This window comes from Gymnogyps californianus, chromosome 1 (genome assembly GCF_018139145.2).
Source record: "Gymnogyps californianus isolate 813 chromosome 1, ASM1813914v2, whole genome shotgun sequence".
NCBI classification, from domain to species: Eukaryota; Metazoa; Chordata; class Aves; order Accipitriformes; family Cathartidae; genus Gymnogyps; species Gymnogyps californianus.
Window position 1 is genome coordinate 32,376,893 of NC_059471.1, and position 144,179 is coordinate 32,521,071.

A 144,179-nucleotide genomic window follows, 5' to 3' on the forward strand; every position below is an offset into this window, starting at 1 on the left:
TTTAGCCTGTGATGGAGCATGTTTGCATTTCATAATCTGCCTCTGAATTCTAACAATAATCCACCATAACCACTGTAATAGACTCTTCAAATTAAAATGCTGTTTAACAGGAAAATGAAGTTCTAGAAATGTATTGCAAAATTAGAATTACCCACAAAATAAAATAATTTTGACATGACATATCTGGCTGTAAATTTGCCTTGCAACAGAAATATTCATAATTACAGTAATTTGCAGCTCAGCCTCTTACTGTAGTTATATGATCCCGTAATTGCTGAGTTGTCTGCAAAGCGCTGGTTGTGCTAGCTAAACCAGTTTGCTGCTTTAAAGCAACAGGCTGTGAGCCAGCTCCAGCGTGTCCCGAAGCCATGGAAAACTTCCCAGCAACTGCAGCGAGCAGCAGGCTGGACCCTGAGCTGGAAGGGAGAATATTCAGTGTTTCTGTAACATTTGTTGAGAAGCGAGGAATACTGGGATGGAGACAGATATTGGTTAAAACTGTGTAAATCAGCCTCTACTATAAATCACTGCGTCTTAACTGAGTAGTTCTCGGTTTATACCAATACAAATGGAAAATACTCTGGTCAACATCATGGATAAAACTCTGGCCTGTAGTTAGGATACAAAGCTGTTGATTTCCTCAAATTCAGAATTGAATGTTCACTTCCTAGGAGCCAGAATTAGGAGAGGTATAATTCAATAAATACTACTTCTAGCTTAAATGAACATACCCCCCAAAAAACATTGAATATTTGGGCTCTACTGTAATTAATGACCCTGAGAAGATAGTCTGTTTCTGCTGATCACATACGAAATGGCATAATCCATGGAGGTATGTTCTTAATAACAGCAGTAAGCAAAGAACTTACATAGGAAAGGAGAGCCTGAGGTTCAGGTCCTTGATCCCAGGGCAGCATCTGCATTTAATGTTGGGTAAAACACAAAACAAGTCCTAAGATCCTCTGTTCCTAAACCCTGAGCCTTCAAAGCCATCCTCAGCCTGTCCTACCATCTTGCTTCTATGAACCTGTGTTGTGCAGAGTGGTTTATATTCAGCAAGAACAGAGACTGCACCACCTATGGAGCTATGGTTGTCTCCTGGGATGTGGACACTGTGGGTTTGAACTCCTCTAGATTGAGGGGCAAAGAGATTTTCCACCTCCTAAGAAAGTCCTCTTACAACCAAGCTGTCAGAGACAAGCTGTGCTGCATGGTCAGACAGTACATAATGCTGGTGAGACCATAAATAACAGATAGTTCGGGGTTTTTTTATAAAGAATGAAAACCAGGGTTTTTTTGAATAACGAATACTACTATTTAAGCTATTTTTCTTCTAGTATGTAAAATAAATGTTACACTCCATCTCATATTTTATGACACTAGATAGAAAAAGAGAAACTTGCAACAGATACAGGTTTTTATATTTACGCCAATGTTATAGCCATGCTTATTCAGTTATCTTTATTGAGCACAGTGTTTGAACGATAACTCCTCTATTATCTAATGTATGTCGGTAATGATCACCCACTTATGAAGCACTTACCGCAGCCAACAGCATGAGATTTCTTCAATAAAATTCTGTGACCAAGGTTGGCCAAGTACCAACCTAATTCAGCTAAGAGACATACGCATTAAGAACTTTCCGCTGTGCCTGTGGAAGAAGCAATAACAAGCTACTTAGTCTAAGAGCTTAGGAGAGCAAAAAGGCCCAGTGTCATAACGCCTGTTAGCAGCCTGAATCCTGCTGCTGATGGGATCTGTGCTTGGAAATGCCCCATCCGTCCAGGCTCATATGTTATAGCATTTCATTATGTTCACCGTAACTTAATACCTCCTACAGCGACCAGGCTCCTAGCACATAAAAACATAACCAGCTTGCGTGGACTCATTACTATGATGAATCCTGAGTAGCGTGCCACAGTATTTTATAGTACAGGGTTTATGGCAGTTGGTTACAAATACTAGTATTATTAGAGAAATAAAATACAGCTATTCAGCTTGTGTAAATCCTTTCAAAAGACTATTTCCGTACGTGACCTCTGGAAGGAGAGCTCAGATGCATGTACTGCACATTTTCCCTTGCAGCGGGCCAAGCAGGGAAGCTGCCATTCAGGCTTTGCCCAATACGTTTTAGAAGTTTGTTCCTCCTTCTGACCTCGTCCCACCAGGCTTTTCTCATCACTTGTGTTTAACTAGGTTTTCTGTCACCGTAGTTTGAACAGCTGTACATTGCTGACCTTCCTGTCCAGGAAGGAGTCGAGCTTCAGAAGCCAACACAGCTGGACCTGGGATTTGGGGTTGTTCATCCCCACTCTGCAATGCACCCTCTTCCTCCCTGATCCGCACCCAGAGCTGCTTGCCCTTCTCCCCGCTTCATCCCTAGCAAGCCTTCGCCTCCTCCTCACCAGCCCCAGGGGTCAGGTCTAGGATGCTGCGGGTGGGGAGGAGAAAGATGAGGTGAGATTGTGGTTGCTGCCAGGCAAGCAGAAATGGGAGCTGCAGGAACAACTGCTGCTGCTGGGAGGGCCAGCTCCATCCCGGCCAGTCTGTCCTCTGCAACCCCATGGCAGCTGCATCAGTCCAGCACATGCTGTTAGTCTATGGCAGGCGCTGTGCCACTTTCTTTTTAAGAAACAGGCCAGGGGGAAGGGACCTGCAAGCTCTCTTCAACCTGCAAGCCACCTTCAACCTGCAAGCCCATGGGCAAATGCCTGTGAATAAGCCCAATGTTTCTTCTGGAAGTAATGGATTGCAGTACAGGAATATGGGGACCCACAGCGTTCCTACAAGCTGCAGCAAGCAAAATCACCCCTCCCTCCTCCCTGCACGCACACCATCCCGAACTAAATGTTGACGCCATCAGTGATCAGAGCAGCGTGCAAGCTAATGGACCAGCAGCAAGAGATGCACCACTACCACCTCAACAGAGAGACCTTTTGGAGTAGGACTTGATTCAGCTCTGTCTCTGTTCTCAAATTTTTTTGTTTCAGGTAGGTCTTTGGGGTGGCAGGAATCCAAGTGTTTCTTTCAGGATGGTTCCTCCATCCTCTGCCCCATCTCTTTTTTATGTTGTAACACCCACCATGCCTGCAGTTTTTAATGGCAAGTACCTTTCTCCCACCTGAAGAGCTGTCAGTGCCGATTCCTGGTGTCTAACATAGTGGTTCCTATACAGGGAGACATGGGTGCCTGCAGAGATGGAGCCGGAGCCCACAGACAGGCTCTGCAACGGGTCCCACGGTGACCTGCAGCATGTGATACCAAGGATCCGTCTTCTCAGCAGTTTTCGCGGCTGTATTCCAAATCCTGGGTCAAGTTTATGCTTCTCCATGGACAACCAGCAATCATTGCATTAAGTTATCATCTTGTATCATCTATTTTTTTTCCCTCTCTCTAAAAAAAAAAGAAGAAAGAAAAGAAAATCTACATGACAAGAGGTTTGTTACATCAATAAGAAAAGCAATAAAAACATTGACTTTATGGAGTGTCCTGCCCTGGGCTGTGTGTTTTGTAAAGCACTTTTTCAGTCAGTGCCAGGCTGGGATTACTAAGTGTGATAACCAGATGCAGATAATCTGCATGTACAACAAGCTGAATAGCTGGACAGTGCAAATGGCATTGATTTTTGTCATACTTAATGAAAGTTATTATTCTGACCTTAACGCCTCCTTAACTTTCAAAGCAGCGCGTGGTGTTTTAGCTCGATGGCTTCCCGGCCCCATATCGCTCCTGCTCAAGACAATAGGAATTTTATCATTGATTTCAAAGGGAACAAGCTCAGACCAATGGTGTCAATAGCAGTGGCACCATAAGACTATTCTCTTGGAAAAATGAGCTACCTTATCACGTTACTTCTGACCATGAAGTACCATGGGACGTGTGATGGCACCAAATATTTGCCGTGTGACATCATACGGCTCTGCACGTTTCCTCAGAGTTTTCACAGCTAGCGTGGCAGTGAGTAGATGTGCAGCTGGGCTCATTTTCAGGTGTCTGTTTCCTCTAGATTGATGCCAAAGTCCAGATCTGCTGGCAGTGACTCTGTAAAATGTCGGCAGAGCTTATGCTTCTGTGGCCAAAGGTAAATTGAGTCATTTTTTTTAATGAAATGTTCCTTAATTGCATTTATTCCTTTGAATAGCACAGTAAATAGAATATACATTTCATAAAGAGATTATAGAAAAGGAGAGTTGCCTTATATAATCTTGCAAACCCTAAACCTGAAATTGCCTTTTTTTTGCTGTTTTACAGTGCATCTTTTCTTTGTGCCCTCTATAGCTGACAGAATAGTGTTTGTTTAAAAAAATATGTGACAGAAAATACCATGGGAAAAAATGTATTGTTAAATCTCAGCCAACCCGCGGGAAGGCTCAAGCTGGGACTGTCAACACATACAATCACGATTCAATGTCTGCTCTTTGCAGCAAAAGAAAGCAGTGCAGAATTAAGCAGAAATTAATTAGAGGACTGAAAGGAAAGAACAGAGCAAATTTTATTTCTTTCTAATCCCAACCCAAACCCAGTTGGCAAATACCTGTCTACTGTACAGGGATACAGTTTCACTTTGTAGTCCCTACCTAGTGAAAGCTATAAACTAGTTTACGGTGAAATTACCATATTTTTTGAAATCCCAAACAAAACTCCTACTGATTTCAGTGGAGCTAGGCTTTCAGTCGACAAGCTTATCTTGTGCTCTTTCAGCACTTCAAGAAACCAGTATTAGTATTTTTTTTCCAAATCATGCATTTCTTGGTCTGTGTATTTCAGGTAACTCATCATAAACACTGTGAACATACAAGTGTGATGATATATATTTCTCAGAGCTGTGGGATGTCATTTTACTGCTTGCCCCTCACCAGAGACACACTAGATAAACCAGGCAAAAGACTTCTGTGCACCTCTCCCGGCGTAAAGCAAGACCAGCTCTTAAACTGACCTTTCTGACAGGAGATGTGCCTTGGGATTGCCAACTGCTCAGGGCTTGAAGGTACCCACAGGCTCTGCCTGCAAATGCCTCTTTGTTTGGCTCGGTTCCACCAGAGAAAAAAAAAATTGTGCCACACCCCATCAGATTCACTCAAATCCGTTTTGGACGCTTTGGACACTCTCCAAATGCAAGCAGCCAGTTTTGCTATTGCTAAGCAAAGGTTTGCACCTTTGATTATGAGTTGGAAACAATGCTATGGAAGCAAAGCATTAAAAAAACCCACCACCCAGGAACTTAAACCGTGTTTGATCGCTGCCTATGCCCAAGCTGCCACTTAAACTTTCTTTGAAGCATGATGTTAACCACAGGAGTCTAAGCCAGAACTGGTGAGCAGCTGGTTTCTGAGGTGCTGTTCTGCTTGGTACCCTAATCTTCCCAGATTGCCATTGCACCCAACAGCATCAGCGTTTCACTGTGTGCCAATGAACCTTAGAGATCACAGGATCCTTTCTTCTACTAAGCTACTAAGGAACCCTGCGCTATTTTTGCAAGCCTTTTAAGTATGCTTTAAAAGTGGTCTGGACATGGGATGTACAGCCAGTGCCAGGCTTACCTTCCTGCTCCAGGACGAGACTGCCCTTCCCAGATGGCATGACTTGCATGGAGAACTTCTGATAGTGTCACAGCAATGTACACATCGCTTATCACACAAGAGAATTACATACAGAGCGTTTTGACGGCCTCTGGATTTGTGGGAGGCTAGCGCTGGCTTTCCATAGAGACGTTATGACGTTATGGTAGGTGTGGGGCTTGGCGTGTCACCTCCCCACCTACCTTACGTCAGTATTATAAAGTCATCATCACATATGCTATTGTATTAGTAATGGCTACACAACCACCCTCCGCAGCTGCTGCAGCGCAGGGTTGCAAGCCAGTCTGCAGCAGGACTAGGAGAGCCTGGCTCCCTGCAGCTGTGTGTCTGTGAAATTCGGGAGAGCTATGACTATAGGGTTTTTATGCAATATCCTTCGCTTCTCTCTCTTTCTCTTACACTCTTCTCTCCATCCTCATGTCATATCAGGAGTGAAAGTTGCACTATAACCTTTCTCCTCTACTTGCACTAAGCTTGTACTAACTAAAGGTGTTTGCGACCTCTATCTTTTTGTCAAATATGCTAAAAATCGCATATTGTTCAGAAATATATATAATTGCTGGGGTTTGGAGAAAAAAATGGGAAAAATACGCACTCACAGAAGTTTCAAATCTTTTGGAAACTAGGTTAAAAAAGTAATACATTAGATGTAGGGCTTTCACTTTCTACCATGCTGCTGAACAAAAGGAGTAAAATGGTCACAGCACTTTATTTATAGACACAGTGCTAGGACAGTGCTGCTGGGCACCTCGCTGGCAGGGGCACTTCTGCTCTGTAGAAAAAGCTTTTCATCAGTAGGAAGCCGATCTTCATCGCTTCCCTACAGTAACATTTCTAGCTACTGGGCACGCTGGAAACAAGAGGCACAGGATTAAATGCTGTATGTGGTATGTTGCCACCAAAATTTTGGTATAGTTATAGCCATCTTATTAACTCCCTGAAAGTATTCAAGTGCCTCTCTGAAAGATGGGGTTTTGCACAACACAGAACGGAGTACTGCTGAGATGTGATTTCTTCAGATCAGCTGAGGCAGAGGCTCTAAGATGTCTGCTATTCCCACAAAGCTGAATATCCTGGGATTTGTTGCCCACACCCTTTGTTTATGCTGTCTTTTCTACTAACTTCTCAGGTGAGCAGGTAGTCTGCATAGAGTCTGCTGCCTTTGAACAAGCAGAATCCCTCTCACAGCACAGAACAGGGACTGTTTTGGGGTGGGTTTTTTTGCTAAATATGCAGTTTTTTTGGTCCACCAGCAATTTAACTGATTATGTGGCTTTCTAACAAATCACTGGCTTAAAGAATATAGAAAGAAATAACAACAGTGCAGAGAGACTGTAAGTCCTGTAAGACTCTTGTGGAGATCTCTGCCAAAGTAGGTCAATGCGTTTGCACATCAGTTTTAGCAGAACTGCTGGAAGATTCCCGAGACATATAAAAATCTGAAATTGCTTTATTTGTTGCTGGCTTTGCAATCTGCTTGGACTTATTTAAAGAAGTGGTTAAAAATATACTGAAACAATTATGGCAACTGAGACAATAGCAGTCATGTTGAGAAGAGAAGCAACATGTTCGTATCATTATGCAAAGCTCTAAATGATTCCTTCAGTAGGCTGCAAACATTTCTGATTTAATCCCAGACGTTTCTCATACTTATTATAATTTTTAGCCTTAAGAATTAACAAATTATGAGAACTTTCAGAAGCCCACAGCAACATTCATCATCATAGAAAAAATTAGTTTACCTGGGATTTCCTCAAACAGCAGAACAAATAGAAAATTTCTGGGAAGTTTAGTGAAAGATGTGCCAATCCAAATCCTGGTCTCTATCTAGGAGCCATAGCACTTTCTGCATCCTAAATATGCATATGACTGGATGTACAGGTTTTGATAAAAAATTATTACACTTATACTAACATACTGTGCAAATCCTTCGGTGCCCTAATATCTTTCTCTCAAACCAGTATGTTTTCTACAAAGATTCCCAAATTTACTTCTCCTTTCCCAGTCTCCTGTAGCTAAATTTAATTCCTGGTTTTTCAGCTTTGCTAAACAGCTACAACTGATAGCCAATTATAATTTTTGAGCTGTGTTTTCAGCCAAAGAGCTGGATTTAGGGCTCTGGAATGTAAAAACTCAACCAGGGCATTTTTATCACATGCAATTGCAAGCCTTTCCTATAAATAGCTGGGGCAGGAGAGCACCTGTGCTTTTTCCTCCCAGCATTTTGATGGATAGCTTTGTTGGCATCCCTGCAACAGACACTACACTAAATTCAAAAAAGAGGCTGAGTCAGTCCTAAGTAATGGAAAGCGTCCAAATTCTCCTTGGCTTTGATTCTAACAGAGAAAGACATCATTTTCTTGTCTCCTTCCAGATTAAACTCCATTCCATTTTCTGCTGCCCTCAATGCGCACTCCTGAAAATCCCACAGATGCATTAACATTCAGTCAATGAGATATTTCTAGCAGCTAGACTACTATAATGTTTAGGTTCTTCTGTAGTTGCAAGGCCTTGATTTTAGCCTGCCCTTACAATGCATAAATTGTCTTTAATTTTGACAGCCCTGAACAATACCATTTTGACAGCCTGTAATGTCTTGTACCCTTGCTAGCTGCACCATCCTGTCTTTAAGGCTGCCACTTTGATCTTCTGTTGTTTCCTGATAGAGAGAAGAAATTCATAATCATCATCCAAATCATGAAGAACCTGGATTTTCATGAGTCCTCACGGAAATTCGTGAGGAATCTTTTCAGCACAGATTGTTTGGAAATTGCTCAGAATGCAGGTGAAAAACCAACGTTCACACGTTCTTTCTTCCCCTTGTGCAGGATAAATAAACCACCCCCAGCTGGTAGCGTATTAACAATTCCACATTCAGGCACTGGGGGAACAGGATGAAGGGAGCGATAGTATATCAAGGGAAGCATGAGAAGCAGGTTCAGGCTGTGAACATAAACTATATCTACTGAAGAGACCAGATGTGAACCAGCTAATGTTGTCGACCTCTTAAACCCTCCTCTCGAAGACTTCATGCTACAGAAAGTACAAGCTATTTTCTTGCCGCTTGCAACCTTTGGTTCAGTTCCCTGCAGACTCAGGAAGATTTGCTGCCCAAGTTTACAGTGGATCATATTTTCAAGGTTTTCTTTGCAACTTCAAAGGGCAGGAGGGTACTTCAGGCTGGAAATGGGCAGCAACAGTAGCACAAGCTTTAGATTGTGCAGAGTGCTAGCACTGTTTGGGTGCAGGCCATTCTGACATATTGCGATATCCTTGACCTAACCTTGTATGAGCCACCTTGCATATGCTAACATATGCATTAGCTCAGGACAAGATCACTAACCAAGAATTCACCCCATCACTCAAGTGGCTTCTACTATCTGTGTCGAGCTTCAGATTACTACACTGCTGAGAGTCCCCAAGCTGGTTTAATGGTAGCTCATGTACATCTGTGCACACCCACAGTCATAGATTGCCTGCTACACAATGCCGTCAAATGTGTTCAAAAAGCATGTGTTAGTTCTCAGTGGCCTTTTTTCTGCTTAAAATTCAGTTCAATTGAAGTAATTCAAGGGGCCTGAGCAAAGGTAGAGGTCCAAAGGGCCAGTTTCCCTGAGAAATTACAGCTCACCTTACTTAAACCCCATCAAAACAGCCAAGATTGGTTACAGAGCACGCTCCACCAGATTTGACCAGTTTGTGTTTGTCCACCACATTTCTAGCCTGATTTCCTTAGGAAAGGTTTGTGATTGCAGCCTTTATGCAAGCACACGTACATGCGCAAATGCATGTGTACATTTGCACGTCTATGAATTCCCCTTCCCATCTCTGTCCATCACCTACTAACAACTTTGAAGCTCTCAGCCACTTCCAGCCAAATCTGACAGCAGAGCAGAGATTTCTAACAAACATGCTTATTTCCTATGGGTCTGTATAAATATGCAATTAGTTAATGGATAAAACCTCTATTAGTGTATCAGTAGTCCTGAGGAAAAGGCGTAACTCCTACTAGATACCAGAGACTATGTCTACACTCCTACATTAAATTTTCCAGGACCATTTTCTGCCATTAAGGGCAGCAGGCAGTGAACGGCCCATGCCATGTACTACTAAATGCTCTTGCCCTCCAAAACAGGGTGGCCAAATGCAAACTACCTGCTGGAAACGGCCTTGGCCAAAGCTCACTCCCAAACTGTGTTCAGGACCCATTTGAGAGACTGCTATGGGCACAGGCCAGCACCGTGCCACGCACCATTCGGACAATTAGACAGTACAGAGGATCGAATTCAAGTGGCCAGAAATGTTCCTTGGGACTGTTTGATTTAGTACAGCCACTGGTAGAGAAACTCCAGAGGAAAGGGGTTAGGAGTGCCCCATCCACAAGAAAAGCTTGGATCAAGGTCGCTACCATATTAGACAATGAGGAATCCAAGTATGAAGTGCAAACCCCCAGGAAATAGGCCTCATTACATCTGTCGCTGACAGAATGACTTGTTTAGCTCATGGCACCTTATTTAGAATTCACTCCCACCAGCAACCCATTTCAGATATGATACAGCAACTCAGCCCTGGATGCCAGATGCATGAGTTGTTTTTTTTAGCATTCATTTAGCTGTTCATATTTTGTTCGCTAGTTTGTTTGTATTAGCTGCCACCATGATTGGTTTTTTGAGACACTGTAATTATGTGCACCTTTATTGCTTAACGTGAATCAGCTGATTTACCTTATTTGCTACTAGTGGTCATGACTGAGAATTCAGACGATGATCTCCAGAGCTAAAGCACAAAGACGTTAAAATAAGAGTATGAAGTCTGTTAACCAGCAGCTGCACAGTCTCATCTTCCACAGCACAAAGAGAGATAGAGGACAAATATTGAGTATCTGGATACTGGATATCTGGAGACCAGCATCCTGCAAGAATAAACTGCTGAAAATTGTAGCAACGCTGAGAAGAAGATTAAGACTCTGAGGAGCTGGAAACTTGAATGCCCAGGAGGACTCTGAAAATTGCAAGATGTAGGCTCCATCTCTTGGGTACCACAGAACCAAGTCTAACATTCCTGCTGCAATATTATTAACATCTCCTGTTTGTATTTCAGTGGCACCTAGTGACCCAAATCCAAGACCGAGCCACCCAACTGAAAAATGAATACACACACACTATGAGTCTACGATGTGCATACACTCTTTCCAAGAAGAGAAAGACTTCTGTGAAGGAAACTCTTTTTGCACGCTTTCTTCTTTGTCATAAATACACCTGTTCCACGAACAACAGCAATAATGAAACTCGGTTGCCTACAGACCTTTGTCCCCCATACAGAGCAGGCCTCCTTCCTTCCCACTCCATCAACGCTTTTCTCCTCACCAGAACATCCTCCCTATTCAAGCTCTTTGCCCCTGGGGCGGGACGCGAGGTGGCTGGCCAGAGCCTGCAGGTTGGACTGCGATGCCGTGGCCACTGCCGCTCCGAATGGCCGTGGGGATGCCTGTTGTCCCATGAGAGTGGTGCGTCAGGACTTTGTCCTCTCCCAAGCTGTAGAAATGCATGAACTTTAGGGCCAGCATACCTTTGTGATCTCTATCCCAGCCTGAAATCAACCAACAGGTTCAAAGTTATTAAAGAGAGGCTGACAGACAAGCAGACGGACAGCCAGGCAGAACAGTTGTGTAAGCTTTGTTTCCTTAGGAAAGCAGGCTAAAAAAAGAAACAAAATGCAGTATTCACTCATCATTGTCTACAAAAACACTGAAATCAGCTATTTAACACTTTGTAATGAGCGTAATGGCTCAGCAGAGTTATTTATTCTGCTTGAAAAACCTGTTTCTAGGCCTCAGAGGATTAGCTGAGAAGCAGCATAACCTCTCTGTGACCCTACCCGAGAAGAAGCTGGTCTAACTGGAAGTCTGAAAGCAGTATTTTGAAAGTAGTAGCAGCTACGCATAGATGTGCTAGAGCTGATCTAAGCTAAGGGGAAGTTTTACAAAGAAAGAAAATAATCTAAGCATCAGAAAGGAGAAAGAGTTAAAGAAAAAGAGAAGTGAAAAGTAGGATAGAAGACAAATGAAGAAAAAAAACCCAGAATCAGCACAGCAACAAATGCATTTCCGTGTGCTGAGGAACATAGTATATAATTTAAATGACAGGTTAAAGGTATGTTAGGACAGTCAATAGAAGCTGAACAATGAAGAAATCTGTAGAATACAGATTTGGCTTTTGGAAACATTTTTTAAATCAACATGAAGCATCACCACCTCCAAATGCAGCGGATGCCAGAGCAAAGAAGAGCAGGCAATGTCTGCAACATGAAGCCAGGGCTGAACCCACAAATCTGTTTTCGTCCACCTGCCAGCATTTGGTTTGGGAGGTGATGTTTATGTGGACCGTAGCGAGCTGTCCAGTTTTGTGAGAATGAAGACAAGAAACACGGGAAGGAGCTCTCAGCTGCCCAGGCCAGGCCGAACCTGGCTCAGAGCACCCTCAGCTAATGGTATCTGACAGCAGGGGGATGCAGAAGTGTCAATTAGCAGACACTGAAAGCACCACCAAGCTTCAGTTAGGAAAAAAAAAATTAAAATTATATATATAAGTAATACAATATATATATTCACATATAAAACCACATATATAAATATTTATATATATGTCTATATACATATATATATTTATCTATATAAAGAATGTGATTTTATTCACCAGCATAATGTTGAGGAATAAAATCACACTCTTTCCTGCACTGGATAATCACCTGTCACTTTAATCTTGGTATCAGGTAAGAGCCTTAAATTATAGATTATTGTCCTTTGCCAGATAAGAGTATTGTACATATTAATGGTAGGAATAATCTTACAGATTATATGAGCCTTCTCTTGATCAGCACAGGATTACTCCCTACAGGCAATTCTTTAGTATTTTATCCTGGCTAAATTTGAGTGTCCCTGTAATTGATTTTCTATCACTTTCTCACAGGCTGTATTTCACCGTTATTGTCCAATATATCTTCAAAACTGTTTTGACGTTCAGTCTAAATATTCTTTTTCTTATGCCATTGGCTCACATACCTCCCACCTTACTCTAGGTCCCTACTGAGAGACACGTGCTTGTATTGGGTCCAGCTGAGATGGAGTTAATTTTCCCCATAGCAGCCCTCATAGTGCTGTGCTCTGTATTGGTCACTAGAACGGTGTTGATAACACACCAGTGTTTTGGCTACTGCTGAGCAGTGCTCCCACAGCATCAAGGCTGTCTCTCCAACATTGCCCCCCACCAGTAGGCTGGGGGTGGGCAAGATCTTGGGAGGGGACAGATCCAGGGCAGCTGACCCAAACTGACCAAAGGGGATATTCCATACCATATGACGTCTGCTCAGTATAAAAGCTAGAGGGAGGAGGAGGAAAGGGGGGGTACTCGTTTATTTACGTTTGTCTTCCGGAGCAACCATGACGCGTACTGAAACCCTGCTTCCCGGGAAGTGGCCGAACATTGCCTGCTGATGGGAAGTAGAGAATAAAATCTTTTGTTTTCCTTTGCTTTTGCGCGCAACCTTTGCTTCTGCTTTATTAAACTGCCCTTATCTTGACCTACAAGCCTTTTCATTTTATTTTCTCCCCCTGTCCAGTTGAGGAGGGGGAGTGATAGAGCGGCTTTGGTGGGCACCTGGCATCCAGCCAGGGTCAACCCACCACAACGCTAGACATCTAATTACGTTGGGCTCTCCTAGCAGTCAATGGAGAGAAATGAGCAGCTCAAGAGGATGCAGAGGTTGTAGGTGAAGGTTCCTGTTCTCTACGAGAAATTTTACAGCAACACTTCTAATTCAGGTACCTCACTGGGGGTGAGCTGAATCTGGGTCTGAAATATCAACCCCCTCCTTTAAACAGTCAGAGATTATTATCTTGTGATTTAATGCCTCGACCTGCAGACACTTGCAAAACAAACACACATTATGACTGAAACTCCAGCTTTTTCCAACATCACTTTTGTTGCATTTCTCTGGACTATTTCCAGTTCTCCAATATACTCCTAGTACCACACTGTCCTTAAATTATTACAGTTCCTAGGGTATACCAGCAACAGCATCTTTACAAATGTCATCAAACATTAAAAATGTTACTTTGCATCCATTTTATATTCCAAAATCATACCTAATTTCGTGTTTACTAAGTGTGTGAACTAAGCAAATGTACTTTTTCTGGAAATATTAAGTCCGCATATTATTTCCTGGACCTGTCTGGTTTCCACACCACCTCTCATCTTCATGTCTTGTGAATTTCATTTGTATCCTATTAACTTCTTCCTCTATGCACGAAGCAAAAACCTACCGTCTCCTGCAGCCCACGCCAACAGGGAGTTGTTAGAAGTCCTCTCACCAAGGATTCCTCTTTGACCATCTTCGCTAGCTGCTGAGACGACACCTGTCAATTCGAGAGCAAGTGCTCTGGATGTTTCTCAGCTAGATTTAGCATGCGTGTTGACCATGATTTGTCTCTTGCTTCCTACAGATGGTTTAAAAGAGACGACTGAGTCACTGGGGAGACACTGGGCAGGGGGTGTTAGCTGCGGGAAGCAACTCCCTCGCTTACGGCGTCGCTGTATTTCGTCTCACAGGACAGGCACACTGACATACTGCCCCTTATTCAAGTAGGATGGGCTACTTGATCAGCACAGTCTGAGGCGTGTTTTGACACTATTTCTGCCTTTCCTCATTTATTATCTAAGAATTCACTTGGCAGTGAGATGTGGCAAGTAACCCCAATGGGTTTTAAACTCTCATCAGTGCTTCCATGCCGAACTACAAATAAAGGTATTAAGACTGAGCAGAAATAAAGCACTTTCTAATCAATAGAAACATGCTTTATTGTTTGATGCCCTATTTAAAATAGGCAATTTTCTAGTCTTTTAATAACAACAGTTAAAATGCCTTAATGAGTGGTAAAACTGGAAATGAGGTAATGTGGCTTGATCCTAAAGCAGTGAAACACTGCAGGGCTGGCTTTTAAGCTAAGACACAAAGCTCCTATCAGACAAAAAGTTAGCATCTTTCAAAAAATACTGGAGAATACCTGGTCTGGCAGCATATGGAGTAACTTTCTTCTTGATAAGGACTCAACACTGTTACCAACTGAAGGTCAACATAATCCTAAAGCTCCATTAGACCACACCTTAGCACATACCTCAACTTTTTGTCTTCTGAGCCTACAAATATTTACACATTTAATGTTAAGTTTTTAGGGGTTTAGTGACCAACAGTTAATAGTGAAAGGGACTATTCACATGACTGAACTTAAGCCTCTGCCTATGTGTTTGAACTGTCAGGACTTTGCACATCTTTTGTTCTACTGAAATTGATAAAGGCAATTTTTTCTGGTGCTTGAGCTGGAAATCCTAAACCTGTTTCCCACTGAATTTTGTCATGAGGACATTTAATTTGGCTTTTCAGGGCTTGTCAGTGTATGTGTGCATAAGCAAAAGTGTCACATACAGTAATTTAAAATGCTGAGATAATCAAAGAGAAGATGCCTGAAAAATTATAAAGTAGGGAAACAAACCAAAGACCTCACAGAAGTGGAGGAATTAAATTTACTATTACTGTGAATAAGTTTGTATGTCCTTTAGCAGAGAAATAATACAGTATAGGTGATTTTTATTATTGGAGTTACAGAAAAACATACCAAGTGACTACTCATAAAAATTGTGTTTACTTCTGCTGTGCTCATGACCAGTCTGTGCTTGCTTTCAGTAAGCAGTTCAGTTACACTACAACTAACGCATATAAAAACCAAAGTTTAAGTTTGCTCAAGTACTGTCCAATAGAAAATTCTGGATTTGTGCAAACAAATATTTGCTTCCACAGAATATGTTTTAGATGGGAAGAAATGCTGTTGACACAGGCGAAAGGGAGATGAAAATTAGATACACAAGATTCAGACAATTAAATGAGTTCAAGAAGGATTTCTCTGTACCCTTCACAACCAGGACAGCCTATCTGCCTCCAGTTACTATGGGATAATATAATTACAAAAATTGTGTGGCTGTGCTAAATACTAACTAGCTACACATTCTGCTTTTCCAAAGAATTCTGCATCGAACAAGCCTGGTGCTTCAGGGGGAAAAAAAATATCCAAAAATCTCTTTATTTATTCCCAGCCTGAGATTTTAAAGATTTGTCTTTAAATCACAACAGACATATTCACCCCTGATCAGTCAAGAAAATCACACATAAATTGCAGAACTTTTAGACATCACAGAATCCCCAGTGTAGTCAGGGGACACAAAGCGCGTTCTTAAACAAAGCATTTTCCTAAGTGCTTTCCTCTATCAGGGTTAGGATCAGTCAAAAGAAAATAATTCCACACAATCTTTGCAACTGAGAACTACAAACTAAGAGCTCACATTTCCAGCACTATTAAACAGTCCTGTGCAAATGTTTATGATTAATTCATAAAAACTAAAACTAATCTAAAAAAATGGTTGACTTGCTACTTTGCTCATAGATTTTCCAGAGGTAAAAACGGGAGGGTCTGTTCAACAACTGGCCCATTTTTCAATGATCTGATCATCTATTTTATTTGATCTCCAGCTTAATTATATATACCACTTGGCTGACTAATCAAAGATCAGTTAACAATCTAAGACCTGTACTCTACAAACACTTAATTAAATAAATGATCTCAGACTACAATGGAACTGCATCCATTACAGTTGTAGGTTGAGGTATCTGAGAAATACTTTCCAGAACTTGGCGCTTCTGTAAGATGCAATTTCATCAGTTGACTACAAACACAAGTGAAAACGGAGAAGGAGAGTGGTAAAATCATGGTGGTCTTTTGGCCGGTAATGTATCAGTCACAGGCTGGTGGAGGATTTACTTTTAACCCTCGCTCCTGCAATACAGTGTACATCATAGTCTATACACCTATAGTCTACACAGTTTAAAGTGATGATAAAGCTTCTAGAAGTCTTCCTAAAATCTGAATTTGAATGCAATCCCCATTAAAAAAAAAAAGACTACCTATTTGGCCATATTGCCCAAGTGCAGGTATAATGAATATTTTAAAACAACTTTTCCAGATGATCTAGAAAGATATGATTTTGAGTATATTGGCATTGGAGTAGACCTGACTAGCCTAAAGAAAGCTGATTTTTTTAAAGATTGCTAGAATTGTCAATTTCTTCAAGCATTTATTTAACAAAAACTTGTGAGAAAGCTTCCCTTTCCAAAAAGTTCAACATCATTTCATAAGAATTAAAATAAGGACTGAAAAATGTCTCAGTAGGCGTTTTGGAATCAGTCAGTAAACCCAATCAACCAACTAACCAGCCAACTAAAAACAAAACAAGAAAGGAAGATCAAGACTTGACTTGAACTTTCTAAGAAAATGCAGAAGCAGAATTACAACTTTTTCAGAGCTGAAAGGTGAGAATTTTCTTATGAGTACTTCTCTAAGAAGGAAGAAAAAAATTGCATATATCTTTATAAATCAACTTAGAGACTACAGTCAGCAATATTAACGAACACAGCAAAGCCTTCTGTCTAAACTAACAATAGCAGCTTCATATAATAAAAAAAATATTTTCATTGAAGTTTTTAAAAAATTATTTATGAAGCAGTCACACAGGATTTAAAACACACATCAGACTGATTTGCCATGATTCTGACTGTTTTGAGTAAAAACCCATAGTATTCCTGTTTGTTGGCTTTATAATTACTCTGTACAAAGACATAAACTACTGCATATGCTAGGATGAACGCATACAACTGTGTCACATAGTAAAGGAGCCAAAGAAAGAAAATATTAAAATACTGCTGCTTCTGGAGAAGATCCTTGGAGAATCTGTGGTGGTAACAAGGCTTGTTGTTTCCTGTCTGAAGAAATATTACATATATGGGAGACAGATCTCTAAATATTTACACTGTGAAGATCTCGTTCTCTTGCACTAACCTGAATGGTAAGATTTTAACATTGAAATAAGAGTTATTCCAGACATTCACTCTCCCTACCTGGCAGCAAGGGCTGCATCAAGCCCAACTGTGCATGCTCATTCCGGAAGCATGTATGTAGGAGATGCAATCCAAGGGGACTCCTCTATACTGGCAACCCTCCAGAAGTCTTCAGTCTCCAGCTGAGGTAATGACAGGATTGCAGGACCGTCTGCCCTGTAGTCACGAGCAGTGACCACGGTGAACAAGGTGCTGGATCCATCCAGTGATGACACAAGCACCTCTGGTTCCAGCTAGTCAATTGATACAGTTCATTAAAAAACAGCAGGTGGACTTGTTTGGAATAACTATTGGGTAATTTCACTTGGTGTCCATACGTGAAGGGGGTCAATTGTGTTGTGGCCGAATTTTGAAATACTTGGTGTTTTGTAAATGAGGTATATGATGAAATTTCTTTTCCCACTTTGAACTACAACTAAATAACACAATTCATAACAATTAAATTATCAATTTCAAAGGTTTAATTTTAATTTCATAAACCTTAATGGATATGAAAAGGAATTAAAATGTTTGAGAATTCAATTTTCATGCTTAGACTAAGGCTTACAAAAAAATGAAAGAAAGTGTAAGCATATACTTGATGAAAATGGATAAGCAAAGAAAAAAAGGTGTATGAAAATGTTCATATTTATGAACAGCATTAAAAAATTAATTTCAAACATGCCACTTCAGATGTGCTTTGTCTAGTCTAGACCATCATTTGGATTGTTAACTGACCAGTGACCACATTATGCAGATAAGTTAAAACTGTTATCTAAATTTCATTTTTTCTGCAGTTTCTCCTGTATAAGAAGAGAAGTATATGGACCCAATTCAACGAACTGTTTCACATGCTGTACTAAGAAGTTTACAGTCCAAAAGACTACCAACTATTCAAAAGGAATATAAGTTAGTGTGGGCAAAAGCAAACATTTAACCAATGACAATACTACTGTTTTAATTCTTTTTCAGGCTTGTTGGTGTGTATTAGGTGCATACAAACTTCATAGCTCAATCCTTTTTGAGTTACTTTTGCACAAAGTTTTAAGGTTAGAAACAGATTCATCTGTATTCATAGTCTATGTGCTTTAAAAGTAGTTGGACTTTGTTCAAACATTCAAAAAATTATCTCTGAGCTGCGACTAATCATAGACTTTATTCCTCAAGGAAATTGTTCTGGGAAAGTTATAAGCAGAGAGAACAGGAATTTATAAGGGAAGTTGGCTTGCAACCTCAAACTCTCATCTCAAAAATGTTTACACATGTGAGTATCTCATTAAAGACACATACAAGGCTTCAGTGTTGCATCAGGCATCAAGATGCAGACAGATTGTGGGCACCTTTGTGATGCTTTCCTGAAATCTGTGAGGGTTACATGAAGGCTCCTTCCCGTAGGGAGCTCATGTTTAGGTAGTATGGTCTTCAAGCTGTTCTGATTATCAGTTTCAGAAAATATTATCTTGCTCTCAGAAAAGGCAGAATCTTATTTAATTACGTGTCAATCATTTCACAGTGTCTGTATAAAGGCAGTGTCCTAGAGCCATGGAAGGAGCAAGGGTTGCCAGTCTACCTTTCAGGTGCCTGGAGACCTGAGCTGAATGTCTGCATTCCAGACATAAAAGGAATTAGGCTGCAAAAGGCAGGATTTTCTTAAAGCCACCCCTGTCCCCACACCAAGGGAGAGCTAGATAAGCTAGGTTAACAGGGAGAGGCAAGATGGAAGGGTGAAATTCAGGAACAGGCAACAAAAGCTCCCACTGTGTGTGTGACCTTGAATCCTCACCTTTTCACAAAATGGAGCTAGAAAAACAGCTTTTTTAGTACCTCAGTGATTAAACACCACACACCGAACATGGGAGACTCAAATCTCCTCTCTGCCTGAAGGAACTAACATTTACATCTCCCACAAGAACTCTCTAATGACTCAGCTATATGATACCTCAGACTCTCACAACTTTTCTCCCGTTAAAGCTCTACTACTGTTCATGATGTGCTTAAATATTCACTGCAGCAAACACCAAGCCCTGTTTTTTCCCCCTGTGCCCTGCTGACTGTCCTAACCAGCGGGCTTCATAGTCAGGTTACAGAATTAGCCTGAGCCAGTCAAGTCCTGCAAACATTTTATTATTCCATGCAAACCGGACCAATTTCAAAGCAGCAATTTGAGACACCGCCACCAGCTCATGGATGCCTGTTTGGAGGCAAGGATGTGCTGCCAGGAGGTGGGAACACGAGCAGCTCTCTGGGCACTGGCGCACACCCTACCACCAGGCTGCTGGAGAAATGGGGGAGAGGGTGCGAACCTGTCCCCCCTCCCCACGGGAAAGCGGGACACCCAATTTGTCATGCTCTGAAAGCGCTCCTGAAGTGAATCCTGCTGATGGGAGAGGTGGAGCAATGCTGGTGGTGCAAATCTGTTGGGACTGTGCGGCCATGAGATACCTGCCTACCTGCTGGGCAGCTCTGTGCATGCCAACAGCCGCAAAGATGGGAAAGAAAATCTCCTGGCGGACACGCATGCACGGAGCATCTTCAGAGACCAGATGGTCATTGCTCCACGATGAGGAGCAGCTCAGTTTGGGATGGGGGAGAGCTGGAGCAGCCCCGCCGTGACGGGCGTGTCGAGCTTTGCTGCCTGGCTCTGAGGAGGGCCATGCGGTCTTTCTTCCCCCGCGGGATGCCGGCACTGAAACAGCGAGGGAGGGTTGGCAGATTTCACCTCAATTCCATTTAGTAACTTAAAAATACCTTTGAACGGCATCGTTTTTGGAGCAGCGCTTCGGTGCGTTTCCTCTCGAGCTCTCATCAGAAGCTCCTACACACACAGACAGACGTCGCTTGTGAATGCGGATGAACGGTTTCACCTGACCCGGCCGCCTCCGGGCGTCGTTCCCCCTCAGCACCGGCGGTGTCCCCTGCCCCGCCACAGCCCCGCGTCCCCGACACCGTCTCGCCGCCTCAGTGCGCGCCGCGGCACCGCGCTCGCACCTCCCGCCCTCCCAACGGCGGGTGCCGCGGTGGCAGCACCCGGGGCCTCCAGTCACCGCCTAGTGACACCGTGCTGCCGCCCCGGGGGGCCTTCCCGCCCGGCCGGCCGAGCGGGGAGAGCGGCCATTTCGGGGCGTGAGGGGAGTCACCCGCGACGACCCCCGGCGGGGGAAGGGGGGGCTAGACGCCGGGGGGCACAAAGGGGAAGGCGGCCCCCGAGCGCGGCGCCTCCGCTTTCCCCATCCGCGGGGGGGGAAGGAACGGGCAGGAATATTCTGGACCGAGGGAGGGGAGGAAGGAGAAGGTGATGAATAACTTGAATAAATCTGCAGCGGAGCTGAGGAGAGGGGGAGGGAGGCGGCGGCGGGTCATGTGAGGCACAGTCATGCTGCGGGCCCGAAGAAGAGGCACAGAGGGGCACCCGGGGGGCGAGGCGGCCGCGGGAGGGGGACGGCTGCCCGCCTGCCCGCCGTGGCCACAGCCTTGCCCCCGCCCGGCGCCCCCTCCCCAGCCAGGAGCGCCGCCATACGGGGACACCCCCTCCCCCCCGCGCTGCCGCTGCCCTTGCCCTTCCCCCTCCCCGAGCTCGGCGCCGCTCGGCAATTTCCGCCACGCGAGCCGAGCCTATTTCCGTCGGCCTCGGCCAGACGGGCTTTATGTCTGCCAGCGGGGCGCGCGTGCGCGGCGGCCGCCATCTTACGTTGTCTCTCGCCTGCCCTCCCCTTTGGCGAGCTTTTCCCCTCCCCCCTGCAGCTCCGCGCAGCGCCCTCCTCCAGCGCTCCGTGAGGAGACGGGGCCGGGAGGGGGAGAGACCCGCGGCGGCGGGGACGCCGGGAGAGAGACCCGGAGGGAAGAAAGGACGGGGCAGACGCGCACGCGGGAGGAGGAGGACTGATCCCAGGCGCGGTTCTGCGGAGGAAGAGCGGGTGCCGCCTGTTATAAAGGGGGAGGAGGCGGAGGGGGAAGGAAGAGCGTGCGGAGCGGAGCCTCCTCCAGAGAGAGCCAGACACAGAGGGAGGAGAGAGAGAGGCTGCCTGGCTGGCTCCCCCTTCCTCCCTCCCTCCTTTTCATGGACTCTCTTGTCGGGCTGCTGCTGCTTTTCTTCCCTCCTTATTCCGTCTCTTTAATACCCAAAATGATTCAGCTCCATGGCTGCCACTGACGGGGATGTCCCTGCCCGGCTCAGCCTGCCGCTGCCGCCCTGCTGTGCGCCAGTCCTGTACGTATCTGCGCTCTCCTACTACTACTACTACAGCGGTGATGGCGAGGGGCGCCGTCCGCCTCGCCGGGCTGCCCTGAGGGCCCGCCGGCTGCCCTCGCCCCGCCGAGGAGGCGGCGGCCCGGCGGCGGCGGCGGCGCCCGCCGTGGGGAGGGCGGTTCTGCCGGCTGCCGGTGAGCCGCGGCGCCCGGGTGAGCCGCGGGGAGGAAGGGGTTCGCCCCCGGGGCCGGCCGGCTACCGCGGGCATTTCCTCCGCCCGCTGCCCACCCCCCGGGAGAGGCGCAGTCGGGGGGCGGGGGGGCGGCCGAGGAGGGGGGTGGTGGTGGAAATCAAAAGGCGGGGGGGGGGGGGGAGAGGGAGAAAGAAAGTGAATGGCGGAGGATTGAAAGTGTCACATTCAGAGACGCTAATCTAGAGGCGGCAGAGGACCGGTCCTCGCCCCCTCCCTGTCTCGGAGGGGAGGAGGAGGGGAGGGGAGGGGGGTGGTGGTGAGCGGCGGTGCCGAGGCGCCTCAGCCCGTGCTTTGCGGGAGCCGGGGGGGTTGTGCGTGGTGTCTCTCTGCCCTGCCGTGAGCGCAAAGCTAACTGTGTGTGTGTGTGTCTGTCTCTCTCCATACCGGGGGATTGCACTCTTAAAATACACCCGATACAATGCACCAGCCTGACTCAGCCGCAGACATTAGTGCTAGGAAGATGGCGCACCCGGCAATGTTTCCTAGAAGGGGCAGCAGCAGTAGCAGTGGCAGCAGCTGCGTTACTGCTCCCACTGCACCAGGTACCGGCGTTGGGAGCGTTGCCCTCTCCGCCGAGGATTATCAGCCGCCTTTGCTGGTCCAGCCGCCGCCTCCATCTCCTGCAGCATCTTCATCAGCGGGTCCACAGCCGACACCCCCTCCTCCACAAAGCCTGAACCTCCTCTCGCAGTCTCAGCTCCAGCCACAGCCTCTTGCACAGACTGGAGCTCAAATGAAAAAGAAAAGTGGCTTCCAGATTACCAGTGTGACCCCTGCCCAAATATCAGCTAGTATGAGCTCTAATAACAGCATAGCTGAGGATACAGAAAGCTACGATGACCTGGATGAGTCCCACACTGAAGACCTGTCATCTTCAGAAATCTTGGATGTTTCTTTATCCAGGGCCACTGACTTGGGAGAACCTGAGAGGAGCTCCTCTGAAGAGACTTTAAATAACTTCCAAGAGGCAGAGACTCCTGGGGCTGTTTCTCCAAACCAGCCTCATCTTCCTCAGCAGCATGCTCCTTTGCCTCATCACCCACAGCAGAGTGTTGTGATCAATGGAAGTGTTCACCCCCATCATGTTCATCACCACCACCATCTTCACCACCACCATCATGGACACCATCATCCATCGCATCCTGGGGTGGGCAGTGCCCCAATTTCTGGAGGACCACCGCCCAGTCCATCATTTAGAAAACTATCAACAACTGGAAGCTCTGACAATGTTATATCAACTGCACCAGTTTCTGCTGCATCATCCACTGGTTCCCCGGCGTCTGTCGTGTCTAATATCCGCACTACAAGTACTCCTGGCAATTTAGGTGTAAGTCCTGCTACTGGAACTAGTACCTTAAATAATATGGGTGGTGGTAGTTCTAGTGTGGCAAGCAGCGTGCTTGGTACTATAAATTTAAGCAACATCACGAGTACCGGTAATGTAAATGCTTTGTCTGGAACTAGCAGCAATGTTAATGTGAATATCTTGAGTGGTGTTGGCAATGGTACGAGTGCTTCCTCTAGTGTCATTAACAATGTTACTAATCCAACTGCAGGAATGGCAGTGGGATCAAGCCAGCAGCAGCCTGCATCTGGCACGTCAAGGTTTAGGGTTGTAAAATTAGATTCTAGTTCTGAACCTTTCAAAAAAGGTAGATGGACATGCACTGAATTCTATGATAAAGAAAACACTGTTGCGGTTTCAGAAGGAGTAGCAGTAAACAAAGCAGTAGAGACGATAAAACAAAACCCGCTTGAAGTGACTTCTGAAAGGGAGAGCACCAGTGGGAGTTCTGTTAGCAGCAATGTAAGCACACTGAGTCACTATACAGAAAGTGTGGGAAGTGGAGAAATGGGAGCACCTACTGTGGTACAGCAGCAAGCGTTTCAAGGTGTGGGTCCGCAGCAGATGGATTTTAGCAGCACTGCTCCTCCGGCAATTCCAGCATCTAGTATACCACAGAGTGTTTCTCAATCACAGCTTGCACAAGTCCAGCTGCATTCTCAAGAAGTAAACTATCCACAGCAGAAGCCAGGGGTCCAACCTCCTGCACAGGCCAGTCTAACCACTGTTACTGGGGTTCAGCCAGCCCCAGTTAACATACTAGGTGTATCTCCATCTTTGGGCCACCAGCAACCTGCCATTCAAAGTATGGCTCAACAGCAGCTACCGTATTCTCAGCCGGCGCAGCCTGTGCAGACTTTACCAGTTGTGCAGCAGCAGCAGTTGCAGTATGGACAACAGCAACAACAGCAGCAACAGACAGTTCCTACGCAGATGGCAGCAGGTCATGTTAAGCCGGTGAACCAAAACTCTGTTACGGGGGCTATGCCAGACTACATTCAACATCAGCAGATCCTTCAGACTCCAGCCTCTGCCATGCAGCCTAGTTCTACAGGAGTAGGAGCAGGGCAACCGGTTCCCGTTGCCCAGGCACAGAGCATGCAGCCTTCAGTACAAGCACATCCAGCCGCTGCCCCAGCTCAGCCTGTTGCACATGCTCCAGCAGCGATACCAGGTGTAGGTACCAGTGGTCAAATGCTGAATGTTGGGCAGCAAGGAAGTGTAGCCGCTGTGGTGCAACCACCGTCTGCTGCAAACCAAATTCCACCTCCAGTTATGCCGTCAACGGCTGCTCCTCCATCTTCACAAGTAGTGCAGCCTGTGCAGACAGGAATAATGCAGCAGGGATTACAGGCTAGCACTTCAGGCCTTCCTCAGCAAATGCTCATTGCTCAGCAAAACACCTTGTTACCTGTACAGCAGCAGGCACAAGGAGTGGAATCTGTAGTCCAAGGGATGACTGGCCAGCAGCTGCCTGCGGTTAGCCCTATACCTTCTGCTAGCACTGTTCCTGCACCAGGTCAAGCTGGTTCAGCTGTGCCTTCTGGCATACCTTCTGCTTCTATAGGTTTGGGACAGCCACAGAATATAGCACAAGCTTCAGCTGTGCAGAACGGGAATTTGGCTCAAAGTGTTAGTCAGCCTCCCTTGATATCAACAAGTATAGGTATGCCAGTGGCGCAGAGTGTGCCACAGCAGATACCGCTAAGCTCTACCCAGTTCCCCACACAATCAGTAGCTCAGTCGATTGTAAGCCAAATTGAAGATGGCAGACGCCCTACAGAACCTTCCTTAGTGGGTTTACCTCAAGCTGCCAGTGGCGAGAGTGGTGTTGGAGCATCAGCTGTTTCAGATGGCAGTAGCAGCACCATGCCATCCTCTGCTTCCCTCTTTCCGCTGAAGGTGCTGCCATTGACAACGCATCTCGTAGATGGTGAGGATGAGAGGTAAGACTGCCTGTAACTTTATTAAAAGATAGACTGTCTGATAGTTTGATTTGCACTAACTTGCAGGTCTCGTTACAGCCATTCTGTGAAATGGTGTGATGTTTTTGTCTAATTAGAAATATGGTTTTTCAGGTCCCAGTGCATGTAGGTGTTATATTAAAATACTTGTTTTTCTCTTGAGGGGGTGGGTTGTATTGATTATGCTGTGAAACTACTGCGTGGGTAAATTGTGTTTAACAATCTGTGACAGTGTGTATATTCCCATTGTATAGAGGAGGACAAAAGAATACTGTGGAATGTGGGTATGCTAGTGGTGATTGTAGTTTAGATTATTTATTATACTGAAATAATTAATATTTATTCTTGGGTAGGTTTTTTTCACAAGCCTAGACTTCATCCTGCCTCGGCTTCTCTTTTTCAAGTATTGACTTTACTCAGGTTGAACCAGTTGCGAGTCTGTGGTGTATGTAGAAGCGTTTTCTTTGACAGCCAAGAGACGCTTTAGGCAAATGAGTACGGTGGGAAAAGGGAGGTTCAGCAACGCTGTTGTGGCTGTTTAAATTGAACTTGGGGCACTTTTGGTCTTGGTGGTTTTGCTTCAAAGCATTAATCCATTGTGAGAGCCGCTCAGGCCTGCGGAGGGGTGGTGAGCCTTCAATCTGGTGCACCAATTCTGTGCAGTCAGAGTAAGAAACTGCACGTGTTCTCCCACCTTCACCTTGTCAAATAAATGACCACTGGCTGGTCTTAATAGTATGTGCATGTGAATAGTCTCATTTCTTTGACAGTGCGTGCGGAGAAGCTGTGTCAGTTGTGAAAGGCCCTTGCGTATGCAGGCTGAGGCGATCTGAACAGCAGTTTTAAAGTGCAATTGTTTGATATTAATTACGTGTGGAAATTCCTCACTGTATTGAGGACCTCTTGTGATAGGCATTTAAAAATGGACAGGAAGACTGTGGCGGTTCTCCCAAAGAACCTCTTGTCTAAGAAGAAGCTACATTAATGGGAGAAGTAACTTTAAGATAAATAACCTGTCCTGAGAATGTGGGAGAGGGCAGAAAAGAACTCTAGAAAAGAAAAACTGAGACTCAGGTGAGGAGACAAAATAAAGCACTAAACACTTAGAAGGTGGGAAAAATGCCACAGCAATAGGAGGTGAAGTACTTAAATATCTTCTTGGTGCCATAACTTAAATCAGGAGTAATATCAGTGGCCAAAACGTACTAAAAAAAAAAAAAAACCAACCCAAAAACCGGGTTGCTGGGAGAGGCTAGATTCTTTTCTTAATATTGAAAATACTAACTCTATCAGCAGTCTCTGGTTATGTTGATCATGAGGTGTTGACTGCCTTAGTGGCTTTCATCACGTCTTTCTAAGATGCCAGAGAGCTATAATGAGTAGCAGCTTGTCTTCCAGGAGTGCTGGAAGACAAGTTCCAACACTGTTTCATTCTGGTTATGTTTTTTAGTCAATAAGTACGTGAGCGTGGTAGAAGACAGATTGAGGTGTTAAAGCCCACAGTGTCACCATTATGCTACTAGCAGTCAATTTTCTCAGAAACGTTTTTTGATTTTTCTTGCTTCGATCTTTCTAAAGCAGGACACTAATCCTTCTCTTCATGGGTCCCATTTGTGTTTGGTGGTGTGGGTTTTTTTTTTAACCAACCAAAAAAGCCCCCTATCTTTCAGGGGATCCCAGCTGAGTAAGAGAATCATAAACTCATTGATACTCAGTGTTTTGGAAAATGATATCTAGCATGTGACTGTACCCTGATTTTAAGAGCATATGTTAGCTGTTTGTCATGATAGGTATTTTTTCCAGAATGTTTAAATCCCTCAGGGTAACAATAGCCAGAAATACCTTCTTCCTCTGTTATTTGGCTAGACAAAGATCATATCCTTTCTTCTCCCATGCACGTTGCGTCTTTGTTCAATCTGTCATCTCCAGGTAGACTACACTTTTGTTTAGCTGCAGTTGGAAAATCATTTAGATTCTTTACACAGAGCAGGATATGACTCTATTAAATGGAGACCAAAAATAATTGTGTTTTTTTTGCATGGCAGTAGCGGTCAGGTGACTTTTTGTGCACAATTAGATAATTTACAGCAGCACTTCTCCCTGTATATCTGTCTGTAACGTTAAAAACTTAGTGAGATTGTTTCTGCTTGCAAGGGATCTCAGGGCAAGGTATTATTTGTATTGTCATCTTGACTGGAATTTCTTTTGGTCTGGAGCTTAGACTTCATCACTCACTAAAGGTAGTGCAAGATATGCTGTTTTTCTGCTTGGCTCCTCACTTCTCCGGCCGTAGGATGTCTCTAACTAGAGTTCTCCTGACGGTTTTTTGCCCGTTTGTTAGATTATTCCCTCTTTTACAGGAGGTAAAGGGTAGTGTATTGTAAAAGTACATAAACATTTAAGAAGCAGGTATACTGTAAATATGTGCGTATAAAATCCCTATTTCTCTCTCTGTCTTATGTGCACACACACATATATCGCTGAAGATTTACATCAATACATCCCAAGTGATTCTAAACCTGGCAAGGGAAAAGGTAGGAGAAAGAAGTAAGTGATGACATAATTGGGCCAGTGAAGAAGCTGTAAAATTCCATTTAGTGTGCCTTTGAAAAAACATCTGACCCATGTAATACCTTGTTTAGATTAACTCCCAGCTTTCGTTAAACCTGTGTATAATTGTGTTTAAAGACGTGCCAGTATCTTTAAGTCTCTAGCCCTGTTCAGTTTTTAGAACACCATTTGCAGCTCTTTCTATGCCTGTTATCAGGGCATGGCCTTTTAAATATAGACAGTGTGGAGTGTATCTGCTTTGAAAACTGTAACCTTTATTTCCCTGGTATGAATGATTTTTTTTTTAATCTTTGCTATGACTTGAAAGAAGAGATACTAAAAATGAACTGCTTGGCAGAATGCCATTTGGAAAATTAATTTGCAAACTTTATTTATTAAAAGAGAGGATACAAATAATGCCATTATAGTTTCTGTATTTAAAAAAACCAAACAACCACCCCCAAAAACCCCCTACCCCTAGTTCTTCTGACTAGTTGTTCTTCAGCCTGTTGGGTATGCCATAGATGTTTGTATGTTGGTAGATTTATCATCTCCTAATATTTCAATCTACAAAAATGCAGGCCATTTTTTTTGGATGTCAAATATCTTTTTTTTTTCTTAGCTTGAATCATAGTATGGACTTGTTTTAGTGCATGATTCTCATATAGTTTCTTGGATTTGCAGCAGTTACCTTGATTTATTCAGTTCAGTTATTAAATGCTGCCAATTTTAGACATGGTCTTTTGAGCTTAGTATTTCATCTCTAGAACTGTAGAAGAGGATTTCTGTTATTTTTATGCTTTTGAAACTAAAGTATGGAAAAATACATACTTATATTGCAGTGAATTCTTTTGTGTATTTATACTTAGTGTTGCAAAATCAGTTTTATGTCTTCCTAGACAATGCTTTATTATGCTATAGATGCTTGCAATAAGATTTTGTACAGACTTGTATAGTTCTTAAATTACCTGTAAAGTGAAAACTTCAAAAAAAATCAGTGTATTTTACAGCATTTATAAAGGCTGCTGTAAGTGAATTTAAAAATAACTTAATCTGAAAGGTTGTTTACCATTACTCAAAAGCAGATTTTGTGAATGAAGGATAAGAGAACTAATAACTGTCTCCTTGTCCTTGACAGCATTTCCTGTAGAGTTGCTTTCATTCTTTAGTCTGATGCAAGTTGTTTTCACCTGTTTGTGCATTTCATCCAACAGTGAAGCAAAAGAGAAAGGAAGAAAAGGTGATGATAAACACATAAAACTGACATAGAGATTTGAAGTATTCTTTATTATCTGACAATCTCTCATAATTTTCTTTTTGAAGGGAAATTTTTATTAAAAGATCCCTTTACAGCTGGACAGAGGAAAAAAAAAAGGTAGAGGAAATGTTTTCTGTATAGGACGTATGTTTTGGCTTGTTAAGTCTGCGGAGAGGCTGGAAGATTAAAGCTGAACGTGAGAATTGAAAGACTTGTGAACAGCCTTTGAGAATCTCTAGTAGTAGTAACTAGTACTAGCTTGTAAAGCAAGAGTACAGTCAGGAAATTGGATGAATTTTCATCATGTATGCAAGTATGTAGTAGGAAGGTTGATCAGGTACAAATGAGATTTTTACAGATGTAATTGAATACTTGTTGAAGATGTTAGTAAGCAGTAGTGAATGAACATATTAAAGTAGAACTGGAAGTTTCAGTTAAACATTTTTGATGTGGTAATTATTTTGCATACTTATTTTTATTTTGTAAGCTGTTTTAGAGTTTATATGGGCTGTAAGTTTTGCTTTTGTGTATTTGAAGAAGGGAGAAGATACTTTTAGAAGATACTTCACAACAAAGGATTTATGGTGGCTTAGCACAGATTTATGGTGGTATTTTTTTTTTAGTTGCATCCTAGGGGCAGTGTTGTTTTCCATTTTTTCAGCTTTTAAACTTGCTTCAGAGTCTTGCCACCAATTTGAAAATTGCATAACTTGAGTTGTAGGAGATTGACTTTTAAAAAAGTCTTTTCATATTTTCAATTTGGCTATTTATGGAACTTGAAAAAACAGCCTCAGTAATGGCAAGTCACATGAGCAAAAAGAGAACACTTCGGCGAAGAAAATTTGGCTACTGTTGTGTCATGCTGACAAGTCCAGCTTCTCATTTCATCTGATGAAATAAAATACCTACTGTTGGCAGAATTGACTTTGTTAGCTCTCTGCTCTAAGTAAAGAACAATGAGGAATTTAGGGTCTGCATCTTGTATGTCTGCTGGCCAGCTGTAGGTGGCAATACCTGTTTGGATGAACATTTTTCTGGTGTCTTTTATAGATGAGTTTCCTGCATGCCATGATATGCTTTGAACTAAGGATTGGTACGGTGCTTGGTATTGCATTGTCTTTAAAGACAGGAAGAACCAACAGATTTCAGGGGGTTGTAAAAGCAGTTGTTTAGCACTTAACGCAGATTGTTGGGAGATGCTGAGAAATGTATCTCCAACTGAAAACGTGATTTCCAGAAAATGTACATTAGCACTACAGTTTTGGCTGCTCTTTGGAAAATGTCAGTGTATGAGCGGACTAAATCATCTAGGTATGTAAAAACAAACAAAAGATTTTAAAATATTTAATGTTGAAAAGCAATCTTTGTTAATGTCTCGTGATTTGCATTCTTTACGTTACAGGCTAGTCTGGAAATTAGAATTATCCATTTGTCAGTCTGTGTATTCGTAGTGAAGTGTTTCAGCCTTTTCAAGTTACTGTGATCTAGATAATGCCACAACAGAGCAATAACTGTAAGTCAGCGGTAAGCTAGCAAAGTTATGAGGATGGGAGGGGAAAATAATTAAAAACAAAACTCCAAAAAACCCTGAAAAAAAACGCCCAAACCAAAACACTGATGTATCTTGCTTAAGCCTGAGTAAAAAGATATATGGATAGCACACCTATGCTACAAAAAAACTCCTATAATAATGCTGTTCACTTTACAGAGGGTAGTAAAGTAAATAAGCCTTTTCAGACCTGTCTCTAACAGCTTAGGAAGGAGATCAAGTTGTAAACAGTAGTACTGCTAGTATAGTCCTTGAGAAGAAGAAACTATGCACACCTGAACATCAGTATATAATAGAAAGTGTATTCTTCGTATGACTTTTTGGGAATAAATTGTGATCTGGGTTTGCGGTTTGGTGTAGGTGAAACGTAAAAAAGAATAGAAAAAGAGTAGTGTGTCTTTGTTCTCATTGATTTAATGCACTGGTTCTTTTCTATTCTTGATTAATTTATGAGACTAAAATGTGCTGTGTGTAATATGTATTTAACAAATGACTGAAAACTTTTTTAAAAGTGGACCTATACCTTTCATTTACTGCACTTAGGCCATCAAAGGCAATGCTGTTAAGCAAAAGCATGCTTTAACAGCATACTAAGCAGGGACTAAGGGTAAGATTATTCAGTAAATTATTTCATGGTAATGATCACCATAAATAAGGAACTACTTTATTCTCAATGTGATTGTACAAGAAACCATAGCCTAAAGCTAAGATGGAAGGAGCTCTTGAGTGACTGGAGATACCACTTTATTTTAGCCTGTTCTAAAGCATTCACAGAGTTATGAATTGCATGATGGAAGTGCAGCATAATTACGGTATCAAATTGGAGCACCTGATCATCCTTATGGCTTTAATGTCTTGCAACACTTTAACTCTTGGTCTGCCTTTGGAGTTTGCTAACAAAGATAGTAATTGTGCTACAGTCAGTTGTGGTGTAGAAACCCTTATCAGCTTGTTTTGTGCAAGCCTCCAAACACCTATTATGCATTATCAGTGTTTGAAGCAGGATTTGGTTTGTGGTTGCAGTTATATGCAAAAGTCTCCATCTTCCACTGAAGCTGGATAGACTTTCCTGAGAGAGAGATTTAGAGGTTATAAATATTTGGCAGGCAGGGATTGTAATGATCCCATACATACAAATGCTAGAGTATTGCCTGTGATAGTTTAGGTATTTTATCATTGTTGGTTACTTTATGGACTAAATGACTTGCTAGTGCCTACTAAATGAGAACTTCTGACTTTGGTGCCGTGTAGACGTTAAGAATGGTACTCATCATAGTTCAAATACAACATTACACTTTAACTGAACTTGTTCAATTTTATGGTATTTTTTTACAGTTGCAAAGTAAAATCTTGAACACCCGTTTTGGTAGAGTAGAAAAGTCTCAGTAAACTTGTTCACCATTTTTCTTCAAGCAAGCAATTGATTTGTTATTACACTTTCTTTAAACTCTTTTGGCATTATTTTTTTGCACATCAGAAATGACTCCTGAATTTTTCTACTCCACAGTGTTAACTTACACTTACGGATCTTGACTTCATCTAAGTTGTTTTAACCTTTTTTTAATTCAGTTAGTAATTTTCCAGAATTTCTCTAGTCTTTTTATCATAATATTTAAAATTAGAGAAAGTGTACATTGAGCCTAAACATTACTACTGTAAGTTTAAAATAATTCTATATGAATTATTAAAAAACATTTTAACTGGGCTATATAAACATAGGAATATGTTTCAGTCTAAGCGCCATATGTGCTTCATATATGAAGTCAAGCTTTCACCACTATGCTAAGTGTGAAAAATTCACATGTAGGTATGTCTGTATTTGGGCACCTACGCCAATGTCTGTTGTCATGTGTTTTTTTTAAATGTTTTTTCTTCATGTTTAAGTGTTTTGTTATACTGTTTTCAAGGTGCTTAGTGTTGGTGAAGCTTCATATATTGAGTACCTTTGACAATCAGGACGTATATTTAAGTATTGTAGGCATTCAGGCTTGAAGGTCTTGTCCCAGTTTATATTTCTTCCTGCAGTGCAGGGTTAGCGATGGTCCAGAACAGTCAAAGTAACTTTTCTTTGTTCAACATAGAATGGCTACCTAAACAAACTACCCTTTATAATTAGTCTTCCTTGCTGGGGGTTGTAGGTATTGTACAAACTGAAATGGGCACAGAATTTTGAAAGTGCATTAGAAGAACAGAGTAGGAGGTAAAGCAGTTTGAGGTTTTGTTTATCATTAAGGATTAGAAATGTAACACATTTTTGAAGCTGACTGTAATCCTTGACAAGCAACAAATGCAGGTACCACTGATGCTTGTTTTTTCTCAAGGAAGCTTTCAGAAAACTGTGCTTGGTATTTATTGTAATAAAACTTAAGGGGTATCTTGATCATCTGTTTATATACTTTTGAATAACCCATTCTTTTGAGTATAGTGGAGGAGTGCGGTTTTAGAAATTGCTAAAACAGGCAGCAAAATATCTTCCGTAAGTTTAGACTTAACAGAAAGATATGGATGGGCCCACAGTCTGTTAAAAAAATGTAGACAGTATTTCTACTAAGGTATAGATTTGATATCAACTGGAAGTTGGTTGTAGAGTGCTTTATAACCAGCTGCTTAAGTGTGCTAAACCACTTGGCCAGGCAAATTGTTAGAGCTTGTGTGTGACTTAAGTACTTAGACGTACAAACAGAAGGTTGGACATCTTTTTTTTTGTTGTTTTAATTAGCATGGTTATCCAGCAGGAACTTTTCAGGGCTCTGATTTCTTCATGTGTAATCAAGGTTTGAACTTCTCCAGCAGTTGCTTAAGCAACAGTATCAAAGTACTGTGCTAAGTATTAGGGACAGTACTGAAAACTGCTGAAAATGTGGATACACAGTCAACAATAGTCTTAGTGTCTTAATGCATTTAATAATTTTTTTACTACTCTACTGCAGTGTAGTTCTTAAAGATGAGTTACGCAGATAAGGTAATTTCAGGACGCAGTGCTATTAGTGTATGCTTATTTCGGTATCCTCAGTGTTACACTTGGTTCATTCCTGTAAGATCAGAAGGTGCAAATCAAATGCAAGTTACACCATTTTTTTGCAGATGTTGTTGATCTTTCATTTGTAATCCATTGTCTCATGGGTCAATACCAGTCCTAGTTATTGGTAACTGAGTGTTAATCATTTTTGGTGCTTACATATCTAGTCAGCAGTCCTTCTAATTGAATAAAGTGTTAAGTTTCTGAATTTAGTATCTGTTGTGAGTTGCTTGTGCTTGGTTTAGAAATGGTATTTTCCTTTAAATAGTAAACAAACGTTTGGTATAGAAATAACTGTTAATGTTTTTCCAGTAACTTTGAACTCCCTGTGCAATGCAGAGGGATGAAATACCTGTCAAGATGAGAGAAAACTTAAATGCCTAAGCTTCCTCTGACCCTCACTTCACCCAGCTCTCACAGTTGTGTACAGATGGAGAGAGACGATGACTGGCAGTCATAACTTACATATAAGAAGCTGTAGAAATCAAAGAATTCAAAACATAACCATACTAAATTTGTGTTTCTATGTATTTAGTGCTGTTATAGCTAATAAGGAAGATTGTGATTAAAAATTAACCCAGTAACTCATGTATGATTGCTTTGACTTCTGCTGTGACTGCCATTTTGAAATATTTCTCTTTTTAAAGAGCGAGAAAAAACTTCTCAGATGGAATCTGAATAGTGACTGACTTGTTTGGCATATATTGCCGCTGAGTTGGGATAAGTATAGTCAAAAAAATAACTTCTGTAGATTTCCTGGAAGATTATTTTCAGCTTGGTAATTTTACTGGATGTATGTGTCAAAGTATCACAATGTGTTTTTGTACCATGTGAAAGGATTCCGTATTTCTCTGAGAAAGTCTGTCTGTGGACTGTAAACAGCATTTTAATTCTTACTTCCAGGTTGAGCCTGACAGAAGTGGAATGCTTTCGTTTCCTCTAGGATTTCATGAGGGTTCATGCAGCAATGCCTGCCCTACAGAAAGGCATGTAAGGGGAAGCAGAACAACTCGGGATGTTTCATGATTGTTGTGTGTGTGGAAACTTGTGCACGGTATTAATTGTCATTGTCCCTTGATGTCACTTGCAGTACAGGATTCTCAAACTCTAAGCATCTCTGAAATCTGGCAAGGAAGGATTTTGTAGTAATAATTAGTTCATGTTTAACATTATGGTTTGTTTATGTTGTAAGCTGTTTAGTGAAAATCTTGACGTGGCCTTAACTTGACATGTCTACTAAACATCTTGATTTTTTTTTTTTGAAATTCTTTGGTCTAAAATTCTGAACGCTGCGTATCTGTGTACATGTATATGAGAACGTATAAAGCTTAATTCTTTCTTTAAAAAAAAAAAACCAAACCCAACTCTAAACAAACCTGCTGCTGAGAGAAGGAGCAATTGTTGCTCTTATGGTTTCATTTCTTGCATTGTTACAAAATAAGACCAAGCGAAAATAAAATAAAAGGAACCATGAGTTAATGACTATGTATTTTAAGTACTTGTTAAATAATTTACTGTAGCACTCAAATGAATTCAAGGTATAAATGTACCTCTTTAATCTATTGAATGAGGTTATTATGTTAAGAATGGATCAGCATATTGCACTGCCAAGTGTTTCTTTAGTAGGCCTAATATCCTAAATTGGGTGAAATGGCAAGTTACTCATAAATGCTCAGGGATTGGTGCAGGATGTGCATGTGCCTCCATGTTCTTTTCTTTCTTTCCAAGTTTGTGAGACTCCTTCCAATTCCATAATTGCTTGTGAAAGAGAGGACTTCCTGAGCATGTATTTGATTGGAGAGAGAGGAGGGAGGAGAGAAGGTGTGAAAGGTTTATGACGGTGGTTTTGGTTTTTTCTTTCTTTTTCTGGTGCGGAAAGGGATTTTAATTTTTGAAATGGTATCAGGCATGCGTGTGTTAAAGCCAAGTATATGCAGTTGTTGGCAATACAGCCTCTTATTTATAGAATAGTAGTTAAAAGGCCTAGTTGTGAATTGGAGCTCTACTTTGCTGGCTGCTTTATAACAGAGCAGAAAAGATGATCCTAAAGGACTTGCTGTCTGATGTCCATATAACTTCTAAATTGATTTTAAGACAGTGAGGCTTTAAAGCAGGCAAAATCTTAAATGTTTTTAGTGGTTTATGAAAAAACAGAGCAGCACAGCAGGATAATAATCTCTACATTCCTGTAGAGATGTACCCTGTTAATAATGGAGTACACCATCTCTGGAATACTACTGCATTGAAAATTATGTGAGTCACCATTTTGTCATGAAAGCATGGGTTAGCCTCTTTTGTAAGGTTTCACTGACTCTGCTCTTGGGATGTGTAGATTCTTAGTGCTGCTTGCTTATGCTGGAGCATGGCGAAGTAATTGAGCAGTCTTTTTATTTCATTGGAAATTAACATGTAAATGGAAGATGATGATTTGCATGAAGATATTTTCAGCTTCTAGAGAGTACTGTGATCTGTGGAAGGGGAAAAATAAATATTAACATGTTCTAGCAGACAGTTGTTATCTTCACTTTTTGCATTTGCCTGACCATCAGAATCCAATCTCTGGGAATCTTTAACATGTATATTTACTGTCCAAATACTTAAAATATTTAGAACATGCTTTTTTAGTGCCTGTGAAGTTATTGGATAAAAGTGTTTTCTCTGAAAGTATCATAAACAGTCCTCCAAAGAATTCTGTAAAGGACATTGAAATTGTGTGAAGTGTTCATAGGTATTTTCAAAGAGAGGATTGTCTTGGTATTTACTGACCTAAAAAGTGTTTAAGAAAGCCATGCAACCCTCCCTCTTAATACTTTCTAATGGGAGAGATGTTTAAGGAAGCTTGCTTTTTAAAAAGTATTATTTTTAAAGAGAGTTCCTTCCTACTCCAACCTCTGAATTTGATAGACTAAACCATTCTTAATGTTTCAGGAACATGTACATTTTATAAATATCTAAAATGTTTTATTCATTTTTATGTTGCAAGAACAAAAAAAACCCAAACCCAAGACATTGGGATATCTTTTTGTTAAATGATGGAATTTGCATATTATGTTAGCAGGAAGATCAAGTCAGATCAATGTAAGATCCATGCAGTTATCCAAAATCGCAAACACTTTTTTCTACTTTGGCTTTTAAAAAAATCTTATAATTCAGTGAATGTACAGGTACTCCTTAGAATTACTTTCTCAAAGTTGCTGTCACATAGCTCTGGGACAGAAGTACTTTATGATAGGCACTAGACCTGCTGTCTGTGACTTAAGAGGAAAGTTGGTATCTTCTGGATTAAGTCTATAGCTTTTGTGTATGCAGACAAATCTTCCCATGCTTTTGTTACTGATCAGTAGAACAGTTGCACAGATTGCATTCATCAAATAATATTGCCATGTAGCTTTGCACAGTTTGGCATAGGCAAGTTGGCACTCTGAGGTCTGTGTTCAGAAATGTTCAAGTGTAAGTTTTAGTTTTCTGTAGTAAATTGTAATATGTATATGTAGAGCTTCTGTAAATTATATGCTAGAACTTCTTAAACAATGCCTTTTCTACTAAAAACTTGGACACCACTTAAAAATGTAACTATAATATGAAAAATCATATAATATGAAATGATTATCTTCTGTAGCATTTTATATACTAAATATATACTCTATCCTAAGGTATACATTTATAATGAAGTTATTAAAATGATTTGTCTTTGCAAAATACTTTGAGCATGACCAGTGAACACCAGATGTTTTAATTTTTGCTCATCAGTTGCATGTATTCAGCCACTGATTTATGTTGTCTGCTTCTGATGAAGAGGCAAGATTTAGAAACAAAGCCCTTTCAGAAATCATGAGGTTGCTGGAAAGATCTACATTTTGCTTCAGAAATAAGAATTAAAAGTAGTAACTACCATTGGTAGTCTAATCTGCCTAAAGTGACCACAAAAGAAATGTACCACACACAACTGCCAGGAAAAGTAGGCTTTTTTCTTTATGAAAGAAGATCCACTATGTCTGAAAACTATTTAATTATAGTGTCTGTCAGCGAATGTGACTAGTTTCTGTGAGATTGTCCTTAAGTGGTAAACAAAGGTTGTTTGTGAACTCAAACTGGTAAGAAATGGTTTGAAATGCAGTATCTGAAAAGAGATTTGCAATTTTTTCTGGTGAAGTACACAGTTTTTCTCTCTAAGTATATTGATGTTAGTGGGTTGAATTAAGATTGCACAGACATGAAACATGAAAATTAAGACTATCTCTTCAGTTCTGGCTTTTCTGAAAACTAAAACCAAATAAAAATTGTGTTTGAAACATGGCAATGAACACCTAAAATGCTAGGTTGGCTGCTGTTGACTTGGCAACGTGATCTTCTTGAGGGACATACTTGTGTTAATTCATCTAATCAAGTAATTGATAACAATAACAGAAGAAGGAGCTGCTGAAGAAGGAAGCTGAGTAGAGCCATGTGGAGAACTTGAAAATCCTGAATTGAGGTTTGCATTTTGGAGCAGTTTGCAATGGAGATTCTGAATCTTTAGCCTTCTACAAGAAAGATAACTAGAAACGTAGGTGCTTCTCTTACCTTCAATATAATTTATTGGGAAGGGATGGAAGAGTTTCTCTGTACTCACTGTTGATGGCTTATGGCCAGAGGCCCACTGCCATAGGAAGAAGTGACTACTGGAGAAGCTTTTGGCCAGCTACAGTGGGTTTTGTAGTGTCTGGCTGGCATGACCGAGTGTTGTGGGCATGCTGTATATCCTTGGAAGTGACTGTTTTAATTGATGCTTAACTGTTGAGGCCAGCACCTTCCAGAATTATAAGTAATAGAAGCAATTGGTTGATGTTAATTGTAGATTTACTAGGTTAGTGTATTTTATGTGCACACAAATTGCATTTTAAGTTTTCTTAGTGTTTTTGCTTTTATTGATGTGAACTGTTGTATTGTAGCTTCACTGTATTGCTCTGCTTAGATACCTAAGTACAGGCTTCAGAACTTTGTTCTGCTCCTTTCCTGGTAATGTTGGCAAAACGCAACACTTGCAGAGCTAGAAGTATGCTGCTTGAACTAATGCATCCTGTTTCTAAGCCTGGAATGGAGTCTTACAGTTCTTCTGCTTCAGCACTGTGTCCTGTGCTTTTTCCATTTGTCCAGTTTGGTTCAGCATCTGCTGTTCTTTGCTTGAGAACTCCTGATGAATGGTAAATACTTTGGTTCAGGAGAACGAGGCTGTCTGTTGGTGAGTCTTTACAGCAGAAGCAATGAAAGGGGATAAGAAAAAAGATGGTACGAGCGATTAACTACATAAGTTCGTGTGCTGCTAATTCCTTTTGTCAGACTGTGGGAAGACCTCAGTTTGTATTATTTTCTCTTCTTTTTTTCCTAGAGAGTCACTCTTACTTAACCAGAAGCCCTTTTTATTGTCCTTGTAGGCTAGGTTTGCTTGCTCCTAACGTTTGGTGCCAGCAGGAAGTGGAGCTGGTATTAGGGACAGTGGCTTTCCTTTTCTCTTCATACATACATTCTCCAAGTACAGTGGAGTGTCTTATCTGGTCACTTTTGCCTTCCTAAGGATTTTCCACTCTTACCCACTATTACTGTCATGAATTAATATGTTTAAGAGTTACAAATCTGTTGCCAAATGGGCCAAAATGGTCATTTGGTTTTGGTGTGGACAGATAAAAAGCCCAGAATGTCCATCTTGTAAATTGAGTGCTTTAACTTGAGCCTTTGAAAACAAAAAGCTAATGAGTTAAGGCCTGCTGTGTCACTGGAGCCTGTCCTACAACATCTCAGAATTCAATTGTGGTGTTGTGTTTTTTAAAAATGACTAAAGATGATCTACAGGGATTAGAAGGAATTCAAAATGAAATGACAAAGTAATACCTAAACCAAGAAGCAAATCTCTAAAGCTGAATGGTAAACCTACATCAGACTTCTGATTGAGACATGACTCATAAGGAGCCTAAAGCTATGATAACATATCCACTTTTTTGTACTTCAAATTATAAATGAGAACTAGTTTAGAACAAGATCAGGACCTTCTGTGTCCTCAAATAATTTGGGAACAAGAGGACACTAGTAAAGATGCCTTGGCTAATTTTAAGATAGATTTTGTCTATGGAGCTCATTGCCACAAGATCCTGTGGAGACCTAGAAATTAGCAGCACTTAAAGGAAAAATTATGTGTTACATGTGAATGTATGTTTATGGAGGAAACAATACAGTATTATAATAGTACATAGAAAATTAAATGGCTTTTGGCTTCAGCTTCTAGGACTACTAGGTAATTCAGGGGAAGCAAGTATATCTTTGAGATAGATCTGCTGTAGCTACTACTTTCACCTTTTTCAGTGACTTCTGGAGTACTTGGTGCTGGTAACTATTGAAGACAGGATACTGCTCCATACCTTCTTATTCCAAACTAGAAATAAAGTAAAACTTAACATTCTTTTTATTTAAACTTTATTGAAAATAGTATTGAAGTATGAGGGCAGGAGAGGAAACTAATCGAGTCAAATGGAAAAACAGAGGAACAGAAGAAGGCCATACATACCCTTGACTGTTGTTTATAGAAGTGTGAATGATTGCAGTTGATCCCATGTCTGCGAAAAGCTAGCCGGGATACAATGATGTGTTATTGACTTTATGGAGTAGCAAAAGTTTAGAGGTTGTTGCACCTTTAAAGTATGGAAAGGTGTAATAACTGCCCGACTCTATCAAAGGATAGGTCAGAAATTAAGATGTCATGTAAGCAGAAGCAAGATATTTATGGTTTCATTAACCACAAAAACACTCGCAATCGTTATTTTTCAGGAACCTGTTCTCGTGCTTGAAAAATGTAATGGCCATAACAGCAATGGCTTAAAATAGCATTTTGGATGCTATAACACTTGCATTAGAGCCCCATTGGCAAACATCCAGGAGGCCTGTAAAAGAAGAAAAATGCCTTAAATGTTAAACAAAGCTTCAAAAGGCAGCTTCTGATGTTTAAATTTTCTAAAATTTCAAAATTATATGCCTATTTAACAAAATATTTGAGCGAGCTTAAAATCCTGGAAAGACACACTAGATAGCAACAATTTTTATTGGCAACATAAAATAATTAAATCAATTATAGGAGTGCATGTAGGGTAGCTAGCTGTGAAGGATTACTAAAGTTGTACAGAGTAAAGTGGTAGCTGCACCAGTGAGGTCAGAAGAAGTAAACTTCAGCAGTTGGATTTTTCTGTTCTCCCTGCTTGCGTATTTTTCAAATGGTTGGTTGTACGTCGGGATATGCTGTAGGCCTTTCTAGGCTAGTTCTTCTTTATGAACATATGTTTAGTGGTTATGTGATGGAATTGCAGTATGTTGTTTGTACTTTTGCAGGATGCTGCAGGTACCAGGAGGAGGGATGGCCTTTAGCAGCCTCCTTCCCTGCTCCACCCAGAGTCATCCTTGGTAGTTACATCCTGCCTCAGGGGAGGAAAGATGCTTTCTGTTGTGATAACCCCTCTTAGAGTGTCTGTGGGTAACTCCATTAGCTGTTGCTAATGAATAAATAGGCAAGTAGCAAGCATGTGGAATTACCAGGTTCTCAATTTTACTGCTGCCTGCAAAGGACTCTGAATAAAAGATGTGAAATGCTTCCTGTGCTTCCCCTTCCAATTCTGTCAGGTAAATGCTGTTACCAAAGTTGCTCTGAACTGTCTTCACAGTAAAAAAAGAGAACAGGAGAGTTCAGCTTGATTTGTGCCTGTGTGGTTGCATTTGCAACCAGGGCACTAGTAGTCATTTTAAAGAGTGTTACCAGGACTCTCAGATCTGGCATAACTTTTTTGAAAACACTCCCTCATCACAGTGCTGCTTTTTCAAATGCTTTAAGTAACATTGAGAAGGAATTTGACTTTATGCTACTAATAAATTCTGGAGCACATTTTTCAGGACTTCCAGATTTCTAGAGTGGCTGGCATATCAGATGCTCTGCAGATCAGCAAGCACGTCAGAGGTCACTAAACCCTAAAGGAGACAAGTAATCTACTTAGGTTTTTTTCCTGACTTTATTTAGAACTTCTAGTTTGTAATGTATTGAAAATAGCTTTCTTTTCATTGTGTTGTATTTCTGGTTTAATCCATCCAACAGCAGAATACTTACACGGAGTAGAATGTGTATATCTTGTCCAGTCTGTGGAAATGAATGTTTTGCTTAATGAGTTTGTGCTTGGACAAGACCTGATTGTGATCCCCAAAAGAGTACCATTGTGGGAAGGACTTAAGTTAGAACCTGGGTTAAGACAAGCCCTAGGTCCCGTATCTGCCTGTTTCTCTCCTTATCATGTGGCTGTCGGCTAAATATTAGTATTGTATTTCATCTACAGCACCTGTTCAGGAATCCTACTTCAGAAGCTGGAGGAGTCTGCAGACTTTTCAGGGGTCGTACTTGGTGTTTGGAGAGGATGTTTGATTAGATTTTAAAGCGGAGTGTGATGTGGATTATACACAAATAATGCAATTATGTTGCAATTTAGCAGTAAAATGAGTAATACATTTAGAAATGCAGGAAGCCTGTTGATCATCTTTTAAGTATAAAAAGTTTGTAAAACTTTTTTTTTAAATTAATTGCAGTTACTAAAGCAAATGAATTAACATTTTCTAGATATCAAATACAAACTATCTCAAATGTTCCCTGTATTGGAGGGAATTACTGTGTTTGACTTAAAATACAGAATTCAAACCCCAAGGTAATATACTCCAAGTCATTGCATGGCATATAACGAATGTGTAAGACCAGTTAGCAAATGTGGCTTTGCTTAGTGTTAGTATCTTGGCATGAATTTCTGTACTTAATCCATTTTTTTGTCTATAACCTGTTTTATGTAATAAGTTCATCTAGACTGTCTTTCCATTGTCTTAATGAAGCATCTTGAATATAAGATTAGAAAGTGCTGTATAACACTAACTAAAATAGGATTAGCCAAGTGTTCTATTTACACTTTGACTGCTGTTCAGGAAATTTATTTCTTCCTCATGCTGGGTAGTCTGTGTTTGAAATTTGCATCATACGCTTGTCTAGGTGATATTGTACAATGCTGTGTTTGAGAACATTAAGGTGACGAATTAATTGTTCAGTTAGTTTTGAATATCTTCTGAGGAAATGGGTACAGAGTTGTTGGAAGTGGAATAAAATACCTGTAAAGAAATAACAGCCATAATTCTTCTTATGTTAGTGCTTACCACATCTTGCTCACGTCTACTGGAAGAGGGACAAACATGAGCATCTTACATTCTTGGAAGATAAACTGTGTGCTGAAGGTTGGGGAGAGGGATGCAACCACATGTATAAACTACTTATGTATAGCTTTACTCTTAAGCAAGTGTACCTGACCCTGTCTAATATAACTTTGTTGATATCTCTGTGAAGCATCCTTGGAGAAAGGGGTCTGAAGAAGTTGGTGACTTCATTGGTCTGTGTTTTTTGGACTTGATCTGTATCATGAAAAAGACAGCAATTGGTATATCGCTGAGCAATGCAGGACAGCAGGGCCTCTGAAGATCAGGAGTAGGAGCTTGACTGCAGGGGAAGACTATGCTCATGAAGGTGGTTAGCCAAAATGCAGGACAAAGAAGGGGTGCTGATAATCAAGATGAGAAGGAATATGTTCTTATGGAAAAAATCTTCTGGTGGGGAATGTTTATAAACACTAGTGGGTGAGGAGGGGCAGGTAGGAATGTAAAGCCAAGTCCTTTGACTATAAATACATCCTTTTCCTCCAGATACTACTATGTAATAGTATATGTTGTTTTAGCCCTTTATTTTAAGCTGCCGTACTTACTCGTACGTTTAGGTATATCTAATTAGACTGGCTAGCTCCTTTTTCAGAAACATTTTCCACACTGTCATTGACTAGGGCTTCTTTGCTGATCTTACAAGCGTTAATCTTGTCTTTTTATCTTCCATATTTATGGTACTGTGGAAACATTTTTTTTTAAGATGTGCATGTAAGAGTTGTATGTATGTGCTGCTTTCTGCATACAACAGGATATGCCTGTGAGGAGCAGGTCAATGGTATAAGGGGCTAAACTGCTCTGAACTAGCCAAGTAATTCTGTAGGACACTGGCTGCTGGGTTGGATAAGTTTATAAATCTAATTAGTCTAATAACTTAGTGCTGGTAATTTTAATAGGTACCTTTTGCAAAAACTTCTATTATGCAATCAGTTATGATTTCAGCAGAAGTTTTAAGTATGCAATGTTGGTTAATAGGCAGTGGGGATGGATGGAATATTATTTCTGCTGGATGAAGACTTAAGGTGCTCCTGATACATTTCTTAGAACTAAGTAATTAAAAAGAAGAGTAAGTGTTGAGTAAGCCATTGGGATTATTTATGAGTCGTGTTACTTCTCTTCTACTGTGTTTGCAGTGTAGTGTTTTCTTCATCATTAATGTGACTATTAGTTTATAAAAACTAGAACAGACGTCATAGCTTTAAAAATCTCCAAATCTTTGATGTTTAAAACCCTATTTTATAATATATAATATAAAAATGTGATATGATATGCCCATGATAATTTCAAAGTCTTTGGCCCAGTTTAAATAAATCACTGTCTTTAAAGGGTCCCAAGTGACTCTAAGAGTTTACTTGACAACTAGGGAGGAGCAATTTAGTCTCATTAATTCTGCTGATGGATTTGAGTTAATAAAACCCAACACTTTAAAAAAAAAAAAACCAAACCCAAAAAAACCCCAAACCGAAACAAAAAACCAAAACCAACAAACCAAAAAACAAAGAAACAAAAAACCCCCAACCAACCAACAAAACTCATGCTAATATTCATGCTTCAAGAAGGGTTACGATATTTGCTTTCTTGCTCCTTTGGTTTATTTCGTAGTCTTGGCATGTACTCTGTTCAAACGCAATGTGTCCCAAAGCATCCTGATGAGAATCTCTTGAAGTCAATAAAAAATAGTGTCCCTGAATATTACTTTCTATTTTTGCTCTTTTTGGAACTGGCTCTTTGAAGCTTCTGTTTCTGTTCACACTTTCTTTTTTCATGTCTTTTGGTGTTTCCTGGGTTAAGTCGTGCAGATAGAAGAAAATTCACACAGTTTCTGTAGCTGTCTCTTGGCTCTTCAGTTTCAAACCAAGTAGTTATAAATTAAAAAATACAGGTATTGCACAGATCCAGGACTGTATCAGTTGGAGAAGAATTTACCATCTTCACGAAATGTTTTATACTCTTGAAACTAAAGCTTTAAGTTGCAAGCTTTTTATGTGATGCTCTAGTTTTACTGTATATGGATTTTTAGTTACGAATCAATAATAGACTGTTCCCGTCAGTGAAGGTATGGTATATTGCCTGGAAGAGGTTCTTGACGAATAGAGAAAGGCTTCCCCTAAATTGGGAAATACCAAATTGTGACACGTGTAAACAAGAAAGTTTACCCATTTGATAATGAGATGTCAGAATGATATGTTAAATATAGTTACTTAATGGCCTTGTGGCACATTGTGCTTCACTGAATGTGTGATAGTTCCTGTAAAGAAAAAGCCTGCTTCTCCAAAAGTTAGTATACAGGTCTCTTAAATGCAGCTTCTGTTTCCCATAATGAAGTACAAGTACCATTGCTACCTACCTTTTAAAAAATGGGCAGGAGGAGGGGAAGGCGGTCTGTTAGTTGCTAGCCCTGCTTGCTTCAGAGTCTCAGAAATTGGTACAGTGGAACATCTTGCAGCTTACTATTCCTTTTGTAGCTTGTTACTCCTTTCTGGCTAGCTGACCCTGCTTTGAGCAGCAGGGTTGGACTAGGTGGTCTCCAGAGATCCCTTCCAACCTCAACTAGTTGGTGATCCTGTGAGAAATTTAATACGCTTTTATCAATTGTTCTTTTAAATTACATTACTTATGCAGCAAGGAACCATGATTCCTTGTTTGGTGATTCTATTTTTTTTTTTAAAGAAATGAACATAAAAATTGGGACCTACGATGATAAAACAGGAACTGAAGGTGGTGCTTCACTAAAACAGAGATAACATTCTTCCTCCATCACAGAACTGAAACTGAAAACCTTAACTATCTTAGGTTGATGTGTAGACTGCAAGCCTGACTTGTATTATTCCTCTTAAGCTTGCAGTTAATTCTTGTTTCTCTAGAATACCTTTAACTTATTCCTGACACATACCTGCTTTTTATTTAGATTTTTTTTCCCTAGAAACATTTTTGAAGACACTTTATGTAGATACTGCTGTAAATTCCAATGGCTGGCTTATTTCAAACAGCTTGCTTCCTTCCTAAGGTCCCTTTACTCTTCTGTTTGCTGTCTGTATCTTTGCCTTCCTCCCCGACCTGTTAGTTTGCTTTATTTGAAGGCTTCAGATGGGATGTTTTGGGAAGGGGGAAGGAAAAGGAAGTGTGGTGAATTCACCATAGTATTTTATCTCTGTTAAGCCCACAGTTCTGGCACTGTTTATTGTCCATATTTAGTTTATTCTAATACATTATATGATTGTCAGTTTGACTTAAAAGTAGCAAGTTTTAGCAAGCTATAGAATTTGTGTGGTTTTATATCTTAAGTGTTACTATGGTGAATATTTTTAATGAATTTAATTTACTACACTGTAGTTTGAGAGAGAGAACATCTAGCTTTTTGTGAAGTAAAATTTCTAGAAGGACCATAAGGAAACTTTCTGTTTCTTCTGCGACCTATAACTAATGCTTGCCTGTTCTATCCTTTGTTGCCTTATAGCCATATCATGTTCCCTTTCCTGGCTCCTTCAGTCTTGGAACCCACAATGCAATGAGCAAAGCTGCCTTGAGTTCAACACTTTGGGAGTGAGGGATTTTTAATTTTGTTATGGATGTTTTTGGGGAGACCTTTAAGGGAAGAAAAAGTCTTGGTTTTGTTCTTGTGTTGTGAATTCTTTTTCACTGGTGCTTGTAGAGGAGAACAGAAGCTTGAAGTAAAGAACTATAAAGTTTGACAGTATCGCAGGAGAACCTGCTGACCTGCCGCTGTCTGTTTGCCAACTTGTCCACTTTTCATGGTACGCTGTTATGCCATTGCTTTAGGCAGCAGCCTACAAGCTTCTGGACGGCTGTCAACCTGTGCAGGCTCTGAAACTCCTTCCAGAGGAAGCAGCAGCTAGGTAGGTGTAGATCGTCACAGAAATGGAGAGGCATATCCACTGGACTTGCTGTATGCATCTTGGTAAGTCTCAAGGGATCACTGGGCTTGATGAGGTACTTCAGACCTATTGTTTCCAGGTATTCTAGCATTGGAAAGTTTTCTGTTTGTCACTTTCCTTTCCTCATTTTGTGTCTCCTGAACTAGTAGAGCCTGTGGCATAAGTGCATGATGGAGTGAAAATAACATGCTCAGACTTTCGTTATACTAGTAATTCAGAACTTGTTAGGTTTTTTGTGGTTTTACTTTGGCCGGTGAGCTGACCAGAGTGGGTGTATTGGAGCCAAGAAAATGGAATATACTTTTGAATCCTTGTTCAGTTTTATTCAAGCTATTTTTTTCCTGTTTGTTGAATTGCTAAATGGCTTTGGCAGGTAAGTCAAGGCAAAACAAAGGTGGAGGAATTGGCAACTGCATGTCCCTCTTCAAACACCCTGTCTTGAGCCTGATGATTACCTTTTCGTGAACTTCTGTGAAACTTTTTGAAAAAGCTAGGATGTTAAGTATTAAGCAGGAGAGAGCAGATATCTGTAAGTCTGTTTTCCCCTTGCCAGGTCCTGTATTTTGGGGTCTGATTATATCACCATTGCAACAGGAGTTTCACAAATGATAAGCCTGGTTTCCCATGATGCATTTTTAAGACATATTAGTGTTATGGCTGAGAAATTGCCAATATTTCAAATGCCATCCTGAATGTACCTTGATGAAAATGAAAGCAAGTCTAAGGATAAAGTCAGCATGAGAAACAAACCAGTGACTCTAGCCTCCTAATTGAGTTAAATTACCTGACAAATCAGACTCTAAAATTTTTTCTGAGGTTGTAAACTATCTGAAAACTGTAGGAAGGTGCTTTTTTAGATACACAGAGTAGGAACTGGGGAAAGCTCAGCAAAACTGTGTGAAGAATTCTGTTGCATTTCTGCTGCAGTCTTAGGTTGAGAACTCCCAAATTCTTCTTTTCAACTAGCCTTTTAGCTAAGCTTTTTTTTATGTTGAATTCTTCCTAAGAGAGTATGCACTACCTTTCATAAATGTGGTTTTGCTTCTATGGAAATATTTTGAACTTTAGTTTGTGTTAGCTAAACCAAAAATAAGGTAATATATAGTGAAGGGCATTTGTTCCTCCCCAACCCCAGAGGATTGGGAAGAAACATTTTTTTCCAGTGTAGTTCTAATGTACTTTTGACTCATCTGTTGCATTCCATTTTATTGCAGCTTCATGTTCTAATAAAATGTCTTTGGTTTTAGTTGATTCTTTATTTCATGCTGTCTCTTGGATGGTGTTTATTCTAGCACAGAATAGTCGTCTTATTTTTCTAAAACGCACTTGTATTGGTGGTCTCAAAGGAAGAATGCTCTGAACTGAGCCAAGGATACTTCAAACTGGGCTCTCAAAACCATTTGCAGTTGGAGAACACTTTCAAAACATTTGTCCATGCTTTGGTTGGTTAAAGGGGAAGGGATTTCTAAGATGTTGGGTACTTAAAAACTGGGAACTTAATGTTTTTCTCCCCCAGTACAGGCAATTAAAAGAAGTGTGGGGAAGAACAATTGTATCTATTGCAAAATATTCTTGACAGGGCCTAATTTCTTCTAAATGCTTGATTGCCAGCTCTGGTAAGTGCTCATGTGTGCATTGATCATCCAAAAGAAGTGTATGTACAAATTTCAAGTTAAAATTGCATTAACATTTCGAACTGTAAATTCAACTGATCAAGCTCTTTGAAATACAGCACAAATAAGAATGTGTATTGTTTATAAGTTTTGAAGACTGAAAGCTGTCTTTCTGAGAATTCCCCTACTTTGATTGTTTAAACCTTGATAATCTGATTTTTCAAAATTTACATTGTAAATTGTCGTGCTTTTTATTTGTTTAGTGTGTGCCTCTCTGTTAGAAAAGCTTTGGTTTCAGGGTTTAGTACCTGTGATGCCTTTTAACTTTTTTGCACAGTGAATGAAAACATTTTGATACTGTCCTTCATACAGCCTAAAGTAGTAAAATGGAAGTAATAACAAAAAATGTTTTTCCAGCTTTGCATATTATTTAGAAGGCTAAATTTTAATATTAGCAGCTCTTGTCAAGCATAGCAATCACTGCTTTTAATAAATGTTCTCACTGGTAGACATTGTTGTATGATATTAGAATGGCTCTTAAATATTTGGCAAATAAGGTGGTGTTGAACAAACTGCATTTGAACAGTGTTTAAAAACAAAACAAAAACCATACAGGCTTGCATCAGATCGTGAAAGAAAAGTTGAATTGTACTTAAAAATAGCATGGCTGATGCAATAGTCAGGCTAATGTTGAAGCCTAAGTATTATACCCATAACATTGGCTCCATTCCTGCCAGTGGCTTCATAAATAGAAGAAAGTTAATGCTGCAAGGGCGTTCAAGTCAGTGGAGTGCACTCCAGTCAGTGGTTCTTCTACAGGGGGAGTGTAGGATGTAGGAACCAACTTTAAAAGATCTGACTTTCAAGTCTGGTCCCTCCCCGTCCTGTCCCCATCCCCCCCCCCCCAGCTATTTTTGTTTATTATTTGAGACACAAACAAAAATTTCCAGAAGTGCCGGAGTTTGGGTGGGTTGGTTGGTTGGTTTGTTTTTAAGGGGGGGGGGGGGGGGCGCGCGCTGTGTGTAGGGCTTCTAGGGATTTCTGTCAGAAGTCTCCTTGACTGTGGCACTGCAGTTACCGTTTTCTTATTGCCATGCTGCTCTTGCCTTTGCCCCAATAATTTAAGTTCTCGTATCTCTTTCCTCTGCCTTCCCCACTGTAGTTTCCCTTTTGCTTTGTGTCTTTTGGCTTGCTGGCTGTCTGAAAAAAAAACCAACCAGGCTGGGCTGCTGCTCTCTCAGCTTGGGATATGCTACCTGGATAGCTGGTCATTGTCCATCAGAATGAGTAATGTTGGGAGTGCCTCTTGCCATCCCTTGCCTTCTGCTTGTGGAGGCAGAAATAGGGCCGTGCTCGTCTACTCCATTGCTTTCATGACACTCCTCCTATTCTTCGAGGTGTCAAACTGGATTTAAATTGAACAGTGGCTTCAACAGTTTTTTTTTTGTAGGGAATACGCAGCAGAAATACTTGGTTTGTCATGTTCTTTTGTTTCCTTTTTTTTGTTTTGAAGACCCAATCAAAATTGAGATAGAACTATGTGTAGTGGGCACTAATCTTGTGGAGTCCAAGTGGTTTATCATTGCAAACCATTTAAGTCTAAAAACTAGGAATTTGCAAGTTTATGGAGTTTTAAACTCTGTGTGTAAACTCAATACATTTCTAGTAACTTTTAGTCATTTACTAAACAAAATGAATAGTTCTAATAAAATATGGAGATGAGTTTATTGTTATGATAGCTATGAGCCCTCTTTTCCTATAACTTGTAGTTTTTTGTTTAATGTTAGCTGCAATTCTGAAGTGGATTGTTAAGCTTGTGTGAATTTGGCTTCCTCATAGTAACTCTGGATCCTCCCACTGAATTGTGTACTTTCTGACTAGGCCGTGTGGAGATGGATTACTGATGTCCTTGTCCATAGTGTCATGTTTTTACCTCAGATCAACTTTGTTTACACTATGTATTCATGCTGCAAATGAACATGTAGTAGTAGTTTAAATTTGCCTTAAGATAGATGGAAAACAAGGTAGTCAGATGATACCGACTTCTCTGATTGCTAGCTGCTAAATAGACATTTTTTCACATTAATATTTATGATACTGCTCAGAATAACCATTTGCTCTGATTTAAGTGATAAAGAAGAGGGCAGGAATATGTGTTGTGTTAATGCATGCTTGGGAATGGGTGGGGAAAGAAGACATGAAGTGGTTGTCTGGTGAGAAGAATGTTGAGATTTATGTTTTGTCTCTTCACTTTCCTTTTAAAATACTTACACTTTCTCAATAACATCTTTTACCACTATTTATTAAATTGCAGTTAAAGATTCATCATATGTTTGCATACATTTTTTTTAGTCTATACTCAGTACTATATTGCTACAGTTAAAGAGCTCTAGATACTGTGGAGCTCAAAAATCTGTACAGTCCAGTTAATGATTCCTTTCCTTAAAGGCTGAGGTTATGGTTAAATTATTGGCTCTTCAGGAATGGTCTGCCAGTGTACATGCTGCTAACAGGTGTTCAAGTGATTCCACTGGAGTTGTGGAGTATACCCTTCCCCATGTCCTCCTCCCCCGCCACTGTTCTCTGCTCCCACTTTGGAGATGGGAAGTGTCTTACATGCAGTTTTGTTGAATGCAGAATACATGTTTCATTGCACTTTTTTGTAACGAACTGCAGTATGAAAACAAATTATTACTTGATTGTGGTAATGAGAGACTATTGATATTTTGTTAGTGCTTTTGGTTTTTCTACTGCATCCCTCTTTTCTGTCTCTGTATTTTAAATGTACAAGAGAGAAAAAAATTAATGAATGAAAATATTGAGTCATAATATCAAGATACGTTGCTGGAAAAGCAAACTTTTGATTAGCATAGGCTTGAATATGCCATATTTCTGAAACCTGCATTCAATTCATGTGGGGAAAAAAAAGTCTTAATGCTGTATTGCAGTGTGCCATTTAGTGCTTACCCAAATACATCCTATAGGTTCTCTCCAACGAAGTTGTGCAGTTGCCTGTGCAAGTACCATTAGAATGCATTTTATTGGGTACCATATATGATTCTTCTGTCATGCAGGCTGCTTAAATATATATGCATGCTTTATTTTATAAAACAGAATGAAAGAACTTGACTGGTAAATGGCAATTCCCTGATGACTTGAAAAAAGGACATTAAAAGATTGCCTGGGCTAGGAATAGCAGACTGTTGCAGTAAGTCGCATCTTGAAGTATGAAGTTAGCAGTTCTGTGTGAAGAATTTTTCTGTTGGACTGAAGTCTACAATAAAAATAGTTAAGAAATAAAAGAACAGGAAATTACTTGATGTTCATATATAAAATTATATACATGAAGTAATACTCAATATAATGCTTGTCCAGCAAAAAAAGGAGGAAAAAAGCAGTTATGCAATATTAAACTCTGGTCTAGTTTGCAAAATGCTTATGGGGATTTCAGTTATGCAGATATTAAACTATGAATTAACAATCATTTAAAACTTGGGGAAATAGCATTTTGGAAGAGTAATTACACTTCAAAAAATACAGACTCATTCTCAGTTGAATTCTATATGATGTAATGCTTAACTCCACAGCCTGTAGAGAATGGATTTTGAACACATGCCAACGATGAAGGACTCTTATTAGGCATCTGCGTTGCAGTTTTCTTTACATTGACTATGTCAAGCTTTGTCATATGCACTATGCTTTCCTTTTTGTACATTTCAGTAAACTAGAAGATGGAGTTTGACTTAATTTAAGAGCATGTAAGATTGTTTTCTAATACGAACTTTTTTGCATGGAGAAGTAATGGCAGCATGGAATGCTTGTGAGATTTTTTTTTACTTTTTTTTTGGTAGCTAGAAAGGCATTAAGTAGAAAATACAATAGTTTGCGTATAATATACAGCTAAAACCTGATAACTTCAATGCAGATCTCTCTCAGTCCTGCTGCAAACTAATTTTAGAATCTTGCCTTAAAAAGAAAATGTGATGGAAGGAAAGGAGCCTTGCTGGTCTTTTATAGGAGAGCTGATCTTAGGAACTTGCAGGCAGAAGCATTTTATTAAATACAACAACTGTTTTGAGGAAACACTGGCCTTCACATTTTGGCACAGAAATCAGAGATCAGGCAACTAATTTCATGCTAAAAGAGAGTCACGTCAAGAATATCTCTGGTCTATGTTGTTCTCAAACTTTCTTCAAAATAAACTGCATGTTTTAGATATTAATCATGTATAGAAGTGTTCAGTAATGATTCAAATGGTGTTTTTTTTCAAGAGGGTTCATAGTGTCTTGCGTGTTTGCCTGAGTGCGTGGGAAGCTCTTTATCTGCCCTGGATTGTGTTTATTTTTGTCAATGAAGTCTTGACTCAAATGAAGGAGAGAGGGTCCTGTGAGATCCAGTGTATGGTTAAACACTCTCCAACCCAGATCAGTCAGTTGGGGTAAGTTTCTATTTTGGTACGGATGTTTGGTGTCTGTCTTCTTCCCTGTTCTGAATAATTTTGTGAAAGCAGTAAGCCTAGGCTAGAAATAGATCTTTATGTGTTTTCATATGTATTTTTTTATGTATGACTTGATGCTGTTTTTTTCTTCTTGCACGCGACCTAAACCGAGTGCTAATATTTCAACAGATACAGAATGACAGTCAAACACTGCACACTGGTATGCCTGTGAAGAGGCACTGCCAAAGTTAATTGTGTCTAGTGCAAAAGCTGGGAGTTCTGGCTGATGAAAGCAGGTAGGTGTGAAGGTGCTTGCATGGAGAGAAGATACAGGGACAACTCAATGCAAACAGTTTTACTTAAGCAGAGCCAAATGATACATTTCAAATGACCTTTACCTCGGCTGAGTTAAGAACATTTTTATTATAAAACTTACGGTGATCTTATTCCAAGTTGTGTTGGAGAGAATGACACAATTTTAATTTGATACTAAAATATGGGTGAATTTGAGACACTAGTCCAATAAGGAAAGTTAAGTCAGCAAATCTTCAGAAAACATTTAATTAGCTAATTAAAGATGGCATGTTTTGTGTGGTGGTAGCAGTACAAGATAATCTAGAATGCATTTTTCATGTACTGTTAACACCTACTAGGTAAAAATAAAAAATGTAATTCTAATCTAAAATATAACTGACTGCACGTGAGACTTTTTAAACTTGAATCTTGAACCTAAGAGTCAGACTATATATTGCAGAGGTATCATGGTGTGTTTGCACATCATTTGCAAGTCATGAGTCTAAATTGGTTTCTGTCTCCACTGTCACCAGCTCGTGTTAGACAAAAATAAGCCTTAGTCACATCACGCACTTCTTAGTACTAGAGAACTAACACAGCTTACAATAGCATTTGACATCAGTTTGTGTCTCAGCAGTAACAGTTACTAGAAAACTCAGTGCAGTTTTGGCTGTAGAGTTCTTATTGCTACTGAAAATGAGGAAAGGATCAAGCCTGTTGGTCAGATTGCATGCTAAATTTGTAAGCTCTAGAGTCAGGAAGTTCTTTTAACATAAAAGATGTAGAAATTAGTATTTGATATGGAAAGTAACATAGTAAGTGCTCAATTCTGAAATGCATGTTTTGAGCACTTTCCAAAGTAGAACTTCTTAAAACTGGTGACTTTGAAAAAGGAACTCGTTTGTTTAGCTTTTATTTTCCAGTGCATCCATATTGCCCTTTACTAACATTAATCTATTAATTATATATTTGAGTAAATATTGCATGAAAGGGGCATTTGTGCTGTATTTGCGTTCTCCGGAGATCCCAGGGTCAGAACCTACAGAGAAAAGCCTTGAGCTGTTCTCACCTGAAAATTCAGTTTGGACCTCACCCCACCCCCCAGAAAACCCCCAAAATCACAGGCATCCAGTCTGGTGTGGCTGTTGAACAGTATTGGAATCACTCCTCTTAACGTTGCTTATGTGTAGTATTTCAGCTTCCAGGTTCTGCAGATAGACTGGCTGAAAAACCCTGACCAGAGAAGTGTAGGAATTATGTGCAGATTGAGAACTCAGTAAGAAAAATGATGATTTAAAAAAAAAAGTGTAAGAAATTTATGTAAGGTAATTGCATGTAAATGGAATTGAATTTAATCAAGCAAACTATGTATTAAGAGCTAAAAAGGAAAGTACAAAGATACTCTTAAGAAACTACAGATTGTATGTAATTTCTTCAAATAAGTTCAAGGTATACCTTTGCTATAGTTGGCTTTCTTAAGGAAGAAAAAAGCGAACAACCTGGCATCATATGATGTCTTAAAAACAGTGGGGTTTTTTGTTTCTTATTTTTTTAATATCGGCTCATGCACTCTGCCCAGAAGCATAGAATTTCCCTAAGGCTGAATGAAGGTCTGTCTTCATGACAGAAATGTATATTAGTGCCAGTAAAGTCTGTTAAACTGATTTAAAATGTGGTTTAGTTGGGCCAAAAAAAGGTTTGCTCTCAACTGTACTTGGCATACAAAGTTGGCAAGAAACAAAAAGCATGTTAATAAAGACATTTAAAAATATTATTGCAATGTAAATAATTTTAAAAATGAAAAAATAATTATTGTTTAACAAATACCCGTTTCTTTAATTTTATAAAATTGATGCATCTATTAATGGGAATTATTTTTACAAGGTAGTATTTTCTATAATCAACCAATCATTCAATTTTATACCCCTAGTGTTTTCCTGCTGTTACATATGCTCCAAGAAATACTGGCTGTGTTTCTCAAATGTGTGTTGCTGTGACAGCTATATACAATTTTGGAATTCTCTGTCATCCTGAGTTCAGAAAAGCCATAGCTTTTTACCACTCCTAAACTGGCAATAGGAAGGGTCTTTCAGGGACTGGTAGCTACGCCAGTCTCTAGTAGGTATAACGCTGTGGCCCTCTGTGGTTTTGAGTAGGCCTTTAAAGAAGTTGAGCAGAAAACATTTCTGGAGAGAGGCCAAATGCTTTAAAACAAATTCTGAAATTCAGAAAGTCAAGATCCCTACCATTCTATTTGTCTGCAAGTTTAGCTTTTAATGATCGGTTGCATGACACTCAATCTTTTAAAATCGACACTTGGATCAATGGTTTTGCTGCCTTTTCTCCATCTTGGGACTTGATAACATTATCTGGTATAGCTGTTGTAATGCTCAATGACTTCTTCCCTTCTCTCCCATGAAGTCCTCTCCTCCCCTTCCCCCCAAAAAAACCCAAAACCAAGAAGTTTTAGGAAACTAGTATTTTTTCATTGTGTCAATACCATGGAATTTGAACAGCCTTACATCACTCCTGTTGATACTTTAATATGCATGTCATGTTGGTGCTAGTTTTCAGGAGAAAGCTGCTTTACTAAAACTTGTTGTTCTTGTAATGTTTATTTTGAATAACAGTTCAACTGGATGCTGGTGCATACATCCTGCAGTGGGTTTGCAGCCTGCACGTATTTCTAGAGGTATGACTAATGGCAGCAGGGCAACAACTACTTAACCTAGAACAAGTTTCATTTTAGGAACTGCAAATACTCTGTATGGCTAATTGCACTTTAAATCTAAAATAAATGCATGATACTTTAAAATTTCAGTTTGAGGGTTGAGAAATAGTTGATGTAGCAGCAGGTGACTTGAATCAGGTGTGGCAGTTTGTGTTTTGTTTCCATGTTCTTTCACTTGAATCCTGCAGGTGTTGGAGCTGCAGCATTAGAAATAAAAAAAGTATATTCTATACTGCTTACCAAATATATAGATTCAGTTTTTTGCTTATTTTGCAGATGGTATTCTGCAGAATTTACTCACAGTTGTTTAAACTTTTCTTTACTGGCTATTGAGCTTCTGCTCACTGATGCAGAAGAATGGGGATTGCTCTTCACTGGCTCTTGAATTAGTGAGTGGCAGTAAAACCTGCCATGTAGAGAAGGAAGGTGGAAGAAAGCACCAAAGGGAGTTTTTCCTCCCAGAATATCTATCAACAGCCAAGTCACTATGGAAAGACATTGCAGAGGTTCCTTTCTTTGCCCGAAGGAGATAAGAACATTGATTATAGGATTCCTTACCGTCTTCTGTATGCTTACAAACAGAACTACCAGTGCTTTTCCTGACTTCATCTATATCTGAAGATCATCAACATATGTTGTTCTTGTGTCATCACAGCCATAATTTCTTCCTGCTTCGACCAGAAGGATCCCATCAGCCTGCACTTGAGGTAAATCAGCAAACTCTATGGTACAGTGACTGAGAAGAGCTGTTGTATATTCAGGTCCTTAAGCTGGCTTAACATCCCATCTCGTTAGCGTGAATCACTTCTTATGATTGATGTGAGGCAACAAAAAAACCTCTCCCAAAATTCCCATAAGAGGGATTCAGGTACTTTGAATGGTCTATTCTAGACCTCTTTTCTGTTCTTTTAAGTCTTTAGAAGAGCAAAGGAGTATTTTAGCATTTTTCATCTGAAAATGCAGAAAGATGTTTCAGCCTGAAATACATATCTGTGTATAAGAATCAATCATGCTAGTATTTTTGATAGCTAGAACACAAAAATTACCAAACTCAGTCTGTTCAAGGGAAGAAAGATGTGTGAAAGGGTAAAAATTAGAAGTAAAGGGTTCTCCCTTTCTTGGAAAAGGAGACATGATATGACCTTGATGTAAGGAAAGGAACTTAAAAACAATTATTTCTAACAGCATGTTTCAGAATTGATCTTCCAGAAACTTTTTTGTTGCTCAGCTTTTTCCGTGAGGAAAACACCAATGGACGAAGTCCTCATAAATGCCTTTTTTTCTCTAAATTTTACATTGGATCTTTGTCTCTTCTACTGAACTGCTACATGAATAGAATAAGACCAAGTAATCCTCTCTTCTACACCCCTGAAACTTCAATAGGTGATTTTATACTGTGCAGTATATTGAAGGTGATCTGGAGTCTTTTTCCAGTGACTAGGATCTTTGCCTGGTGAAAGAGGATTTCTCAAAGGCAGCCTTATCTTGATATTACAGAGGCCCTAAGCAGATTCCTGTTTGAAAGGAACCTGCAATAAGCTGGGTCATGGTGCTTCATCTGGGTTGATTTGCTGATACCTTCTATTGCTTTGAGCTGGAAAAGAATATTGACTTCGGAAGTGTTAGTAGTGTTTGTAGGCTTCGGTGCATCACCTGAAATTAAGCCTATAATGCTGCATATGGCATTGTAGTTATGAATTGTAAGTAACAAGAATTAGCAACTTGAAAAGTTCCTGAGATTCAAGGTATTGCAAGTTATCTGGTAAAAAAGAACCTTCTGTTCACAAGGGAATCTTAAGAAGAAATGTGCTTTTAATTATACTGTCCTATTATGATAGTTTCTTAGCCAGCAACTACAGAGCAGTAGAAATTTGCATTGAATATGTTCTGTTTATTATATTTTCTCTTTTTATTTTTATCTTGTATCCTCTACCTTACTGGAAGAGGAGAGTTTAAACGTCATCCTGGAGACATCTGTTGGCCAAGTACGTTTGTGTGTTGGTCTGTTATTCTTTCCAAACAGAAAGACCATCTTTCACAAAAACATGCAGGTGGGATGAAAAGACTGAACCTGACTCTCTAACCTTTGAAAGTTGCCTTTTTGATTATTTCAGATTAATGTTTTGTCAAATTGAAAGGTATAGGAACACGTCTTGGTCTCATGTTGTTGAAAAGTCATGAAATTCCACTAAAAGACAATTAATCCTATTATTTCTATGAAATACCCTTGCTATTTAGAGCAAAACCTCTTACCTTAGATTGAGATACCATCACCATATTCAATGTCCTCAGAGGAACCAAGAAGCAGAGTATCTTTCTGCATGGCCAAGCAGTTTCTCTGGAAGAAACTTGCTGATTTTTCTGTTTTAATTACTGTAGGGCTGTAGGATATCAGGTTCTGTCCTTGATGGCTTTATCTGTCACTTGTTTTTTTAAAAAAAAAAAAAAAAAAAGGAAATTTTCCTGTCTGCTACTCTAACTGCAAAAATTAGATGCATTTTTAAAAATATATTATTGCTGTGGTTTTAATGACAAAACTTAGCTTTTTTTCCAATTTCTCCTTGTATTATTTGGAGCACAATGAAGGAAGGTTTCTTTGAGGGGAAACCTTATAATTGAAGGACACATGAGATACCTAACCATATAAAGCTATTTTGTTTAGGTGCGTGCTCTAAAGGAGAGGATGAAGAAACACCACCAAAATTGCCCCAAAATGAATTAAGTGAAATTGCATCAAACATAATGAGTAGCATACCTTCTTGGTTAACTATTGGATCATAATCAACTTGGTGTTTTGAGTGCAAAGAGCACTGCCAGTAAAATGATAGCACCTCATCTGAGGCACACAGCTCAATGGCTACCCTACATGCAAATACCAGACGCTGTTGCTGTTGTGCAAAAGGTATTGCAATTAATAATAACCAGTAAACGCATACATGAGCGGCTGTACATATAATTGTGTTAAGTCCAGTGACTTCTAGTTCTGTTTTGTTGCATGTTGGCTCCATGCTACTACTAAAATTTCACGGGAGTCTATCAGCTTTCAGGATTTGTGGAGAAAATTTCAGCTCTCTTATGCATTACATTTTTGTTGTTCAAGTAATGACAACTAACTCCTAGGATATCTAGGTTTTCAGGAAAAAAGAGGAATGTTGTAGAAATCCAGAAATCTGATCCAGGAACTTGGGTAGGTTCTTAGCTTCCATAGCAATCATAATGTGCCTAGGTTAAGTCAGAGGTTGTCACAAGAGCATTAAACTGCTGTTAGTGTTTGATCTGATTTTGTGAATAGAGTAGAAGACTTGAGATTGGAGTAAGGCCTTTACAGAGGAGTTGGGGATGGGGTTAGGAAGTCATTGGTGAGGGAAACATTCAGGTAAGTATGGTTGTTTCTTCTTAAAGAGATTATGGGGAGACGTTCACTGCATTGCAATAGATGCCATTTTTAATTCACTTGAGAAAAAGAGAACAGAGGAGAGATTTAGAATTTTTTTCCAAGAAATGAGCACTTAATCCCCCTCCCCCCCCATCTACTTGTAAAAAACTGAGAGAACTTTCTGGACAAAACATCTTACAATTGATCTCATCTGTTGGTAGATGTCTTAAAAGTCTTGAAAGTTCATGGCTCAACACTTTGGTTTTTTGGGTTTTTTTTTTGGCATCAGAGCATGAAAAAACTGCATGTCTAGTACCCATCTCTTGTCATCCTCCCCTATTGCAGTGACTATGTGTATGTCTCTGTGTGGCAGAAAATGAGGGAATGCAGATCATTATTCGAGGAGTTACCAACTAGCACTTTTCCTTCCCCTCCAGTCTTTCTGCCTCCCTATCCTGGAAGTATGGAGTCCCTGCCTCAGCCTACGGCTTCATTCTTTTTCCAGCTGCCCACAAAAGTAAAGAACCAGTGTGAGAGTTTGAAGAAAGAACCCGCTCAGAGGACTGAGTCTCAAGCAAAAGCTCCAGGTTGCAGACTCAGAAAGAAACTTCCTTTGGGGAAGGATCTGCTTCCAGGATTTGCTCGTCTCTTTTTCCTTGGGCAAACAGAGTTCTTGAAGCAAACAACAGGGTTGCAGGTAGGTAGGGCCCCTTTGAACTGCCATCCGCTCAGGTGTGAAGGATGGACTTTATGCTGTTTCTCTATGCTTTTTTTTGTTGATGTTGTCTACCACTTCTATAGGCTGAGAGAGGGAAAGAGTGTGAGCAGTTTAAAGAAAAAATGTGGGGGGGAGAGGAGAAAAAAATATCTTGGGCACTTCGAAAGAATATTTTTTATGCCTCTGTGTAAGCTTCCTGTCCATGGGTCAGATTTGTACTTCAGTTCTTTGAAGCACTAGTGACATTCTTTGTCTGACCCTTTTCTAGACAAGAAGCTAAGTCAAGAGCAGAAACTGGTGGCTGGGGCCAAGGTAAGGCCAGTGATTGTATATGGCCCATAGCCACACAATTTTCATCTCCTCCCTGTCTCTTTATAGCAGTGCTAGGTTTGAATGCGCAATAAGGTGGAGACTGCCAAATGGGTTTGAAATCTGACTTGATTCCCAGCACTGGAAAAGGTCCCCAGTTCTAAACGTGTAAATACGTTCTTCCTTCAGAGGAGCTTGTGGCTGCTGGGTTTAAGTCCTGTTTCTTTGTCCATGTGAAGGAAATAGACTGGAACACCCTGATTAAGGGGATGTGCTACTAACCCACACGATCGGCAGTCCCTCACACCCAGAGAAGGGGAATCAGTAGAATGAGCTCAGGTAAATTCTGCCTTTCTTGCTTCACGCTGTGCAGAGCAGCAGCCTCTTCCTTGCAAACATCGGTAGCCCACAGTCAGACCTTTTCTTTCTCCAGCTATGTCGTTGCTGGCACAGGAAGTTTATTCTAAATTGCCTTTTGATTTTTAGCAAGAGGAATCACTTGAAAACTGGCAATGAAATTCTAAGGAGATTTTACCAGTTCCTCTTTCATGCTGAGTTGAAGTCATTTGGAACTATGTTACGTGCATTATTACTTGGTGCATCTTGTGACTCTTCTCTCCCTCTTCATTCCCTCCAAATTGCTTCAGGACACCTTCTAACCTTTATACTGCATCACAAGCCTTCAGCAGAAGATCTTGAGCCATTTATGTTGCTGGAAGATGACTGGGTTTGGATCTTGGCCTTCCTTAAGCAGGATCTCCTGACAAAAATGGGATTGGGAAAGAAATGACTCCTTTTTCCATCACACAGAGCCACCCTAGAAATGGAGGCCTAGGCAGAAAATTAATTCTAATGCATCATTCTTTAGGAAATGTGTTTGGCCTCCCATGGTCCTTTTGTTACAATGTCATAAAGATGTCTTTTATAAAACCTAAACCTGGCATCTTCCTATCTGAAGATCAAGGTCAATAAATCCAAGTTTAAGAGTTTACAGGTCTAATAATGTGATCGGATCTTGCTGTCCGCTGCATAGGAGATGCCATGTGAATCTGTGAAACAGGGTTCTGCTGTGGTTCAGACTGTTATATTTGTAAAGCCTTTTCTAATTATAGTCCATTTAAATGATTGGAAATAATAAAGCTTGTGAAAATGGTATTTAATTAGGCTTCTACCTCTCCAAGTTTACTTAAAAATAAATTTGAGCCAAAAATGTCACAATGGGAAGTACTGCGTCTTTTGAGGTTTCCTGTGGTTTTGTGTCGAGAAAAGGTACGTTGGAAGCGTTGAGAGCTATGAAAGTGGAAAAACTTAGATTCCTCTTTAAGAGTGAAAAGTTATTTGTTAGAAAGCAGAAAGCTTTTAATTGTTTTCCCCCTAAGGGATTCTATAGTCAAACTTAACTAAATGTCTTGCAAGATCTCAAAAACCTTGTGTTTGGCAGTAGTGAACAACACACGCATGCCCGTGTGCTTTTGTTCTTTTTGCTATAGGAAATCAGTTTTGAAGAATAGGACTGACTTTTAATGTTCAGATTAGGAAAGGGGAAAGCTTTGTTCTGAAGCTCAGTGTGAGAAGGGGTGGCAGGAGGGTGAACCGGACCCTCTGGCAGTAGGTAAAGAGTACTTTTATTTTCCTGTTTTCTGCTTCTGGCAGTTGGAGTAAACTAGTCAGATGCTTGTGCTGGAATCCAATTAATTTCTTAAATCAGTTACCACAAAACATTTTTTTTTTAACTAATGCCTAGATCTTTCATTAAATTCACCAGTGTATTTAAATTGTTGAACAGTCTTAATGTAGCCCTGAGGCTACTGCTTCATGGCAGTTGTGACTTCTTACTATGCTGGAATGCACTGCAGTCTTAGTACATTCTAAAAATAATTGTTCAGATGGTGCTGTTTAAGTACATACTTATGTAGTGAGCCATTTTCACTGGACTTTCTGAAATTTGGCTGTCTGTTGGATGGCTTTTTAACATCCTTTTTTTGCTGTGAATATCAAACTTCTTTGTCTTGCTGCTTCTGTGGTTGTTGAGTAAAATGCTAAATTTATAACCCGGTATTTTTAGAAAACTGATAGTCAGATGCATGTGTTAAACTATGCAACCACAGTAACACTTGTGAACTTTGAAGTTTAAAGAGAAATCAGTTTAATGTATCAAATTCAATACTTTTTTTTAATATGTGGAAAATATGTATGTGATGACCTTAAAATTGAGGAGTAGTTATAGGTATAGACATGAATTGTGTGCTGAACAGGAGTAATCTAGAAATTATAAGCTAAAGATCTGAGTCTCAGAAATAAATACTAACATCTGTGGCTAGAGATCTGTGCCAGCAGTGCTTTTAGTTGAAAATACCTGTTTTTCTAACTTTTAGTCCATTTAAGGTTTGATATCTTTTGTGCCTTCCTTAATAGGTATACTTGCCTCAGCCACAGTTTTTGGTGATTTTGTTCTGTAGTATAAGGTAAATTTAAGACCATCACATACTTATGAACACTAAATACTTACATTAAAAGTAACAGGGGCACTGAGAACTGTTCCTAATGTTATTATCTCAGTTGCTAAAATGACTTTACTCCCCCACCCTCCACAGTTGCAATTAGAAAAAAAAACAAACAAAAACCCCCAAACAAACAAAAAAAACTGTTGCTATTCTACAGTCAGTATTTTGATACTTCTTGTCTATCAGCATTGTGTTAGCATATTGCTATCATGCTTTGAGTTCTGCAGCTGGAATCCTGGGTTCTTGATACATCTTTAGAGCAATAACTCCTGCCTTTGTGTTATAAATAATAAAGATGTCTAAAACCATTTTCTTGTTTATATTGTACTTAACATAATTGTATGAGTATTGAGTGACTGTTCTGACTGACTCCAGAACACCAGGAAACATGGAAAAACACTGTACAATTTTAGAGGTTTTTAATCCCCCGTACTAACAGAATTTCACAAAATAGACTTGTAGTATTCCTATTTTTCCTCTTTCTGTTCCCTTTAAGATTCCTTGAGCATTTGAGCTACCTAACTCGCTTCACGTAATCCTTTACATCTTCTTGACCAGATGCCAGCTCCTCCTAGTTGTTTCATAGCCAGTCAATAAAATCCTGGCTGTTGACAGCTCCTTTTTTCCTGTCCCAGAAGAGCGATCTTGTTTAACCTGAAAGATTTGCTTTCTTCTTTCCACCTTCTGTCCACCCTCTGTGGCTTATGTTGCAACTCTTTCTCTGTGATGGGATGCTTTGAGAGTGAGGAAGTATTCTGTAAAGATCAGGAAATCTGAGGGGAAATCTTGCTAATGTTGCTACTTCAACCAGAGCTAAACCTGTCATTTGTGTGAGAGATGCTTTGTCAGTTTAGAGTAGTTTAAGGAGGGGAGATGTATCAAAATATGTGTTCCTTTTGTAAACCAGAAAATGATGTTGATTTTATAAACAAGAAAATGAGAATAAAGAGCATAGGTTCTGGGGTGTTTGTATTCCCTTGCTTTACAGTGAGGGAGATGGGTAACAAAACATAAACAGTTTTCTTTGAACTTCTGAAAGCCAGATGGGTTCCATCAGCAGTTGGTGTGCTGTAAGTTGGATTTCATTTCTCCAGTCCTCTTTGCAGAGTGTTGGGATTTGAGCAGGTAGCAGTGACAAAAATCCTTTTTCAGCTCTTTCTTTTTTTTTTTAATTGAGGAAAGTAGATTAATACCTTGGTTTGCCAGACCTCTATTATTGATCTGTGAAAGAGTGAGTGTGATTTAGGGGTTAGTTTAGAAAAGTGTTTTTAATTGAAAACAGGAAAAAGGCGTTCTCTGAAAGCAGTGGTAACAAACGGTTGAACCCTTCCAGTTTTGTTTCTTGCGTGGACTTTATGAAGAACTGGCGGCTGCACAGCTCCTAAGCCAGGTCCATCAGTTGACATCAGCGACATGAGGTGAGTTGGTGGGTTGTTTCAGGATTTGTTGGGTTTTGCTACTTAAGCTGGGTTGTCTAAAAGGCATGGAAGGTGTGATGAATTAACTATTTAAAAAATGGTTTTGAAGACCATATTAAGTTCGTGTATCTTTTACTGATGACGATGAAGCTTCCCTGATCACTTGCTAATTTTTTTTGAAGAATATAAAATTACTGTTCTAATAAACTGTCCTATATTGTTTAATTTCCTTGATCCACTCTCACACATGGGTGGCTTTCCTTTTCTCTCTCCCTGGTAGAAACTGATGTTTCTTGCTTTTTCTATGTACCGATCAAGTGGAGGTCAGGAAAATGTCTGGGGTTTAGGCTTCTTTTACAGAACAGTAAGTGAAGAAATCTGTCTTGCACAAATGAGTATCACTTTTATGGGGGCAAAATAATTTTATTTATCCTGATGGACGGTTGTAAGAGATTGCACAAACAGAGAGGCATATGGCTTGGGGTGGTTTGCTTAGTAACTACTTCAACAATTTCATCCATACCAGTATCTGATCCCCTCTTACCAAATTCAGATAAAGATATCATCTGTAGTTCTGAAGTAAATAGCATTTGAACAAATAACAAAACTTTTATGATTAGAAATATATTTAGTGTGATCATAATTGATTGAAATGTGATTTAGATAATTTCCCTGAAACTAGCTTTGTGCTCGCTTGAACTGAGGTTTATTCGTTGGATAGAATTACGTCATTTAGAGCCCACATTAAAATTGCAATAATATTAATGCAGAAGGATTGCCAGCAAATGTAAACTGCTATTCAGGAAAGGCACTCTTTAGAAATTAATATCACTAATCTTTAGAATTATTGGCATGGCATATAGGGAAATTAACTGTCTCTCTCTCTTTGGTTTTAGCCTTTTTGGTGAAAAATGAAAAGGCTTGTCAAACAGTGCTATAGAGAAGCTGTAGGTTAAACAGTAGATCAGCATATTTTTGTAGTTTTAATACTAGTAAAAATATGGTGGAATTTTCTGCAGCTTATGGACTTTTTTTTGTATGTTAACTTGATTAAAACTGGTTTAACTGCTTAGGTAGCATGAGCTTGCAAACTTTTTGCTTCCTATTGGTAGGAAACCTTTGTTAAAAACACAAGGTAAAATATACTTTTCTGTACTCTTTGGGTGGGGCTACAGGAAGAATAGAAAGACTGTTTGGACATGTCATTTTGCAGAAATTACTGACAACAGATTATTACCTGTTTTCCCAAACCTTGGTTCCCTATGGCTAGGGGAAGGCTTAAGGCATAAAATCAGGAAATCTCAGCTCCTTAAGGTAGAAGTTTAATTCTGTTCTCATTTGTTATGTTGTCCCACAGTTGTATATCCTGACATTTACCAGTGAGGGAGGGTATTGTGGAAGGCTGGGAAAACACTCTTTAATGTGGAGTATAAGTAAAGTAGCATGTGAATGTGAAACATGAATCTCTGAGAAACGGTCAAAATTACCCTGAACACACATAAGCTGTGACTTGGGAAAGCATCCTTATCTGTTCAAGTGTTTCAGGGGAATTTTCACACACCTGCTGCTGGCATGTGTTTAGAACTTTTCAGAGCAGTAAAATTTGAAATACTTTTTAAAATATCTTCCTGATCTCTGGTAGTACTTTGCATTAGATGGGAAAGCATGAAAAATTAATTTGCAAAATCTTTGAGTACATTTATAAATGATGGAGAGATGCAATCAGACTGCAGCATGTAAGATGAAATGAACAACAGCTGACTTCAGCACGGTTGCTGTGTACAGATGGGATGTTCCTGGGTGACTTTAGGACTACAGAGAAATTGAGGCTGAGTCGGATAGTGGAACAGCACAGGAACTGGAATAACAAGCAGCCAGCTAATGTAGAAACTCTCCATTAACAAGCAGTAGACTTGACAGAAAATCACTTGCAGCAGCTAAGCCTTTTTTACCCCTGTAAGCAATGACACTAGTAAAGTCTGGACTCGTATAGATTTGTAGCTTGTGTGGTTAGGTTCTCTGGTGTCTAATAAAGTATAAGCACTGATTTGAAGCTTTATTATGCCTTGGGCACTGGTTATGTTTATCACCTGATGGTGTCTAAAACAGTTGAGTTAATGCTGCAGCTTTTTTTAAGGGGAAAGTAGGGACAAGTTAGAAGGGCTCCTGGACTTGTCTGTTTATTTTTATGTAACTTTTTAAGAGCTTGTATATCTTTGGAAGCTGTAACCCTCTGTTGGATCTGGTTGAAATTAGAAATAGGTTAAAAAAATTGATGGGGACATGAGACTAGGGACATTCACAGAAAGAACTTATATTAGTTCCTTTCCTAATAAGAGTAGTTGTAGAAATGGGAATGTGCTATAACAAACCTTTTAGCTTTTTATGTGTTAATCTCTTCTCAGTTTTACCTCTATAATATCCCAGAATGCAACTAATATTTTTCATACGTTGCTTAATTGATCTCTGAACTTTTTTTAATCAGTTTTTACAAAGCACCCCATGAAATTATTTTCTTTGAGTATTTTAGGGAACAGTAATGCTTGCTTCTGTTATGTATTATGCTGAGGAGTGTTCCAAGAAGTGATTTCTGTATTGACATCTTTGTTCCCTTTATACTTGTATGGGTGATATCTCTTAAGTATCTGTTCCCTTGTATTTATGCTAAATTTTACCAAATTTTTTTAGGTATTCTTCCCTATGCTTGCATCTGCTTTGGAGACTTTTCCTATCTATCCCTGTTGAAAGAGTACACTAGTCAGGTCTCTGCAATACTTCCTTTTTTAACTAGCTCAGAACTTTTTTTAATAAAGCAGTTTTGCAAATGAGAAGGATGAACAGTAATACTATGTTCATTCAGAGAATAGATGTTTAAGAAAAATCAAGGAAACTTTTGTCCCTGTATTAATCCTCACATTGTTCTCCAAAAATACATACTACTTGGAAGACTCGAATATATCTCCACGGCTAGCAGTCAAACCAGTGCTTCCAGTGTGGCAGTACTTCAGCTGCAGGGCGTTTTGCTTGTCTCTCCAGGTAATCTTAACACCCAAATTACTGCTTGTAGTTGAACTTCAGTTATCGTTTCAGATTAATTTTCTGCCTTCTTCAAAGACTTAAAAATTGTAATCTCGGTGGCAATATAATAATGATACAAAGGGCCATGCTCCTTCCCCATTCCTTACGACTTTGCAAGTTAAACATTTTTCTAAGGGCTTTAATGCCATGTATGAATGGATGAGATAAATGTAGGATCTTCACTTGCCTTTACACTTAAGCAGTGAATGGTTTATATTGCCACGTTTTGTCATCCTGAACTACCATTTGTTTTGTGTCCCTCTTGGAGTGCCTACTGTTCCAAAGTCCAGCTTGCTCTGTGATGCAGTGTACTTTATAAAGAAACTCTCCTTTCTGCCGTTACGTAAATACTGAAGTATATGCAAGATGTTATGACTTGACTAGCTGTTCGTATTTGTTTCTTTGTACAGAGTGCAGAATTATAGATTGGAGGTATTTGAGAACCACATTGTGTAAGGCCTTGGTTCAGTGAGTAGTCTCACCAGTTTGATTGGCATGTGATATTCCGTTATTGTCAGGACGCTCAGTCTTGGAACATTTTTTTTTATGTGGACTGCCATCATGTAGTGACTGGCTTTCTGCAAGGCAGGTGCTCTTGTGGCCTGAAGGAACTTTTTTCTGCTCTAGCTGAAAGCAAATACAATGAAACTGCCAGAGTCCCATATTTCTTTCCCTCTTCTTTCCTCCTGTGTTTCCTCTTTAATTTTGGGACAATGAAGAGATTTTATTTACTTAGCAAACTCCCCTCACCCATCGGAGAATCATTGCAGGTTAGATAAACCTGGAAAATTCATTGCTTTCAATATGATCCATAACCTAATTTATGAAATACACTAATCTTGATACTTAAAAAAAAAGCCTTGACCTGTATCAAAATATAGGAATTTACCTTTTAACCTAGAATTATAGTGACTGTAATGTGCTATGAATGCTGTTTCCCCCTCCCAAATCTAAACTTCAGTTTAGTCTGTATAAAATAATTCAGGATGTCATTTTTTCCCCATTTTTCTCTCAATGCCAAGAAAGAGACTTTGCTTATTAAATGAGACCCATGGATGGTATTTCAGTACAAACATTAATTAATTTGGTTTGTAAAGCAAGGGTTTTTATCTACACCCCAAGTGAACTTGAATTTCCTCATTTGCACCCAAAGTTGAAAATCGTTCCCTCAAAATTCTGACTTAAGCATAGGCTGTCATACAAGGATATTAAGACAAAAATCCCACTAAGGTGGAGTTTTGAGACTTATAGTATGAAGTACACTATATGATACAATATTTCTTTTTCTTAACATGACACAGAAGTAATTATCTTCAAAGGCTGGGGCTTCTACCCTGGGTTTTTTTTTCCCCACAGCTTGAGGTTTTTTAAAAAGGAATAATTTGTACTTGTGAGTGGTGTGAGGCTTTGCTAGTGAAGACCACCTACTTTTAATAAGCCCTCTGCCTTTGTTGCCTAGTTCCTGTCTTAGCACACTGACCTTATTTGTTTGACTGGGTTTGTAGTAGTGTCTTCCTCCTGTAAAGGTAGTAGAAAGATTTTTTTTTTTTTTTAGTTAAACGTTTAAAAGTTTATATGTTTTTTTTCTTTGCTGTGCTGTTAGTGACAGCTTCAGCTGTCAGTTTGTGTTAGCCTTTTGCTAAATTAAAGCATTCTTACAGGTTAGGGAACTAAATATATATTTTTAGTATTTTATATACAATTTTATGGTCTTGTATATAGAAGAAATCAAAATAGGATCTTTCCAACCCATGAGTATTATCTGTGTGGGGGTGTGCATATATATACACAAATATGTATATGTTAGGTTACAAATGGATCTGTAGCTGAATAACACTATATTGTGTGGGGTTTTTTTTTCCACTGAAGAGTTTTGGAGATAGTACTGTATAATGTGTGACATTTATATGGAAGGGTGAAAGAAAAGTGGTAAATTAAATTCTGATGTCTTAAACTTATTTAAAGAGTTGCTTCATAGCACTAGATGCTCATACTGACCTTTAAAATGAAAGCTAAAACCAAAATAAGCTCAAACGAAAGCAACTAAAATGATTGCTTGCAGAAAGCAGACTAAGATAACAAGTTCTGTGAGGATTCCAGGGGAAGCTATTCCTCTGGTTATAAGGAGGTCGGGTTAAGGATGCAGATGACTATTTTTAAAGTGAGGACATTCAGTAAGAGAGGATATTGTTTTCTACATCTTCAAAACCATTACTCTTGGTATCTTTTTAAGTGCTCAGTAAGTTAAAAGCATGAGTTTGTATCTCTGCAAACTCTGCAGCCTGTAAGAGCATGTTGGAGTATCAGGTATAGTTTTCTGTGCAAGTGAGATTATTTGTCTAGATATAAATATATAGATATGTCTCTATATTTCTATAGATAAATATAGTGTGTTGGTGCAGAATATCACTTGTGTAAACAGCTTTGTCTGGGGACTCAGAACTTTTAATTTCTTCCTTTGGACTTTAAAGTCCATCAAACCCAACACCTAATCATTAAATAGATAAGGGCTTTAAAATAACTTTCCCCGGCCTTTCAAAATGGTATTATTATACTACATTTATCTAGTTATTGATGGTTCTGCATTAATGTGTAACTGAATGGTTTTGTCCCCACAAGGAGCGGTGATCAGTCACTGCAGTGGTGGTGCTCCTCTGTCACTAGAATGGGCTGTAGGAAGCTTTTTTGCCATCTGTTACTCCTGTGTGCTGCTTTTTTGACTTGACCTGAATGCTCTTGCCCTCTAAGGGCAGTGAGGTTTAAATGCTGAGCACAGACTGATTAACAAGGCATTAAGTCAGTTAATTCTTTCATTTTTAAATAAAGTATTAACATGGTTTTGGTGGTGACTGATTTGCATTTTAAGTGAAAGAGATGGCTTATGTAAGCAGTACGGATTTTTAAATCATTTGTGGTGTTTGGTGGTTTTAGTTCTCAATCTTAAATTGTGAAGTTTAAAGAAACAAGGTGCTGAATCAGCTTGCTCATAGCAGCTATTGCAGTGATGAACAGATCTGTTACTAACTTGTTTAAAGGCGAAAGCTGTAAATGATTATGAAGAGTGTGCAAGCCTGGTTCAGAACAAGTATTTGTAAATGTGTCCCTGAGAGGTAGCTGCTGAATTTTCATAGAGATGTTGTGGTCCTTATGGATAGACAGGTACTATCTAACACTGTTACCCACTCGTGGTATCTTACCTTTTAGGAGTCTTTGTCTTGATTTATGCTCTGTGAGCTGATGTGCCTTTGAAGGGCATGTTGGTATGTCTAGTAGACATAGTTGCCTGTTGTATTTCTCTTGCAAATTATGGGGTACCTTCTGACTCTAAACGTGCGTATTTGACATCACTGTTGCTTGGAAGGTTGACAGTGCATAGGGCAGCGCTTTTTCCCCAAATGCTGTGTTAAGCAGTCCTGCTAGTGCTGTTAAGAGGGTCTGTTCTAATGTCTCACCTGCGGATCTGGGGGCTCTCCTCCTCTCTTCCTGGGGCATATTAGCAGATTTTGGGTTATACTAAACCTGTTTGTTACAGCATGTCAGAATAGGTGGTGTAGTTTGGGGCATGTGTAGGGAGAAGCAAGACACAGGCTTCCAGGAGAGGCCATTCCTGGGAGCTCCTAATGATTGTGTAGGACTTTGTACAGTAAACACAAGTACTCCAGGTTTATCTTGGCACCCCCTCCAGTTGTGTATCTTTTGTGTGAAGGCCATTATTCATGTTCCTGGAGGCCAGAATAAGAGAAGTTTATTGCTTGCAGATAGTGCTTCACGTGCAGAAATAAGTGCTTTCTGCTTGTACAGATACATGACTTAAAGAACATCTTGCACAGCTTGGTTGTAACTTTTTAATTGTGCTAACACAAATCTGAGGCTGGAGTTCTTGGTTTTTACCAATCCTTTTTCTAGAGCTTATTTTGATGTTACGTAGACCAAATAAAAATTCTTAGCAGATTAGTTGTTACAATAAAGGAACCACAATTTGCTGAACTAATTGACTGAAGTCCTGTTGACTGGCTTTTAAAATAGGACTGAAAGTGTAAGTGAGAATAGGAAATGGTCTTTGCTGAGCCATAAAGACTTTGTTTTCCTTCCGTCATACATATACTTTGAACTAAGTACTGCACTCGTGATTTTACATGGAAGGAGAATCTGCACAAAGAATAGTTAAAATAATACTGATGTAAGTATAACAGATACTTGGTGATGTTAAGTTAGTCATTTCCTCTGTAACCTGAATGGTGAAACTGTAACAGTTAAATTCATGTTTCTTCAACAACATTGAAATTGATCAAATTCTCTTAATGCTTTCTGTAATATTTCCTTCTGAGAATTTTAGGCCATGTGTAACTCTTACGTGTATCTAAAGATACCTTCTTGAAAGGCCTTTTTTCCTGCCTTCGTGTTATCACTGTGATAGCCAAGTTCTAGCATAATCGGATGTGCCAGGACTTAGTGTTAAATTTGGTCCAACTTGTTATTTTGGTAATGGAATTAAACCAGTACAAATTTGACGCTATTGCATTCGAATACTAAAATTATGCCAGTGTATCAGTATGTGAGTAGTTCTCCATTGACACTGATGGTGTGCTTTGTTTCCATTCTCTTTTATTGTTATATTGAAAAACAATGTGGTTTTATGATATGATTTAAAAACCTATGACTGTTGATCTGAGTAAGCATATGTAATGTATTTAAAAGGATCTGTCTGTCTTGTACCACTTCCTCCTGTATTCCCCGACTCTCCCTGGAAAAATTCAGAGATGTAGTCTCCAAAATACCTTACATTTTAACATGAAGATAGAGTTGATGTGTAGTCCATTATCCACAGAGACTTCAGGCCTGTATGATGCGAAGTACTGAAATTGTATAAATATTAAAAGTGTATTGTTTCATAAAACTATTTAACCCGAGGAAGCAATTATTTAAATTAATTCTTCTACTGGGAACATGTTTTTACTAATGCAGTGCATGTTAAGTAGACATTGTAGGGCTGGAGAGGTAGAGGGTTGTGTCCTTTCTCCTCAGCCTTACTCTGTCTACTTCTAATTCTTGCTGTTAGCCATATGCTTTAAAATTTTAAGAGCGTCACCTTGGAAGTTTTTTTCCTTTTTAAAAGGGTAGTAATATTCTTCTGTTTTGGCTACCCACTTCCACTTGGTGGGTATGACATCCTTCTTGCCACTTCTTCCTCCCTCGATCCCAGCTGTTGCAATGTTGACTTTACAAGCAAACTGAAGCTTCCTCTTTTATGTTCAATACAGAAGAGATTTTCTCTGTCTTAGAAACGTCATAAACTATGCTAACAGGTCAGCGTTTGTGCAAAAGCGGCTTAAATCCATTGTATATCCTCTTGTGTGTGATTTGTACTTGTGTCCATGTTGAGCTGTGGGCTGCTAACAGTTATGCCACAGCTTCCCCGATAATAGTACAGGTGAGAAATCAGTAATGATGAAGGAAGGATCAAACCAAAAAATAAGGCAATTTATGTTGGGAATGTCTGGTATAGCCTAAGCATATGGCAGTGTGGGTGGCTGTAGACTTTCTGAAGCTCCATGCTTAGAAAACCTGCCTAACTAATATTTGGGTTAATCTCTAGCTAGTAGAGCATTCGATTCCAGACACTTGGTAATCAGAATTTTTGTAGTCTCACCCACCACTCCAAATTCCTATCATTCATCTGTCTATTTTAAATGTGTCTCTTATGGTGTAGTTCTAAAATTACCCATGGTTTTGACCTGACAGTAGCAGGAATATGTGAGCTCCTCCTACTGCTGTTGAGCCAGTGTATGGCTGCTTACACCATTCAACAGAGATGATGTTTCTGCATGGAAGAATGGGGCATTTAAAATGATACGCTGACTCTTACTGTATATTTGACCTTTCCATAGCAGTGACCGATGGGGTTTCAGTTCATCATTGCAATGCTGCAAGCACAACTTGCTTGTTACGTCAGATTTTTCAGAGCCCCTCACTGAAATTCAGCTGTTAAAACCTTGCTCCCTGTATAAACCCTGGAAGAGCCTGCTTTGCTTGCCCTTAGTGGGGTTGCCCAGCCATGAGCCCTCACTCAGCTTGTCTGGCCAAGCTCATTGCTCACTCAGAATATGAATTTTTGTATAATTGTTTGCAAAAGGGAATGCACCATTTAACAGTGAAACTCGGGGAGGGGGTGTTAGAGTATAATTCAGTAATAGTAGCTGTTTTGCCAGATTGTAAATTTTGTCATTGGGATCAAATAATTTGGAAACACTGAGGCTTTAATTCAAATAAAAATAAACCTCTGCTTTTCAGAGAAAATGGAAATGAAGAGGGATCTGAAAGAGCTATCACACCACGTATTGGTAGAGAAGGACACAGGTAGGGTTACTGGAGAAGGTAATATGTGGGAGGCAATGGAAGCGGGCAGCTTTTCAGTTTTAACATAAGAAACACACCCCTGGTTCCTCTTTGTCTGTTCCTCCTTCCATTTTCTGACTGACTAATTCTTTTTCTTCTGTGCATGAGCAGATTTGCATCTTTGCAGCTGCTGTAACAGCTAGTAAGGTACTTCACAAATTCCATATAATGTCGTTAGTTTTGCTTCTCTACCTTGCAAGAGCTGCTGTATAAGTAAAACTTCAGCTTTCCTGTCATCTCCCATACAACCCAAACCTCCCATATTTTTTAATTTCTTTACAGTTCCAATCTTTTAAATGCTAGTGGTGAATGCTAGTTTTTTGTCATCGGATGATTTGGATAATTTATCAAAAGTTTAGAAAATCTGTTCAGTGTTAGGGGTGTAATTCTGTGAATTGTGAACTAAAAGAGTTCAAAATCATTTGTTTGCTGATAGACAGTGCTGTGCAAATACTGTATGGTAGATAGTCCAGTTGCTTAGCAATAACATTAACAGTCATGAGTGTTTATAAAGCAAATATAATATGATATGGTCAACAAGGTATGTGGTGCTTTTTGTATTACTTAAGTGTCCTGATAACTGTTGGAAAACGTTTATTAGGATTACACATGAGCAAGCACCTGACACTTAAGAGCAACAACTTGAGTAAGTAAATCTGATAAATAATGTGCTTGTGTTTTTTAATCTAAAACCCCACAACTTAAAACAAGCGGTGAACATGATGATTTTCCAAACACATTAGCTTTGAACTTTGAAATGTTATTTTCATGGCTTTGATAAATACTTTTGGAATGGCTTTGGATATTCAGTCTGGAAATACTAAGGGTGATAGGTTATGTGACTAAAAGGCTTGTCTCCATGCGCACAGTGAAGCCCTGAGGCACAGCAGAAGGCGGGGGAACCCCAGTAACCTCGTCAGAGAAATGAGCCCTCTGACCTGGCTTCTGCCAGGGCTGTCACTGGAGATCATCAGTCCCCAGGACCTGGGTGACAAGACGCTTGATGAGTAAACGGAGGGGCTCTGCAGGGTCAGCTTGCAGATTGGGAAGGCGGGTAGAGTCACCATGGGACTTCTATGGGATGCAGGGAAGAACGTTTTGGGATTGTACACAACTGAGCATGGGATGCTTAGGGGAGGGACCAAGGTTGGGGAAAGGAGGGATCAGGGTGGTTTTGGGGAAAAGAACAACTGTGGGGAAAACAGGGGGGCAAAGGGATAAAGTAGACTGGTGGTGTGTAAGCAGGTGGCTGGACAGTATGTTTGTCTGGCCATGCCCTGTCCTCGTCAGCACAGTCTGGCCTGTCTCCTTATTAAACTCCATTTCTAATTGTTTTCTTGGGTAAGGGGCTACCTGCTGTGTGTGCCTATGGGGGTCTCAGTGCCAGCAGCTAGAGTCAGACCACGGGTGACAGGGGCCCACGTGGCTGGGTCAAGTGAGGGTGCATGCGTTGGTGTGTGATTGCTAGGGACTATGAAGCAGGTCTAGCCAGGGAGTAGGAGAAGAGACTTGGGAGTGGCCGTGAAGTCTGGGCAAAATATGCGTGCATCTGCGTGAGACAGCTGGAGGAGGTGGCTGCTGGAAGAACTGGGAGTCTGGGCCAGCTGCTGGGGAGACTCTGGGGTCTGGCTGAGACCCCCATTTGTGTGCGTATCTGTGCACAGAGTAACTGGAGGCAAGAGGCTCTGGGGACCAGCTGCTGGGTAGACCGAGAGTCCAAGGCCAGATCCTAGAGGGATCTGTAGCGAGTGTGTCTACCTGCTGGTCTGACTACCAGCAACTGGAGTGGGGCCACGGGGGCTCGTGTGCCATGTGCTGGCAGCTGGGCAGACCGAGGGTCTGGGGACAGCTGCTAGGGAGACTGAGAGCAAGCCCAAGGCCAGTTGCAGGGGTATCCATATTCTCTGTGTGTGTATGTGCACATATGTACATGTTTTCCTAATGGACTTTCGCCCTGATCAGAGAGGAGCAGGAGGAGGCTGTTGGTGCTGCTTGTGTTTACCTAAGTGCTGAGTTTGTGTTGCTCTGTGTGGCCAGCTGTGTATGTATGTGCTATGCACGCGTTTTTGTGTGTGCGCCTATGGGGAATGTGTGCTCAGCCTCGCTACTGGGCTGAACCTTGGGTCAGGGAGTTGGGGCTGCGTTGCCTCTGGGCTGCTGGGTTTGGCAGCTACCAGCAAAGGATGTGAGAAGAGATGCTGAGGCTCTTTGAAAAATCTCTCCTTATTAAAGCTCAAACTGAACATCTGAGATCACTTACTTCAGGAGATACCGACTCTGGTTTTCAAATGTATTGTGCTGATGAAAAGCATAAGAAACTTGGTAGAATAATGGAAAATTATTTTAATGTAAAAATTTACAGATGCTGTGGCTTACAGAAAGAAGTCCGAGATTACATCATTTATAACTGACTTTGAACATATCTGATTTGGAAGATAAAATTTGGTTTAAAATACAACTTTAAGTGGGCATACGGTGTTTGACAGCATTGTTCCCCTGCTAGACCTCTACTAAGTGGATTTTCAGACTGTTAATGAAATCTTTTTTTTGTAGCATATTGTCATTTATTTATTATTGTTGTTACACTTCATTTTTAGACTACTGAGGCAGAATTCAGAGTCCTAAATCTGACCTGGAAGCCTTCTTCCCACATGCGTCCCCTAAAGAAAAATCCAGACAAGCAGCATGTAATTAAGTGTCTCCAGTTCCTGGGATAGTCCTCTATTTTGATTTAGTGGAGGTCGCAAATCATATTAAACCTGTAGTAAGTTTCTCTGTAATGATGTAAAAAACTTCATCTGAACCAAAGCCATCATTCATAAAACCTTCTAGATACTTAAACTGTTCTTTAGTAATATTGTCTAATCTTATGTAAGTTGACAGCTTTTAAAAAATATTTTGCTTTGGTGAATTCTCTCAGCCACCTATTTGGCTGGAGGAAATAACTGCCAGACCAAAAAAAAAAAAACCCAAAACAAAACAGGAAAAGTGAAAAGCTACTTGTAGTAAGCGTGTGAATAAATGTTTGATGCTGTTGTGCTCTATGGAGCCTCAGATATTTTGCTGCAGGGCTGTTTCAGAATGTCACAGGCATTGTGTAAATAGGTTGCTATTGTATTCAGCAGTATTGTACCCAGTACAGATACACTTGTCACCTTTTTTTATTTATTTTTAAAATACTGTCAGACCTCTGGAGAAGCTCACATTAGACAGTCAGCATCATTCTAAAGTCTCATCTGTTTTAAAGCAACTAATGTAGGGGAAAAATGAGGAATGGTTTGCCTCGTGTACGTACTACTAAAATCTGAATGGCTTGTGCTATTTTGAGGAACGGTATGCAGCCTAGTAGCTGAAGACTGATGTAACACACTAGAAAAGAGAGTTAAAGGTCTCTGATATCTTAATGTGCAATGTGGAATAAATAAGTCAATGCAATATATAAAAGCTGAGGGGGTTACTGAATCTGGAAAGAATTGATTTCAGTTAAAATCTGTAGGGTGGAATGCCTGCCTCGTGAAGATGGAAGGAAGGGTCGTCTGCTGAATTTAAGATAAAAAAATATAGATTGAGTTTTTGAAACTAGAAGAGAACTGCTTCATCTTTAAAAAAAGAAAAAAACCAGATATTAATTTCAGCAGAGGAGTCTTTTGGAAAGAATGTGTTATGCAAACCAAGTTTCCAAGGAGTCTGTAGACAAAACAGACTTTAAGACTTGATATGCAAAATGACTCGTGTTCTAGTGCAATTATTGGGGTGTGTATGTAGTATCAATAAACTAGTGTAAAGGATTATATGAATCTTTGAAAAAAATCTTTTTGTGAATGTTTACAAAGATTGATAGTCAGCCTTGTGTGACACCAATGTATTGGAAACAAGACTTTGTAGTTCAGATGACCTGTAAAGTTCTGGATCTGGCCTTTGAATATGGGTCAGATCTTTGAGAGCTGTGGGAAGGTCTCAATTCTGGACAGTAATGAACTGATGAAATAATTCTGGTACCTGATTTTGGTTTTTGTTTGTTTGCTGAGGATCTTAGTGGGCATGTGTCCTTTCAGTCTTTGTACATTCTTCCACTATGGATACACGACGCTTTTTATTTTCGTATTGTTTCCTGGCTTGCTTAGCAGGTGACTTGCTGAGATGACTCTTGCTCATTGTTGGCAATTGAACACTGTGGCTCCATTATAGGATTAAATCTTTGATTCAGAAGTCATTAGCTTCATCCTCTTTGACCACTAAGTACTGAAATAAATGTTTTCCATTTTATGTTCTGTTAGCTTCTACAAGATACAACTTGACTTCTAAAGCATGTTAGTATTTAATCAAAAAAAGGGTAGGTCCCTTACCTGAATACTTAGATAAGGACTTTTCTTGTCTATGTAGTGTCTGCTTACTGATTACTCACTTTAAAATGCAAAGCATTGGAGTATGGGAACAATTGTCTGCAATGATTCTGGATTCAGTTTCATGATAATATTTTCCCTTTTACTTGTTAACATACTTGCATGCCTATTCCTGCCTTCACTGATCTTATAAAAGCTATCAGTTCTTTCCTATTCTTGCTTGCCAAAAAGTCTTAAGCTAAATTAGTTGATGAAAATGTCTCTATTCTGCTGATGCTGAGTCAGAAGTGTTTATTTAAAGATGATGAATTTAGTAATCATCAAACCATGTTTAAATCATCAGGAATGCTAATTATAGATAGGCTAACCTATATTTCTGAAATACTCAATGACTTGAAGCCCAAATCCTTCTTGCTTAAGTTAATAAATGCATTGGTTTCAGTTGGAAATGGGGACACTATAATTCACAAAAGTAGTAATTAGACAAAACCATGAGACTTGTATCCCGTGATACGGAGGGAGAGAAGTTGAATGAGATTCACACTTTTTTCTATGCTCTTTAGGGTAAAAAAGGAATAAAAATCTTTGAGATTCTTTATGCTGTATATATAATTTTAACTATTTTGTGTTGATGATGCTTTCCTGTGTTTTGGTATATGTTGAATATTTATAGCTCTGCCTTTCCGACTCTGCTAACTTTTTTCTTAATTCTCATGTTTTCTGTTGGCATTTTTATTAAGTAATATATGAGGATCATACTGTTGATTATGGCTAGTGTGTTTGAGAGTCAGTCTGAGGAAGAAAACAAGTCTTCCATTTAACTTAACAGTTTACACTTTATTTCCAGTAAGTATTTATAGTTGTAGTATCCATCACTAGCTAGAGTAACTTCCCATTGAAAGCTAATTCTGAGATGCAGCTATTTTAAAGAATGAAAAGTCATCTTCTGTGTGCAGACAGGGAGACAGTTACTGAGGTAAAGCTTGAATCTAAATTGTGATCATTTAATTTTTGTTCGTTACATGTGATGAGGAAATATCCAGATTGTTGTGTCTGCCCTTTGTTAATCTGGAAGTTCTGTTTTCTTAATGATTGTGAAATGTAATGACAGTGTAATGGTCTTGCATACTGATGTGAAGTAGCGCTATTTTACTGAAAATAGAATCCTCTTGTATTTTCAGAGACCAAAATGCCATCGTTTCTGGTTTTGCTTTTAAAATGAATGAAAACCTGGGTACTTCCTAGTAAGAATCTATGAAAAAAGGGGAGAAGATGAAAGAATTTTAATGTCTGACTAATTTAGGTGAAGATTCTGTCCCGTTGTGTATGATCTGCTTTCAGAAACTGATCACCAGTACTAGGGAAGAGTCCTGTTTAATTACAATCAGTTGAAAAATGATTCAGTGCAACTTTCTGATGTGGAAGCATTTGAACTTAATGGACCCTTATATGTTATGCTAACTGGTGATAAATAAAATTAATGCAGAGCAGGCAGGTACAATTACTTAAGTTACTGTTAGTGTGTCTGTATTCAGGGTGTTTATGAACGTTCTTACATCAAACTTTAAATAGATATAATGAGTCTGGGCTCTACTGGTACAAACAAGGCCTTAAGTATACTTTATTTTTGAAAGTGGAATGTAAAATAAAAAACCCACATGTTTCACTGTAGACAAAATGGATGTGTTTTATGGGCTGAGGGAATTCTTTTATTGCTGCCATGACACTTAAGTTATTTTTCCAGTAACTATAGGATTACAGTGGCTTCAGGAGAAATGGTATAGATGGCATGTGAGATCAGATAACGCTAAATTTGCAAAATCAATATTTCCCACAAATGTTATGGGAAATTCTATTCTGTTAATGAAGATAGATTCAATATGGCACTCTTGCTGATGAAAGGCAGACTTACTCAATCGACATGGATGACATTATATGTGTTGCTACACCTCTCATTTCCCTGCTAACCTACCCCTCCAAGTTTAGTTTTAATGTGAATGCATATAAAGGCAAGGTCTTAAGATGTTTCAAGCTTCTGAGAACTTTGGGAAAGAAATGATTGTGAATGGTGACTCCCCTGAAAAGAATGGGTTTATCAGAGGTTTTCTTTAAATCCTCCTCAAGATTCAAGGATCAAATATACATACATTTTCTGATACCAAGTATGAGCCTTCTCTTCTAATGTTGGGAAAAAAATAGGATTTTTATCTTGATGATGGGAAAAACCCAACTCACAGAACCTATTATCTAATTCTCTTCAGTGAGTTCCTGTTGTGTCAAATTACCCATGGGGTTTTTTTTTTGCTGTGACCTGAATCTCTCAAAACTTTTTGACAGCAGGGGATTGTCGCCTCATTAAACTTTTGTATGGCTTTGGAGCTGGGACAGTCAGTGTTTGAGAACAAATGAGTCTGAGCATCAGAAGAATGTTTTGTGCCTGTGTAGAGTCCCAGTTCATAACTGCCAAGTTTAGGCAACTGCTTATCTTTGGGCTATTCTTAACCTCAGCAAACATGTATTGCAAACACTTCTAGCATGTCTCTAACCTTGCTGTTAGAGCTCAGTCTGGAGTACAACTTCTAGCATAAAAAAAGGAAAATGCCATCATAACTTTGTGACCATCAAGTTATTGAAACAGTAGAAGTGTCAGTCTTTAACTCAGAAGCTATCGAAAGACATTCGGTTAAGCATGTGATTACTATTGGCAGTCGGTGCAAGCAAGAGTGCTTGGGATTCAAAAAGTAACTGGCTCTTAATAGACTTCAAAAATACTTAAAGTTGTGCTTGTGTAACATAGACATTTTGAGAATAGTGTTAAATGGGATCGTACAAGGTTAAGATATGTCTCCAGTTCATTTATATAGTCTTAACACTTCACGTACCCTGCTTTCTTCTGTGTTTTTTCTCTGAACTATAGACGACGACAACATTCATTTCTACATCTTAAATTCATTTCTACATCTTAATGTCAATGTTTCTGTTCTCCTTTTCCGCTTTATTTTGCATTTGAGTTCCAGAAGTGACTGTAGAGAGCAGTACTCACAGAGTTACTAATCAAATATATATCTTTGCACTTTAACAATCTGTTAATGGTGGTTTAATTCAGGCAGCATTCATTTAAACGTTTGGACTGAAACAGTGGTTCAGAGTGATACATTATGAAGGAAATAGTCCCAAGATACACAGGTGTTGAACTTTGTAGAAGTGGTCATTTCAGTGTTACAGAACAGCACCAAAGCATATAAAACTCATGCAGATTCATAGGCAGGTTTTTAACATAAAGTTAAGGCCAAAGTATTCTAATTTTTGCCTGCCTTTTTTAATATTACCTATAGCTGTCTGTTAAACAGACTTGGCATTTTTAAAATGGATTCTACTTATTCTCAAGTCTGCAGTCTTCAGAGCATTAAGGTTTTGGACCAGTCTCTTGGGGTTGTTTTTTAGATAGGATCTGTCTTGTCAGTTTGGATAGAGCCTTCTTTCAATGCTGTCTGCACCCTGGATCATGACATCATACCTAATTACAACATAATTGTTTGTGACCGTTGTTTTTAAATATGTAATTGGATCTTATGAGCTGATCTGGTGGTACAGTTACACTGTTCTTGAGGTTTCTGGGTGCTTTGGAGCTAGAACCTAGTTGTATTTACATTTGCAAGGCAAGCAAGCAGGTTTCATCTGAGACAGTACTGTAAAACCAGTTGCGTTCTGCGTGACTGATGTATTTGGTCCTCTTTTCACTGTCGCTTTTCACTTTGATATTCCCCCCCCTTGCAGTTCAAATTTAATTTGGGCGTTTCTGAAAAGGTTTCATGTACTGAGTTTCTTGCTTTCTTCAGCTGCTGCCTTGTTTACCCTCGCCAGTGGAAGACTGAGGGAATGTGACTTTCCTTCTTAAAAACATCCAGGAGGGAGAAGAGTTACACTTTTTATTTTTCAGGCTAGCATGATCTCTTAGCTTAAACTGTTGCAAGAAAATGTGTACGACACACTAAAGGCTGCTACTGTTGGAGAGATGAGATTCTGGTTTGGCCTCCAACCAGGAGTGCAGAAGCCAAATAGCTGAAGTAATTTTTAAAAAATAACTTAATATAAGGTATGTTCTGACGAGTTGCCTGCTGTACTTCTGTAACTGTACTTTTGATGAGCCATACAGTTTTTCCTGGTTCTCATATCCTAGAGTTGTAATATTTTGGGAACTGATTGCTAGATCTTCTGATGCTCTGTTCTTTTCCTTTCTGCTGTTTCAGAAAATAACTCGTGCTGTTTTAGTTGAGGGTGGGGGATCACAAATGCATGGCATTTGCTGACCTGAATTACAAGGTCCATATGAAGTCTGCACCATTTTTGTTTGCTGCTCTTCAGCATTCCTAAGGCTTAGTATTTCAGATGGCACCTTCCAACTTGTCTGTCAGGGTAGTAGTGCTCACGAAATTTGAGGTCTGTCTATTCTTGTTCAATTGCTTCAGAAGGCAACCTGATGTAATTTTGATGCTAGCCCTTATTTTAGCAGGAGGTTGGTCTAGATGAAAGCCAAAGAACCCTTCCAGTCTAATTTTTTCTATTATTCTGTGGTTGGTAGCACCTGTATTATACTTCACTAAGTGGTTTTGAAGGCTTCCATGTTAGCTACTGTTCTTGATTGCTTTTTTCTTTTTATTGGACCTGCTGTGTCATTACTTGTTCCCATACCTTGAAGGTATAAACTTCAATTCTCTAACTTGTAGAACCTGTAGCAAAAGACAATTGGTCAATTAAGAATACTTGCCCTTCAATATTCTTCTTCCTGTACATCCCAGTCAAGGTCCATTTTCAGAGGGTTTTCTCGTAATTTTCTACTGTCTACTTCACATGAAGAACTCAGCTACTTAAAGTAACCAGGAAAACTAAGGCAATTCACTGAAATAATTGAATAAAACATTGCTTTGATAATTAAAAGTATAAATACAGTTTTGATCAGATAACTCATGGAGTCTACGTGCAGTATTGAAACTACGGTAGTAGACAAAACTCTAGCTTGGCACAGTAACAAAAGATTCAGACTCTTGTGTCAAATCCTGTTATGACAGTTGATTCATTACTAAATTTGAAAATGCCTGTTTTTCATTGAGTTCAGTCTTGCAGGCACATCTTTTTCTACAAAATACCATGTTCCAGTGCATGTGTAGGTAAGTCAGCGAGGGGGAACGTGAGGTGGAGGAGCGCCAAAAAGTCAAGGTGTAACCCCTTTTTTGTGATTACCTCTGCCATGTCTTCAGTCACTTGGATTTCTGAGCACATGGATCTTCAGAAGTGAGTTGGAGTGATTGTTTGAGGTGATCCCACATCTTTTTTGATGATGTTGTCTTGTCTCACGAGCTCTCATGCTGCTGGGCTAAGTAAACTGACAACAGTTTCCATCAGTGCTTGACCTGGCAATGTGTATGTTCTGCCTCTTCAGAGGGAAGGCCAATGTTACTAAGAAAACAGTGCTGACATCACTTTTATACCAGCGATGCTTTTGGCAGTTGAAGAATGAGTCTTTGCCATGTTGGCTGATCCTCTGCTAAAACAAACAAACAGAAAAAACAAGGAAGGAAAAAACCAAAAAACAATACCTTCAAGTGTTTGGGTGTTCATAAAAAGGAAAAACATGGAATTACATATTCACCAGCGCTGAAAATGATTGCACAGTGGAGTACTCTGGTTTTTTTTTAAGCTTCCCATTTTTTGTAAATATTCTAGCAGTAAAAAGTCTTGGAAATTAAGACTCTCTAAAATCTGTGTGTTCTGACATACCAACCTGACTTGTGTGCCTATGTACAGACACACACACTTGTATGTATTTTCTTAAGCTAGGTTCAGCAAGGACTTGTTTCTTCCTTGTAGTATCCCTGGGAATAGTGGCAGGATTCGAGTGCACAGCGTCTTGCTGCTTTAGTATTTGCTCAAAGGTAACTGCCAGTGAGCAAAGTTGGACTGGGTTGGGGGGAAGAGTGCAATGACTCTTTGGCATCTTCGGCTAAAACAACTCTTTGGATTTTTTTTTTTTCCTGTCATGTGCTGTGGGGCTGGCACAAAGGATAAGGGTCATTTCTCAATAAGCTGCAATGCTGTGGGCATGTGTTTGTTGTGGGTAAGCTAATGACCTCCTAGCAATGGAAAGTAGTAAATTTAGGGGAGTTTTCAGGATGACACCGGAGGGAATCTAGTAATCCAATTAATATAAGGATTACTTTAATCTGAGAAGTGACATTGGCTTTACAGTGGGGAAAGGAGAAGGATTTTTAAATATATTGTCAATTCAGTGTTTTGAAAGAAAAAAAAAAAAGGTCTCTTATACATTGAAATGCTCTTTTTCCTTTCTCAAGTGTGGATGTTCTGGTGTGACACCAGTAACTTGCTACCCTTGTCTCTGGCTTTCTCACTTATGAGAGGACTGAGGGAAGGGAGGGCATGGTTTTAGCTTGACTTGAGTTGGCAAGTGTGGTGTACTGCAGCCTATCTGCCGTGGTGTTTTGGAGGTTAACTCTCCCAAGAAAAATATGGTGTGCTCAGAGTCTGATTCAGATCACTGTCCCTTTCTGCCACCATTCACAAGCAGGCTCCAGCAGTCAAAGCTGCACTGGCTTCCTGTGTGTGGAGCATGAAGGAGATTTATTGGGGCTTCTCCTGCATGCGCACAGCCTTAAATATTTACTCAGAGGGAAAACCAACACAGGTTTTGGCCCTGAGCTCTTTTTAGACCTGAAAGTGTAGTGAGTGACTCTGATGGATGCCCTGGGGAAGGGGCTGGCTGGCAGGGTTGGTACTGTGTCCTGGAGGCACCCCCTTTCTTGGGGCAGTCAGTGAGAGGAGATGCTGATGGGAACACGGCCCGGGGCAAAGATTCACTTGCTCAGATTTTCTCTAGGAGTCTGTCCCCGCGAGCTTCCCCTCCGCACGTTCTTCATGCATTGACTCCGTGTTTAAAGAAAATTACTAGAGGAGGATATAAGAACAGGTAGGAGGTGTGTGGCCCAGGCCTGGGGGGATGCACAGCAGCTGGGGACAGAGGTGCCTGGCAGGTCCCGGTTTCCCATCCCTGGGCTGTGCTCCACTGTCATCCAAGAACCCGCTTTTCGCTATAAGTGGGGTTTTGTCTGCAGCACCTCCCGAGTGCCATTGCTGGGGTCCGATGCTCTTATTTATATACCCAGCCTCTGTGTAAAAATGAGGTACTTCTGTATCTGTACTCTTAGCCGTTATCTGTGTAAATGCAGGCAAAATTGGCCTGTTGTGTCTCCATTTTCAGACTGTTTTCAGGGAGATAAAACAGTTTTCTGGAGGAGCGAAGGAGAGCTTGAACCGCTGCATCCCATTTTATTTGGGTGTCTCACGATTTTTTTTTTTTTAATAGCATGTTTTCAGTGGCGGCAAGAGCGGTTCCGAGCCCGGAGGTCCCCGCAGAGGGACTCTCCGCAGGAGGTGTGGGCTGCCCGGCCCCGGGGGAGGGCTGCGGGCAGACGGGGTCCCGCTGCGGCGGGGAGGCGGCAGCTGGGCGAGCCGCTGGCGGGGCCCTGCCGCGGCGGCCGGGCCCACAGCGCTCCCTAGCGGCCGCGGCGGGGCCCCGGGCGGGCCGGCAGCGGGGCCGCCTTCCCCGCGGCTGGGCGGGCTCTGCCAGCAACTCGGCGCCTCCGGAAGGGCTGTTTTCCCCCCAAAATCCGTAGGTGTGCGGGGCGGGGGGGGGGTACGGAGGAGTGAGGAGGCGCGGGTGGCAGTGCCCTCCCTCTGCGGAGGGTCCAGCCGGCGGCGGGGAGCGCGGCTTCCCTCTGGCAGCGGCCGCCAGGTGGCGGGGTTGAGTTACTGCTGCCTCCCTCCTTCCTCATCGGCTGTCAGCGGTGGATGTATTTACATAAACGATTTTAGCCGGGAAGGCACGTTTTGGCCTTAGACTTTGCCTCTCTAAATTTTGTCGAGTTAACGTGAACAGGATAAATAACGCTGTTTAACAGAAGCAGTGCTCATGTGGAAGTAGCGTCCTCAGGAATTGTGAGAAACTGTCCGTAACTTGAGGTATTTTTTTAGTGGAAGCTTAATCTTGGGAGTGCAGCTACACTGAATGCAGTATCAGAGGCAAGGCCTTTCAGAGGGGAAGAGGGTCAAGTCCTCGTTTCCTTGAAAAAAGGCGATGGAGTTCAGTATTTACAGTGCAGAGTGAACAAAGTGGGCAGCCTATGAGGAATTTGTGCGATTTGGGGTCTTCATTTTCCCCATGACATGTTAATGTTCTGAACTATTGATTTGGGTTTTACTCTTAAGTAGCTTGTTTTGCTAGAAGCAGAATTCAGTCTGAACGCCATTTGATAGCCAGTAAAAACCAGAACAGCTTTGGTCAAGAATAACTCATGTCTGCATGTGCTGGTAGTCAGAAACACATCTGTATCCGCATCTGACCAAGCTAACAGCAGTTAGGTTTAGTGGGCAGTGGGTCAGGTGAAGGACCGGTGACGCTCCGCTATGATCTACAAGGATGCAGACTCTGCTGGCATAAGACAGTTGTGAAATGGTACTCAGTAAGTTAGGCAGAACTTTCCACTGACCTTATATATGGGCTTCTGGGCGGGGTTGATGGAAGTAGCTAATAGCATCACGGTTGCTTTTTCCAACACCATATCTGGCTATTTTGCATTTATGTGTGATGGTGATTGTAAATTTCATTTTTATTCAGCTTTTAACTTAGAAGATGTTTAGAGCTAGACTTCTGGGGAGAAGTCGTCATTAGGAGCTTGCCTGACCTCTGCAAGCCAGCTGTGTGTCTCTGACTAGAGGAGCGGCTGCTTCACCAAGCCCACAGACCCCAACAGGAGGGAAGCATCAAAGGAAGGAAAGGCAGAAAAAGCTTCAAAACTGACAGGGCTGGGTTACGTTCAGCTGAGGCTGCAGTGTCAGTGTTGTAGTGTATTGGAACAGAGTTTGCTCAGGTATGGTACTCTCAAGGCATACTTAATTATTGTTGTGGTTGAATAACTCCCAAATTGTATGATCATGGGATCATTAATCATAGAATACCATGATGCTTAGGAGAAAAATAGTGAGTGGTCTATACCTGTGCTTACTTTGTATCTTTCTTGTCCAAGTTCCCAGTTGTAAACAGGGAGGCTTTTCTGTCTTAGTGTGACTGTAAAAGTTAATTCCACATATAAAGAGCCCTCTGGGGGCAGGGTTGGTGTGGGTAATGTTGAGCCTTCCTGCAGTGACACTGGGAACCTTCTCGTTGCACAAGCATTGTGCACTTCCAATTTCTATTTTTGTGTGCAGTGTGCTGTGTGGGAAGCTTAAAAATACATGACCTCTTTGGTTTTCCTCAAACATTATGTACGTGGTCAAAGGATAGGGTTTTTTGGTTTTTTTTTTAAATAGCTGCATTGCTATTTTAGGTGCCTATTTCTAGTGCTGATATCGGTGGCAGTTTCCTCTTGCTATAAAATTAAGTTGGTGCAGAGGTAAAGAATAAGAAAACCAGAAGAAGTTGGTTTTGTGCATTTAGAGGAGTGTTTGTAGTAAAAATGGATAATTTGTCTTTCATGGTGGTTGTATGGAGATGTATGAGTGTTTTATAGGCAGCTGAGCTATTACACAAATATGGGTCTTGAAGAAGAAAAAAGCAGCCACCTAACTGGTGAATGAAGGGAGTCTGAAGTCAGCATGAGTAACCACTTGCTTTAAAAACCAAAATGTGCTGTGTGGAATACCTTTTAATTCTAGTAAAAACTTTATTTTATGCATGAGCATAATCAGCAATTTGAGACTCAAAACTATCTAATTTTCTCTTAATTCAGTTTGGCAAGAAAATAGAGACAAACGATAAAACAGAATTAAGACTATAATGTTCCAGTTTCTTCAGGTACCTTTTGCTGTGCAATTGAACAAAGGTTCAGGTCTTTAAAAATCACAATCCAGAGCAATGAGAGCATTCTTGAGAGCAATGGGAGTTGCTAGATTTTGAGCACTTTTTTGGAGCTGTTGAGATGAATGTAAAAAACTTAAAATGGTTTTAGGGTAAGCCTGTGCAGTTTAGTATAATATATAATGATTTTTTAAATTTTTTTTCCCCCCTGTTACCTTTGGCTTTGTTAAAGGTGCCAGACTGATCTTTTTTTTTTTGTGTGTGCTGTGGATCTCAGCTTTCCTTACAGTGTGGTGTGCTAGAAGAAACAATTTTTTCCCATTCTCTGAGACAGCTGTATTATGCATGCTTGATATCCATTGCCCTCACCCTCTACCCATCTCCTTACACTACACTCATGCTTGGAACTTGATTGCCAGCTGTGTCTTCTGGGAGGCAGGGAGGAAACACCTGGAAGGTTTACTATGTGCCAGTCTGCTAAACCAAAGGGAAAAGTACCAGAAAGGACAGAGAAAAGAATACGGGGGAGGTGGGCAAGGAGAAATGGGACAGGCTCAGAAGCCAGGAGAATGAAGCATAGGAACAGAAAAGGTACTAGTAAGCTCCTTCACAGTAAGGGCCTCAGCTTGAGTAACTTTGTGAAGTCAGAGTGTTGTTAGGTGCTGTGCTTCTAATGGCTTTTAACTACCTGAATTCTTAGTCCACTGAATTGATTTGTGTGTGTGTGTGTGATTTTTTTTTTGTTGTTTTTATTGTTTTTATTGTTTGTTTTATTGTTATTATCTAAAACCCTTTTAGAGTTTGGCTTATGCTGGCCACTGGAAAAACTGCTTTATAAGAGGGGAGGATATTTATAAAGGCTACCCTTAGTGCAGGAGATTCATTGTGTTGGGCTGCTTCTGTGATTAGTGGAGAGAAAGGCAGGGACAGTGGGCCTTAGGCTGGGTACTGCCCTCTAGACATCTAACCTTGCCTATGCTAAAGTGAGCTTTGGGAAACACCTCTTGATAGCCAATATGTGAATTACTTTCAGTAAGATTGCAAGCAGACTTTTTCATTTTAACCATGTGCTTATCTTGAAGGGTTCCTTTGAATGGACCAGATAGTGTCACAGGTGACAAATCCATGACTTAACCATATTTTTTTGAATAAAATAGTTGGATAATGCTATATCTGTGTCAATACCTTTTTGCTCCTAGGCACAAATGATTCAGTCACTTCTCAGGTAACCTTAAGTAACAGGTTTAATGTTAATTGTACTTGCTGTTGTGTATCTCTTAATATGATATCTTTGATTATAATTTAGTTTTTTTCTCTTTTCTGCTGTCCTTTCTGCTTGCCTGCTTATCTTCTTTGGAATGTGGTTCTTCAACTGTTCTGATAAACTTCTGACACAGGTAAATATCAGTCTGTTTGTATCTGTATTTACTGAGCATGCCCTCTGCTTGGCAGTTTGCAACGAATCTTGAATCAAACATGCCGCACACTTAGCTGTAGACTGGGAAAGGGAGATCCTACTGCCATGATGGGTATCATTAGAAAAGATGATTAGCCAGGAAAACGGCCTGAATATTTTCTTCCTTATCTGCTTTTCTTACTCCTTCCCCCCCTTTAGCAACAACAACAACAAAACATCCAGATAGACAATAGCAACAACAAAATTGCATGTTTGCTTTTTGGTGGTAGCGCTTCCTGTCTGGTGTTTCCTGGAAGACCTTATGCTGATAGTGGAGTTGGCGTGTGTGCGTGTGTGTAAGGAAGGGGAAAGCAGCCTAGAATGAAAAACGTTTATATATTCTCACTCTTCCCCCTCTGCCATTGACTCATTTCTGCCTTCACTTTTATATTGTTCCCATGGTGTAGCAGGTAATAATTCTTGGTTTTCCATCAGATCCAATGCAAAGGAGCAGGCAAGAACATGTGGGTAGGATGAAGTAGGAGAACCTTTCATGGCAATTAGTTGGAGTCCATTGTGAAATAAAATAGTGGAATATGTGTAATGGAGTGAGAGGAAAAGAAGGTTATTTAACTTGTCTTGTTAGCTGCGTTCTTGCCTTTTATTAAAACATGGAAATTTCAGCCTTTGTCAGTGAAAAGCCTGTTGCCATGAATGCCTGAGCAGATTACTTCCATCTTTGAACGTGGATCAGTATGTATGTACCAATAGGGATCACCGCAAATGTTTAATGGGATATTGAACTGTTCACTGAAGGAGAAAGTAATAAACTTTGATTTTTTTTTTTCCCACGCACCTTGGAAACAAGAACTCTCAGTTCTTATAACTTGATAAATTGATACTCAGAAGGCAGAAGTACAGAGACTTTTTGGAATACGCTTAGAACCCATCATCCTTAACGCTTCTGGTGCATTTTTCAGTGAACAATATGAAGCGTTAGCCATTACTAACTATAGCTGAAATGCAGATAGGTCAATAAACTAGCTTTGTGTCCATCCGTCTATCCTCCCCACTCAAACGCCTGCTCGCTCGCTCTCCCTCCCTGTGCACTGAAGAGGAGTGAAAATAGCGCTGTATTGTTTGGAGCTCACACAGAGTGCCACTCTTAAAAAACAAAAAAAATCCTCATGCTTGTGGTGACCGAATCAGTTGTGATTGTGGAAAGATGGGTGTAGGCTGGCTTTTTGCTTTTAATTGCTGCACTGTTTAACCCACCTCTACTGAAAGGCAGCTGCCATAGCGGTTAAACCAGGGGCTGCTGGTGCAATACTGAACTGCAGTGCTCCTGGCAGGAGAATTTGCATGGTGCAGAGGCTTTTGTGCATGGCTACAAAATGCAGGACAGCACAGTTCAGAGCTGTACGGGTTGTTTTGGAATAAGCTACCCTAGCATTGCCACCTTAGCCCTTTCCAGTGGGGTAAGCTGAGCCACGTAAAAGATCTTGGCTAACATAACTGTTTTACTTCTGGTACCTTACGTTAAAATATTTCTCTAGTACATTGTATTTGGAGCATGAACTAAGGAGAGAGTTGTCATAGGCTGGATGGTTTTGCTTGCTTATGCAGAGAAAAGAGATTGAGAGCCTGAAACTTCTGATTTTTTTTTTAACTTTTTTTCCTCTTTTCCAAAAGCTGTCATCATAAGACAGTGATGTCATGGCATTAGGTAATGAATCGAAGTCCTGGTCTGCCAAGGGAAATTGCAGGGCTTTGGCAGCTGCTCACTGTAGATTTAGTTTCTTAATCCTTCCCTTCCTATATTTTTCTTTTTCCAGAAAAACCTGGCATTTCCAGAAATGCTCTTTCTGTTTTTCAGATGTCGTATTAAATGTACCAAAAAAATAACATCCGCTGTTACCTTTCTTCTGGGTATTTTTAGCCCATAATTCCTTTATCCTCTTCGCTCCCTCATGTGGTTCCTGACCCTTCTCTCTTTAATGCCTTGCTCTCCTTGCTATTTTCTCCCTGTTCCTTCCCTGCTTCCACTTACCTTTTTATTTCTATTCTTTTCTTCTCATTGTTATATCTTTCTTTAGTTCACTGATGTGTTTTTCTGGTTTCCAAATCTGTAGTTCGATGGCTTTCCTATGATTCTGTTATTTAATATTTAATTTCATGATAAATACATTTCTCAGTCTCATTAATAATAGCGTACATAAAAATAATCTCTTCCTCTGTGAGATGCAGTAATACTCTTCCAAACCTCTATTTTGGTCTCCCAAATAACCTCCATTGCTTTTACTTAACTGATTAGAGCAATTAATTTCAAGAAAATGACTGATAATTACTGGTTGTAGAACTGAAGTCCCAATTTCTGGTTTAGAAGAGGGGCATTTCAGCATATTTGCAATGTTGTCACATTCTGTGCTCCCTACTGATAAGGGAAGAAACAAAAATACAGTTAGAAAGTCTCTGAAGAAAATGCTTTGTCAGAAGCAGCTAATTTCATAATTGCTTGCTGTTACGTAGCCAGATAAGAAAATTGAAGGTTGTGACTTTCAGCCTTTTCTGAAATAAACATTGCCGAACACATTCAGTTTAGAAGAATACCAAAATAGATACAGGGTAAGAGCTGTATAAGAGTTAAATGTTCACAGTAAAAATAATCAAGTATGGCATTAGCACTGTCTTCTAATGCCTGCTAAAGGAACTAACGCTTAATGTTAGGGTATTGCTGACACTTGAACTAATGTGGCTTAGTCATTCAATGGTGGGCCACTGATGGGATTCATTGCTGGAAAAAAACCTTTACAGTACCTGTGGCTTAAAATGGCAAGGCATTCGGTTTGCTACCTGTGGTGTTATTTTGTTGCTGCTGTTTTCCTGTTAAACCTCTTTAAGCACTTGTATATGTTCACAGAAATCAGCATATTTGAGTAGGTTTTACAGCACTGTGAAAGTTACTCATATGAGAACAGATTATGCACAGAATACTTGTCAGACCCTGAAGTTTCAGTTTCAGCAGCAAGTTACGCTCTTCTTCCTTCTGCATGCACAGTGCTTGCATTGTGCTGCTTGTGAGAGGTCCTGCTGCAATATCTCAAGTCCTGGTGGTCCAGGAGCCAAACGCTTGGGCCTGGTGGAGTGGCCTTCCCATTGGTAGCAATGGGTTCCTGGAGGGCTTTATTCTGGTTTAAACATCAGAGAATCATTTTTTAGCTAGATCTCGCCTTGCAGAGTGTCTGGCCTAATTGAAGAGGAGGATCAGGATGGCAAAGTGTTGCTCCTTCCATGGGAAAATGTTGAGCATGGCAGAGAAACCCAGTGTCTCTGGTCTCAGCAGCTTTCTTTAGAGCATCGAAGGTCAGGTTACAACTGCTGTGCTTGCGATACCAAAAGGGGTTGGTTACTCCTGTATGAATTTGTGCTTGTGTAGTGTCTCAGAGGTGATGCTGCATTGTTCTACTACTTGCCTCCTTTTTGAAACAGGTTGACTTCTTAAAAATAAGCTTTTTGGGCCTGAACTGCTGCTTGAGTGCAGGCTGCTCTCTGGTATCTGAAAGAAAGGGAAAATTTGGGGGAAGAGAGCTGTAGAGTTAAAAACTCTTTCTGTCTTGATAATGGTTAGAACTACATTGTTATAATTTAAGTTACTCCTTTAATATGGATGTCACCAAATGCCCAAGGAATGTCAGCTGTAATTTAGTCTCCTAAAGTTCCTGTATTACTGAGGAGTTTCTGGTATCCAGGAATAGCTGTAACTGGTTCCTGTTAGCCCACACCTAGTGATGAATCTCAGTTTGGAGGTTTCGGCAGGACACAGATTTGGTTTGGAATTGTCCTGTGAAGGTTTACTCAATGGGAAAGCCTTCTCAATAGGAAGGCTTGAGAGTCCTGCTTCGTGCTGCATTTGTCTGTTGAAATTAATTTACCCTTAACTGTGAGGCTCGATTTCATGGATAGTATGACTAGCAACTTCATAGTTCTCTAAAGTTTTCTTGCATGCATAGGTTAAAAAAAACCCAACACAGCCAAATGCATGTGGGTGTGTATTGGGGGTTCCTTCCCCTCCAGTCTAGCTGAATGTCCGTAAATCCTTCATTATTAATTTAGTATTCAGCTGATGTAACATGCAAAATAAATTGACAATCCCTTGCAGCAAAAAATGCTGAGCTGCTGTTATTGTGCTGTGTCAGTCCATGTTAATCAGGCTCGTCATTAATCAGAGATTCTGCTGGTTTGGATTTCACAGGTGCTACACCAAAGGAAAGGAGCGCTTGCTTTAGGATAACATAGCATAGCCAGGGTAAAGAGATGCCTTACCTGTGGAAGTAGATACTAGGCTTGTCTCCTGTAGGCTTAATCTGATTTTACTGATCTCCACAATACAAAAAGCAATAACCAGTAAATATTCTAGTTGGCAAGACATATTCAGTACCAATGCTCGTCATTACTTCTTCCCCCCAGGATATTTTACTCAATTTTTTTAACACGTTTCTTTGTCCCGATACTAACATAGTTCCACAGCTTGAATGCGCTTTGAGGACACTTGTTCTTCTGCATGATTAAATGCTAGAAGTTCAGTGACTTGCAGTTAGTGGAATGTAAAGCACTCACTTGCAGATGGCTCACGGTGATTCTTGGAGAAGGCTGACTCCCTGTAGCTGCTGCTTCATGTTTGTGGTGGCTTCCAGGTGTTCTTAATGTGTGTTCTTAAATCAGGTCTGCTCTAGAGATTCAAGTTCATATCTCTTTAGCAGCCAGGGTGGCTGATGCTTCATATTTGGTAGTTTGAAAACTGTCTCTTCCCTGGGTTATTACCTCATAATTAACCAACCAGAGTTTTACAAAGTCTCAGAATAATGTGTTGTGAGTAATTTCTTTAAAAGAGAACAACTGGACCAGTTCTTGGAAGAAAATTCTCTTGAGTTATTAAACACTAAGTTATTCCTTTTTGTGCAGGAACTCCTCAAGCTGCTGGTTGCTGACAGGTAGGAGGATACTGTAGGAAAGTTGTGTTTATTGGCCTGCCTGTTTGGGTTCTCCCCCAGGCCTCTGCCTCTGGCCATGCCTGGAGGTGGCTCCTGGGCTAGATGGGTGTTTCAGACCTGGTAAGATGTTTTCTGTCTGTGTTTCTTGATCTTTCACACAGGGAGGATTTGCTTTTTGGCAGTATATGTAGTGGTACCAAGATGAAAATAAAAACTAAGTGTAAAACAACAGGCTAATTCTGTGCAATTGTAATGCTTATCTTTGTGTAACTGAAAGCCTTCCCTTACATATTGCTTGGTGATGACTATGAAGGATGTATAAGAATATTCCTCAAATGTTCAATTAGGATATTAATAGCTAAAGACACTTTTTTGAATTGCTTAATGATGGACTGAAATAAAGCTACCTTCTCTAACCGCACTTCATTACATCTGTTCAAAATATGAATATAGCAAAGGTACAGCAATGATTTCTCCTGCTAGCATTTGGGAATGAGATACTTCCCAACTTGGCATCCATGCACTTGTCTTTCACTTCAGTGCTTTGGTTTAAATTATGGTGCAGATGTCTTTGTACAACTCCTTGTGCTTTTTACCTTTTCTCATTTGTCAATTTTATTTCCTTTGATAATCCAGCATGCATTGCTTCACTGATGAGTTCTAATGAATATTTGGTTTTGTGTGCTGCTGTTGCTGACTAGTAGCCTTGCAAAACACTTTGTGCCAAAGTACCCCATAAAGATTGATTTAAGATGGGAGGGTGGGAGGAACAAAGCATTTGAAAAAGCCATGTTATGGTGCAAATGGTATCTGGGGCATCTCCTGTAACAATAACCACTGCAACTTCATATAAATGTTTGTTTGCTCTTTTTGAACCCTTATAGTATTAGTCTTGGAGACTGTGCTGTAATCACAAAAGAAATTTTGGAAATCCTGAGTACTGGTGGCTTATATCAATCTTGGATCACTATTTTTAGTATTTTTTAACCCTTAAATATCTTAAGAATTGCATGTTTGTAACTTTAAAGCTTCCAGAAGTGCTTGATTGTTTGCCTGGTATATTTTCTGCTTTGTCAAGCACTTGTATGCACATCAGAATTTTAAATTTATTCTTAGTTTGTTGCATCACATCAAAATTGACATTGTTACTGTAGGGCTTGTTATGTCTATAGTCTGAAGGTTGGCTTGTGCTTTATTTTCTGCTTTTTCCTATGGTAAAGTCTGGATTATTCAAGCTGTCTCTGAAGTCCTCTATAGTATGCAGAAAATGAACCTGCTAAATGTTTACCCCATGAAGGTATGTCAGCTAACTCAGTGATGTGTGACATGTTCAGGAATTTGTGCTCAAGTGCTGCACTTCATTCAGACTAACATAAACAGTAAATTCTGTTGGCTGAATGCCAGATTCATTCACTTACCAGGTTAAATCTAAACTTGAGCTGATGTATTGGGGTTTTTTTAAAAGCAAAACTGTCAAGGGGTACTGCAAGTTAAGTATCTTGAAATACACTCTTTCCTCCTCTTTGGGCATAAGAGCTATGGGCAGTGTCGGGGGGAACCTAGGTACCCTGATGCTATCATGCATGAAATCTTGTTGTTTTTTGTTTCATTAAATGCTAAAATTTACCCGTATCTGACATCCTAGTGTACCCACAGTTATAATTCATCTGTGCACAATCTGTCACTTTATATAACAGCCAGAATGGTTCAGGACAAAGGAAGGAAAGCATAGCTTGGTGTTGATTCTTGAAAGTGACAAGAGAAGAAAGAAGATCCTTGTACTTCAGGCATTTTTCAGTTGCAGCTAGAGGCTATTTTTCAAAGCAGTAAAAATGTTCCATCGCTTAGTTAATCCAGTTACACAATTTCTTTGTGGTTTCTATTACCTGTAAGTTGTTGACCTACACATAACTGAGCAATACTTTTAATTACTTGAATGCACTGTAACCAGAATTGTCAAATTTATGGGAATGCTTATGAGAAAAATGACGTAGTTACTAGAATACCTGCCTCTGAACTAGTCATGTTTTAACATTTAATTTGGTTTCAGTCTGGTAACTGACAAAGCAAATCCTTTGCTGTTTTTCATGAAGGTGATAAATGGAACTGATAAGACTCCTTTAGGGCACAAAACCCCCAAATAAAAAGGTGATGAGTTGGAATTAGGTGCTTTTAGATCAGTGGTATAGAAACCATTTTACTTGGCATAACTGGAGAATTAGCATCAAATGAAGCCTGGGAGTGTTGCATTACTGTAAAGTAATCACTAGAATTGGGGTTGAAGCATGAGGAAACGTGATTAGTGTTACCAGAGATGGAGCTACCTATGGCTTCTCTTTGTGGGCCCAGTAGCATACTTGCTTCTATGCAGAATGAAGCAGCTTGAATATATTCAGTAGTCCTGCATCATACATGCATATATATATATTTGCCTTTCATTTTCAAACTGACTCTGACATGATGACTTTTAATAAGCAGAGCAAATTACAAGAATTTTAGCGTAAGCTCATGAGGAGGATGCTGGAAAGATAACTTTTTACAGTATCTTTGTGTGTGGGCATGAGTTGATAGTACAGTTGGTTATTTATCTTTCATAAATTATATTCAGTGTTTAGATTTGTGTCTCAGTTGATTTCCCCCCCCCCGTAATCTAACATTTAATGATCCTTCTGGCTATAAAGGAAACACAGGTTTGAGTCAGAGCAGCATTGGAGCTGAGCAATGTATTGGTCAGATGTGCACAACTTACTGGACCTTGTTTTTAACTGTCTTGACGCAGCCCCTAGCATGATGGAGCTCCTGTTCAGAGGGCATCTTGGAATAGGAAAGGAGAAAGTAAAGACTGTCTGTGGAAAAGGTTAACATCACTGCTTTCATACCTTTCCTGCTCCAACATACTTCGATGTGTGTTTGTTGTTTTAGGCATCCTGGAAAACACCTGTGACCAGTGCATGTACTGTATGCACAACAGTTAGGGAGGAAGATTGTCTTCCTAGCTAATGCCAACCGTGCAGCTTTACAGAGGGGAATACAGGCAACAGAGATGGCAAGAAGGATGTTGAAGAGGGTTAGAAGGGCACCTTAAAATCCGAAGCCATCAGCTCTGTTGGTGCAGTTCTGTGGGATACAAACTCAGCTGAGCCTGACTGCCACGGGTCAGCTGTGTAGTTTATAGAACAGCCAAGGGAGGTTGTAGGATATGTGATATATAAGATAATGTAACCAGTAGGACTCATTAGGGATTATTATTGTACTAAGTCTCTGACTGTGAAAGGATATGTAAGGATGCCACTCAAATTATAATTTCTGTCTAGGTTCAGTTTTCTGGAATTGGTTTTGAGCATTTCTCTAGTCAACGTGATGCTTCGGCTCTTTAAAATAAGCAAGACTCCTTGCTATAAGTAATATTTCTTGAATATTGAAGTTATTCAATAATAGTGGGTCAAACTTTCTCATCTTAATAGTTGTTGATTGCTATAATTGATCCCTTTGTTCCTAGCTTATTGTTCCTTGAAAGCCTGTTGAAGGGACACTTCCTTCTACAAATCATTCCCCCCCCTTTTATATGTGGTTATACCATGTTAGTCTCCACTTGAAGCTTTCAAGAGTAGCTCTGCTTTCAGAGCAAGCGTCCCTCTCATAGGGCCATTATACCTGTCTGCCTCTTCTCCAAGGACCAAGATCCTGGAGTACAACTGCTCTGCCATCTGAGTGGTTCCACCTCCATGGCTTTTCAGTGGGAGTGAGAGGAGAATGCTCAAATGAGCCATGACTGTTACCCATTTCCACGCTGTGCTGAGGGAGATGGACTTGACGTAATGAGAGAAACATTTTTTGTAAAGTGTAACTTGTCTGCTTCAATCTCCCTCATGTGCTTTAAAAGGAACGTGGTGCTCTGTCCTTACAAGCCAGGCGTACCAGGCTCTGGGAAGATCGTTTAGAAATACTCTGCACTCCTTCACAGTTAGTAGCTCTGATGCTCAGTTTAAATTAGCTCAATTTCTTCTTGGCTCTGGGAATAGGGAACTAATCCCGCTGCACCCCTCAGCCTCAGAAAAAAAAGAATTATTGCGTTATTTCTTTCTCTGGCCATCAGTCACCTCTTCAGTGCCTTGGCAAGGTACAACAGAAATGTAGCTAAATAGTAGACGGCCGTGCTCTGAGCCAACTTGTTTGGCCCTTCCATTTGGTTTCTTTCCTATGTAGTCTTACAAGGCAAATCTACTTGAGGAAACACATCTGACAAAGCTTTAGCAGTCAGCAGTAAGCCCAAGTAACACTTGCTAGGTTTGATTTCTGGTTTTGTCTCTGCGTTTTTGTGGTCTCAGTCTGATGGAAGAATGTAACATCAGTGCCCATGCTCTCTTGTGTGGTGGAGGTTCCTGCACACATGCTGCAAGTAGCCGGCTATTTCAATGGTGAGAGGGTTATCTCCAGCTCTCCAGCTCGCATGTAGACTAGGAAAGTGAATCTTGTTCACCTCTCTACAATGTATTGTGGGCAGTCAACTTTTGCTTGCACTGAAAAGCATTCACCATTCAGAGGAAGGAATATGTTTACATTGAAGCAATGTTAGGTAATGGTACCTATGCAAGTAGCCTTGTAGTTACATGGTATAGATGTACTACAGTGCACCAAAAATTCCTTACGGTGATCTGTGTTTCTATGAGGAAGAATATGCAATATTTGATTGAATTTTGGCTTGATAGGTGATGAGTTGTTACCTTTATCTGGTCTGCAGAAGACTCTAACCAGATGCATGCCTGTAACTCTTGTCACCAGTTCTTGTTACAACAGCAGTCAGGGATAGGATTTGCCTGTGCAAAATATTTTTTGGCAAACTGGCTACTGTCAATTCTGTGTCTAATTACAGTTGCCATTAAGCACTAGAACTTTGATTTGAGAAACAGTACAACTCAGCTGCCTTTCTCTAAGCAGAATTAGCTACCTATAGTGATTAACATGCGTCTTACAAAAAGTGGGAGCAGGCTGAATCATCTTGAGAGCTGGTAAATTTGGCACTGCTGAAAGAAGATGCATTTGTTTGAGATTTGAAAACCTAATCGTGAAGATTTTAATCTCTCTTGATGCTTTATGTAACAGAACAGCATGTGATCTCAGGATCTGTAGTGTCATCACTGTTCGCCCTTCTTGTTTTTGTTGATCATGACCAACCACTATTAAACTCGGCAAACTTTGAATAGAAGCAAGTGGATAATCTTTAACGGGCGAGGCTTTGTGATTCTTGAAAGTGCTGCAGAGTTCAGGACCCGTGGTTAATAGTGGAATGCTAATGCTAATCTTACAGCTGCCAAGGACTGAGAGGTATTTCTTCCGACCCTCCATCTGGGGGAAACTAATCAGCAGATACTAAATAGATACATCAATGAAAGTGACACTTCTCCAGAAACAAGGCTCTGACCCAATAACCATGAAAGTGTTATTCTTGGAACTGGAACAGCATCTAAAGAGGTATTTATAAAGTTTTTAATTTTTAGATGCTTGATTTACTTGTCTTCCTCCCTTTTTTTTAAGTTTCTTAAACTATTTTGTTTGAGCAAGTACTTAAAAATGCTTCTCCTAAACCAAGGTGCTTGGCACTTGTTAAAACTATTTCACGCTAGGAGTATCATACTGGTTGAGAGTACTGTCACACAGTAGTTTACTTACTGAAAATCTACATGTCTTGAAACATCTTTACTGCAATATTTAAAATAATCCATATTATAAAGTGTTTGCCATTACAGTTCTTTCATCTTTTCAAAAAAATGTTATTCCAGTTATTCCAAATCTTAAGTGACGTAATGCTAAACGAAAAATGAGAATCTTAACATGATTTGAAACCTATTATCAAAAAAGTTCGTATTCATTCCAATATTTTTCATACATACTATATACTATCTTCTGTCTTGTCACAGGTTTAAAGAAAAGCTTAGTTAATCAGTCTTGTTAAATGTTTGGAGACTGCTTAGTCTTCTGCAAGTTACATTTATTAATCTCCTTTTCCATATAAACAGTGAAATATGAAATACATCATTTTGATCTGGGTCCTTTCTAGTGTTTAAAAGAAATACGAAGTCATTCAGTGAATGGGAAGAATTATTTTACTGAGTTAAAAATAAATGACAGTGGCAGGGAAAAAATGCCCTGGCTCTTCATGTTGCAGAGGAGTTGTTCTGTGTACAGAAGGCAGATACCCTTCTGTGGGAGGGAGCACAGAATGTGCTCTTCATAACGTCTGATCTCTGAACTGGTGCTTTTGTTATGCCACACCCTTAGAATCCAAAAACCTTGCTCTTATATAAGTTTTCACAAATGCCAATTAATACATTTCACTTGATATTCTTGTCATGCTATGTTTGTGGTATTGCCTGTGGAGAATAGCTTTGCTCTGTGAATGGGGCCTCTTTAAAGAATATAAATTTAAACATTGGAAGACTTTAAAAACTTGTTTTTAATTTCTTCAGCAATTGACAGTTTCTGAAAACATGCTTGAACTTTCAAATGAATGATAAAAATTATACTAAATTCATTCATCTGAATGCCTGAGGAACCAGTGTAATGGAAATCTTTTATAGTAGCAATTGAAATATAATGACAACAGGTATGTTATGCTTGAGCAGTGTGTGTGTATATAATGACACATGCCACTGCTGTTACTGAACAAGAAAGGTAATATTGAGAAGACTGTTTCCTATCACAAACCAATCTATTCCACAAAATGTGTAATGAAAAAAGTGTGATGGAGTAGACGTGTGACTTTCTTTAACCTTTCTGCATTAAGAGGTTTTGCTATAACTGATTTTTACTGATACACATAGCAAGCAGCATGATGTAGCACCTCTAGTCATAAACCAAAATCTGCATCTGTTAACGTAATACAGAAAATTTGGATGATTTCTCCTGTATTCTTATTCAGCAAGCTACTTCCTGTTTACTTCTCATTTGCTTTTGTTTCCTCTGGTTTTTCTTGCAGAGTCGCTTTTTTTGCTCTAGTTGTTTCTCTGTGAATTAAGGCTGGCTGACTGTCATGTCACCATAAATTGCAAATGAAGGAGAAACTTTAACCTCTCTTGCAGCTGTTCTTGGCTAATGTTGCATATGGTTATATTTTCTTTCCAAAACTGACCCTACTGAATGCGTGGGCCAAATCCAAAGAAGCATTTGGCTTTCTCCAGGTTAGACACACATCTCTTTTGAGAGAGAGCGAAGTTGTGTGCAGCTTTCTGGAGGAAAGAGGAGCGGTTCCCAGGTCAGGCATCTCATTTAAAACTTTGAGGATACTGATACAGTTGGTGGATCTTTTCCCACTTGCAGTCCTTGGTCAAGGGCAGTTTACAGCGTACTGAGAAGGGCTTTTACTCTTAATAAAATTAAATACTTTATACTTTTTCATTTTAAGTTTGGCTGCCAGAATGAAGTCCAGGATCTAGAGTTCAGGCACTGGAGGTCTGCCAAGGTGCTTTGGAAAAGTGATCCCTAATGTCTTTGTGCTACTGGGGAGCTGTCTAGCACTAGACAGCTGGAAATGGCGATTATATGGGTGTGCAGGAGCTCCGACTTCTTCTCTTGTAGTGCAGACTGCAGACAGGTGGCTGTGTCCGCTTGAGATCCGATGTATATCAGCACCTCTCCATATTCATACTGAACAAATGGTGTTGTGGCATCCTCTGTATTTTTCAAACTTGATTGGAAATGCAGATGATGTGAGCCTGGGTGAAAAAAAAGTCAGAAGATCCTTCAGCCTCTGGTAATGGCATCAGCTGGAAGAAGGGAGTGCTGGGTGCACCTGCTAACTCTTGGGATGGTTAAGATGGGCTGTAGTTGGTTAAAATACATGAACAATACTGAAAGAGGGACAAAAACTTCTGTGTCTTGCGCTATTATATTTAGGTCATCCCTATCTGAACTATAGTAACTTCAGTTTGTTTAAAGCATACCTTAGTGAAGGGCATCCAGTCTCTATCTGATGATATCAAGGAATAGAAAACCTACTGTAGTTATGAGCTAGTCCTTCTTAATGATTTTAAAAGGCAGACTTTAATTCATCATTAGATAAATATTAAATAGATGCACTCTAATATGAAAAATTAAAAAAAAATCTGACAGCCCCTGAAACCTAGTATTTTCTCTATTTAAAGGTAATTGTTCACTCTAGTTAAATCAGGTCTCAGTCCTTCCAAGGATTTCAAGGATTCTTTCAAGTACCTTGATATCTTTCAGTCTATCAGTATAAGTAAATTCCCCCAACCCTCATGTCTGAATCGGTTCAATGGTTCTTTTCTACCCATTTCAGTTTATCAACAGCTTGTTTTAAAGTGCTGAGTTCTTCAGAAATGGGGCTGAAAAACAGGTTTGGGCAAACGAATTCAAGGCAGGAGCCTCTCAGTTGCACCAGTGCTACCCTGTGACTCAAACATTCACTTACAAATATTTTTGTTTATAGCTGTCATGATTGCTTGTACTTGAACTGCTGATTGATGTTACAGTCTACCTGCCCAGGGCCTCTAGCAATTAGTAGTTGCCAGGAAAAGTCAGAGAGGAATTCCCCCGTTCTGTACCTTGTGTGGGAGCAGGCAATGCCTCCCCAGGTGGGAGGCTGCCTAGGGTTGGTTTTGTAAGAGGTGACTTGTCCTCTGTGCTTGGTGGGCCCCTGCAGCAGTTGGTCCCTGGCTCTACCGGTGGAGCTGGAAGAGGGGCTTCAAATCCTGTCTCGCAGCAGGGGTTTTCTCTCCTTCCTATAACTTGACAGCAGTGTGGCAGCTCACTGCGTTGATGCTGTAGAAGAGTGGCCGCTGGGCACCTGGGCTAATGTCCTGCGTGAGAATGGGGAAACATACCTGGGAGCTGTTTTGGACTCCCATGCGATGCTAAGTGGGTTACTCATCTCAGACTTCTGATACTGGAGTTGGTTGGGTTTTGTTTTTGTGGGGGTTTTGTTTTGTTTTGAGTTGTTTTGGTTTTTTTTTTAAACCACAAAGGTTCAAGGTGTCATCTTAATGACAGCGGTTTCTGGAGGATGAGGTAATTGTTTTCAATAAGCGTTAGGTGCCTGACACTGTATATACATGAGCTCAGACCTTGTTTTGTAAGAAAGACTCTTGGAACAGTTAATGAAACGTATTTTAGGTGGATATCCACCAGAAAACAGGCATAAGCAGTATGAGGGAATGGACTGGGCTGCTTCATAAACAGAATGCCACTCATAAATTTAGCCAGCTCTGCCTAAAGACGATTACCTGGTTATTGAATAAGTATGAAATAATATGCTGTAATCTTTCCTTCGCAAGGTGTGCATTAAAAGATTAAGAGTATATCTTCTGTTTGCAGAATGTCTGGCTCAAGGGTGGCTAAATGTCAGTGGTGTGTGCCCAGCGTGGCCACCACAGACCTGACGGTCCCGAGGTACTTGCTGTTCACAAGCTAGAAGATGCAGTCCTGTGGAAAAGGAAGGCTTTCTACTGCCCGAGTCTCCTCTAGAGGAGCAGAGAGGAAGACTGAATCCCACCTGAAGGAGAACCAGGACTTCAGGATATAAGGGCCTTCTGTAGATGACATGGACCTATGCCAGCTGTTTGCAGTCTCTGGCCTAGAAGGTGCTCTAGGGACACATTCAAAATATGCTGAGCTGGCACATCTGTGTTCTGACTGTTCTCTTTGGTTTGCAGTGTGGCAGGATTACAGGAAAGAAGTGTTGTGCTAAGTGGGTAATACATCTCTAAAGCCATAAGGTACAGTCAGGTCAGGTTAAAATATCTATTTATCTGTCTTTAAGTAATTTTTAAAGTAATTTTTAAGCACACCTCATCTCATAGTCTTACGTACTTTCCCAGGTGTCTTGCATTCTATTTCAAACCAGTATTGCTTTACAATTTCTTCCTTCAGTGAGGAAACCTTAAATGTTTTTTACATGGAGATACTTTGTTGGGATTTCTGCGATCATGAGTCAGCAGGATTTGTGTCTCTTAAGTCACTGAAGCTATGCCTGGATTAAGAAGGCTGGGAGTACTTTCCCACTCCAGGGTTTAGCTGTACCTGTTTCTCAGTGCCGTACTGAATTGAAGCACAGGCATACATCAGATTCTTCTCATATCCTCGTTTCCACTGGGAGGGGGTGAAGCATAGGCTGGGCAGGAAGTTGTCCAGCAAATGCCCGACTTGGTGGTTGATGAAGGGAAGCAAGACTCTGAGATACACCGCACTGTGCAATAAATCTGGTAAATCAGGTCACATTCTTACGTGTTTCTGGAAATTCCTCCCGTGCTTCCTGAATGGGTGGAGATAATGGGATTTGATTTCTATAAATAAAAGTTTCCATTCAGGTATAAAAATACCTTTAAATATGTTAGAGTGAATTCAGCCTGTTTAAGTGCACTTCTGCTTGGATGGAACAGCAGGTCTTGTATTTTCTCTAAGTTTTTTAGGAAGTCACCAAAAGATGATAAACTGTGGGTTCAGGCACAACTGAAGTAGAGTGTTTTGACCACTCAGAAATTAGGAAATGCGGTATTACAAATTTGTGTAATATACATGCATTAGAGCCAGGGAAGTTAATCTGAAAGCCATTCACCTACTTGTTCATTGATATTGCTAATAGGTTTGAAGCCTTTTGCCAGTGACTGCAGAGAGACTGAAATCGTAGGAGTGTAAATGGACAACTGGATAGAGGTCTGTCGTCTTAGCGTATTTGCTGAGGAAGAAAAGTGGCATTGAACTCTCACCTTACTGTCTTTATTCTAGTACACGTGTAACCGAGTTGCGGTGTTGTGGGTTTATTATTATTTAACAGAATGTCCTTAAAAATGGTTCTGCACAACAGGGTGGTAACGAGTGATCTGCCATGTCAAAAGCTGAGCTGTGGCGGACCTTCACCTCATTCATGGCAGACTGGATTCCATGTCCCGGGTGCTCCATTCCCGCACTGTGGTCTTACCTTGCGTTTTGTTTCCGTACTTTTCTCCTTTGATCATCATTGACTGTTTTTAATAATTTCTGTAGAAGGTGGAGTAGGGAACTTCATTCTAAACTTCCTGAAGACCATAGGACAACGCTGGTTAATTGCAGGGGTTTTGACTTTATTCCTGGCAACTTTGAGTTGACTTCTAGTGTGATACACTTCTGTGGGAAATACAGGCTTAATTTGAAGTGTTGAACCGAAAAGTGGCCATCAAAGGGAAGACAATATTCAGTGAGAAGTGTAGGCCAGCTGTTATGCCATATAAATAATTTCTTAAAAAGCATGACTAAATTATTAGCTGATCCAAGATTTTCAATATCGTTTCAAGGGAAACAATTAGAAAAAGGGGAGGAGGTGGGAAGAGAGGAAGGAAGGGATTAAGTGGTTAAAAAAAAAAAAAAAAGCATAATGGGTGTAGGCCTTATAGGGAGCTGGGGACAGGGGAAATGGAGGCACTTAAGGTCCTCCATTTTCCCCCCCCTCTTCCCCGCCACAATTAGCACCAGTCAGTAAGACGTAGTATTGCCATTTCATGTGACTTGGTGTGGCTTTTCCGCAGCCTTAGGGAAATAGAAGATACTAAGAGTTTAAAAAATAGTAAAAGATGACCCTTCTCAGTTACAGGTTAAATTGGCTGGCTTTTAATTTTATGACTAAATCCCACTGTGTGCTATCAAGGTGCGGTGGGGTGTCAGCCACTGTCCGGGAGTCCCTCCTGGGCTGTTTGCCCCCTGGGTCAGAGATGCTGTTTAATATAGAGAACTTCAGCTCTCCAAATGCTTGTCGCGTTACTGTGCCAAACCACTTCCTATACTTGCTGTGGTGCTTTTGTTATGTTAGGTGTAACTTGAAATGCTCCAGTGACTCTCTTTTCTCCCCTCTTTAATTTTGGAGTACATGGTTGAAAAATCTGTTGCACAGTTAGAACAAGTGGGATTAAATGCTAGTGTAAGTGGTTTTTACTTTGAGGTGTTCTCCTTCGCTTTGAGAAGAGCATTGCAAATGAAAGCTACGCGTAAGACCAGGGAATTGAACGCTCTTTTTATGAGTTAAAAGTAAAATTATTTAAACCAGATTTCACATAAAGGAAAAATGAATTTCAGCTCCATGCTTCAGGTAGTGAAACTTAGATTGTAACATTTTATCACTTTTTTATGTATGCTGCTTTATGGCACTGAACGGTTTTTCTCCCCTTCCATCCTGGGGACAGTGTCAGCATGCAGAGTGACGTTGTGTGCAGCTTTCTGAAGGAAAGAAAATCAATTCCTGGCTCAGATGTCTCACTTAAAACTTTCAGGATGCTAACACGGTTGGTGGATCTTTTCCCACTTGCAGTCCTTGGTCAAGGGCAGTTTACAGCGTACTGAGAAGGGCTTTTACTCTTAATAAAATTAAATACTTTATACTTTTTCATTTTAAGTTTGGATATGAAATTAGGGAAGCCTGTGATTCCCAAACTAGATGCTACTGCAAATGTATAACTCTTTAAATTTAGGTGGTGTAGCATCTGGATGCCATTTCAGGTTTTGAGTTACGATAGACCTCGCTTGACTCTGTGAGGAGACTTTGAAACTCAATGGATGTGCACAGAACAGGGTCCTTCATCCCAACCGCATTGCTAGATGTCATCTATGGATGATCTCAAGAAAGGGGATGCCACACATCCCTCTCCAAGCATCAAAATTGCTTCAAGATGGCTCATATTTCCTTGCAGAGTTCTCTCTGACCAGTAAAGAGTGGGTTATCTCTGTGTTTGTCTATATCCAGGTACTTGATACAGACCTTATGTTTTATTTTGTCAGCATTAAAATTGGTAGAATCATTATAATTCTCATTAAAAACAACTGGGATTGACTTAACAATTAGTTGCCTGTAAAAGAGAAAGAGGATATTCTCAGAAGAGCCAGTGAGAACTGTTCCTTGTTTGTCTTTTGATCTTACATGGTTATCTTCTTGCTTTTAAATGCAGCCTTCTGTCTCCTGTGCAGAGCACACAGCATGCTACTTCTGTGTATGCATTGTGATTAGAGATACTGTCAGGTTATTTCCAGAACCCCAGTAGGGTGTATGTATTCTTTCTGCTGAATATTTATTTAGTTATGCTTGCACATCTGGCAAAAAAAAAATATTTACAAATATAGCACTTCATTTCACTAGCATCTTGCATAGCTTTCCCTTTTATCTATTTTTCATGGAACTAAAAAACAATTCCTAGCAAACCAAATTATAGATGCAAATAACTTTACTATGGGGAAGGAAAAGCACAGATTTAGGAAAACTGCTAGAGTAATACCTGGTAGCAAGAGGTTCTTCAATTTAGCAGAGGTATGTAAATTGACATCTGCAGAATTCAAACTAGAAATAGAATACGTGTTAGCCTTTGGAGCTGAGCAATAAGTTCTCAATGGCTTGGTTTCTTTGAATCCAGATCCTAGCTACAAGTTTGGGGCTGGAAAAGGAAGTTGGCTGAGATTCTGTGATCTTTATTTGGACTATCTGAATGTGATTTTTTTTTAAGTCCCTAGTCTGTTAAAAATAATTATGACTTACTGTGAGGAAAAAAAAAATCATTGGGCAGCTTCTCCAGCCTATCTTGTACCTTTACTGAGTTGAAGAAAAAAATCACGGCCTATTGAAATAAATAATCCTTTAGTCCTTGATGTCAACTGCAGCCAGAGTTTCCTCTTTAGGCTATTAGCTTGGAGCAATTTTGTGTAAATTTGATACTGGGGGGGTTGCTGTCAATACACAAATAGTTTTGAATTTATGAATTTTAAGGCAGAATAGTACTTTGCCATTTATTGACCATTTTTAGATGCCAAGTGAAATATAAAGTCAGATGTCATGTAGAATCTAATTACTGTAGTCTTTTCTTGAGTAATTAACAGATTTTTTTTAACCTCTTCAGTACTTTTATTTTGTAGTTGAAAACTGCAGTTGAAGTCCACAGGATCTGAGCCTGCTATAGTGTAAGATGAAAGTGTGCTGTGACAGAAATTGCCATTTTCTAATATGGTTTCTGGTGTGGTCTCTTTGCAACATAGTCAAAAGATGAGATTTATTTCAAGTTCAGGAGATGCTTGTCTAGGGCTTTTAATGTTGGCATCTAAAGGGAGCATACATTGACAAGGTACTTGAAAGATAAATTTTTTAAGTGAAAGAATTTTTTAACACACACAGAAATATGCCAAACCAGACTTGCATAGAGACAAAATGATTCTGTGCTGCAGCTTACCTCATTATGTGCTTAAGATGAAAAGCACTTTTTTCAAGTGCTTAGCATGATTAAATTGAGACAAGAGGAAATTATTTAGTGGGAGAAACAGTGTTTGGGAACTGAAACACTACAAAAGGTGAAGCGTGCTAAAAAGTCTTTGAATACTGTGTATGTTTCAACTTAAGCAGTTAATTTATTTGAGGATCAAAGATGCTGGTGAGCTACTTGGTTAGCACTATATTGTATTCTGCCCTGCTTGTTTCTCAGTAAGCCATCTCGAGTCTTTCTCTATTACATTATGCAGTTTGTGAACACCTGGGGTGCTCCATGGACATGCAGGCTTCCAAAGCATGTGATCCTCTGTGTGAGGGGACTCCCAATCAATAAAAGTCCCTCATCGCGTATCCAGGGCTGACGGGGGCATGAATTGGTCCAGCCCAGTGCAGACCCAGAGTGGCTACAGAAATGAGGAATTCTGCAGCATTTCGCACCTCTGCTCCCAGGAATGTAAAATTGTAAGCTTTTGCAGGAGTCTAATATTGTGTAGTATCTGTTAATGAGGTGTTAAAAGAGATGGTTAGAAGGTTTTGAGTAACACAATAGTCATCTTGACTCCCTTCTAGTGCTGTAAGGGAGGGTGAGTGAGTCAAAACAACATAATCTGAGTGAAGTGCATGTTGAATGTCATGGTGGAGGAGGCAGGAGGGGAGACAAAGCAATGAGCAAGCAGGGAGAGAGGGAGTTTGGAGGAGGATTTTCCTTAGATCTTCCATAGATTTCGTAAATGATACCTATTTAAAAAAAGCAACAGCAAAACCCCAACCTTTAAATACGGAGTTCAGTCTCTGTCCGTGTCAGGCAGATGATGGGGTGTTGAGGCAAACATTGGAGATTAGTGGTGCTCCCCCCCTGCCCAGTTTTGGGGATGAAAGTAGTACATGTCATGTTTTTTATTTCCTAGATGATCTGAGAGCTCAGAGCTTTCTCAGCCATAAAGGGACAGTTATGGTTTGCTTTTTTATAGGGTGGGCAAAGCAGAACATGCATATTAATATGCAGTCCTACTTATGCAGCTGACAGCTTTCTGTTGAATTACAACTCAGGTTGTAGGCATCTAAAAATAAATGAAGGAATTTGCTAAAAGCCCACTGAAGTTAATGGAAGATGGTTAATGGGTTTAGTGGGAATTGGATTTAGGATCATATCTGTATCTCTTCATGAAGATATATAGATTAGAAGAGGGCAATGTTATTTATTGTTAATTTAGTCTGAGAATTGTTACCATTTTTGTGTCGGAAGTGGAATGATGGCATTTAATAATTATCATTATGGCAGCACCAACAATCATCCTGGAATGCATCATGACTTTATTTTTACATGTACAAATGAAAATACATACAAATGTTTGTTGTCTATCCTGTAACAGCAAAGCAGGCATTTCAAGGGTACGTCTGTTCAGGCATGTGAGTTTGCTATCTTAAGCGCGTTATTTTGTAAGGACCTAATTAGCAAGAGAGAGGACTTCTCCCTTTTTACACTTACTCTGCCCTTTTCTGATTAAGAGCTTCAGGGGACCAAGATTGCCCCTGAGCTTGTGTCCAGCTGCAATTTCGTTAATTCTAGTGTCCCCGGTAACTGCCATGGTGAGGAGTCATTTGAGACATTACTGATTTTCAAGCCCAGCCCTTCATAAAACATTAATTTAGATCAAGTCTAGGACAGAAGTTGATACGGATTCCGGTACAGATGCTTTTGGAGCTGTTTATTAAATGGCTCACTTGATCACTGAATACAATGAGTACTATCGTGTGTAGTAAGTAACCTCTGCAAAGAAAGTGGTTAGTTGAAGTGTACATGTAATGTATGGTTACTGGTGTTTGTCCGTCAGGAGGTGGGAAGCTGGAGCCTGATGCATATGTTTTAATGTGGTGCTTCTAATTCACTTGCTATTAAATTTGCAAGTTAATACAGGCAAGGGTTTTTTTTTAAAAACTTCCTTTAATTTTCAGCATGTTAGGCGCTATCCTCTGCAACTTCCCCAGATATCCGAAGGGTGAGATGAGGGCTGTGCCCTTGGGGGATGTGCATCATATGCGGTACCAGGAAAGCGTCTATGAGGAACTCTTATTCTCAAATGTGACCTCTCTCGTGAATAGGATTAGTTTGTACTACTCTGCTGGCATTATTGAATGAAAGGATAGTAGGCTAGGACAACATAAATAAACTAAGAAGGATGATGCAGATACGCAAATGCTAAATTTAGCTTTAAGATGATTATTCTGTGCCTCCTGGCTTTCCTGCTTCTCTGGGAGCAACACCTGTGACATAGATGTGACTTCTAGTTCTTGGAGAAGTTTGCTGTAGAGAATTGAAGAGGGTTTTGACTTTATTTTTGTGTCTTTAAGTCATGTAATGCCTGATGAAAGTGCAGGTCTAGAAAATAGTGGTTTTAGAGGTCAGCTGTTTCTTGCGGCAGTATTTTGCGGTGGTCTAATTCAGCCTTGGGTCTCCTTCCAAACTGTTACTGGTAGAGAGGATCACTTGGACTGGCTGTGACTGCAGTAGCTGTGTTCCATGACACAGGACCATAACATTTGTTGGGAAATACACCACAGTTAGGTGGGAGAAGATTTTTTCCTAACTGATTAATGCATGTGCTGCAACTTTTAAGACCGTAAGTGCTGTATGGGACAATCTAAAAATGAGTGAATAGGCATTTTCCTTGTTACTGTGGAAGAATATCAGCTGGCTTGTTAGAACTCTGCAGGTTTGTGCTGTGCGCGCTTTTTGTGGATGATCTGATGGCTGAATATCTTTTTCATAAATGGTTTTACGGGCTAATAAGGCCTGTGTGAGGGATAAAGAGGGGTCGTTGCTGCTCTAGCGGACCCGTAGGAGCCTGAAACTGTTTTATCTGCAGCGTGCATCGGTGTGGGTGCGTGTATCTTGCTTTTACTGCCTTTCACCGGCGAAGCGGGCAGAGCTGTCGGGTACAGGTTCCGTTCTCCGGGGCTAAAATTTGCCGCGCCGGGGGCAGGGCGCGAATCTCGGTACGGGCAGAGGCGGTGGTACGGTCAGGTGGCTCTCGCCCCCGGCGGGGCCGGGCAGCCGTGGGAGCCGGCGCTAATAATTCCCCGGCGGGGGCCGCTCCGCGGGGCTGTGGCGGGGCCGGGCCGGGCCCGGGCGGCGCTGCCGTGTGCCAATAGGTGGCGGTGTCGGCGCGGCGACGGGCGGCCCCTCGGCGGCGCGGCCGCGCTCCCGCCGGCGGCGGCTGGCAGCCCGCCGGGCCGCGCTGGGCTTCCCCGCCGCTCCCGAGCTCCTTTAATTATCATCATCATCATTATTATTATTTTTTAATTCCCCCTCCATTCTTGCGGGTGGAAATCGGCACGGTGAGCCGCGCTCCGGCACCCCGCGTGTCAGGGTTTCAGGGGTGGGGGGGGCGAGGGGGCAGAGTCTCGTCTTCCCCCCCCCCCCCCGTTCGCGTGCGGGGCCGTCCCGAGTGGGCGCTGCGGGGCGGGCAGGGCGCTGCCGGCCCGGGGGGCTGCGCGGCGGGGGGAGCGCTGCTAATGAGATGCGACGGAGCGGGAGGTGGGCGGGGCCGGGGCGGCGGCGCAGCCAATGGGCGGCGGCGGCGCCGCATAAATTATGGGGGGGCCGGGATGGCCAGGTTTTGTGCGGCGCGGCGGAGCGCTGACCTCGGAGCTGGCCGAGCGCAGCCCCGCGCCCCGCAGGGTCCCGCCGCCCGGCCCCGCCGCCGCCGCCCCGCCGTCCGGCGGAGCTGCCCTGCCGCCCGGCGCTCGCACACACGCACACGTCCGGAGAGAGGGAGACCTGATTTCTCCGGGGAGCGTTTCTGGCCGCGATTGCATGAATGCCCAATGTTGTAGACCAGTGGCAATGGATCTAGGAGTCTATCAACTAAGACACTTCTCAATTTCTTTCTTATCGTCCTTGCTGGGCACCGACAACTCGTCCCTGAGGCTCGACAGTAGGTAAATAAGTGTTGTGTCCGAGGGGCTCTGCCGGCGCGGCGGTAGGGGGGCAGGTGAACGCCGGGCTGGCTCCTTTGTCCGGGGGAGCCGCAGCGGCGGCACCGGGCGCCCGCTTCGCCTCGCCTCTCCTCTCCACCCCGGAGGGGCTGTGCTCCCCAGCGCGGAGCGCTTCTGCCGCAGCCTGCAATTAAGCTCCATCTTTGTGGTCTGCTGGGGGGCAAAATGTCGGGGTATCTGATCCGGCTGCGGGCGAGGGGTTCGGGGCGGCTTCACAGGTTGCTTTGCTGCATTGGAGCATCCCGGTGAGGCGGCGGCGGCGGCAGGGCAGCGTGAGGATGACTTTCTCAGCCAACTGGCTACCAATGCCCGCGTCTCTTGTCTCTTAAATAATTCAGCCGCTGCTAATGTTGTATGTTTTTTTTTTCTTCTTCTTTCTTTCTCTCTTGCAGCTCCTCTGGTGCAAGCGTGGTAGCTATCGACAACAAAATCGAGCAAGCGATGGTACGTACCTATTGGGGCATAAAACGTTGTTCATGTTTAAAGCAGTAAACAATATGGGGATGCGGCGGGCGCTGGTTAACCCGTGCGCGGACGCGTTTTGATAGCGGGGCCGGGGAGCGAGGGGGAGGCACGGGTTTGGTTTTGGGGGCTTTTTTTTGGTCGTTTTATTGATCAAAGGCTTCCTGCGGGGAGGAACGCGCACGTTTCTCTATCGATGCCGGGGAGGGAATGACGGCATTGCTTTTGGCTCTTGCCTCCCCAAACGATTGATCCCGGCTCCATGCGGCGGGGGAGGGGCGCTGCTGGGGCAAAAAGCGGCATTTGTTTGGGGGGGGGGGGATATGATGTGTGTGATTTGGGGTGCGTTTTTTTGTTTTTTTTTTTTTTTTTTAACTCCCCTCCTAGCGCATCCCGCTCCGGGCCGCCCCTGCCAAACGGGCGCATCCCCCGCGGGCTGCAGCCGGGGCATCCTCCGCCGCTGTACCCTTCTCCCGGCGGCCGGCACGGGCGTCGCGGTGCCCGGAGCCGGCGGCTCTCCCTCGGGGGCCGCCGCGGCCACCGGCCGGGCCCCCGCCCTGCCCCCGGCGCGGTGCCGCCGCGCTGCGCCTGGGGCCCGGCCGCCCTTTGTTACTGGAGCGGTGCCTGGAGCCGTTCTCACGGGAGCCTCTGCCGACTGTTGCTAGGCAAACTCCGAGCCTTTAACTCCCGGCTATAAATAGCTCGGCCGCTCATTGGCCGGGGCGCGCTCTGACGTCACCCGCGGTCGCGCACGGCCGGCGGGAGGGAGGGAAATGCGGCAACCTGCGCTGAGAACTGGCTGCAGCCGGTGCGCGGGGGGCGGGGCCTGGCGGCGGGGCCGGGCTCCGGGGGGCGGGGCTCGCGGCCGCACGTGTGCGGCGGGGCCGGAGGCAGCGGGTTGTGGCATCCCCCGCGTCCCGGTCCCGGTCCCGGGTGGCCGAGCCCTGGCACGTCTTGGCCGCTGCGAGGGAGAGCTAGAGCTTTGCCTGGCCCGGCTCCCTCCGCCGAAGGGCTGCTGGGGTCTGGCCCCGCCGGTGTGAGCAAGGGGCTCGTGGCTCTCGCTGGGATGCTCTTCTGTGCCCGAGCAGAGCCGGGTTCGCACCGGCGCTCTGCAAAGGTGGATCCGCTGCATCTCCAGCTGAGCTGGGCTGGGTGGGAGCCTGGGCCTGGCGCTGGGCTGCTTTCCTAACGCACGTGCTCTCTTTTGCGTTTCAGGATCTGGTAAAGAGTCACTTGATGTATGCTGTAAGGGAGGAAGTGGAGGTCCTCAAAGAGCAAATCAAAGAGCTGATAGAGAAGAACTCCCAGCTGGAGCAAGAAAACACTCTGCTAAAAACACTCGCCAGCCCGGAGCAGCTTGCCCAGTTCCAAGCACAGCTGCAGACTGGTTCCCCGCCTTCCTCTTCCCAGTCACAAGGGACAACACAGCAGCCTGCTCAGCCGGCATCACAGGGGTCAGGGCCTTCAGCGTAGTTCAAGATGTCATTGCCATCGTGATCGCTGGCCTCTGGACTGCCCAGAGCAAGAAGGACTAGCGGGAATCCGCTACAGCCATCCTTCATCCATTTCAATGCACATTGCAACCCAGACTGAGGACTCCATGCCCTGCACACATCAGGAGAGGCTTCTCCCCCTCCCCCGTATTACGCACTCATCTGTCTCTCTCTTCCCTCCCTTCCCCCTTTGGCTTGAAGGAGTCTTTGTTCTTAGGTTGATTGAATAAAATAAACTTCTTCCAGAGAATTAGCACAAGTACACTGGAGACTTGAGCAGCTTCTGCAAATGGCTGAGAAACGAAGCTGCATGCCTGAAGTTTTTTGGTTTGTTTTTAAATCTTCCACTCATCCAGTGATATAACTGATACAAGTGCTTTTTGAGCTTGGAAATATGAAGAAATAGACTGGAGTAAAAAGTGATGGCTCAATCCCCCATAGTGCAGTGGGGTTCCAAAGTGAGGACTGGTGCATAGGATCTAAGAGGAAGAGGGAGAAAGGTAAATTCAGTGTTTAACACTTAATTGTCACCTGAAACCTTAAGTGCAAATATTTGCACCGTTTTCTGAAGCAGTGGACAGGTGCATAAAGCTGTATTATATATAGAAAGCAGGTAGGTGACGTACAGTTGGGTCATAGGATAATTACAATGAAGGTTATTTGCCTACTGTATATTTGTGTATTTAGTGTAATTACTTTGTAAAATAGAAAACTGTAACTATTTAGATTGTACAGATTGAAGTTTAGTTGTTTCATTGGCTGATCTGAAGTTTGGAAAGTTTTGGGTTTTTTTTTATGCTACATAAATAAGAATGCACCTACGCAACTGTTCAGAATTTGGCAGATTTATGCTGTTTGTGTAACTTCTGAAGTTCCCTGGCTGCTGATTATCTTGAAGTAAATCTTTGTTCATTGTAGTTTGGTTCAAGACAGGAAAAACCACTCCAAAAATTATCAAACCCTGCTAGCAAAGAATTAAAAAAAAAAAAAAAATTGGATTTCCCAGTATGGATTTTTTGCATATGATCTGTATAGTAGTATGCATATGTTTTTGTGCATGTTCTCTAAACAGTTGTAACACGTCAATGTATTTAACTGTTGCACTTGTCAACTTTCAATAAAGCATACAATGTTGATAAATCACTGTTTGTATATTGTACTAATGTTAACTGCAATCACTTCCAACATGTTGCAATGCAGTTTCACATGAGCAGTGAGGTCAGGAAGCATAGGTCCGGGTTTGAGATCCTGCCTGTTGGCTTCAGAGCTTTAGTTTCAGCTAAAAATGCAGCTCCTGCTTGCCACAGTTTCTTAAAAATAGCAAGCGTGAAGTCGAAGGAGGGGGGGAGTAGGGAGCCTGAGTAAGCAAAGCTCCTTGTTTTGGTCCAGTCCTGTACAACTCAGGACTGTTGGGTGCCTTCTATACATTGAGTAGTAGATACGCAGGAGCAGAGACATCTGCTGTATGATCAACCATGAACGTATAAATCTCATGCAACAGTTGTTCCCTAGTGGCAACCTGCGCCCTTGCCTGGGCACGGGTCATCCCATGCTGGCAGCAGCTCTGACACCCTTCATTCAGGGTGACAAAGGCAGCGAGCATCACAGCTTCCCCAGCAGGTCAGACACAGCACCGCCTTCTCTAGAAAACTTCTAGTGATGAGGCCAGGCTGAAATCTCGATGTCCTAGAATTTCTCACTTTCACCCACACAGCTCTTATCTTGATTACTTCATACTTTGTGAGTTGAAACTGTGTGAACTTGGCATGTAGTATTAATTCTGTCTTCTGAAATTGTTGAGAAGAATTTTCAGTTCTGTGTGAAGATAAAACTTTCCCTTCAGTTTGAAAAAATATTTCTTTCCTCGTTAGTAATGATGATTAAAATACAACTGAATCTAAACCTACAAATTTCTAGGTGAATGACTAGATACGGTGTGACTGATGGCCAGCAACCAGGGGAGCGAACGAATTTGCAGTTTTACAGTGGATTGTGTTTGCTGGTGTTGAGGATGTGAATCTTGGATACTTAGAGTACTCACAATTAATGAGATAAGATGGCCAGTACTTTGAGTAGTAGAACAGTACTGTGACTTTGAAAGCGGTGTCCTAAAATTTGAATACATGGAATTAATTTGACTTAAAATGTAAGGGTTAATTACGAAGTTCTTTATAGGGTCTTATATGACTGCTTATTCCATATAATGAAAATCAGGAGATACTGTTCTTGTGGAACTTCGTGTTATTGAGAGTAGTCAGGTGTAGCAGAGGAAACAAGAAGGCTGAGGGTTCAAAGGCAAGACAGGTCACCTTTTTGTGTGATTTGTAGCTAAATTCTTGCTTTTGGGTACTCATGCAGCAGTTCAGGCAGTGCTTAGCTGTATCACAGCACAAGTAGTTGCATTACCGTTATTGGGATTAGTATATCAAAGTGCATGCATGAGTGTGTCTCTGTGGGAGTGTGAACTTTAATTCGTAGTTTGTGTTCTTGAGATTTCAGTGTATAATTTAAGAGCGTTCTTAATGAGGAAACGCCAGAGAGAAATGTGAGATGCTTTTTTTTCATGGATTAAGCTAAAATTAGAAATTGATGATAGCCTTTGTGGCAGAACAGCACTTGAATTATTTGGATCCGACAAAAGGAATGCTAATTTTGATGCTTTTTAAATGGCTTAATTGTCTCCAGTTGCCTTTATATTCTGAATGTCTCTTTGGCACTTCCAGGCCATAACACTGAGTATATAAAAAAGTCAATCTTAACATGCAGATCGGCTTTTTTGCCCGTTTCACTTACCAAAATTTGCAAAGAATTATTTTTTCTTTAAAAAAGAAATTGACCTCTGGGTTTATTTCTTTTACTTTGTTTGAAGAACAGCTTGAGCATATTCTTAATCCAAGATTATTTTTTTTTTAACTGTTCTTTAATACAGTGTCTGGAAGTCTGAAGGTTTTTGATTAGGTAATGCATTAATAATTTTAGTACACTGTGCTTCAATGTTGGCAAATCTGATCATTTAGTCTTAGATACTGAATAGTTTTAAAACTATGGAGCCGGTTTTTGGAGCTGTTTATTAATTGCTGAAGTTAAGCAGAGCAATGTTTTGTTACTGGGATGATTTTAGCAATAGCTCTGTCAAAACTGCAATCTCTCTCCATGAAACAGATTCAAATTTACTAAAATTGCACTTGAGACCCAAACAAAGAGTAGATGTTTCAGTTGGTTGTGTTGTAATACTTCTGGAATGAATTGGTTTGATTTTTGCTTTTGTTCTAGAACAAATCATTTTTCAGAGCACTTTAAATCAAATGTTATCAATAGTCAAGTGTTGTCTTTTTCCACCAGAATTTTTCTTTGTACAAATTCTGAGATGCTCAGGTAGAATCAAATTAAATGTAATCTGTCTTTTATATGTCAGGCTTTTTATTCTCTGCATATCTCCAATTCAGTAACTTTTCAGGCTGTATTCAAGCTGTTCGTCATTTAACTTCTTGTTGACAATTGAGCTGCACATTTGTTTTATTTTTAACAGCAATATGATAAACTGATCTAAGCAAATTTATCACGGAGACCAAGTTGCTATTTTTTTCCTCTCATGACTTTTTTTTTTGTAAACTGATAATTTTTGACAAATAATTCTAAGGCAAGTCCAGATTGTTCATATTCTGGGGGCTCTGTAAATACTTGGGGAAGAGAAATATGCTTCAATAACATGCCTGAAAACTGTCCGGAGAGCACCCAGACAAAACCTCCCAGCAGCAGTGGAGTAAATGCAGTGCCTTAGAGATGCCTCTCCCTAATTCTTATGGAATAAATCAATGCCTGGGAGGCAACTTCCCGTCTTTCAACTGGAGAAAGAACCCAGCGAGGCTATTTGGGAATTACCACCCTTGATTTCTGTAGCTACGGTGAATGTATTTATCTCAATACAAAGAATTTTAATTATTATTTATTCCTTGTAGGGTGAAACAACAGTACTCGAGCTCGCTGACTGAAGGCATACTTGCTTAGCTTAATATATGCCATTCGCAAAACCTCTCGTTAAGCTTCTTGAGTACTTTAGTTAACAGTTCACATCTTACAGACGTTGCATTATTTCTTGCTTTTCTCCTCTCTCTTTGGGATTATGCATTTTAAATTTCTGGAGAGTTTTCTGCTGGGGTGAACCTGAAGCAAGTTACAAATCCAAGGCTATGCCTAAGCTGGAAATGAGCCTAATTCCAGCCGTTGCTGGTCAGTGTAACTTCAGATGTACGAGACTAAATGGAGGATGGTTGCTGGAGTGAGCTCCTGGGAAGTCTGGAACGAGCTTAGGCATTTGAAATGCTTGTTTGAGGATACTCTGAAAAACACCTGCCACTGGCCTGATCCTTTTCCTGCGATGAGTAAGCAGACTTTTCTGACTGCCTTTAGTATGTGCTGAGCTAGGCCAACAAACGGCGTATTTGAAAATCCCATGGCAAGGAGTTTCCAGCAGACACTGGCAACTGCCCTCGTGAATCGGGGTCCAGTTTCCAACAGGAGCAAAGCCAAGCTCAACAATTAACTCAAAAGCCAAACCATGAATAAACTAACTTCCTTACATTGTAAATACATCAGAAAAGGGCAGCAGTTCAAAAGGGAAAATGAGCAAAACTGCGATGACTTTCCTTGAAACTAAGCCCCAGCTGGTGGCTGTTCATTGAGGTGCCCCCAGGAGAGTTGTGCTGGGCCAAGAGGCAAGAGAGTTTGGGTAGGACATGGCCAAGAGGCCTCCAAAATGTAGCACAACGGGAATTTGGGTACAGCGTAACGGCCAGCAGAGGAAAGGGAAAACAGTTCTCAAAAACCTTGTTCCTGAGCTAAGCCAGGTTCTTAGGTCATCTTGAAACTCAACTTTGATTCTTCAGCTGTGTTGGGTGGGGGTGGTTTTTCAGTGATGTGTAATACATATTGGATGTGGTTCAAGTTGTCATGAGAAGTGGCTACAGGCAAAAAAAAAAAAGGTTGTAACACTCCAATTTATAGTCTTCTAGTTTGGATGGACTGAGAGCTCTGCTAAAGTTCTCCCTCTTTCGAGCTCTAAAGGCACTGTCAAATGGCAAGAGGTTGAGATCTGGCAAGTGCAAGCTCAGGGCAAATCCACCTGAATCTTGGAAGTAACAAAAGGGCAGGGAATAAAATTTGTCAGCCTTTAAAAAAACAGTCGGGAAGAACAAACCTCTATGGCCTTCAGAAAGGAAAGCAGATCTGTTGCTCATCAGGGAGTATGGGAAGGGAGGGAGATGAGCTTATTTGTGGATTATTTAAATTACTGTCAGCTGCTTTCCAGTCCAACATACGTTCAGGATCTCTAGGAGTTGGAAGCTGGGTATCTGTGCTGAACTCTCAGATCTCCACCAAAAATCTTGTTTAAAGTATCTGCCTGCATTGTGCTCCCCATGGAGGCTGCAGTAAATGGTCATTCTTCCTTCCATTAGTTTTATTACTGAGAACCAGCCTGTTCTGCCTCTCCGCTGCTGCTTTAATCAAAGCTTTGCTACCAGATAGCCATCAGAAAAGACATCTGCAATTCAATTAGATATGTGCTTAAACTCACGATCTCTGTGAAACCGGCCGCTGCTGGAACAGAGTGCCCTCCGTGCCGTGGGCTCGCCAGGGCTGCAGCCTGCAGGGCTCTGCTCCAGCACTTCTGCCTCCTGCCACCGGCTCATCCTCCCTCCTGCCCCGCTGGCCCTGCTTACAGATGCTTGAAATGAGGACCAGTTCGTCACAGGGGGCTGGTAGGAGTTTATTTCTTCTTCCTTGCAAAGCAGGAGAGAAGCTAGAAACTTGGCACCACTCAGGAGCCAGAAAATCTGCCTTATAACATATTGAAAGCGGTTGCTGCAGAGTAGCGTCTTTCTGCCTCGGGAGGTAGGATGAAGAAGCTCCAAAGGTGCTCTAGGGGTAAATTATTGCACCTTTTGCATGGGCATGAAAGCACGATGAATTGATAGGAATGTCCATGCCAAAAGAAGCTGGACTTCTTTGTTTTCACTGACTTACTTCAGTCTCCAGTGCTGTAAGTGCATATCTCCTGGTGCCAACTCCTCCAGGGCCACCATTCTTGCTTGCAGTGACCCTATGAGGTGACTGAGGCAAGGTCCAAACACCTTCTGGGCAGGCCATACCACCGAGCCTCTGTGAGGAACAGTTCTTTGGAAATATTTCCATGACCCTAGAGGTAAAGGTGACCTCCAAGTGATGTCAGGCTGGTGCCTGACATGTACCACAACCTTGTTTAAAAATGCTCCAGAAGGATGTTATGAAGTGCTTTAGTGGTCTTGCTTAAAGCATTTCTAAGAACTGATTATAAAGGCTCGCAAAATCACAAGTGAAAGCAGTCAGAAGGGAGGCTTGTGTAGGCTTCTTTGCAGAAAAGAGGCAGCTGATAAAAACCCCAAACCTGAAGAGAAGTGAAAAGCCAAGGTGAGCATGGCGAGTGGATGTGGCTTGCAGCTCACTGCAAGCTTTCCTGCCTTCAGGGAGCAGCAGCCCTCAGTTGATAGAGGCAGATTTAATGCTTACCTGGGATGGGAGAAAAGCAAACGGGGATCAGAACAATGCAGCTGAGTATAGCCCCGACGGGTCGGGGTGCTGTACCTGTCCGTACCCCCTGAGTGTAGGATTTAGCAAAGCCTTGGTAAGCACCCTGCAGCCACAGGCTTTCTCTATCTGCCGTTCACAAGGGATCCACCCCAACGGTGACAATGAAAGCGCTTCAGGTCTGTCAGGGGGAGGTGAGAAGAGGATGGAAGTGTAGGCAGCGCTTTCAGTACTTGTAGGCGGCGCAGGAAAAAGTCCCCTAGCCCATCTCCCCATCTCCATCAGCTTTAACTTTAAATCTAGTGAGCAATGGTGGTGGATCAAGTTCAGTCATGCTCTTAATGAACAGCAGCTCCCCATTTAATGGGTTCGTGTAGAGGATCTGAGCCAGGACAGCCTGTTTGCTCAGAAGGCAATTACTCCTGTTTACCACTTAAGTGCCATAAATGCACTCGGGCTTTCTGAGGAATGGCAGTAGCTGTATTGCCAGGGCATGTGGAGAAAACTGAAGCACTTCCAACTGACGATAGGACACAAATAAGTTGGGGCTGGGGGTGCTCAGGTAGATCTAGGATAGAGGGAGATGATGGGAGAAGCTGTATTCTGATGTGACCTGTTGGATGCCAATACTCACTTTGGAAACGTCAGAGTTAGGCAGTGATTTTACTCCAGCCCTGGGCTGCTTTGGTGGCCTTGTTAGCCAGCGAGGTCTGGGAGCAGATACCAGGGCCAAGCTGCCATGATGACCCCTACGCAGAGCAGGGGAAATTTGAAAAGGCTTGGAGAGAGAGCCCCTTTTTTTTCCTCTCTCACAATATTGATGTTCTTAATAAGTTTTTAATAAATGAAGTGAAATCATACAGGAGAAGGGAAGTCTAGCATGGGTCCCTATCTGTTTTAAAGGGTTGCCAGCGAGGAGCTTTGGGGCTATTTTTCTACTGGAGCATCTTCAATGCCTGCAGTGCTTAAACTTGCTCCTGGACACTCTGGATTTTGGCAGAGCAGGTGTATGTACCCAGACCCCCCCAGGCCATCCATGCTGAGCCTGTTGGATCAGGAGGTGGAGGGCCTGTAAGACCAGGAGACGTCAGATGGGGGCTTTCAGCCAGCCATTGCCCACCCACCCTTCCCTCAAGGAGCTGTGGTGCTCCTCATGAGGGTTAATGCCCCCAGCGAGTGCTGAGGCACACGGGGCAAGGAGAGGGCTGCACCTCTGCACCCTGTAGCCCAGGGGAAAACACTCCAGTTTTCCATGGCACTCTTACTTCATCTCAGTGTGGCTGCTCGCAGCCAGCCTGGAGGTAAAATCAACCCGCACAGCTCTGCATTTCACCATGCTGCTTCAGTGGCAAATGCCCCTTTCTTTAAAAAAGTTTGCTTTGGGGATGTGAAAATACAGGTATCAGTTATTAGTAATTTAGAGAGGAAAAAACTCTCATATCTACAGTCTGTTGTTTACAAGGGTTAGGTCCTTTGCCTTTTCTCAAGATAAATTTAAGATGGGCATTTGAATTAATCAAGAAGAATGAGCAATGCAAAAAAACCCTAACCCAAACTAATGTAGACAAAAAACACCCTGCAGAAGGAGAAGGCAGTTCTGCACACAGTGATTTTTGGTGGTTCTGGTCACGAAAATCTTACCCCAGTCCATCCCAGGGGGAAGAAAGAGTCCTTCCAGCACAGCCTGGCAGTTCATTGCCGTTCCAGCTCCCGCCCGACCAAGTGCGTCCTGCAGCACCCAGGACATGAGTGGAAAACACACCGCTTAGTGAAGTGCCTGGCATAAAAATACTGCACCCCGATACTGCAACACCGCCTGCCGACTCATCCCTTAAAAGCCATTGCCAAAGTACTGCCCCCAAAAATGTGGTTATGTTCTTAAAGGTAGGGGTTTCTGTTAGAGATCAAGCCTGTTGCTGGGATCATGGGACCTCCTAGCGTGAACATGATTGTATTTCAGCAGTGGCTATTCCTGCTAATCTATCCAGTGTAAGTACTGTGATGCTGATGTTGCTACACTTAAAGTGATGCTTTCTGCTCCATATAAATTGAGCAACTCAGTGCGTTATCCATCCGTAACGGCCTTGCCTGGGCTATCGGTGAGGACTGACCCAGCTCGCCTAGCCCGGTGTGCTGGTTTTGGCTGGGGTAGAGTTAATTTTCTTCATAGTAGCCAGTATGGGGCTATGTTTTGGATTTGTGCTGGAAACAGTGTTGATAATTCAGGGATGTTTTCATTATTGCTGAGCAGTGCTTACACAGTCAAGGCCTTTTCTGCTTCTCACACCACCCCACCAGTGAGTAGGCGGGGGGGGGGCACAAGAAGTTGGGAGGGGACACAGCTGGGACAGCTGACCCCAACTGACCAAAGGGATATTCCACACCATATGATGTCATGCTCAGCATATAAAGCCGGGGGGAGAAGAAGGAAGCGGGGGGGACATTCGAAGTGATGGCGTTTGTCTTCCCAAGTAACTGTTACACATGATGGAGCCCTGCTTCCCTGGAGATGGCTGAACACCTGCCTGCCGATGGGAAGTGGTGAATGAATTCCTTGTTTTGCTTGGCTTGCGTGCACGGCTTTTGCTTTACTTATTAAACTGTCTTTATATCTCAACCCACGAGTTTTCTCACTTTTACTCTTCCAATTCTCTCCCCCATCCCACCAGGGGGGAGTGAGCAAGCGGCTGTGTGGGGTTTAGTTGCCGGTTGGGGTTAAACCACGACACCCAGCACCTCTGACTGGCCATGGCCAGCAGCAGACACACGAGGGAAGGCGTGGAGCCATCCTTGTCCCTAAGCATCTTCTCACCTTCCAGCAGCCAACAACTTAGGGACTTCCCAAACTGGATGCTGCAGCTGGACACCCATGTTTTAGAGTTGCCTTTAGACGTGTCCTCCAGGCATGTGTTGTTTAAATTCATTTCCATCTTTTTGCTCGCTCTGCAAGAGCAGTTGTTCCCCAGTTGTCACTTTCCAGCCTGTCTCCCCAGGCTCTCCTGTGCTTGTGCTTGCCTCCCAGTGTAGCGGCATGCCTGGAGCCCGGCACTGGCCCCGATCCGTGCTGTTAGCCCACGGGCATCACTTCAGACATGGAATTTTCTGCTCTGGATGTGTTGCCTGGCACTCGGTGTCGTGAGCTCCTCTGCAAGTCCTCGCCCTTGAAGTTGCAGGTAAGCTCACACAGCTAATGTGGTGTCCTCCAAAGACCTTGTCTCCTCACCTTCACCACCCTCGCCTGCCCACTTGGATACTTAAAAGAAGTAATTCTCCACTTTCAGAAAAGGAGAGGACTTTGGGTATTGGCATCCCTTATTAGCATTGATTTTATTTGCTTTTCATTAGACATGACATTGTTAAATGGCTCACTTTCGTTTCTGTGCAAAGTTTTGCTTTCTCTTTCTCGGATGAGGATGTCATCCTGGCAGGACTGAGGCCAACCCAGCTAAGGGAAGGTTTAAATGAAAGCACGTCCACCCTTTTGAGACGTTGCATATGAAAACTCACAGACATCAATTTCCTTTTTAAAAAGAGGAAAAAGAAAAACAGCTTTTACTTTTGGCCTAAATTTTCACAAAACTCCATTTTTAGCTATACTTAACTCCAAAGTTTGCCAGTGAGGCTACTTGGCAACGTGAGTATAGACATACGTATATATCAGCTATGATCTGTGTTAGAAGCAAACCCAGGATACACCTTCAGTATTGCTAATTTCTGATGACCTTGTCATAACGCCACATAGATTTGATGTTCCCATTAAAATCTGAGCTCCTGAAATCATGCTGCTCCTATGAGGCTCGTACCTTCTATTAAGAGTGAGTCAGCTTCTAGCCTTCAGTTTCTGAGGAAGGGAGCTGAAAATATCAACAAGCTGCAATACACTGAGCTAGAAATCAGAAAAGAAATAAGAGAAAAAAAAAATCCAAAATTACTTCTTAAGATTAAATGAAACATTCGGGCCTGACTTAGGAGGTTTTTGGATGCTTTGACAGCTCTGAAGTCATGTTGGAGAAAACTTGCTCTTGTGCTCTGACAGTAGCACAAGCTGCCCTTGGTGTTATGGTGCCCTGATCCTGCAACAAATTAGTTAAGGGTTTGGGGTTAAACAGAAACACAGGATCAAAGCCCAGTTCACAAAATGAGGCTGAAATCTTTTTCTTGATGTGTGATGGTTTCATGATATTTAAGCATATGTTGGATCTTTAATCTTAAATACCTTTTATCAATTTCTCTATCAAGGAGCATTTTGGTACCCATAGTATTTTGTCTGGTGACTCATATTATATGCAAATAATCAAGCTGAAATACTAATTGCTTTTGGAGAGGGAATAAATGGTGACATTGTTCTGGATCATCAAAAGCAATTCAATCTGTTCCTTAAGGCAGGAATAAAGGTTGCAACCTTGTTTACAAAAATGGAGAAGGCAAATGGCCGCTTGCTTTTAGCTGTGCAAACAGGTGAGGAGAAGCAGCATTCAAATTGGGGTTGCACAATGCTGCAGCTCTCCTGAGCCTCTCAAAATTAGAGTTTGCTCCAGAAGCAATGGCGTTTGTTTGTTCACCCCAAAAGACTCTCTGGAGTGCTTTTATTATAGCATCTGCAACCTGGGCACTGTGTGGCACCAACTGCTCTGTAGTAGACAGCTTCCTTGGAGAAGGGGCGCTCACAGACCGTGCCCAGGCAGCCAGGGCTAGTGCCCTTCGGTGCCTGGTGGGACGGCCACCCTACAGCCATCGGTGTTTTCTCACAGTGGCCCCAATGGCGAGGGCAGGTCCAAGGAACGGGAACCTTCCGACAACAAGTTTCCTCAAGCTCCGGTTGCGTTTTGCAATGAAGGGTCAAGAGAAAGCGCTGACTTTTTTGTTCTCCGGAAACCTCTGGCTAAATCAAGGCAGAAAATCTAGACTGAAAAATAGCAATGGCCATTTCCAACAAAAATAACCAGCCTCAGTAATGATTCCGTCTCCAGTCCCCTACGTGTGCTGTTGTCTTTACAGAACTACAGCAGGAGCATAGCAAAGGAGAAGAGAGCTGTTCTTTGAAAAATTAGAAGTTCGACCCTTTTCTCCCCCAGCCCCCATGAAACTATATCTGTCTATCCTGAGCCTGCTAGGACATTTAGTCTATCATCTCGAGTGTCCTAAAATGTGTGGACAGGGAGGTTTCCAAGGGGGCAATTCCTTCAACAGCTGTATTCTACTGTCAGCCAAACAATTAAGCAAAACACTGCAGCCCTATAATTACACGTAAGGCGTTTCTCACGTACCGCGTGAGTCTGGCAACAGCTAACAAAGGTCTGGATGCGTATGGGACCGCTCCATCTGGAAGATGGTTGTGTAGGCAGCCTGTTTCCTCGACCCATGCAAATAGAGAGACAGAACATACAGTACATTGTCACTCTGGCAGATGCATCCTGACAAGGTTAAACCAAAGGGCTTCTCTGGAGCGGGTAAATACGAAGGGTTTCCTGCACTGTTTACTTAATGGGGGCAAGGCACTTCAAAGAGGGGCAGCAGGATAATAGATCAGTTCTTCTGGAGATGTCTTTGGTGCTGAGAGAGGCATGAACATCTTAGGAAAACTTGTTTCAATGACACATTTGGGACCTGGACTATTAGTGTATAGTGCACCTCAGCATGGTACCCTGGCAATCTTGAAATTCTTCCTGCCGGCAAAGGCCGGGGTATTTGCTGCCTGCTGTACAGGCAGTACCAACACGGCGGTAACCGCCAAGCACAGCCAAGTGAGCTGTCAAACACTGTGACTGAAGGCTGTGCTGCACTTCTCCAAGGGTCTCTGCTGTGGCCCCTGAACTGTGTTTGTCCTGGTGTGCCTCACCCCTACCCCCTTTGCTAGCCCAAATCAAAGTCCTTCTTCACTGAGATGAACGGGCATGGCTGATGGAGCCTCCTGCAGCAGGACAGGCTCGCGGTGCCACGTGGCATTCATCTGCTCCTGGGCACCAGGTGGTCCTTGTGCTGGACCAGCGGGGAGATTTTTATAGATGTTTCTGACTTGTTGGCAAACAACTCTTGTATTTAGGCCACAGCACCGTAATATTTTCATTTGGGAAGAGATGGGCTCTTTCTTTGGGAGTTGTGGTTGTCACTTCCCAGTGGTTTCCCTCTCTTGGTGAGGAGGGCAGCCCTCGGGCATGCTGGGCTGTGTGGTTGGCTTGGTTGTCCACAACATGGGGCGTGGAGGAATGGCACAAGCTAATTGCTGACTCCGTGGGGTACTAAAGCATCGCAGGTGGTAGGAAAGGCTTTGATTTTTGCCTGGAGGAAGGGGAGAGGTGCTAACAGACAACCAGTAATAATAAGCAGTAAACAACCTGTGGAAAACAGGTCCTCGTCTTATAGGGGAGAAAATACCGAATTCTCAGCTTTCCAGGATAAACCAACTTTGCCTTGTGCTGACACACCCTGAATGCAGTCTTTCAGGAAGAAAAGCATGAAAGCTGTGAATTTTGGGGGAGCCCTAGGGAATGAAATACCTGACTTGTATTCCTGTGCGTTGGTTTGCAACACCCAACCCACACCTCTAGCCTCCCAGGCTCTGGATTTCTGACCTTTTCTCTCAATAATGATTTATTGCATGTTAAAGTACTTACTGCTGGGTTGAAACGACAAACGTACACAATCCTACGGCTTTTGTTTCTAAACAACCTGCGTTTAAAAGCAGAGAACATGAGCTAAGGCTTAATCATTTCTTGAGCAGCCTTTGCTGCACCAATGCTGGAAAGTCATTCTCGGGACAGTGACACCCGCCGACCCGAAGCATCAGGGGAGGGAAGCAGACCTAAATGTGAAGTGGCCCACGCTTGGCGTCTGTTTGTACTGTGCATACTGACACAAAACCCTGGTGTGCGGTGGCCTGGGCTGCGCTCGGATGTGCTCGGCATGTTGACGCTGCACCAGCATGTGGCTCTGTTGCTACAAACAGCTCCCTGTGCCGAAACGCCCACAGACCAACGCTGCCTGGGGTCTCCTCCTGACCTTGGGCGGTGTGATACAAGTCCTTCAACCCCAGACCGGTTCAGATGCATGTTTTGAATTGAAGTTGTCCGGGGAGCCAAAGACTTTCTCTTGGAAGGGTTGGGTGCTGTGCCTCCAATGGCACATGCCCGGCATGGGAGATGACGATCTGCACCACCACCAACACAGCAAATGCCATTGCTGCAGCGGGTGCGGGTAAGGATGCAAGACCAGGTTTGGGCAAACCTGAGACTTGTTATCTCCTGAGCTGGGATTCATCCCACATAATTGTAGGGATGTCATAACATGGATGTAGAATGACTGAACCTTTAAGGGACCTGTGGAGGTCATCTGATCCAACTCCTCACTCAAAGCAGGGCTAATTTTGGCATTAGAGCAGGTCACTCAGGGCTGTGTCCAGCTGACTTTTGGAAACCTCCAAGGAGGAAAATCCCACAGCCCCTCTGGGCAACCTCTTCCAGTTTTTGCAATTTTTTTTCCCTAATACCCAATCAGACTTTTCTTTGATGCAACTTTTGTCTGGTTTCTACAACAGAGTCATCCTTGATTCCTTTATAATCATTGTAGAGAACCAAATTTCGGGCCCCTGAAGTTTCTCACCTCTTTTAGGGTGAGATAAATTGCAAGTTTCAAATGAGGAGTGCCCATCTTTCCCCGCTGGTGAGACAGGCTCCCCTTGTGCATGCTGCTGCCCTTCTGCTACCAGTTATTCTGGGCTGTGGACACCCCCTCCAGCTGCCATGCCCACTGGAGACAGCTAACCCTTTCTTGGCTGTGGTTGTCCACTTGGAAAGCTAGAATAGCTTTCCTCGACAAAGCAGGAGTAGACCCACTTCTAGGGGGAGGAAGAGGGGCTGGTTGCCTTCACCTGCTCCACCTGCAGCTCCCGTGTTCAGGGGCTGCACTCTCATGCTCAGCCTCTCTTCGGTGCCCGGGTGCTTGACGTAGATGACTATGGAAGAGCCCTTCTCTTCTTCGGCATGCAAATTAAGACAGAAATGGCAATGTGTATGGTTTTTTTCCTCCAACAAGTAGCTGCAGCGTTTGTGTTATTGGAAAGATTGGGGCTCTCTGTGGAGGCATCCTGCATCCCGGGATAAAAGGCAAACATGTGTACAGGGGGCTGGTGGGAGCGGTGGGGAGCGGCGTGTTTGAGAAACATGGATGAAATAATCCTCGAGCAATTAATTTATTTAGGAATGACAAAAAAGCCAGCAGGTGATTCTTTTGTTCTCTGACAGGGACAATAATCTTTTGTATATAAAAAAGGCTTTCAAGAAATGCTTTTCAAGTCGACTCCATCAGAATTGTTTCAATGGAGCATTTTTGACAGAAAATACCAATTTGTTGAAATGAAAAAGATTACAAAAAAAAATTGAAAAAAACACTACAAAAAGGTCACAGTTTTGTAGAGAAAAACATAAAAGGAATGCTTTCAATTCATAAATTGTTCATTTTTTAAAAAATCTGGAATTTCACACTGATATTTTGAATGTTATATGTTATGTAGGGTGGGTTTTTTAACATTACGGCTGACATGTCATGAAATCATCACGGCGCATAATAACATCTTATCATTTCTAGCTCAGAGTGTCGCCTGTTTGTTGTAGTGAAACAGTTTGGCACCTGATCAAAGTGTCTCCTGCCTGTCTTGTAAAAAAAATAATGTCAAACTTCCATTACAACACAGACAGGAGACACTTTGATCTAGAAAAGAAAATATGTTAGTGTTTACTAAGTGGCAGATGGTTTTAATAGTTTTAAAATGAAACAGAATAAAAAAATAGTAAGATATTCTTATATAATATGCAGCACTAATGAAATGCCATGAAATGCAATAAAAAAAAACCAACACAGAGAAAAAGTGAAGCGAGAGTAGGAAAGAGCATTTCTAGAGAGTGACATTTTTTTTGGTGGGGTCTTTCCTTTGCCATTCACTTTTGACCAGGCAGGGTTTGCTGGGCACTCAGCTTCTCCCGCACGGTGCCACCGGGATGGGGGCACGGAGCCGGCAGGCCTGTGAGCTGGGAACACCTGGCTTGTTTAAAAAGAGAGATGAGGATGACCAGTCCAACAAGGATGACTCTTGCGTTGTTGCCATTGGCTTGTTTAACATCCAAAACAAAATTCCAGATGAGCAAGAGCATATTTTTAGTGAATACATTTCTTAAACAAAAACAAAACCCAAAAGAGCTGCCCAGTCTGGAGCATAAACTTGAGATGGTTAGCTGTGGTACCTGGGGATCTGTTCCTGGCATCAGCGTGCTGAGTGCCACGTCTGACTCAAACTGTCAGGCACCGGCTATTTGGGAAGAAGTGGGTGCCGACGTCACACCGTTGTGCGTAAGCATTCGTTTGTAATAATAATAATAATATTTTTAAAAGTTCCAGCATCAAACAGAATGGTATGATAGTATACACACAGCATACAGCATCCAGAAACAAACACACACATAGTCATCACACAGATACACCCTGGTGAGAGTGGAGGGAAATCAGCAGACCAGCTCCGGGCCAACTTACCAATATGGTTAAAATCAGTATAAAAGCAAAAATGTCCTTTTCTGTTGCAGCTCCTTGCCATTAGGTAAGTTGGTAAAAGCCCAGTGAGGGTTCCCATTCCCCTCCAATAACTCATCCTACCCTATTTTAACTGTTATCTAATAATGTGAAACCATCACTGCTGATACAGCAACAGCTGAGCTTGTGGGTACCTGTGTCCCGCAAGCGCTGGACGTGTGCGGGCAGCTGCCAGCGGCGTGGCTGGCTGGTGGTGGGGCATCATACTGGTGTCCCAGTACGGGCTCCCAGCTGCACAGGCATCTGCCAAATGGAAGAGCAGCTGATTGCTAGCCTTCCCGCATCAGACTGTGGCGAGTCCCCAAAAGACACGAGATGGCCAGCAACGCGTTTGCATTTATGCCATCAAAACTGGGGGTGTCCAAGCCTGAGGCACAGCTGCTCTATCAGGAGAGGCAGCTGTGACACGGAGTGGCTGCGCTCCCCGACTGTCCCTAAGGGCCTGATCCTGCAGTCCTCCTGCATGCCAAGATGCTGGGCATCTACCCGCCTTTTACCCGTCTGTGCTAATGGAGCCAGCACAGCTTGCAGTGTGCCCTGAAAACTTTTCGCCATGGATTCCTTACATGTGGCTTTGCTGGGTGTTGCCTGTAATATTAGGAAAAAGCCAAAGAGAGAAAGGAGGGGGACAGCAGGGCATTGAAAGGGAACGATGTTCAGCCAGGGCATCAGGCTTGTTTCTTCACCGGTGGCTTCAGAGATTTACCGTCACTCAGAGCAGGTGCCGGTAACTTCATGACAAATCCTAAAAACACGAAAAGCGCTGAAGGGGAGGCAGACCCCATGTCCCAGCGGCTCTGACACAGGGATCACAACCACTTTTTCCTGGAAAAGCCCATGGGAGGGTGAGGAGCTGCACAGATGCTGTAGGCACGGCACCCCAGTGTTCTTCCCTTGTGTGTCTGCATCTGCGGGCGAAGCAGCCGATGCCCCCACCGCCTTTGGGAGGTTAAGGGGGTAATTTGGGAGTGGTGGGAGCCCTGCTACCGAAAAGGCAGCAGCTTTCCACTGTGCTCTTCATAACACACCTCCATGTGCTTGCAGAAAGCAAGCCCGTGGCACACGAAGGGTTACTGCAGGAGGAAGCACTGGGGAAGGGGAAAGACAGATTTCAAGCCCAGAGTCAGCCAAAAAGCTGAAATTGTAGGAAGCTGCACTGAAAAGAAGAAAAAAAGCAAAAGAAAGGGAGATTTGAATAGATCCAAGCCTGCTGAGGGGGATAAAGAAGGAGAAGAACACTGCAGGCATGAAACCCTTCCAGCTGCTTTCCACAGACCCGGCATGGCAAATTTGTCACAGGAAATAAAGCGGAGAAAGGGACTGAGACGGGCCAAGGCAAGGAGGGCACATGGAGGGATGCTGTCAGCCTCCAGCGAGGACGGAGGGCTGAGCTCACCTCCACACACAGACCTGTGGCCAGCGCCAGATTTCGGGTGCTCTCAGAGACATATGGTGGGGATGTGGACGGGGTTGGATGGGGAAATGTCCCCTGAGGACCGCCAAAAGCAATTGCATCAGCTCTGCCCCTGACCTGCTAAGAGTGAAGTGGGGAGAAACTGCGAGAAGAGTGGGTACTGGCTGCTTGGTCTGCCTTCTGCAGCACCCAAATGTGATGGACCTTCTGCAAGCTTCTCGGGGAAGGATGCTCTCAACCCATGATATGGAACATGCTGCAAGACCTGTCAATCCCTCCCTTCATGCAACAGGTGAGTTAGAAAAAAAAAAAATGGAAAGAGAGAAGTCACTAGGTTCCTCAACCAACTCCAGTTCATGGAAATATGCTTCAGTCTCCCACCACTGTGCAGGCAGATGAGGACACCTTCAGCAGAGGTGACATTGCGCATCCACAGGATGCCTTTCACTCCCGGGCACTTTGCAAACCTTAATTTCACCCTGAGTGAGATATACAGGTTTTAGTTGTAGATATTTAACAATTAGCTAGAGCTGAGCAGGTCACCCCACTTCTTCAATAGCCAGTGGGAAGGAGGAGACACCTTCCTCCAGACCTGGATTATGTTGCCTCTGGATGGCACATGTCGCCCTCACGCTGACCCGCAGCAGTGCCTGGGCTGGCGCTCAGGCAGGGATGCTGCACGTCGGGATGCCTCGGAGGAGGAACACCTCCAGTCCACTCACACCATCACCGTGAGGTGCTGTTTGGTCTCCCATCCCCTCTGCAGCTCCAGCCACCAGGTAGCCCCAGCCGAGCAGTGCCCACCCTGGGTGCTGGTGGCTTCTACTGGCTGTAGAAGCAAATTAATGAAGAAGGAGGAGAAGACTGACACTGCATCCTCATGTCCAAGAGATATCAGGCCTTGCTCTGTCTAGGAGATAAAGTAGCTATCGAGAAGATGTGCTTTCCAATGTGACATAGTGTGCCAGGAGTCTCCATTTGGGAAGGTTACCAGTCACGCGTGGCGGGAAGGCAATGCCGTTGCACCCTGAAATCCCCCTGAGCGGGACCCTGGAGCAGTGAACCCAAACCCCTGCCAAGCGCCTGGGGATGGGGAGCAGTTATCAGCAAGGCAAATGTTAGGTTAAATGCCACGGCATTGCAGAGAAAAACATTGGGAAGTGAAAAGATAGCTGGTCCCATAGGAAAGAGGGTTTATGGGTAAAAGCTATGAGGTTAATGAAGCTGTGGAGGCCAACCTGAGATGCAATTTGTGGTTTTGACCTTTCAGAAAGACATATAAAAACTAGCTCAAATACATAGAAGACAGACACAGACCTGTGCGTGTAACTCCTGGGGTTGCTAAGGGTCCTCCCTGGGAAGAAGTGAGCAGGGAGAGGATGGGAGCGGCTTTAGTGACAGGTACCAACAGAAACGAAAGCAGGGAGTTACTCTGAGGAGCAACGGCCTGAAGCTGAAGGAGGAGCAGGGTTCAGGTTAGGCTTTGAGATAAGGGCCGAGCGGTGGGGAGAAGTCACCCGCAGAGGTGAAGCCGTCTGGGCTTGCACGGAGCTCGACAAGCGATTCGGAAACAGCTTCTGCCAGCAGGAAGCGTTTGCTTAAACACAGCCCCCCTGGCCGTCTTATTCAAGAACAAAGTCAGAGTTTCTGAGAGTCAGCACTAAACCCAGGTCATTATCAGTGCTGTGTTTTCAAGATGGGTCTCCAGATAATGAAACTAATTCTGTTTCTCAGGCGAAATTTCCATGCAATTCGGTGACGGCTGAGCACAAATAATGAACGCCGCTCGGGGTTCAATACTACAAATGTTTTCACTCAGAAATCAATCCGTCGATTGAGGCGATCATTTACTGCTAGAAAAATCGTGTCGTTTCCCGAATCCAGCCGTGAGCTTTAGAAGATGAGGCTACCTAGTCTGCTGTGCGCTGTTGACTTGCTCTCGGTCACAACACGCTTCAGCTCCCGCGCTCACTGCCTCCTCCTCCTCCTCCTCCTCCTCGGCCTGCCGGTGCTCCAGGTGCTCTGGGGCAGATTTTGTGCCATTTGTTCCTATGGGGCTGGTTCGATGTGACGAACATGCAGGGAGGGAGCACCGGAGGCAGCATTTGTACTGTCTGCCCAAAGGTGCTTGAAATGGCTGGGTACCTTGTCACAGCAAGGAACAACTGTTTGGAGATAAAGATAACACATCAGATATGTCTAAGAAGCTGTTTATCTTTTCCTTTTTTTTTAATCTTTTCCCTCTTAGTTAAAGGCCACAGAGTCAAAAAGCCACAGAAGCCCAAGTATGGCTGTTGTTAAAGATCAGGACTAAGTCCCAAACCCAGCATGGCCAGACTTTGTTGAACCCATGCAATTCTGGGAGGCTGCAAGGAGACAGATAGCCTTACAAAATGATTGTACCAGCACGCTTGTCCTGGTATAAAAACATCAGGTTGGGATGTATCGAGCATGGCTACTGGAGCGTGTGAAAAATAAATGCCTTCAAAATGTACTTCAAGGCTTGTGAAAGCTTGAGCACATTTGAAAGGCCTCTAGGTACCAACAGAGCATGGTGCAGCGCAGGGACCGGACACTCACAGCCCCCCAGGAGCCCCATCCCTGCCTGGGAAGGTGGCCCAGTTCATCCCGGTTAGAAGTCTCTAATAAGCTTGTAACTTAAAATCAAACCACAAGAGCAGATTTTGTCACCTGGGTTTGTCCAAAGGTCTTCTCTTGAGGGTTACTAAATCTATTGTGGATGGCAACAGTGGCAGTCGCTACCCTCCCGCACCAGATGCCAACCTGCAGCCCATGAGAAAAGACCCCAACCAGCACCTCCACACTGCCCAGTGCACCAGGTACCGAGCAAGACTCCCACCAGCTTTAGCATCTGGACACATTTGTTAGCAAGACTCAGCAGCAGTTAAATAATGAATGCTGAAAGTTTGGGGAGAAAAGGTAGCAAAACTAACTTCTTTGTGTTCTCCAGAGCTTTTTCCTAAGCCACAAAGACAGGTTTCAAGGGGACCCGCGCCAGGCTGGTGACTGCTTTCCACCTTCCAGGTCAGCCCCATGCCTCCCCTCCCTGCCCACCCTTCAGAAGCACATTCATACCTGTTCCACGGACAACAAAACCAAAGAGAGCCAGCAGCTGGGTTCTACAGGGGACTTCTCCTCCTGTGACCTCGAAAATATGGGTGGGGAGAGGGGAAAAAGATTTCGGTTGTTAGCGCTTTGCTCTTTTGCCTTGCTAGCTCATGTAAAAACAGTCACAGAAAGACAAGATAAGGAACTCTGTGGTTTCAGCTTCTAACCTCAAACAGCAAATGCTCCTCAAAAACAGTCTACTATGTGGTCACGTTGCTTCGAAGAAAGGATAAGGAGCCCAACTGAAAAAAAACACAATACAGTAATTGGAAAATAGTATTTAGTCACAGGGGAGCTGTAAATAAAATAGAGGATGCTCCGAGATCTGAAAGCTTCAACAGCCCCATAGCATTTCTCTCCCAGGAGGTTTCTTCTTCTTCTTTTTCGCTTGTTGAGATGCCTCAGTCGCTATTGATACAGGCACCTCCTCCTAACAACTAGCTAAATTGTTACCCCCCCCTCAAATCCCATTAAAATAGATGCTTTTCAGCCTGTGCCAGGAATATCGTTATGTGAAATGTGCTAAGATATTGCAACTTCTATTCAGTTTATTTCGACTCAGTACAATGAAGCAGTGCAAGGCAGGGCTCTGGGGCTGGGGAAGAACATGGAGAGGAGAAGTTCATTAATTTATAGTAATTTTGGACCACTGAGTTTCATTTTCATGTGTACTGCTAGCACAGTACTCATGGAACAGGTTGAAGATTTAAAAAAAAAAAAAATTACATACCGATATGTTAACTATAGCACTTACAGCTTCACAGAAAAAACAGATGTTCTCTAAATGCAGACGTTGCCAGGACTGAAATAACAGCTGACATATACTGATAATTACTGATAATTAGACTTGTTCAATGGGTAGAGTTTAGCAGTGGCGGAGTAAAGGCTGTGTAACAGGCTGACTCCTTCCCCCTGGCTCTGAAGAGTAACTGAACTTCTACTTTGGCTTCCCTTTTTTCTTTCTTTTCCTTTCCATTTTTAATTTCAGTGCCGTTAGTGTCTTCCGTCGGCCCTCCCTTCCTCCCCCTGCCCTGGGCACCCACCCCGCGGAGGCAGGTCCTGGGGCAGGTCCCCGCTGGCGCTGAGGGGGGCTTTGGCAGCCCCGCCAGCTGCGCCCCATCCCCGAGGCAGCCGCTGAGCAGAGAGGGAGGTTCAGAGCAGTCAGCTCGAGGGGTCTCATCCACATCGGTCCCCCTCCCACCCAGGGCAATGCCCCTGCTTGGTGCCGAGCGTGACGACCAAGCTTCAAACACTATTTTGGGGCAGAAAGTGCAAAATCCTGCAAACTGGCACAACGCAACTCAGCGGGAGCGTCCCCTTGACCCGAGGGGTGAGACCTGGAGCTGCATGGGGTTGTGGGCAAAGGAGGCACCGGAGAAGCAACCAAGAATCCCAGGCACAAACGTGCCACGAGTGATAACTCCTGCTGTTAGTCACGGGCACTCCAAGCACAAACGCTGCTTCGTACATCAACGAGTGGCAGGAGTGAAAGAGAAAAACAGATTGACTTGATTTAAAGTAAACATGGAAAAAAAATCCAACCAAACCCTCGCTTCTTGTTATCAGAAAGGCACTGGGCTGTGGAAACAGTGTTTTAAATTAGAATTAACTGGTAATAGTTGACTTTGAGTTGTGTTTTTTTGGAAGAAAAGCAGATCTACCCATTTTTCCTAAGGACTGGAAAACGTCAAGAGCTGTAACTTATTTTCTTTTAAAGTTCATCTTCAGAGATGTGAGGATGATTCAACAGTAAAGCTGGATTGTGGCCAAACGTAGCTGAAGAGGAGTCCCACTTCCAAGGCGGAGTGGGTTGCTCTGCTCCTGGGCACCCAAAAATCCCATCTACGGGTCTCCCTCCTCCCACTTGGGACACCAGAAAATCACCCCCTTCCTTCCCAGGGAAGCTGCACCACTCGGATGGAGGGAAGGGAAAGGAGTACATCCGCACTTTGCTTTCCACCTGTCTCCTTTTGTTGCTGGATTTAGACCAAGCAAGAGCTGTAAATGAGTTTTAAATAAAGGCAGGCTAGGCTTAAATTAAAAGCCCTCCTTCGTAAGGCAGCTTTTGGCTATTGTCAGCTTCAGCAGCCCAAAAGCTGGTGGGTGGCATTGGTGGCTGGGTGGACCTGCTGCCGGTGGAGCGGTGCTGGAGTCGGAGCCCAGGCACAGCTGCCACAGCCGTGAAGGGGAGATTTCGGCGCCCTTTGGCCACAAAGCCACCGCTCCCCTGAGCCATCTGTATATAGAGACATATGTACACACTCGCGCATGTATTTTTTTTGCAGGGTGGGGTCTGACGCTTCCTCTACTGGTTTCGCTGGGGCAGCTGCATGCTTTGCAATGAACAGGCAGGTTTTTTTCCTCCCTTTTGAAGAGGATGCCAGGGAAAAAGAAGCCCTGCCTGCTCCGGGCTCCAGGGGAGCATGCCTGAGGTGTCCCCCTGAAAGTCCCACTAATGCCCCCACCACACCCCCCACACCATCCCGGCACCGTCTTACCAGGGCTGGGCTACCTTTCCTCTCCAGTGAGGGGGGGTTTCACTGTGCTTTTTGCTTACCATCCAGATCCACTGTTTGGCCATCATTGTTTTCTTATTTCATACATATATTAATTAATTGTAAGTATATATACACATAACATTATATATATACATTTATTATATATGTTTTGTTGTGTATAATTCTATCACACATACTTTTTTTTATGGGGGGGGTGGTGCACCTGGGGCTGCTGGTGCCCGCTCCTCTGGCCCCCAAAGGGTGCGCATCCCTCCGAGTCCCCTTGCCCACCACAGGCTGTGGCACTGGGACACATGTGGGGCCCCATGGGAGGTGGGCACACCTGCCCAGAGAAGCCTCGTGTGTCCCTCCTTGATCCCCAGTGTGTCCCCACGGTGCGACCCCCATGTGTCCCGCCACCTGTGTCACACCATGCCCCACCACGCCTGGCCCCCACACCCCTACATCTCCCTCATGCTCCCACGTGCTCCCCCCATGCGCCCATGTGTCCCACCATGCCCTCACATCTCACTGCCTCCCCACGTGTGTCCTGCTGTCCTCCCACACCTGTCCCTCCATGCTTTTCTGCATCTTCTGCCATGCTCCCATGTGTCCCACGACACCCCCATGTGTCCCTCTTCACCCTCATGTATCTCCCGTGCCCCCACATGCACCCCACATGCATCCCACATGTCCCTCTGCCCCTTCATGAGTGTCCCCGTGTGCCATGCATGCCTCCCACACCCTCCACACGCCTCACCAAACCCCCTTCATGTCCCCAGTGGTCCCCAATGCATGTCCCACTACGCCTCCTTGCCTGTCCCCTGTCCCCTCCCTGTGTGTACCCCACCAGCTCTCCCTGCTGCCCCATCCCTTGCTGTCCCTGGGGCAGTGGAGGCTGCCGACACCTCGGTGCAATGTGCCACCTAACCCTGAGGTGGCACTTTGCGATTTTGGGAGCAGCGGCTCCCACAGCAGCAAGGATGCCATCTGAGATGAAAGCAAAGACCCCTTTCCTCTTGTGATGCATGTTATCGCACTCTGATGAGCACCGATTATTTCAAGCCCATATGAGTACAATCTTTCCTTTGGGGGAGAAATCCGTGACTTGAAACATGAGTATTTTGGTGTAACTTGCCTGCTTGTGACACACCGACCAGTTCCCGAAATGAGAGTGCAGGCAACTCTCCAGCTCCTTCGGTCTGGGGCTGTCTCAGCTTTCAGGATATAACACGTCCCCAGGAATTATTTCAAGCTGTAGCAAGGAAAACACATGGCAAACTGTCCAGCTGCTTGCAGTAGCCCTACAACAAGACTTGTATCATAAAAGTATGACTACATGTGGCAAAAGAGAGAGGGTGCCCCACGGCATAGCTGCGTGGCCAGGTGACTCCTGCTGTAACCAACACAGGTTGTTATTAACAACCAGAAAGCAATAAACCTATTGCTACATGCTTTTTAAGCCAATTTTCAGCTGACAAACAAACAACGTGATGGACCTTCCCAAGGTCAGTATTCTGGTGTTTGCTTTGGGTATCGACATTTCATACCCCATCGTTAAGGGCTGGGAAGAAATTCAGTCATTGATGGGGACTGTGCTATCTTTGTAGAAAGGCGTAGGGGCCTCATTTTCATATTATTTGCATATCTTCTCATTTTACTGGGCATGGAGAGAGGAAGGCTGTGTCGGTGACGCTGTGTGGTGCAGTGACCTCCCGCCCCGGATGCGTACCGAGGTGACACCGTGGCCAAAGGAGAAGGCTTGGCTCTGTGGGCTAGACTGGTTTTGCATCCAACCCAGTGTGTGTCTCCAGCTGTGGCCAGATGTTTTGGGAGGAGGGAGGGCAGGGCTTGTGATGCCTCCCCTGCCAGCCTCTGAGATCTCTGTTCCCTTCCTGCAGGTTCCTAGTGCTTGACTTGCTTTCTTGACTGCTGCCGAGGGCTGAGCTTATGCTTCGGTGGACACTAAACACAGGACCCGGCTCTTGACCAGCAGTGGTCTGTGCAGAGCCCGCGTGAATCTAGGACTCTCTTTTCCCCCTTGAAACATCTAGTTTTGTAGTTGTATGTGTCGAATTTCATCTGCCCTTTGACCGCTCACCCTGTCTGCAGTTCTCACAGCGTGTCCTTGTCCTCAGATAACTTATCAGCGGCAAACTCTCTCACCTCACTCCTCACCCCTTTTCCAGGCCATTTACGAAGATACGGAGCAGCCGAGGTCGCTGCGCAGGCCCCCATGGAAGGTCACTGCTATCACGCCACCGTTGTGAGAACTGGCTGTCTACTCCTGACCTCCATTTCCTGTTTTTCAGCCTGTTATCTATAGATAGCAGGACCCGCTTTCTTACGCCCGAACGGCTGCGTTTCCTGAGGAGCTTGCTCTGCAGCATCACTTCGTCCTGAGCAGCTCCCTGGGCTAGTGGAGCTGTTGTACCCACAGGAACGGGTGAACTTGCCTGAGCCTTTTGGACGGCTGTACATGTGCCTGCAGGTCCAGAGCCACCCCACCCGGCTTTGAACACCTCACTCAGGTGTCTTTGGTAGAAGCACGTGTGCTTTGGGTCCCCTCTGCAAGGGGAGAGAGGGACCCCCTCCAAGGGGCCGATCTCTGCCCATCATCTAGGGCAGTTGCCCATCATCTAGGGGTCCTGCAGCCACCAAGCTGCCAACTCAGGGCTGAACAGCAAATAGCAATAGTCCCTGCTCAGCAGAAGTCTATAAGCATGTGTGGCGTATGCAACGTATTCATACATGCCACTGGGACCAGTACGGTTTCTGAACAAGCCCAGGTGATTTTGCAGCTGGGCGGGGGATCAGAGCACATGCTTTTAGCACTACTGTTTTTCTCATGTGGTGGTGAGTCAAGCCCAAGACCTTTATTGACTCTGCCCTTACTGTGATGGGTTCCTCCTGGTTGCCATTAAATACTCAAGGCGTATAACCAGCAACAGCATCGAGTTGCCCCTCACTACCAGCACTTGAGAAGACTATACAGTACGTGTAATAGTATCGTGGTAGCACATACCGGACAGGCACGACTCGTTTCTCTTCACTCAGCTCCGGATGACAAAAATAACATGAAATGGCAACAATTCTCTTATTGTTTTATTTAATGATAATTTTCTCCTCCCTCCTCTCTCCGCCCCACTGAGGGACGTTTTGGCAGTTTGCTAACATCCCCGTTCACATTCACTAAGTGTTACTGCAGGCATTTCTTTCATGTGACAGCTTGAAAAAGGGATGTGAAAGCTTTCCTTCTTGTCTTCCTGGCCTTTCCCTCCATCATCTGACCCTCATGAATGCTCTCCAGCAAACAGTTTGCCTTTCTTGCATGGTAAGATCTGGAAATAATTGCCTGCCACAGCACTTATTTCCATCAGTGAATAAGCTTGTGTAATCGCACTGTGGTCTTTGCTCCACAGTTCATTTTCTTAACTCAGAAATGTGCTTTTATTTTTTTTGCACCATTGCATATATTCTGTTTATCCCCACGATTCACTGTTGCCAATAAAGTAGGAAAATAAGGGATAATCACCACTTAAATGCTTTCAAACCAATGCCATGTGTGGGGAAAAAAAATCCCAAACCAAGGAAGAAGTCCTAGCGTCCTCAAAAGAAAGTGCATCGAAAGTGCCCTAGCCAAAGTACCTGCTTTTTCTGATGGATCATATAAAAACTCAAGGTCCTGACAATCTGACAAGCCACCTTTTGATTCCTCGAATCCCCAACCGCAGATCAAAGGTTGGCTCAGATCAGCGGCTCAGTTGTTATGGTTCTTGCTGATCGTTTGTTTGTGTTTGGTATAGCAAGCTCTGGGAGCAGCGAATGTCATAATCTTGTGTCATTGTATAGCTCCAAGGAGATTACTGATAAATAACAGTAATACACACACACATAATGAATAGAGGTAGCAGCCAAACAGGAGAATAATTGCTGTCTTGGTGGAGTTTATTAACTTAAATTAGGCAGAAGCAGTTTTTGGGGGTGGATGCCACCTTTTTAATTTCCTGAAAAAAACAAAGGCCAGTGTACATCTGTCAAAATATGTGCCCTGAGAAAGGTACTTCATGTGACAGGGAAGGAGCTGTGGATACGTGTGTGCTTTTTTTTGATTGTGTCTAGTATTTGCCCCGGGACTGGCCACAGAGAACCAAACTGGCCCCGTTTGATCTGGACATCACTGTGACCCAGCCCCCATCAGAGCATCCGTTTCCTCACCGAGCATCGCTCCTGTTCACTCACCTCCGTGAAGTGACCCAAACCCAGCTGATCTGAATGTCCTCCCTACATCCGAGTGATATTTCAGTGTCTTGGGATGGCTCCAAGGTCCCAGCTTGCGCCATGGAGAGGTTGTTCCTACCTCCCCCCATTTTCAAAGCCAGGGGGTCTCTGCCCTGGGGGCCCTGGTGCAGCTGCCCCGCTTTCACACCTCCACGCAGAGCTACTCTAGGTTTTGCTAAAAACAAAGGAGTTCCACAATAAAACTGAGTGCCCAAACCATTTCTCTAACTCCAGTGTTAGCCAAAAGCCAACCTGTAATGGCTACTTGGTTGCCTATCCATGCTTTTTCTATAAAGGAAATATTATTCCAACAGAAAAATCTGGGCAAGCCTTGGCCAGATTCAACCACACGTGCGAGCTGCTTTTTGCCATTTCACTGCAAAGCAGCGGTAAACCCGGGTTAAGTAGCTACCTGTTTAACAGATTTAACTCTATTTTACAGCTTAGGAGTGATCTAAAGCAGTAGGATAGCAAATCTTGAATACATACATTCTTTAGAGATAAAGGTGAAATCTTGGTTACAGTGAAATTTATGAGACTTTCCCTAGGATTTCGCATCCACTACCCTGGGAGTCCTGTCTGAGATTCATCATCAAGCCACCATCTTTAGGTTCATCTCTGCAGGTGCCAGAGTTCAGTTAGTCACAGCTGAAGTTCATGGAGTTGACAACTGCCAAGGAGGAGGCACTGCAAGGCAGATTTTCATCTCTGTTGGCTGGCATTAATGTGAAGTCAGAGGAGTTATTCTCGGTGCATACTGGTTTAATTAAAATTAGTTGGATCCGCAGTTAGTGGAAATGAGCAAAGAGGGAAGTGTTAGGGAATTCCTTGCTGCTGAACTGTGGAGAAACGTATGCAGCAATAGGATTCCCAGGTCCCTCTCTTGGCTAATGAGGTGCGCCGCATGGGCTGAGTCCCCTCGGTGCAAATGTGGGATAATCAGTGCGGTCTGGAATTGCACTCCCGGGAGAACCAGTTCGTCATGCTCCCGCGATGCGGCTCGAGTCTTCTCCCATTCCAAGTTAATAATAAACACAACCCAGCTAAGTGATATACGTGACACGTTTATTACCATGTCCTTTAGAAGCAATTTCCTTTCTGCTCTGTTTTCTCACAGACAGTGTAATTACCAAGTTAAAGAGAACAGGAAAAAAAAGAAAAAAGTTTCCAGATTTGATATTTCCCAGATGAAATGGCAAAATTAATGAACCAGTGTATACTCTTCAGAGATGTAAGGAGATATACCTTAGGGTTAACAGCTGCATTTCAGCAAGTCTTCAAGTGAAGGGACACAGTGAAATCAACTCCATACAGGTACAGCCTAGCAACAGGAGATTTTTAAATGATTATACCCAAGCCGTTGGTTTGTGCCTACATGGAAGGCTGGCATCAAGACATTCCCAGCCATGCTTTGCAAAACAAACCCAGCCACTGTTCCTCACATAACAGATTTCTCAGTTCCACACAGAAAAAAAAATAATTTGAGGCAAAATCCTAACGCTGTTGGAGCAGGTGACCATTGACTTTATCAGAGCTAGGATTTCCCAAGCATGCTGCCTTGTCTTGCATTGCTCAGGGGGGAACGCCATGTGTTTTTTGTTGCATGTTCTTCCTGTCCACTCTGTAGCCCCATCACCAGGGAACCTGTTTAACTGGGGACCAGAAAATAATCCCTCTATTGCAGATTGCTCACCAGCAGGTGCCCTAAACTGTCTTAATAGTTGCATAAACCAGAAGGCTGAGAGGAATGTGAGTGAGAGTGTACAGGCTGAGAAGCACGGTGGAAAAAGGCTGTTGGATTTCTCTGCACCAGTGTGCCCAGTGAGAAGTAGTTTCCATGCATGCTTTCAGCCTCTTCTGCTTGGAAAGAAAGGACACAGCCCTAAGGCACAATCACTACAATGGGCTCAATGTAAGAAGATGCTGCTTATAAGCATTTGTCAAATTGTAGTGAGTGCAGGGCAGTGTGGCAACGTGTCCTCATTCAGCAGCGCTTCCCATGGGCGATGGATCATGCTGGGAACTGGGCAGGCCGCTGCTTGATTCTGGCACAGGGAGGCAATCTAAGGTGCTTGTGTTTTAACCTCTAAAGTCCCAAACGATTTGGCTTCTGACATCCTCAGAGGGCCTGCATCAATCTCTCTGCCCATGGGCCACTGCGAGCAGGAACACTTTCCAGGTGGCAGGACCTGGGGGTTCAATTGACCCCTGGAAAGTGCTCTCTGCTTCC

The 144,179-nt window shown here is 42.1% G+C and overlaps 1 protein-coding gene across 5 annotated transcripts; it reads left to right on the plus strand.

Annotated features, from left to right (window-relative positions):
- Positions 1-21,369: 21,369 nt before the first annotated feature.
- TSC22D1 (TSC22 domain family member 1) lies at positions 21,370-115,621 on the plus strand. Of its 5 annotated transcripts, XM_050893109.1 has the most exons (4): positions 21,370-21,765; positions 22,425-25,288; positions 112,922-112,973; positions 114,207-115,621. In XM_050893109.1, the coding sequence occupies exons 2-4, from the start codon at positions 22,458-22,460 to the stop codon at positions 114,462-114,464; spliced, it is 3,141 nt and encodes a 1,046-aa protein (XP_050749066.1). In that variant the 5' UTR covers positions 21,370-21,765; positions 22,425-22,457; the 3' UTR covers positions 114,465-115,621. The 5 variants fall into 5 exon arrangements, with proteins under 5 accessions (XP_050749066.1, XP_050749056.1, XP_050749082.1 ...); XM_050893099.1 differs by lacking the exon at positions 21,370-21,765 and having other exon boundaries at positions 22,416-25,288; XM_050893125.1 differs by lacking the exons at positions 21,370-21,765; positions 22,425-25,288 and adding an exon at positions 99,718-99,775.
- The last annotated feature ends 28,558 nt before the right edge of the window (positions 115,622-144,179 follow it).

Coding starts and splice junctions, on each gene's coding strand:
- TSC22D1 (XM_050893099.1), top strand. CDS start 22,416: ATGCACCAGCCTGACTCAGCCGCAGACATTAGTGCTAGGAAGATGGCG. Junction 25,289..112,921: donor GTAGATGGTGAGGATGAGAG/GTAAGACTGCCT, acceptor TCTCTCTTGCAG/CTCCTCTGGTGCAAGCGTGG. Junction 112,974..114,206: donor ACAAAATCGAGCAAGCGATG/GTACGTACCTAT, acceptor TTTGCGTTTCAG/GATCTGGTAAAGAGTCACTT.